The sequence below is a fragment of the Phyllobates terribilis genome, unplaced genomic scaffold (genome assembly GCF_046119375.1).
Source record: "Phyllobates terribilis strain yellow unplaced genomic scaffold, ASM4611937v1 Scaffold_2__4_contigs__length_985480577, whole genome shotgun sequence".
NCBI lineage: Eukaryota > Metazoa > Chordata > Amphibia > Anura > Dendrobatidae > Phyllobates > Phyllobates terribilis.
The window spans coordinates 44800234-44939534 of NW_027362762.1; the positions used below are offsets into that span (position 1 = coordinate 44800234).

Genomic DNA, 139301 nt, shown 5'->3' on the forward strand with positions numbered 1-139301 from the left:
CATGTATCTCTGTATACAGGGAGCTCCCCCTAGTGGTGGCTGCAGACAGGATCTTATCATGTATCTCTGTATACAGGGAGCTCTCCCTAGTGGTGGCTGCAGACAGGGTCTTATCATGTATCTCTGTATACTGTGAGCTGTCCCTAGTGGTGACTGCAGACAGGATCTTATAATGTATCTCTGTATACAGGGTGCTCTCCCTAGTGGGGGCTGCAGACAGGATCTTATGTATCTCTGTATACAGGGATTTCCCCCTAGTGGTGGCTGCAGACAGGATCTTATGTATCTCTGTATACAGGGAGCTCCCCCTAATGGTGGCTGCCGACAGAATCTTATCATGTATACAGGGAGCTCCCTCTAGTGGTGGCTGCAGACAGAATCTTAAGCTAAATTAATGTATACTTAAATCTTCATCAGGTTTCTTATATTTTGCCTTTCAATTTCACCCCGCTGTCAAGATCTTTGCTTGTTGTCAGTGAATGAGAACATTTTTATTTAGATCCATAGGTTGAAAACCCATCCACTCCTGGCCCAGTGTTTTACAATTTCGTCTTTGATAAACAGCTTGGATTGCGGATTGATATATATTACTTGCACTGATACATTGTAACGAATAATCTGGAGACCTATTCGTGACCAAGCTAAATTTTGTGGATCTGTTCTGGGCTTTAATGGGTTAATCCCGCTGGTTGCATAAGAAGCCGATAAGTTTGTGCCTCATACACAGATGGGTGCGGGGCGGTATGGATCAGTATAATCTCTGGCTGATAGCGGTAGGGCTGATATCGCCCCGATCAGTCCCATGTACAGCGGGCGGATCATTACATGGCACTTCATCCCACAGAGCAAGGCCGACGTTCACATTGCAACACGTCGTCTAGTCCCAGGCAGACTTTGGACCCCGATATCCAGCCTGCGGGAGACCATTCCCTGCACGGCGGGCTGACAGCATGGCCATCGAATTTGCCTCTCGGTCCGTTCCCTTAGTCCGGAGGCTGCAGACGGTGGCCGTGCTCCAGTGGGTCTACTCCTTCCTGGCGCTGGGTAAGAACGCACCGCTTTTCTGTTTTATCAGTGAGTTGTATCTAACATTGGGCTCCATTTATTATTGCATTTGCGTCTTTATTTGTCTAGTTTTTTGTGGTTTTTTTGCTTTTTTCTTTTTATATTGCTCTTTCTTTTAACTCTATTTTATTGCTTTTTATTTAACTGTTCATAATTGTTTTCTGTTAATTTATCAATTGCAACTTTCCCAAAAAAACATGTCGCCCTTTCCCATCCCCCCAGAGTGATGTTATATACGCATGAAACCTTTATACAAATTTTGCTTCATTTTAGCGAAAATTTGACTTTTTGTACGTAAAAAAAAAAGTTCAAAAACAAAATAAAAAGCATTTTTGATTTTGCGCAGAAATTCATGAATGACATGCACCATTCTGAAGAATTTGGTGCAAAAAAAAACTTCCAAGAAAACTGCAAGAAAAGTCACTTAAAGAGGTTGTTCACTACATTTACATTGATGCCCTATCCATAGGACAAATCATCAATGTCTGAGCGACTGGGGTCCGTCCCTCAGCAATCCTGTCAATCAGCTGTTGCCGTTGTCGGTGGTGGCGGCGGGGGCTTGGTACTGCAGATCTGCCTCCTATTCAAATCAATAGGAGGCGGCTGTGTAGTACCCTGCGGCGGCCACTACAAGCAGACGGAGCAGCTCCGCAAGGAAGTACTTCCGGCCAGCAGCCGCCACCACCGACATCGATAACGGCTGATTGACGGGGGTGTCGGGTGCTGGGTGTTGGACCCCGGTCGCTCAGACATTAATGACCTGTCCTATGGATAGGGCATCAATGTAAATGTAGCGGATAACCTCTTTAAAAAGCGCAAATGAAGAATTACACCCCTTGTTTGATGAGTTAGCTGAGCCGTGCATCTAATCCTATCCTGTGTGATACTGTCTGCTGAGCTGTATCTAATCCTATCCTGTGTGATACTGTCTGCTGAGCTGTATCTAATCCTCTCCTGTGTGATACTGTCTGCTGAGCCATGTATCTAATCCTCTCCTGTGTGATACTGTCTGCTGAGCCGTGTATCTAATCCTCTCCTGTGTGATACTGTCTGCTGAGCCTTGTATCTAATCCTATCCTGTGTGATACTGTCTGCTGAGCTGTGTATCTAATCCTATCCTGTGTGATACTGTCTGCTGAGCTGTATCTAATCCTATCCTGTGTGATACTGTCTGATGAGCTGTGTATCTAATCCACTCCTGTGTGATACTGTCTGCTGAGCCGTGTATCTAATCCTATCCTGTGTGATACTGTCTGATGAGCCGTGTATCTAATCCACTCCTGTGTGATACTGTCTGCTGAGCCGTGTATCTAATCCTCTCCTGTGTGATACCATCTGCTGAGCCGTGTATCTAATCCTCTCCTGTGTGATGCTGTCTGCTGAGCTGTGTATCTAATCCTATCCTGTGTGATCCTGTCTGCTGAGCTGTATCTAATCCTATCCTGTGTGATACCATCTGCTGAGCCGTGTATCTAATCCTCTCCTGTGTGATGCTGTCTGCTGAGCTGTGTATCTAATCCTATCCTGTGTGATACTGTCTGCTGAGCTGTGTATCTAATCCTATCCTGTGTGATACTGTCTGCTGAGCTGTGTATCTAATCCTATCCTGTGTGATACTGTCTGCTGAGCTGTGTATCTAATCCTATCTAGAGATGAGCGTTGTTCTACTCGAACTGTTCGCCAATCTCAAATTCGAGCTGTTTTGGGTGGTGTTCGAGCCGGTCGGCGAACACGAACAATTTGAGAAAAATTCGGCTGTTCGAGGTTATGTTCGATAACTGTTCGTGCACCAAAATCATAACTGGATTTTTTTCTCAGTAATGATGAAAATTAATGTTAATCCGCAGTTTGAGTGTACAGCGGGGCGGGGGGAGGGGCAGGGGATGGATCTCTGCAGGAACAATGAAGATCTCCATTTTTTTTTCTCTTTCCCGCATTTGCAGTGGGGAGGTGCAATCTGTCAGCCTATCAGCAGCGCACACACGGAGCGAAGTGCTTTTTTTCACACAAGCAAGGGCATGTGTGATTGGCAGTGTATGTGACGCGCCCCTGGGCCTGTGTCGCGCTGCGTTGCGCACGCGGGAGCTTACCCGGAGCCGGATCTGTTGAGGGTTGTAGTCTCGTGGCGGTGACCCGGTCCGTGCCCAGGGAGTCAAACTGGACGGCAGTAGATGTAGTACGACTACGCCACCCGTTGAATGCAGCTTATGGAGCTGCCGCTGCAGGACAGTCCGCTGAGGCCGGTGGATGGATGGTGCAGCGGGGATGGTATAACCCCCAACGGGAGGGGTATGGCCTCAGGGCAGCCGACGTGGATGATGGGGGTAGCAGGAACCACTCAGAGACGGTGCGGTGTAATTCAGGGTCTTTACTGGTAACAACGATAGACCCTCCCGGAGTACTTGCTAGCGAACGGGGCCTGGTCAGTCCTTGAGCAGATGGGATCTCCCCTGGCCAGGCGGAGTTGTAGGCCTCCCAAACAGACTGTACTCTTCTGGCTACCTTGCTAGAGGCGGGTATAAGTAGCCCACGTCCCTGAGTGTACCGTGTGGTGCTCACCCGTATGGCCGGTGACTCGGGGCCTTCTAATGGCTTCCGCTCCACGATGGCGGTGCTGGTCCCACGCGTGTGACCGTGCCTTCGGGCTTCTTGGCCAGAGGACCTGAAATCCCCTGCCTGACGGATTCTGCTGCTGGGTAGGAATTAGTCCCCACAGCCTCGGACTCCGGGTCCGGTAAGAAATCTTCTCAGTCAGGGCGAGCTCTGCAGCTGCCAGCCCCTGACTCGTAGTAGTATTGCTCCCACTGAGCTTCTGCTGTTTCTTCCTATGCTGCTTCTTGTCTCTACTCTCCTTGACTCCTAACCCTGCTTCAGCCCCGGGTTTATATAGGGGAAGTTCTTCCCCTCCCAAGACTGGGCAGGAGGTCTGGCATGCACAGGATCCCTGACCAAAGGACCTCCCACCTGCTCTCAGACATAACATCTCTATCACTGTGGCAACCAGACCCCTGGGGTGTCACATATGTCACATGTCCTTGCCCTATAAGACCAAGCCATTTTCCCCGTCGCCACCATTTTCTCACAGCTGCAGCTGCGTGTTAGACGGCACCGCTGTTGCTGTGTGCGCTATACCTTGTTAATTTCAAGCCAATTTTCGCACAAATATACAGATAGCTTGGGAGTAGGGAATAGTTGTGATTGCAGTCCTTTTAAGGACTAGGTTACAGCATTTCCTACGACTTTTATCAGGCAGGTCTGTGCTCTTAAATAGATAGATTGTGGGAGTAAAGACTAATTGTAATTGGAGTCCTTTTCAGGACTAGGTTACATCAGTTCCTATCAGTTTTTGCCAGGCAGGTCAGTGCCAGTGCTGTGCAAGTTTTTTTCACAGTATTTGGCTGAATCTAGCAAAGCTAATCCTTTTTGGCCTATTGCAGAGTGTGTTAGTCAGTGGAGTAGCCTATCTGTGTTGCAAGATATACCACCTGTGTATAGAATACCAATTTTTTTACTGCACCTAGTGAAGTAAAATCTTTTGGGCATAGCATCATTCTATTAGTCCATCTATACTGACCTCCATCAGGTTGCAAACTGAATATAATTTTTTTCTGCATCTAGCTCTGAAAAAATATTTGGGCTTCTAGCAGTGTGTGGGACTTGTTCTATTAGTCCATCTATACTGACCTCCATCAGGTTGCAAATTAAAAATAATTTTTTTCTTCATTTAGCTCTGAAAAAATATTTGGGCTTCTAGCAGTGTGTGGGACTTGTTCTATTAGTCCTTCTATACTGACCTCCATCAGGTTGCAAACTGAATATAATTTTTTTCTGCATCTAGCTCTGAAAAAATATTTGGGCTTCTAGCAGTGTGTGGGACTTGGTCTATTAGTCCATCTATACTGACCTCCATCAGGTTGCAAATTAAAAATAATTTTTTTCTTCATTTAGCTCTGAAAAAATATTTGGGCTTCTAGCAGTGTGTGGGACTTGTTCTATTAGTCCATCTATACTGACCTCCATCAGGTTGCAAATTAAAAATAATTTTTTTCTTCATTTAGCTCTGAAAAAATATTTGGGCTTCTAGCAGTGTGTGGGACTTGTTCTATTAGTCATTCTATACTGACCTCCAGCAGGTTGCAAATTGAATATAATTTTTTTCTGCATCTAGCTCTGAAAAAATATTTGGGCTTCTAGCGGTGTGTGGGACTTGGTCTATTAGTCCATCTATACTGACCTCCATCAGGTTGCAAATTAAAAATAATTTTTTTCTGCATCTAGCTCTGAAAAAATATTTGGGCTTCTAGCAGTGTGTGGGACTTGGTCTATTAGTCCATCTATACTGACCTCCATCAGGTTGCAAATTAAAAATTATTTTTTTCTTCATTTATCTCTGAAAAAATATTTGGGCTTCTAGCAGCGTGTGGGACTTGTTCTATTAGTCCATCTATACTGACCTCCATCAGGTTGCAAATTAAAAATAATTTTTTTCTGCATCTAGCTCTGAAAAAATATTTGGGCTTCTAGCAGTGTGTGGGACTTGGTCTATTAGTCCATCTATACTGACCTCCATCAGGTTGCAAATTAAAAATATTTTTTTTCTGCATCTAGCTCTGAAAAAATATTTGGGCTTCTAGCAGTGTGTGGGACTTGGTCTATTAGTCCATCTATACTGACCTCCATCAGGTTGCAAATTAAAAATAATTTTTTTCTGCATCTAGCTCTGAAAAAATATTTGGGCTTCTAGCAGTGTGTGGGACTTGGTCTATTAGTCCATCTATACTGACCTCCATCAGGTTGCAAATTAAAAATAATTTTTTTCTTCATTTAGCTCTGAAAAAATATTTGGGCTTCTAGCAGTGTGTGGGACTTGTTCTATTAGTCCTTCTATACTGACCTCCAGCAGGTTGCAAATTGAATATAATTTTTTTCTGCATCTAGCTCTGAAAAAATATTTGGGCTTCTAGCGGTGTGTGGGACTTGGTCTATTAGTCCATCTATACTGACCTCCATCAGGTTGCAAATTAAAAATAATTTTTTTCTGCATCTAGCTCTGAAAAAATATTTGGGCTTCTAGCGGTGTGTAGGACTTGGTCTATTAGTCCATCTATACTGACCTCCATCAGGTTGCAAATTAAAAATAATTTTTTTCTGCATCTAGCTCTGAAAAAATATTTGGGCTTCTAGCAGTGTGTGGGACTTGGTCTATTAGTCCATCTATACTGACCTCCATCAGGTTGCAAATTAAAAATATTTTTTTTCTGCATCTAGCTCTGAAAAAATATTTGGGCTTCTAGCAGTGTGTGGGACTTGGTCTATTAGTCCATCTATACTGACCTCCATCAGGTTGCAAATTAAAAATAATATTTTTCTGCATCTAGCTCTGAAAAAATATTTGGGCTTCTAGCAGTGTGTGGGACTTGGTCTATTAGTCCATCTATACTGACCTCCATCAGGTTGCAAATTAAAAATAATTTTTTTCTTCATTTAGCTCTGAAAAAATATTTGGGCTTCTAGCAGTGTGTGGGACTTGTTCTATTAGTCCTTCTATACTGACCTCCAGCAGGTTGCAAATTGAATATAATTTTTTTCTGCATCTAGCTCTGAAAAAATATTTGGGCTTCTAGCGGTGTGTGGGACTTGGTCTATTAGTCCATCTATACTGACCTCCATCAGGTTGCAAATTAAAAATAATTTTTTTCTGCATCTAGCTCTGAAAAAATATTTGGGCTTCTAGCGGTGTGTAGGACTTGGTCTATTAGTCCATCTATACTGACCTCCATCAGGTTGCAAATTGAATAAAAAAAATTTCTGCATCTAGCTCTGAAAAAATATTTGGGCTTCTAGCGGTGTGTGGGACTTGGTCTATTAGTCCATCTATACTGACCTCCATCAGGTTGCAAATTAAAAATAATTTTTTTCTGCATCTAACCCAGCCAATAGTTTTGGCCTAATACCACAGTTTGGCCACTCAGCTCTGCTCGGTTACCATCCATTGTTTTTTTGTGCAAACAACTCCAGAGTTGTGAATTAGTTAACCACCAAAATGAGTGGAAAAAGGCCTGCTGCTGGTGGAAAGGGGAATAGGCGTGTTGGGAAGGGGAAAAAAGGTTGTGTCCGTGGGGTAGGTGCAGAAGAAAGACCATCTTCCAGCCAAACTAAAATGTCTACTTCTTTTAGCGGACAATGTGATAAGATCCCTTTCTTACGGCCACGCCAATCGCTACAAATTCCAGATGAGGCACAAAAACAGCAGGTGCTTCAACGGATATCAAGTGCTCCTTTAAGTGGGCTCTCCTCCACATCAACTTCAACATCACAAATACTCCAGTCCTCAAAGGTGTCACCCAAATCGCACTTGCTTCCTTACAGCTCCCAAATCTCCAGCTGCCCGTCTGAGTATGAGGTAGAACAGATGGTTGAGTCTGCAGAGCTGTTTACTCATACTATAGCCTGGGAATCAGAGGTCGACTCCAGCGCTTCTGTGAATCCAGACGAGGAAATGATCTGCACTGATGCCCAGAATCTTTATGAGTCGGATCCAGGACCAGACGCAGAAGGTTCTGACCATAATGTAGACCCTCATTCCCAAACTGTAACTCCTGTTGGTGGAGACAATGAGGAAGACGATGATAAGACTCAAATACCTGATTGAAGCGACAACTTTAGTTTTTTGTCAGGGCAGGAACAGGTTGGCTCTGAGGACGACGGGTGTGATAACGCACAGGGTGATGATGATAAGGTCGGAGATCCCACTTACTGTCAACCCACAGTCAGCCAAGAGATGAGGTCAGCAGAGGAGGTGGAGGAAGATGCTAGTGACGACGAGGTCAGGTTGCGCCTTCCTGGACAGAGACGTAGTACTGGAAGCACGTCAACAACTGCATCCTCAAACACAACTCTGCCTCTCACCACAAGTCGTGGTGGCTCTTCAGGTCGCATGGGTGCTAAGCCTTGCATAGCCTGGGCATTTTTTCAGATCAATAAAGATGACCCAACTCGTGTTATCTGTAACATTTGTCAGCAAAAGCTAAGTAGAGGCCAAAAAATACATAGTTTGAGTACTTCATGCATGAACCGGCACATGGACATGAAGCATAAGTTGCAGTGGGAAGCTCAGTGTGCTACAATGCGGTCTAGCCGGCCGGGCCAACCACCGTCTGTCATATCTTGTGCATCCGCGGCCTCTTCATCCTCTGTGACTGGGGGGACAGCAGTCACACCTGTTTTGGGGCGCAGACCTGCCACCTCTTTACCCGCAACAGCCAGCGTGATTGGCAGGTCATCATTTTCTTTGGAGGTGGTAACACCAGCTGGTCTTGAGCGCTGTCCGACATCGATAGCACCACCTTTGGATCAAGGCAACCTAACATGTCCGCCTGCATCTTCCTCACAGACCGGCAGTTTGCCGGGGACACCCTTATCAACCCCGTCTAAGCACAATAGCCAGCCCTCGGTCCCTCAGATGTGGACAAGTAAAAGACCATTTCCTCCTAGCCATGAGAAAGCTAAGAGGTTGAATTTCACCATCTGCAAGCTCTTGGCTACAGAAATGCTGCCTTTCCGCCTGGTGGACACAGAGGATTTTCGAGACCTTATGTCCGTCGCAGTGCCCCAGTACCAGATGCCCAGTCGGCACTACTTCTCAAAGAAAGGTGTGCCTGCGCTCCACCAGCATGTCGCACACAACATCACCGCTTCTTTGAGAAACTCTGTGTGTGACAGGGTGCATTTCACCACAGACACTTGGACGAGTAGGCATGGACAGGGGCGTTACATGTCGCTGACTGGGCACTGGGTAACTATGGTGACAGCAGGACAAGGGGCTGCTGTCCAAGTCTTGCCGTCCCCACGAGTTGTGCGTCAATCCTCTTTATGTCATTTTTCCTCCACTGCTTCTGCCTCCTCAACCTCCTCTCGGTCTTCCACCTGCACCCAAAGCCTGTCTGGTCATGCCACAAGCTTTCTAACTGCGCAGAAGGGATCCTGCACACCTCCTTACTATGCTGGCAGTAGGGCTCAACGTCATCAGGCGGTTTTTACATTGAAATGTCTGGGAAATGTGAGTCACACAGCTGAGGAGTTGTGGTCAGCTCTGGAGAACCAATTTCATGAATGGTTGTCTCCACTGGACCTGAAACCAGGGAAGGCCGTGTGCGACAATGCTGCAAACCTGGGTGCGGCCCTTCGCCGGGGCAATGTCACACACGTGCCTTGTATGGCTCACGTGTTGAACCTGGTTGTCCAGCAATTTTTAGCCCACTATCCCAGACTAGATGGCCTTCTGCAGAGGGCACGGTCGCTGTGTGCTCACTTCCGCCGTTCGCATCCCGCAGCTCAGCGACTTACATCTCTACAGAAGTCGTTGGGCCTGCCACTTCACCGGCTAAAATGCAATGTGCCTACCCGGTGGAATTCAACTCTGCACATGTTGCAGCGACTGTGGCAGCACCGACAAGCCCTGGTGCAATACGTTCTGACGTATAGCCTGGGCCAACGAGATTCAGAGGTGGGGCAAATCACGCTGGAGGAGTGGTCTCAGATCAGGGACCTATGCACCCTTCTGCACAGTTTTGAAATGGCGACGAAGATGTTTAGTGCTGACGATGCCATTATCAGCATGACTATTCCGGTGATTTACATGCTGGAGCACATGTTAAACAGAATTCGGAGTCAGGTGGTGGCACAAGAGGAGATGGAGGAAGTAGAGGAGGAGGAGTTGTATGCGGAAGGGCTAACATCTGCAAGGTCCAGACGGTCGGCAGCACCAAGGCGGCAGGCATGTGAGGGTGGGGGAGATGGTTTTACCAGGGCGCATGGTAGCAGCCAAACTAGTGAGGAAGGTGCAGGAGCCCAGGAAGAAGTGGAGGACGAACTGATGGAAGACTCATCAGATGAGGGAGACCTTGATCACATTTCTGTTGTGCGAGGTTGGGGGGAGAGGACAGAGGAAGGAAGCATGATTGCTACCTCGCCACCAACACAACAGGGACTTGGTGCTCCTGGATGCGCAACACACATGAGTGCCTTCTTGCTGCACTACCTGCAACATGACCCTCGAATTGTGAGAATTAGAAATAATCCTGACTACTGGGTTGCCACACTGTTAGATCCCCGGTACAAAAGTAAATTTGCAGAAATTATTCCTGCCATAGAAAGGGATGCACGCATGCAGGAGTATCAGCAGAGACTGTTGCAGAATCTTACATGTGCTTTTCCACAAAATACCAGTGGTGCACGTAGTGAATCTCACAGTTCCAACTTGCCAACCGTGGGACCGTCAAGTGTTCAGCACTCAAACCGTAACAGAACCACAGTATCTGCTGGTAACATCAATTTTGCGGAATCATTTCACCACTTTTTTAGCCCATCCTTTGCAAGGCCACAGGAGACAAGAAGTCTGACACATAGTCAACGCCTAGAGACGATGGTACAGGAGTATCTCCAAGTAAACATTGAAGCCACGACTGTGTCACTGGACCCTTGCTCTTTTTGGGCTTCCAATCTGGATAAATGGCCGGAGCTAGCCACTTACGCCTTGGAGATCTTGTCATGCCCCGCAGCCAGCGTTCTGTCTGAACGTGTGTTCAGCGCTGCTGGTGGTGTGCTGACAGATAAGCGCACGCGGCTCTCCACTGATAATGTAGACAGACTCACGTTCATAAAGATGAACAAATCATGGATCCGAAACGACTTTTCTACCCCTGTGTCATCCTGGGGAGAGTAAAAGCTTGATGATTGGTTAAAATCACCCTACCAACCGTTTTAAGCTTTCAAATTACTAATCATGTTTATCTGTATCTTGACTGGAAAATAATTTGGGCTTTGTAGCAGTGTGCAGCACTGATCCTATTAGGCCATCTATAATAAGCTTCACCAGATTTAAAATTAAAAATAATTTTTAGCTGCATCTAGCCCGGAAAATAATTTTGGGGCTCCGAGATGCGCAAGACACATAAGTGCCTTCTTGCTGCACTACCTGCAGCATGACCCTCATATTGTCAGAATTCGAAGTAATCATGACTACTGGGTTGCCACACTCTTAGATCCCCCAAACTTTTCGATCAACCTTTTCATTTTAATAAAGACCAAAAAAATGGTCATTTTTGAAATTATAAGCATTAGCAGGTTGTTAGAAACTGAAATCAAACAGTTTTCAACTCAAAACTTTATTCTAGGTGATGTTACATTTTCACATAGGACCCCTTGTTCGAAAGGAGCTTCTGAACTCTCTCGTCCATTGAATTTGTCAGGTTTTGGATGGTTTCTGCTTCAATTGTTTTGCATGAGGACAGAATACCCTCCCAGAGCTGTTGCTTAGATGTGAACTGCCTCCCGCCATCATAGACACTCCTTTTAATGATGCTCCAAAGGTTCTGAATGGGGTAGAGGTCAGGGGAGCATGGGGGTCACACCATAAGTTTGTCCCCTTTTATGCCCATATCAGCCAGAGATGCAGATGTTTTATGTGCAGCATGAGATGGTGCATTATCATGCAGAAAAATGATCTTGCTGTGAAATACACGGTTCTTCTTCTTGAACCATGGCAGGAAGTGCTGTTTGAGAAAATCCACATACATTATGGAGTTCATCTTTAGCGCCTTCAGGGATCCTAAAGGGGCCGACAATCTCTCTCCCCATGATTCCAGCCCAAAACATTACTCCACCTCCTCCTTGTTGGCGCTGTAGCCGTGTTTGCGTGGGGTGTCCATCAACCAGCCATCCTCCACTCCATTCATCTGGACCATCGAGCGCTGCACGGCACTCATCCGTGAACAAAACAGTTTTGAAATCAGTCTTCATGTAATGTTTGGCCCACTGGAGCCGTTTCTGCTTGTGTGAAGTGGATAGAGGAGGTCGACAGGATGGCATATGCACAGCTGCAAACCTCTGAAGGACCCTGCATCTTGTTGTTCGGGGGACGTTGGAGGCACAAGCAGCTTCAAAAACTTGTCTGCTGCTATGACAAGGCTTTTTTGCCGCTGCTGTTTCAACCTGACGTAATTGCCTGTAGGAAAGAGTCCTCAATTTGCCCTTATCAGCACGCACACGTGTGTACTGTGAATCAGCTACATACTTCTTGATTGCCAAGACACTTCATCCTGATCATCGCACAATGTTGATTGTAGTCATGCCTTGACCTAAACACTCCACAATTTGTTGCTTCTCAGCAGCCGACACATCCTTTTTCTTTCCCATTTTGGCAGAAAATGTAGGCTGCTTAATAATGTGAGACAGCCTTCTTAAGTAGTCTTGCCTTTCATTGGACACACCTGCCAAACTAATTAGCACAGGTGTCTGCAATTGCTTACAGTGATATTAAGAGCCCTGACACACATCACCATCAATGAGTTTAACTGACAAACAAACAAATTCTTCCCTTATCACTCCTAAACACTTTTTGCATAATAATTTGGAACGCGGTGTACATGTGCTTTTCCACAAAACACCAGTGGTTCACGTAGTGAATCTTACAGTTCTAACTTGCCAACCGTGGTCTGTATGGAGTTGTTCAATAAAGGGCCCAAAATTAAGATAACATAGATGGGAGAGGTCTCTATGAATAGGAATTCCTAAGTATTTGATACCCTGTGGGGGCCAGGCAAAGGGAAAGTTGGACTGGATGGAATCCTATATGGATTTAGGGAGGGAGACATCGAGGGCCTCAGACTTCGCTGCATTGATTTTAAAATTTTACCATGTAACAAAGTGATCTATTTCAGCCATAACAGCATGGATGGATATATGTGATTGAGTGATATATACTAGGACATCATCAGCAAATAGAGAGCACTTGTACTCGGTGCCTCCCACCTCAATCCACCTAATATTGGGGTTATGGCGAATTGATGAGACCAGGTGCTCCGTCACTAGGATGTATAAGAGAGGGGACAGAGGACATCCCTGCCTTGTCCCATTGGTGATTGTGAAAGGTGATGAAAATGTTCTGACGCACCCCCTGGGCCTTGGGACACCCGGAGCCGGACCCTTTTTGGTGGATGCTGGTGGTTGTAGTCTTCGTGGCGGCGATCCGGTTCCGTGGCTCAGGGCGGTCAAACCAGTGGCGGAACTATTTATGTGGTTTTGATGTTTAAATGTCCGACTACGCCACCCGTGGATTGCGGTCAGAGTGAACCGCCGCTACAGGGCAGACCGCTAAGGCTGGTGTTGTGGGTGCAGCAGAGCGTAGCATAACTCCCCACGGGAGGAGTATAGCCTCAGGGCAGTGTATGCGGAGGATGGGGGTGATGGTGCAGGGCAGCAGCAGTAACGACACACGGAGTCAGTGATGCAGTTCAGGGCCTTTACTCACAGTTCTTATTATCCAGACCACGTCTGCAGGTAACGGCTGCCCACGTCGTACTGTGCTCACCAGGTGAGGGGCTCAGACAACTCCCAGATAACTTTGGAGCGCTTCACAGGACCCCCTTTGTGTGTCCTGTGTCTGGCCTTTCTTACCAACACTTCTGTCCGGCTGCCTCGGGCCTCCTCTTGGTAAACTTGGCGCCAGTTTCCCTGACCCTATGTGGTGCCTTCCTAGCGGGTGGAGCAAGGGGCTGTGCCACATAAAATGTCAGAGCCTCCGGTTCCTAGCTGAGGGTCGTTTCCTGCCTCCACTAGTTCGGGGACCGGTCTCCCCCTTTGGCCTGACCCCTCCACGCAGGTGGATTCGGGCGTGCGGTGGCGACTCGCCCGTCTGCACCCCTGGGATCCCTTCATTCCTCGTTCCTGGAGCCTTCTCCGCTCCTCTTCCTTCCTTCTCCCTCTTGCAGGCCTGGGCCTCTGTTACTAGGCCCGCCTCCGGAGCAGAGCTCATGCAGAGCCCCTGCTCCCTGCCACTTCTGCTCAGACTTCTCTGCACTGAACTAAGATGGTGCCCACCTTTTATACTCCCTTCTCAATGCACCCAGGAACTACTTCTTCCCTGCTCCTGCACTGCAGGGTTCCCCTTCCTCAGTGTTCCCTCCCCCCACTCCAGCCAGGGACAGGGACTGTCGTGCCCATCTCAGGGGCATATTGGTCGCCCTGCCCCACGGCAATGTGGTGTAATGCATGCAGGTGTCGGGTCCTGATCCACACTCCATCCTTATCTGAGAGTGAGATATCACACCTCTGGGTGAGGTGCAATACGTCTGTAGCAACCGAGCCCTCGGTGCTACAGTTCCATTTATCTTCAGCCTAGGTGACGTATTGTGATACAGGGCCGTGATTTTGGCTATAAAAGGGTCCCCTAGACCCCTACCCCAAGCTTTTTAAGAGAATCATATATGGCGTGCCAGGAGACTCTATGGAATGCTTTCTCAGCATCCAACGAGAGTATCTACTTACAAATTTTTAACTGCATCTAGCCCAGGAAATACTTTGTGCCTAGTAGCAGTGTCTGCTAGTCAGCGGATTATCCCGGCTGTTAAGCAAGCTACACCACCTGTAGTTTGGACACTTAATTTTTTCAAAGGAAATGCTTCGGGACCACGGGATACTTAGTGAAGAGCATCAGGAGGCACCCCAAGGCATAGGGGCTGGGACTGGCACTAGGATGCCTTGCGGTGGACAGCCGAGCTCGATCCTTATAAAAGCTTTTTAACTGCAGCAGCTTTAGTGGACGCTACTGGAGCTGGAATTACGCGGCTGCTGGCATGAGACTTGCCCTCCAATAGATCCTTGTAAATGGATTTAAAGTGTATTCATTCAAATTAGAGGGACAATTTAAATTAAAAAGCTTAGAGCTGCCTCCACCACAGGGGGGCTCTCTCGACCCACCAGCGGACAGGCACCAGTATTGGGAGAGGGGGGCTGGCCGTCAGGGTTCACCGCGGCTCTGGCACAAACCCGGCGACACGGAGGTGGCACGGGCAGGAGCGGACTGGCCGTCTCGGCTTCTCACTTTTTGGATTTTAGAAGGGCATGACATGCCTATATCTGTGTCTCCCCCTCCTTTTACTCCTCCACCTCTTTTCTTTTCGCATGACTATATGTACTTGTCACTTTTCCATGTGTTAGTTGTGTCTTCTGAGCAGTTTGTCTGCTTTTGGACACCTTTGAAGGTGTTTTCTATGTGTTTCTATGTGTTTTTGTTTGCCTGCCATTGTTATTAACGGTGTTCGAAGGTGTTCGACGAACCGAACCGAACTCGAACACTACGGGGGTGGCTCAACACTAATCCTATCCTGTGTGATACTGTCTGCTGAGCCGTGTATCTAATCCTATCCTGTGTGATACTATCTGCTGAGCTGTGTATCTAATCCTCTCCTGTGTGATACTATCTGCTGAGCTGTGTATCTAATCCTCTCCTGTGTGATACTGTCTGCTGAGCCGTGTATCTAATCCTATCCTGTGTGATACTGTCTGCTGAGCCGTGTATCTAATCCTATCCTGTGTGATACTGTCTGCTGAGCTGTGTATCTAATCCAGTCCTGTGTGATACTGTCTGCTGAGCCGTGTATCTAATCCTCTCCTGTGTGATACTGTCTGCTGAGCCATGTATCTAATCCTATCCTGTGTGATACTGTCTGCTGAGCTGTGTATCTAATCCTGTCCTGTGTGATACTGTCTGCTGAGCCGTGTATCTAATCCTATCCTGTGTGATACTGTCTGCTGAGCCGTGTATCTAATCCTATCCTGTGTGATACTGTCTGCTGAGCTGTGTATCTAATCCTCTCCTGTGTGATACTGTCTGCTGAGCCGTGTATCTAATCCTCTCCTGTGTGATACTGTCTGCTGAGCTGTGTATCTAATCCTATCCTGTGTGATACTGTCTGCTGAGCCGTGTATCTAATCCTCTCCTGTGTGATACTGTCTGCTGAGCCGTGTATCTAATCCTCTCCTGTGTGATACTGTCTGCTGAGTCGTGTATCTAATCCTATACTGTGTTATACTGTCTGCTGAGCCGTGTATCTAATCCTCTCCTGTGTGATACTGTCTGCTCAGCCGTGTATCTAATCCTCTCCTGTGTGATACTGTCTGCTGAGCCGTGTATCTAATCCTCTCCTGTGTGATACCATCTGCTGAGCCGTGTATCTAATCCTCTCCTGTGTGATACTGTCTGCTGAGCCGTGTATCTAATCCTATCCTGTGTGATACCATCTGCTGAGCCGTGTATCTAATCCTCTCCTGTGTGATGCTGTCTGCTGAGCCATGTATCTAATCCACTCCTGTGTGATACTGTCTGCTGAGCTGTGTATCTAATCCTATCCTGTGTGATACTGTCTGCTGAGCCGTGTATCTAATCCTATCCTGTGTGATACCATCTGCTGAGCCGTGTATCTAATCCTCTCCTGTGTGATACTGTCTGATGAGCCGTGTATCTAACCCTATCCTGTGTGATACTGTCTGCTGAGCTGTGTATCTAATCCTATCCTGTGTGATACCATCTGCTGAGCCGTGTATCTAATCCTCTCCTGTGTGATACTGTCTGCTGAGCCGTGTATCTAATCCTCTCCTGTGTGATACTGTCTGCTGAGCCGTGTATCTAATCCTCTCCTGTGTGATACTGTCTGCTGAGCCGTGTATCTAATCCCATCCTGTGTGATACTGTCTGCTGAGCCATGTATCTAATCCTCTCCTGTGTGATACTGTCTGCTGAGCCGTGTATCTAATCCTCTCCTGTGTGATACTGTCTGCTGAGCCATGTATCTAATCCACTCCTGTGTGATACTGTCTGCTGAGCCGTGTATCTAATCCTATCCTGTGTGATACCATCTGCTGAGCCGTGTATCTAATCCTCTCCTGTGTGATGCTGTCTGCTGAGCCATGTATCTAATCCTATCCTGTGTGATACTGTCTGCTGAGCCGTGTATCTAATCCTATCCTGTGTGATACTGTCTGATGAGCCGTGTATCTAATCCTCTCCTGTGTGATACTGTCTGCTGATCTGTGTATCTAATCCTATCCTGTGTGATACTGTCTGCTGAGCTGTGTATCTAATCCTATCCTGTGTGATACTGTCTGCTGAGCCGTGTATCTAATCCTATCCTGTGTGATACTATCTGCTGAGCTGTGTATCTAATCCTCTCCTGTGTGATACTATCTGCTGAGCTGTGTATCTAATCCTATCCTGTGTGATACTGTCTGCTGAGCCGTGTATCTAATCCTATCCTGTGTGATACTATCTGCTGAGCTGTGTATCTAATCCTCTCCTGTGTGATACTATCTGCTGAGCTGTGTATCTAATCCTCTCCTGTGTGATACTGTCTGCTGAGCCGTGTATCTAATCCTATCCTGTGTGATACTGTCTGCTGAGCCATGTATCTAATCCTATCCTGTGTGATACTGTCTGCTGAGCTGTGTATCTAATCCAGTCCTGTGTGATACTGTCTGCTGAGCCATGTATCTAATCCTATCCTGTGTGATACTGTCTGCTGAGCTGTGTATCTAATCCTGTCCTGTGTGATACTGTCTGCTGAGCCGTGTATCTAATCCTATCCTGTGTGATACTGTCTGCTGAGCCATGTATCTAATCCTATCCTGTGTGATACTGTCTGCTGAGCTGTGTATCTAATCCTCTCCTGTGTGATACTGTCTGCTGAGCCGTGTATCTAATCCTCTCCTGTGTGATACTGTCTGCTGAGCTGTGTATCTAATCCTATCCTGTGTGATACTGTCTGCTGAGCCGTGTATCTAATCCTCTCCTGTGTGATACTGTCTGCTGAGCCGTGTATCTAATCCTCTCCTGTGTGATACTGTCTGCTGAGTCGTGTATCTAATCCTATACTGTGTTATACTGTCTGCTGAGCCGTGTATCTAATCCTCTCCTGTGTGATACTGTCTGCTCAGCCGTGTATCTAATCCTCTCCTGTGTGATACTGTCTGCTGAGCCGTGTATCTAATCCTCTCCTGTGTGATACTGTCTGCTGAGCCGTGTATCTAATCCTATCCTGTGTGATACCATCTGCTGAGCCGTGTATCTAATCCTCTCCTGTGTGATACTGTCTGCTGAGCCGTGTATCTAATCCTATCCTGTGTGATACCATCTGCTGAGCCGTGTATCTAATCCACTCCTGTGTGATACTGTCTGCTGAGCTGTGTATCTAATCCTATCCTGTGTGATACTGTCTGCTGAGCCGTGTATCTAATCCTCTCCTGTGTGATACTGTCTGCTGAGCTGTGTATCTAATCCTCTCCTGTGTGATACTGTCTGCTGAGCTGTGTATCTAATCCTATCCTGTGTGATACCATCTGCTGAGCCGTGTATCTAATCCTCTCCTGTGTGATACTGTCTGCTGAGCCGTGTATCTAATCCTATCCTGTGTGATACCATCTGCTGAGCCGTGTATCTAATCCTCTCCTGTGTGATGCTGTCTGCTGAGCCATGTATCTAATCCACTCCTGTGTGATACTGTCTGCTGAGCTGTGTATCTAATCCTATCCTGTGTGATACTGTCTGCTGAGCCGTGTATCTAATCCTATCCTGTGTGATACCATCTGCTGAGCCGTGTATCTAATCCTCTCCTGTGTGATACTGTCTGATGAGCCGTGTATCTAACCCTATCCTGTGTGATACTGTCTGCTGAGCTGTGTATCTAATCCTATCCTGTGTGATACCATCTGCTGAGCCGTGTATCTAATCCTCTCCTGTGTGATACTGTCTGCTGAGCCGTGTATCTAATCCTCTCCTGTGTGATACTGTCTGCTGAGCCGTGTATCTAATCCTCTCCTGTGTGATACTGTCTGCTGAGCCGTGTATCTAATCCCATCCTGTGTGATACTGTCTGCTGAGCCATGTATCTAATCCTCTCCTGTGTGATACTGTCTGCTGAGCCGTGTATCTAATCCTCTCCTGTGTGATACTGTCTGCTGAGCCATGTATCTAATCCACTCCTGTGTGATACTGTCTGCTGAGCCGTGTATCTAATCCTATCCTGTGTGATACCATCTGCTGAGCCGTGTATCTAATCCTCTCCTGTGTGATGCTGTCTGCTGAGCCATGTATCTAATCCTCTCCTGTGTGATACTGTCTGCTGAGCTGTGTATCTAATCCTATCCTGTGTGATACTGTCTGCTGAGCCGTGTATCTAATCCTATCCTGTGTGATACCATCTGCTGAGCCGTGTATCTAATCCTCTCCTGTGTGATGCTGTCTGCTGAGCCATGTATCTAATCCTATCCTGTGTGATACTGTCTGCTGAGCTGTGTATCTAATCCTATCCTGTGTGATACTGTCTGCTGAGCCGTGTATCTAATCCTATCCTGTGTGATACTATCTGCTGAGCTGTGTATCTAATCCTCTCCTGTGTGATACTATCTTCTGAGCTGTGTATCTAATCCTCTCCTGTGTGATACTGTCTGCTGAGCCGTGTATCTAATCCTATCCTGTGTGATACTGTCTGCTGAGCCATGTATCTAATCCTATCCTGTGTGATACTGTCTGCTGAGCCGTGTATCTAATCCAGTCCTGTGTGATACTGTCTGCTGAGCCGTGTATCTAATCCTCTCCTGTGTGATACTGTCTGCTGAGCCATGTATCTAATCCTATCCTGTGTGATACTGTCTGCTGAGCTGTGTATCTAATCCTGTCCTGTGTGATACTGTCTGCTGAGCCGTGTATCTAATCCTCTCCTGTGTGATACTATCTGCTGAGCTGTGTATCTAATCCTCTCCTGTGTGATACTGTCTGCTGAGCCATGTATCTAATCCTATCCTGTGTGATACTGTCTGCTGAGCTGTGTATCTAATCCTGTCCTGTGTGATACTGTCTGCTGAGCCGTGTATCTAATCCTCTCCTGTGTGATACTGTCTGCTGAGCCGTGTATCTAATCCTATGCTGTGTGATACTGTCTGCTGAGCCGTGTATCTAATCCTCTCCTGTGTGATACTGTCTGCTCAGCCGTGTATCTAATCCTCTCCTGTGTGATACTGTCTGCTGAGCCGTGTATCTAATCCTATCCTGTGTGATACTGTCTGCTGAGCCGTGTATCTAATCCTATCCTGTGTGATACTGTCTGCTGAGCCGTGTATCTAATCCTATCCTGTGTGATACTGTCTGCTGAGCCGTGTATCTAATCCTATCCTGTGTGATGCTGTCTGCTGAGCCATGTATCTAATCCACTCCTGTGTGATACTGTCTGCTGAGCTGTGTATCTAATCCTATCCTGTGTGATACTGTCTGCTGAGCCGTGTATCTAATCCTATCCTGTGTGATACCATCTGCTGAGCCGTGTATCTAATCCTCTCCTGTGTGATACTGTCTGATGAGCCGTGTATCTAACCCTATCCTGTGTGATACTGTCTGCTGAGCTGTGTATCTAATCCTATCCTGTGTGATACTGTCTGCTGAGCCGTGTATCTAATCCTCTCCTGTGTGATACTGTCTGCTGAGCCGTGTATCTAATCCTCTCCTGTGTGATACTGTCTGCTGAGCCGTGTATCTAATCCTCTCCTGTGTGATACTGTCTGCTGAGTCGTGTATCTAATCCCATCCTGTGTGATACTGTCTGCTGAGCCTTGTATCTAATCCTCTCCTGTGTGATACTGACTGCTGAGCCGTGTATCTAATCCTCTCCTGTGTGATACTGACTGCTGAGCCGTGTATCTAATGCACTCCTGTGTGATACTGTCTGCTGAGCTGTGTATCTAATCCTCTCCTGTGTGATACTGTCTGCTGAGCCGTGTATCTAATCCACTCCTGTGTGATACTGACTGCTGAGCTGTATCTAATCCTATCCTGTGTGATACTGTCTGCTGAGCCATGTATCTAATCCTCTCCTGTGTGATACTGTCTGCTGAGCCGTGTATCTAATCCACTCCTGTGTGATACTGTCTGCTGAGCCGTGTATCTAATCCTCTCCTGTGTGATACTGTCTGCTGAGCCGTGTATCTAATCCACTCCTGTGTGATACTGACTGCTGAGCTGTATCTAATCCTATCCTGTGTGATACTGTCTGCTGAGCCATGTATCTAATCCTCTCCTGTGTGATACTGTCTGCTGAGCCGTGTATCTAATCCTCTCCTGTGTGATACTGACTGCTGAGCTGTATCTAATCCTATCCTGTGTGATACTGTCTGCTGAGCCGTGTATCTAATCCACTCCTGTGTGATACTGTCTGCTGAGCCGTGTATCTAATCCTCTCCTGTGTGATACTGTCTGCTGAGCCGTGTATCTAATCCTCTCCTGTGTGATACTGTCTGCTGAGCCGTGTATCTAATCCTATCCTGTGTGATACTGTCTGCTGAGCCGTGTATCTAATCCTCTCCTGTGTGACACTGTCTGCTGAGCCGTGTATCTAATCCTATCCTGTGTGATACTGTCTGCTGAGCCGTGTATCTAATCCTCTCCTGTGTGATACTGTCTGCTGAGCTGTGTATCTAATCCTCTCCTGTGTGATACTGTCTGCTGAGCTGTGTATCTAATCCTATCCTGTGTGATACTGTCTGCTGAGCCGTGTATCTAATCCTCTCCTGTGTGATACTGTCTGCTGAGCCGTGTATCTAATCCTCTCCTGTGTGATACTGTCTGCTGAGCCGTGTATCTAATCCTCTCCTGTGTGATACTGTCTGCTGAGCCGTGTATCTAATCCTCTCCTGTGTGATACTGTCTGCTGAGCCGTGTATCTAATCCTCTCCTGTGTGATACTGTCTGCTGAGCCGTGTATCTAATCCTCTCCTGTGTGATACTGTCTGCTGAGCCGTGTATCTAATCCTCTCCTGTGTGATACTGTCTGCTGAGCCGTGTATCTAATCCTCTCCTGTGTGATACTGTCTGCTGAGCCGTGTATCTAATCCTCTCCTGTGTGATACTGTCTGCTGAGCCGTGTATCTAATCCTATCCTGTGTGATACTGTCTGCTGAGCCGTGTATCTAATCCTCTCCTGTGTGATACTGACTGCTGAGCCGTGTATCTAATCCACTCCTGTGTGATACTGTCTGCTGAGCCGTGTATCTAATCCTCTCCTGTGTGATACTGTCTGCTGAGCCGTGTATCTAATCCTCTCCTGTGTGATACTGTCTGCTGAGCCGTGTATCTAATCCTCTCCTGTGTGATACTGACTGCTGAGCCGTGTATCTAATCCACTCCTGTGTGATACTGTCTGCTGAGCCGTGTATCTAATCCTCTCCTGTGTGATACTGTCTGCTGAGCCGTGTATCTAATCCTCTCCTGTGTGATACTATCTGCTGAGCCGTGTATCTAATCCTCTCCTGTGTGATACTATCTGCTGAGCCGTGTATCTAATCCTCTCCTGTGTGATACTGACTGCTGAGCCGTGTATCTAATCCACTCCTGTGTGATACTGTCTGCTGAGCCGTGTATCTAATCCTCTCCTGTGTGATACTGTCTGCTGAGCCGTGTATCTAATCCTCTCCTGTGTGATACTGACTGCTGAGCCGTGTATCTAATCCTCTCCTGTGTGATACTGTCTGCTGAGCCGTGTATCTAATCCTCTCCTGTGTGATACTGTCTGCTGTTCTGGCCTCTCCTTAGGGATATAGGAAAGCTGTGACAGCAGAATGTGAGACGTCTTCATTTGTAATGGAGCATCTTATGAAGGGTCCTGGTGGGGGAGGGGGTGGTTCTGGGGGACGCGGTGTCTTCCTTCACTGTCTCTGGAGTTTTCCCTTAATCCTCCATTTATTTTATTGGATGATTAAATACATTCACCATCGCCTGTCTGACCTGACACAGTCTCCTGTACAATGGCGACATCGGGGGCTCGGGGCACGTCATGAATAATAGATGTAATAATGCGTCTGAGACCCCGCACTTATGATGTGGCCGCACCTGCGCCCGGCACCAGGAGCTGAACCTGACGGAGATCCGGGTCTGAGGTCTCAAATAGTGAAAATCTGCAAAATAACAAAATGATAATAAAATATCCTGGTGTTAAAGTGACTCAGCTGGGGGGTTGTTACAATGTATCACTATCAGCGAGTTCAAAATAGGAATAAAAATGTGTGATGATAACCAAGTAACCACAGAGAATTACATAGGATACATTGTAAGCAACTTGTCAACAGTTCTAGCAGGACTATATCAGGATAGGTCTCCAAAATCCAGACAAGAATAAACAGAGATGTTAAAATTTTAAACATAAACTTCTGCCTGTCTGCAGTCACCACTAGAGGGAGCTCCCTGTATACAGAGATACATGATAAGATTCTGTCTGCAGCCTCCACTAGAGGGAGCTCCCTGTATTCAGAGATACATGATAAGATCCTGTCTGCAGCCTCCACTAGGGGGAGCTCCCTGTATACAGAGATACATGATAAGATCCTGTCTGCAGCCACCACTAGGGGGAGCTCCCTGTATACAGAGATACATGATAAGATTCTGTCTGCAGCCACCACTAGGGGGAGTCCCTGTATATAGAGATACATGATCAGATCCTGTCTGCAGCCACCACTAGGGGGAGCTCCCTGTATACAGAGATACATGATAAGATTCTATCTGCAGCCACCACTAGGGGGAGCTCCCTGCATACAGAGATACATGATAAGATTCTGTCTGCAGCCTCCAATAGAGGGAGCTCCCTGTATACAGAGGTACATGATAAGATTCTGTCTGCAGTCACCACTAGGGGGAGCTCCCTGTATACAGAGATACAGGATAAGATTCTGTCTGCAGTCACCACTAGGGGGAGCTCCCTGTATACAGAGATACATGATAAGATTCTGTCTGCAGCCACCACTAGGGGGAGCTCCCTGTATACAGAGATACATGATAAGATCCTGTCTGCAGCCACCAGTAGGGGGAGCTCCCTGTATACAGAAATACATGATAAGATCCTGTCTACAGCCACCAGTAGGGGGAGCTCCCTGTATACAGAGATACATGATAAGATCCTGTCTGGATCCACCACTAGGGGAAGCTCCCTGTATACAGAGATACATGATACGATTCTGTCTGCAGGCACCACTAGGGGGAGATCCCTGTTTACAGAGATACATGATAAGATCCTGTGTGCAGCCATCTCTAGGGGGAGCTCCCTGTATACAAAGATACATGATAAGATCCTGTGTGCAGCCATCTCTAGGGGAAGCTCCCTGTATACAGAGATACATGATAAGATTCTGTCTGCAGCCACCACTAGGGGGAGCTCCCTGTATACAGGGATACGTGATAAGATTCTGTCTGGATCCACCACTAGGGGAAGCTTCCTGTATGCAGAGATGCATGATAAGATCCTGTCTGCAGCCACCACTAGGGGGAGCTACCTGTATACAGAGATACATGATAAGATTCTGTCTGGATCCACCACTAGGGGAAGCTTCCTGTATGCAGAGATGCATGATAAGATCCTGTCTGCAGCCACCACTAGGGGGAGCTCCCTGTATACAGAGATACATAATAAGTGTTATGATCTGCTACAAGCACTAAGGAAAGACAGGAGATCTGTCCCTACAATAGAACTAAGCTAGATCCCTACGATGTAACGGGGAACCTGATCCTGCGATCAGACCCGCTAAAGTTCTCAGCTAGTCTGAACGAAGACCTATACATGTGAGGGAGGGATCCCTACAAGAACTAGGGACTGGGATAAAGTTGGACACCTCCTAGCAGAAATTGTAGCAGTAAAAAGACAAACACACAACATAGAACATAAAGGTCCGAAGACCTAGCAAAACTGACTGAGAAAGGTTACAAAGCACCTGGCTAGCTTAAGAGTAGAAATTACAATGAAGTCCAGCAAGGCCAGAAGGGCGGAGCAGGATTAAATAGGCAAACAAGGTCATGTGAAAAGCAAGATAGAAAAAACCTAACAGGAGAGTTCTAACAGTACCCCCTCTTCTATGAGGATCCTCCGGATCCCCTAGGCCCAGGCTTACCAGGAAACCTCCTGTGAAACGCTCTGACAAGTCTGGAAGCAGAAACATCATGCGCCCTTACCCATGAGTTATCCTCAGGTCCGAAACCCTTCCAAGCGATGAGATACTGCAAACTCCCTCTATACGGTCTAGAATTCAGGATGCGGGAAATTTCATATTCCCCGTCCTCCACCACCGGAGGAACAGTGGCAGAGGCGTCTCTATCTGATACATAAGCTTTTTTCAATAGAGAAACATGAAACACCGGGTTAATCTTCCAGGACGTAGGAACCTCCAACCTAACAGCAGATTGGTTAACTACCTGAAGCACCTTAAAGGGCCCTACAAACTTGGGACCCAATTTTTTGGAAGGAATCCTCAACCGCAGATTCTTAGAGGACAACCAAACCATGTCACCAACCGTAAACAAAACCTCTTGACGTTTCCTGTCAAAGTACCTCTTAGATTTTTTGTTAGCCTCCTGAAGATTACCACGCACATCCGTCCAAACTCTTTCCAAATCACCGGAAAAACTCTCCTCCTCAGGCACAGCCGAAACCAATTTGGAGAATGACCCAAAAGACGGATGTCTCCCAGAGCAACAAAAAAAAGGAGAACACCCCGCAGAGGAGGATGTATGGTTGTTAAGAGCAAATTCAGCAAGTGGCAGAAACTCAGACCACCCCTCTTGATTGTCTGCCACAAAACAACGCAAGAACTGCTCAACATCCTGGTTTTTCCTTTCTGTCTGGCCATTAGACTCAGGATGATAACCAGACGAAAACGACAAATGAACTCCCAACCTGTCACAAAAGGCACGCCAAAAACGAGCCACGAACTGAGGTCCCCTATCAGAAACAATGTCAGTAGGAACACCATGAAGTCTGACAATTTCCTTGACAAAGGCCTTAGCGAGAGTTTTAGCGCAGGGCAGTTTGATGAAGGGAACCAAGTGACACATCTTGCTAAAACGGTCCACGACCACCCAGATGACCGTGAAACCTTCAGAGGGGGGGAGGTCAGTAATAAAGTCCATAGCCAAATGTGTCCAAGGAGATGAACCTCTCCTTTAGAAACACAAAAGCTTCAATGGCCTCAGATGTCCACTGAACCGCATTAGCACCTTTCCTGGTGAGATCGGTCAGTGGTTTAACAATAATAGAAAATTTTTTAATGAATTTTCTGTAATAATTGGCGAAACCCAAAAACCTCTGTATCGATTTCAAACCAATAGGCCTAGGCCATTCCTGTACAGCTTGAACTTTAACCGGGTCCATCTCAAAGCCCTCGCTGGAGATAATGTAGCCCAAAAAAATAATTCTCTGTACAGCGAACTCACATTTCTCCAACTTAGCAAAAAGCGAATTGTCAATCAACAACTGCAAAACCTCACGTACGCTCCGCCAATGAGACTCCAGATCCGGTGAATAAATCAAAATGTCATCCAAATACACAACCACATTCTTACCGATCAAAGGTCTAAGGATGTCATTAATAAGATTCTGAAAAAATGCAGGTGCATTGGTAAGACCAAAAGGCATAACCAGATTCTCAAAATGACCCACAGGAGTGTTAAAAGCAGTCTTCCATTCATCACCCTCCTTCATTCGCAACAAATTGTATGCCCCCCGGAGATCAATTTTAGAGAACCACTTGGCCCCCACTAACTGGTTAAACAAATCAGGAATCAATGGCAGTGGGTAAGGATTGCGTACGGTAATTTTATTAATCTCACGAAAGTCCATACAAGGACGTAAACCGCCGTCCTTTTTTTTTTAACAAAAAAAAATCCAACAGCCACAGGTGACTTAGAGGGCCTAATGTGACCGGCGGCCAAACTTGTCTGTATGTATTCCTCCAAAGCCTTCCTCTCAGGAATAGTAAGATTAAATAAACGACTTTTAGGAAGAGTCGCTCCAGGGACAAATTCAATGGTACAATCATAGTCTCTATGGGGAGGCAAAATTTGCGACTCCTCCTAGGAAAAAACTTTCCAAAAATCTTGAATAGGTACAGGCAATTCCCCTTTATCCACAGCAGCAATGCGCCCGTTACAACACTTAGGGCTCCAGGACTTAATTTCATTGGTAGACCAATTCAGTACAGGATTGTGCAATTTTAACCAGGGCAATCCCAAAATTACTGGAGAAGGCAAATTATTTAATACCACCAAATCCAAATTTTCTTGGTGAATACCATTAATAGTGAGGGGAAATTCATAAACCTTGTGAGTAACACATTTCAAGGGAGAGCCATCGATAGAAACCACGGCAATAGGGGATGACAAAGGTTTGGGTTTTAAATTAAGTTTTTCCAAGAATCCCCCATCAATCACATTCAGAGTAGAACCACAATCCACAAATACCCGAAATTCAATTAATTCTTCCTGAGCTGCGGTAGTAGCAGAAAGAAATACACCCTTAGTGTTTAAACAGGCTATACGGGCGTAACTGACCTTTTTTTTTTCTTTGTTCATACGAAGCACACAGTTCTTAATAAAATGGTTAGATTTGCCGCAATAAAAGCACAAACCTTCAGAAAACCTGCGGTCTTTTTCCTGAGAGCGGGGTGACATCACCCCAATCTCCATCGGCTCTCCAGTGTCAGAACAGACCCTCTCAAGACTCAGAGCTGACATGGCAGAGGATTTACTCTCATTAACCCTTGCACGCAGTCTCCTGTCCACCCGTATAGCTAATTGCATTGCCTCCTGCAAGTTTCCAGGTGTAGGATAAGCAATCAGCAGATCCTTAACCCTTTCACCTAGCCCAGCAAGAAACAAACTTTTCAGAGCTGAATCGTTCCACCCCACCTGAGCAGATCACCGACAGAAGTGAGTACAATAATTTTCCACATTACCTGATCCCTGCCTCAAATGTCTCAATTCCGTCTCAGCTGATGAGACACGATCAGGATCATCATACAACAACCCCAAAGCAGAAAAAAAACTATCCAATGATCTAAAGCACGGATCACTCGGTTGGAGAGAAAAGACCCATCCCTGAGGATCTTTGCGCAAAAGTGACATTATGAACCCTATGCGCCTTGATTCATCACCAGAGGATCTGGGTCTCAAACGAAAATACAATAAACAAGCATTTTTAAAGGAAAAAAAATCTTGTTGTTCACCAAAAAATAAATCAGGCAATACCTTTGGCTCCACAAAATGCGCTCCAGAACAGCTACTCACGTGTTGTTGGAGCTTGACCACCTCCAGAGAGAGTCCCTGCAGGCATTGAGCCAAATCCTGAACTGACACCATGATGGAAACTGGAGGTCTTTCCTTAGAGAATTTTTTAGGGCTGGACTTACTGTTATGATCTGCTACAAGCACTAAGGAAAGACAGGAGATCTGTCCCTACAATAGAACTAAGCTAGATCCCTACGATGTAACAGGGAACCTGATCCTGTGATCAGACCCGCTAAAGGCCTCAGCTAGTCTGAACGAAGACCTATAGATGTGAGGGAGGGATCCCTACAAGAACTAGGGACTGGGAGAAAGATGGACACCTCCTAGCAGAAATTGTAGCAGTAAAAGGACAAACAAACAACATAGAACATAGAGGTCAAAAGACCTAGCTAAACTGACTGAGTAAGGTAACAAAGCACCTGGCTAGCTTAAGAGTAGAAATTACAATGAAGTCCAGCATAGCCAGAAGGGCGGAGCAGGATTAAATAGGCAAAAAAGGTCATGTGACCAGCAAAATAGAAAAAAACTAACAGGAGAGTTCTAACAAAAAGATCCTGTCTGCAGCCACCACTAGGGGGAGCTCCCTGTATACAGAGATACATGATAAGATCCTGTCTGGATCCACCACTAGGGGGAGCTCCCTGTATACAGAGATACATGATAAGATCCTGTGTGCAGCCATCTCTAGGGGGAGCTGCCTGTATGCAGAGATACATGATAAGATCCTGTCTGCAGCCACCACTAGGGGAGCTCCCTGTATACAGAGATACATGATAATATTCTGTCTGTAGTCACCACTAGGGGGAGCTCCCTGTATGCAGAGATACATGATAAGATTCTGTCTGCAGCCACAACTAGGGGAAACTCACTGTCTACTGATTATGTATTAAACCTCATTGACTGTATAAATCAGTATGTAATGAGCTCCCTCTAGCAGTGACTGTATAAATCAGTATGTAATGAGCTCCCTCTAGTGGTGATTGTATAAATCAGTATGTAGTGAGCTCCCTCTAGTAGTGACTGTATAAATCTGTATGTAGTGTGCTCCCTCTAGTAGTGACTGTATAAATCAGTATGTAATGAGCTCCCTCTAGTAGTGACTGTATAAATCAGTATGTAATGAGCTCCCTCTAGTGGTGACTGTATAGATCAGAATGAAATGAGCTCCCTCTTGTGGTGACTGTATAAATCAGTATGTAATGAGCTCCCTCTAGTGGTGACTGTATAAATCAGTATGTAATGAGCTCCCTCCAGTAGTCACTGTATAAATCAGTATGTAATGAGCTCCTTCTAGTGGTGACTGTATAAATCTGTATGTAGTGAGCTCCCTCTAGTAGTGACTGTATAAATCAGTATGTAATGAGCTCCCTCTAGTGGTGACTGTATAAATCTGTATGTAGTGAGCTCCTTCTAGTGGTGACTGTATAAATCTGTATGTAGTGAGCTCCTTCTAGTGGTGACTGTATAAATCAGTATGTAATGAGCTCCCTCTAGTGGTGACTGTATAAATCAGTATGTAATGAGCTCCTTCTAGTGGTGACTGTATAAATCAGTATGTAGTGAGCTCCCTCTAGTGGTGACTGTATAAATCAGTATGTAATGAGCTCCCTTTAGTGGTGATTGTATAAATCAGTATGTAATGAGCTCCCTCTAGTAGTGACTGTATAAATCAGTATGTAATGAGCTCCCTCTAGTGGTGACTGTATAAATCAGAATGTAATGAGCTCCCTCTTGTGGTGACTGTATAAATCAGTATGTAATGAGCTCCCTCTAGTAGTGACTGTATAAATCAGTATGTAATGAGCTCCCTCTAGTGGTGACTGTATAAATCTGTATGTAGTGAGCTCCCTCTAGTAGTGACTGTATAAATCAGTATGTAATGAGCTCCCTCTAGTGGTGACTGTATAAATCTGTATGTAGTGAGCTCCCTCTAGTAGTGACTATATAAATCTGTATGTAGTGAGCTCCCTCTAGTGGTGACTGTATAAATCAGTATGTAATGAGCTCCCTCTAGTGGTGACTGTATAAATCAGTATGTAATAAGCTCCCTTTAGTGGTGACTGTATAAATCTGTATGCAGTGAGCTCCCCCTAGTGGTGGCTGTATAAATCAGTATGTAATGAGCTCCCTCTAGTGGTGACTGTATAAATCAGTATGTAATAAGTTCCCTTTAGTGGTGACTGTATAAATCAGTATGTAATTAGCTCCCTCTAGTGGTGACTGTATAAATCAGTATGTAATGAGCTCCCTCTAGTGGTGGCTGTATTAATCAGTATGTAGTGAGCTCCCTCTAGTGGTGGCTGTATAAATCAGTATGTAATGAGCTCCCTCTAGTGGTGACTGTATTTATTAGTATGTAATGAGCTCCCTCTAGTGGTGACTGTATAAATCAGTATGTAATAAGCTCCCTTTAGTGGTGACTGTATAAATCAGTATGTAATGAGCTCCCTCTAGTGGTGACTGTATAAATCAGTATGTAATAAGCTCCCTTTAGTGGTGGCTGTATAAATCATTATGTAATGAGCTCCCTCTAGTGGTGACTGTATAAATCATTATGTAATGAGCTCCCTCTAGTGATGACTGTATAAATCAGTATGTAATGAGCTCCCTCTAGTGGTGACTGTATAAATCAGTATGTAATGAGCTCCCTCTAGTAGTGACTGTATAAATCTGTATGTAGTGAGCTCACTCTAGTGATGACTGTATAAATCAGTATGTAATGAGCTCCCCCTAGTAGTGACTGTATAAATCAGTTTGTAATGAGCTCCCTCTAGTAGTGACTGTATAAATCAGTATGTAATGTGCTCCCTCTAGCAGTGACTGTATAAATCAGTATGTAATGAGCTCCCTCTAGTGGTGACTGTATAAATCAGTATGTAGTGAGCTCCCTCTAGTAGTGACTGTATAAATCTGTATGTAGTGAGCTCCCTCTAGTGGTGGCTGTATAAATCTGTATGTAGTGAGCTCTCCCTAGTGGTGACTGTATAAATCAGTATGTAATGAGCTCCTTCTAGTGGTGGCTGTATAAATCAGTATGTAATGAGCTCCCTCTAGTGGTGACTGTATAAATCAGTATGTAATAAGCTCCCTTTAGTGGTGACTGTATAAATCAGTATGTAGTGAGCTCCCTCTAGTGGTGGCTGTATAAATCTGTATGTAATGAGCTCCCTCTAGTGGTGACTGTATAAATCAGTATGTAATGAGCTCCCTCTAGTAGTGACTGTATAAATCAGTATGTAATGAGCTCCCTCTAGTGGTGGCTGTATAAATCAGTATGTAGTGAGCTCCCTCTAGTGGTGGCTGTATAAATCTGTATGTAGTGAGCTCCCCCTAGTGGTGACTGTATAAATCAGTATGTAATGAGCTCCTTCTAGTGGTGACTGTATAAATCAGTATGTAGTGAGCTCCCTCTAGTGGTGGCTGTATAAATCTGTATGTAGTGAGCTCCCCCTAGTGGTGACTGTATAAATCAGTATGTAATGAGCTCCCTCTAGTGGTGGCTGTATAAATCAGTATGTAGTGAGCTCCCTCTAGTGGTGGCTGTATAAATCTGTATGTAGTGAGCTCCCCCTAGTGGTGACTGTATAAATCAGTATGTAATGAGCTCCCTCTAGTGATGACTGTATAAATCAGTATGTAATGAGCTCCTTCTAATGGTGACTGTATAAATCAGTATGTAATGAGCTCCCTCTAGTAGTGACTGTATAAATCAGTATGTAATGAGCTCCCTCTAGTGGTGACTGTATAAATCTGTATGTAGTGAGCTCCCTCTAGTAGTGACTATATAAATCTGTATGTAGTGAGCTCCCTCTAGTGGTGACTGTATAAATCAGTATGTAATGAGCTCCCTCTAGTGGTGACTGTATAAATCAGTATGTAATAAGCTCCCTTTAGTGGTGACTGTATAAATCTGTATGCAGTGAGCTCCCCCTAGTGGTGGCTGTATAAATCAGTATGTAATGAGCTCCCTCTAGTGGTGACTGTATAAATCAGTATGTAATAAGTTCCCTTTAGTGGTGACTGTATAAATCAGTATGTAATTAGCTCCCTCTAGTGGTGACTGTATAAATCAGTATGTAATGAGCTCCCTCTAGTGGTGGCTGTATTAATCAGTATGTAGTGAGCTCCCTCTAGTGGTGGCTGTATAAATCAGTATGTAATGAGCTCCCTCTAGTGGTGACTGTATTTATTAGTATGTAATGAGCTCCCTCTAGTGGTGACTGTATAAATCAGTATGTAATAAGCTCCCTTTAGTGGTGACTGTATAAATCAGTATGTAATGAGCTCCCTCTAGTGGTGACTGTATAAATCAGTATGTAATAAGCTCCCTTTAGTGGTGGCTGTATAAATCATTATGTAATGAGCTCCCTCTAGTGGTGACTGTATAAATCATTATGTAATGAGCTCCCTCTAGTGATGACTGTATAAATCAGTATGTAATGAGCTCCCTCTAGTGGTGACTGTATAAATCAGTATGTAATGAGCTCCCTCTAGTAGTGACTGTATAAATCTGTATGTAGTGAGCTCCCTCTAGTAGTGACTGTATAAATCAGTATGTAATGTGCTCCCTCTAGCAGTGACTGTATAAATCAGTATGTAGTGAGCTCCCTCTAGTAGTGACTGTATAAATCTGTATGTAGTGAGCTCCCTCTAGTGGTGGCTGTATAAATCTGTATGTAGTGAGCTCTCCCTAGTGGTGACTGTATAAATCAGTATGTAATGAGCTCCTTCTAGTGGTGGCTGTATAAATCAGTATGTAATGAGCTCCCTCTAGTGGTGACTGTATAAATCAGTATGTAATAAGCTCCCTTTAGTGGTGACTGTATAAATCAGTATGTAGTGAGCTCCCTCTAGTGGTGGCTGTATAAATCTGTATGTAATGAGCTCCCTCTAGTGGTGACTGTATAAATCAGTATGTAATGAGCTCCCTCTAGTAGTGACTGTATAAATCAGTTTGTAATGAGCTCCCTCTAGTAGTGACTGTATAAATCAGTATGTAATGTGCTCCCTCTAGCAGTGACTGTATAAATCAGTATGTAGTGAGCTCCCTCTAGTAGTGACTGTATAAATCTGTATGTAGTGAGCTCCCTCTAGTGGTGGCTGTATAAATCTGTATGTAGTGAGCTCTCCCTAGTGGTGACTGTATAAATCAGTATGTAATGAGCTCCTTCTAGTGGTGGCTGTATAAATCAGTATGTAATGAGCTCCCTCTAGTGGTGACTGTATAAATCAGTATGTAATAAGCTCCCTTTAGTGGTGACTGTATAAATCAGTATGTAGTGAGCTCCCTCTAGTGGTGGCTGTATAAATCTGTATGTAATGAGCTCCCTCTAGTGGTGACTGTATAAATCAGTATGTAATGAGCTCCCTCTAGTAGTGACTGTATAAATCAGTATGTAATGAGCTCCCTCTAGTGGTGGCTGTATAAATCAGTATGTAGTGAGCTCCCTCTAGTGGTGGCTGTATAAATCTGTATGTAGTGAGCTCCCCCTAGTGGTGACTGTATAAATCAGTATGTAATGAGCTCCTTCTAGTGGTGACTGTATAAATCAGTATGTAGTGAGCTCCCTCTAGTGGTGGCTGTATAAATCTGTATGTAGTGAGCTCCCCCTAGTGGTGACTGTATAAATCAGTATGTAATGAGCTCCCTCTAGTGGTGGCTGTATAAATCAGTATGTAGTGAGCTCCCTCTAGTGGTGGCTGTATAAATCTGTATGTAGTGAGCTCCCCCTAGTGGTGACTGTATAAATCAGTATGTAATGAGCTCCCTCTAGTGATGACTGTATAAATCAGTATGTAATGAGCTCCTTCTAATGGTGACTGTATAAATCAGTATGTAATGAGCTCCCTCTAGTAGTGACTGTATAAATCAGTATGTAATGAGCTCCCTCTAGTGGTGACTGTAAAAATCAGTATGTAATGAGCTCCCTCTAGTGATGACTGTATAAATCAGTATGTAATGAGCTCCCTCTAGTGGTGACTGTATAAATCAGTATGTAGTGAGCTCCCTCTAGTGGTGGCTGTATAAATCTGTATGTAGTGAGCTCCCCCTAGTGGTGACTGTATAAATCAGTATGTAATGAGCTCCTTCTAGTGGTGACTGTATAAATCAGTATGTAATGAGCTCCCTCTAGTGGTGACTGTATAAATCAGTATGTAATGAGCTCCCTCTAGTGGTGACTGTATAAATCAGTATGTAGTGAGCTCCCTCTAGTGGTGACTGTATAAATCAGTATGTAATGAGCTCCTTCTAGTGGTGACTGTATAAATCAGTATGTAATGAGCTCCTTCTAGTGGTGACTGTATAAATCATTATGTAATGAGCTCCCTCTAGTGGTGGCTGTATAAATCAGTATGTAATGAGCTCCCTCTAATGGTGACTATCTAAATCAGTATGTAATTAGCTCCCTCTAGTGGTGACTGTATAAATCAGTATGTAGTGAGCTCCCTCTAGTAGTGACTGTATAAATCAGTATGTAGTGAGCTCCCTCTAGTAGTGACTGTATAAATCAGTATGTAATTAGCTCCCTCTAGTGGTGACTGTATAAATCTGTATGTAATGCGCTCCCTCTAGCAGTGACTGTATAAATCAGTATGTAATGAGCTCCCTCTAGTAATGACTGTATAAATCAGTATGTAATGAGCTCCCTCTAGTGGTGACTGTATAAATCTGTATGTAATGCGCTCCCTCTAGCAGTGACTGTATAAATCAGTATGTAATGAGCTCCCTCTAGTGGTGACTGTATAAATCAGTATGTAATGCGCTCCCTCTAGCGGTGACTGTATAAATCAGTATGTAATGAGCTCCCTCTAGTGGTGACTGTATAAATCAGTATGTAGTGAGCTCCCTCTAGTAGTGACTGTATAAATCTATATGTAGTGAGCTCCCCCTAGTGGTGACTGTATAAATCAGTATGTAATGAGCTCCTTCTAGTGGTGACTGTATAAATCAGTATGTAATAAGCTCCCTTTAGTGGTGATTGTATAAATCAGTATGTAATGAGCTCCCTCTAGTGGTGACTGTATAGATCAGAATGTAATGAGCTCCCTCTTGTGGTGACTGTATAAATCAGTATGTAATGAGCTCCCTCTAGTGGTGACTGTATAAATCTGTATGTAATGAGCTCCCTCTAGTAGTGACTGTATAAATCAGTATGTAATGAGCTCCCTCTAGTGGTGACTGTATAAATCTGTATGTAGTGAGCTCCCTCTAGTAGTGACTGTATAAATCAGTATGTAATAAGCTCCCTTTAGTGGTGACTGTATAAATCTGTATGTAGTGAGCTCCCTCTAGTAGTGACTGTATAAATTTGTATGTAGTGAGCTCCCTCTAGTGGTGACTGTATAAATCAGTATGTAATGAGCTCCCTCTAGTGGTGACTGTATAAATCAGTATGTAATAAGCTCCCTTTAGTGGTGACTGTATAAATCTGTATGCAGTGAGCTCCCCCTAGTGGTGGCTGTATAAATCTGTATGTAATGAGCTCCCTCTAGTAGTGACTGTATAAATCAGTATGTAATAAGCTCCCTCTAGTGGTGACTGTATAAATCAGTATGTAATAAGCTCCCTTTAGTGGTGACTGTATAAATCAGTATGTAATAAGCTCCCTCTAGTGGTGACTGTATAAATCAGTATGTAATAAGCTCCCTTTAGTGGTGATTGTATAAATCAGTATGTAATGAGCTCCCTCTAGTAGTGACTGTATAGATCAGAATGTAATGAGCTCCCTCTAGTGGTGACTGTATAAATCAGTATGTAATGAGCTCCCTCTAGTAGTGACTGTATAAATCAGTATGTAATGAGCTCCCTCTAGTGGTGGCTGTATAAATCAGTATGTAATGAGCTCCCTTTAGTGGTGACTGTATAAATCAGTATGTAATGAGCTCCCTCTAGTGGTGACTGTATAAATCAGTATGTAATAAGCTCCCTTTAGTGGTGACTGTATAAATCAGTATGTAATGAGCTCCCTCTAGTGGTGGCTGTATTAATCAGTATGTAGTGAGCTCCCTCTAGTGGTGGCTGTATAAATCAGTATGTAATGAGCTCCCTCTAGTGGTGACTGTATTTATTAGTATGTAATGAGCTCCCTCTAGTGGTGACTGTATAAATCAGTATGTAATGAGCTCCCTCTAGTGGTGGCTGTATAAATCTGTATGTAGTGAGCTCCCTCTAGTAGTGACTGTATAAATCTGTATGTAGTGAGCTCCCCCTAGTGGTGACTGTATAAATCAGTATGTAATTAGCTCCTTCTAGTGGTGACTGTATAAATCAGTATGTAATGAGCTCCCTCTAGTGGTGGCTGTATAAATCAGTATGTAATGAGCTCCCTCTAGTGGTGACTGTATAAATCAGTATATAATAAGCTCTCTTTAGTGGTGACTGTATAAATCAGTATGTAATGAGCTCCCTCTAGTGGTGACTGTATAAATCAGTATGTAATAAGCTCCCTTTAGTGGTGACTGTATAAATCAGTATGTAATGAGCTCCCTCTAGTGGTGACTGTATTTATTAGTATGTAATGAGCTCCCTCTAGTGGTGACTGTATAAATCAGTATGTAATGAGCTCCCTCTAGTGGTGGCTGTATAAATCATTATGTAATGAGCTCCCTCTAGTGGTGGCTGTATAAATCATTATGTAATGAGCTCCCTCTAGTAGTGGCTGTATAAATCAGTATGTAATGAGCTCCCTCTAATGGTGACTATCTAAATCAGTATGTAATTAGCTCCCTCTAGTGGTGACTGTATAAATCAGTATGTTGTGAGCTCCCTCTAGTAGTGACTGTATAAATCAGTATGTAGTGAGTTCCCTCTAGTAGTGACTGTATAAATCTGTATGTAGTGAGCTCCCTCTAGTGGTGGCTGTATAAATCTGTATGTAGTGAGCTCCCTCTAGTGGTGACTGTATAAATCAGTATGTAATGAGCTCCCTCTAGTAATGACTGTATAAATCAGTATGTAATGAGCTCCCTCTAGTGGTGACTGTATAAATCTGTATGTAATGCGCTCCCTCTAGCAGTGACTGTATAAATCAGTATGTAATGAGCTCCCTCTAGTGGTGACTGTATAAATCAGTATGTAATGCGCTCCCTCTAGCAGTGACTGTATAAATCAGTATGTAATGAGCTCCCTCTAGTGGTGACTGTATAAATCAGTATGTAGTGAGCTCCCTCTAGTAGTGACTGTATAAATCAGTATGTAGTGAGCTCCCCCTAGTGGTGACTGTATAAATCAGTATGTAATGAGCTCCTTCTAGTGGTGACTGTATAAATCAGTATGTAATGAGCTCCCTCTAGTAGTGACTGTATAAATCTGTATGTAGTGAGCTCCCCCTAGTGGTGACTGTATAAATCAGTATGTAATGAGCTCCTTCTAGTGGTGACTGTATAAATCAGTATGTAATAAGCTCCCTTTAGTGGTGATTGTATAAATCAGTATGTAATGAGCTCCTTCTAGTGGTGACTGTATAGATCAGAATGTAATGAGCTCCCTCTTGTGGTGACTGTATAAATCAGTATGTAATGAGCTCCCTCTAGTGGTGACTGTATAAATCTGTATGTAATGAGCTCCCTCTAGTAGTGACTGTATAAATCAGTATGTAATGAGCTCCTTCTAGTGGTGACTGTATAAATCTGTATGTAGTGAGCTCCCTCTAGTAGTGACTGTATAAATCAGTATGTAATGAGCTCCCTCTAGTGGTGACTGTATAAATCTGTATGTAGTGAGCTCCCTCTAGTAGTGACTGTATAAATTTGTATGTAGTGAGCTCCCTCTAGTGGTGACTGTATAAATCAGTATGTAATGAGCTCCCTCTAGTGGTGACTGTATAAATCAGTATGTAATAAGCTCCCTTTAGTGGTGACTGTATAAATCTGTATGCAGTGAGCTCCCCCTAGTGGTGGCTGTATAAATCTGTATGTAATGAGCTCCCTCTAGTAGTGACTGTATAAATCAGTATGTAATAAGCTCCCTCTAGTGGTGACTGTATAAATCAGTATGTAATAAGCTCCCTTTAGTGGTGATTGTATAAATCAGTATGTAATGAGCTCCCTCTAGTAGTGACTGTATAGATCAGAATGTAATGAGCTACCTCTTGTGGTGACTGTATAAATCAGTATGTAATGAGCTCCCTCTAGTGGTGACTGTATAAATCAGTATGTAATGAGCTCCCTCTAGTGGTGGCTGTATAAATCAGTATGTAATGAGCTCCCTCTAGTGGTGACTGTATTTATTAGTATGTAATGAGCTCCCTCTAGTGGTGACTGTATAAATCAGTATGTAATGAGCTCCCTCTAGTGGTGGCTGTATAAATCATTATGTAATGAGCTCCCTGTAATGATGACTGTATAAATCAGTATGTAATGAGCTCCCTCCAGTGGTGACTGTATAAATCAGTATGTAATGAGCTCCCTCGAGTAGTGACTGTATAAATCAGTATGTAATGAGCTCCCTCTAGTGGTGACTGTATTTATTAGTATGTAATGAGCTCCCTCTAGTGGTGACTGTATAAATCAGTATGTAATAAGCTCCCTTTAGTGGTGACTGTATAAATCAGTATGTAATGAGCTCCCTCTAGTGGTGACTGTATAAATCAGTATGTAATAAGCTCCCTTTAGTGGTGGCTGTATAAATCACTATGTAATGAGCTCCCTCTAATGGTGACTATCTAAATCAGTATGTAATGAGCTCCCTCTAGTGATGACTGTATAAATCAGTATGTAATGAGCTCCCTCTAGTGGTGACTGTATAAATCAGTATGTAATGAGCTCCCTCTAGTAGTGACTGTATAAATCTGTATGTAGTGAGCTCCCTCTAGTGATGACTGTATAAATCAGTTTGTAATGAGCTCCCTCTAGTGGTGACTGTATAAATCAGTATGTAATGAGCTCCCTCTAGTGGTGACTGTATAAATCATTATGTAATGAGCTCCCTCTAGTGATGACTGTATAAATCAGTATGTAATGAGCTCCCTCTAGTAGTGACTGTATAAATCTGTATGTAGTGAGCTCCCCCTAGTGGTGACTGTATAAATCAGTATGTAATGAGCTCCTTCTAGTGGTGACTGTATAAATCAGTATGTAATAAGCTCCCTTTAGTGGTGATTGTATAAATCAGTATGTAATGAGCTCCTTCTAGTGGTGACTGTATAGATCAGAATGTAATGAGCTCCCTCTTGTGGTGACTGTATAAATCAGTATGTAATGAGCTCCCTCTAGTGGTGACTGTATAAATCTGTATGTAATGAGCTCCATCTAGTAGTGACTGTATAAATCAGTATGTAATGAGCTCCTTCTAGTGGTGACTGTATAAATATGTATGTAGTGAGCTCCCTCTAGTAGTGACTGTATAAATCAGTATGTAATGAGCTCCCTCTAGTGGTGACTGTATAAATCTGTATGTAGTGAGCTCCCTCTAGTAGTGACTGTATAAATTTGTATGTAGTGAGCTCCCTCTAGTGGTGACTGTATAAATCAGTATGTAATGAGCTCCCTCTAGTGGTGACTGTATAAATCAGTATGTAATAAGCTCCCTTTAGTGGTGACTGTATAAATCTGTATGCAGTGAGCTCCCCCTAGTGGTGGCTGTATAAATCTGTATGTAATGAGCTCCCTCTAGTAGTGACTGTATAAATCAGTATGTAATAAGCTCCCTCTAGTGGTGACTGTATAAATCAGTATGTAATAAGCTCCCTTTAGTGGTGATTGTATAAATCAGTATGTATTGAGCTCCCTCTAGTAGTGACTGTATAGATCAGAATGTAATGAGCTACCTCTTGTGGTGACTGTATAAATCAGTATGTAATGAGCTCCCTCTAGTGGTGACTGTATAAATCAGTATGTAATGAGCTCCTTCTAGTGGTGACTGTATAAATCTGTATGAAGTGAGCTCCCTCTAGTAGTGACTGTATAAATCAGTATGTAATGAGCTCCCTCTAGTGGTGACTGTATAAATCTGTATGTAGTGAGCTCCCTCTAGTAGTGACTGTATAAATCTGTATGTAGTGAGCTCCCTCTAGTGGTGACTGTATAAATCAGTATGTAATTAGCTCCTTCTAGTGGTGACTGTATAAATCAGTATGTAATGAGCTCCCTCTAGTGGTGGCTGTATAAATCAGTATGTAATGAGCTCCCTTTAGTGGTGACTGTATAAATCAGTATGTAATGAGCTCCCTCTAGTGGTGACTGTATAAATCAGTATGTAATAAGCTCCCTTTAGTGGAGACTGTATAAATCAGTATCTAATTAGCTCCCTCTAGTGGTGGCTGTATTAATCAGTATGTAGTGAGCTCCCTCTAGTGGTGGCTGTATAAATCAGTATGTAATGAGCTCCCTCTAGTGGTGACTGTATTTATTAGTATGTAATGAGCTCCCTCTAGTGGTGACTGTATAAATCATTATGTAATGAGCTCCCTGTAATGATGACTGTATAAATCAGTATGTAATGAGCTCCCTCCAGTGGTGACTGCATAAATCAGTATGTAATGAGCTGCCTCGAGTAGTGACTGTATAAATCAGTATGTAATGAGCTCCCTCTAGTGGTGACTGTATTTATTAGTATGTAATGAGCTCCCTCTAGTGGTGACTGTATAAATCAGTATGTAATAAGCTCCCTTTAGTGGTGACTGTATAAATCAGTATGTAATGAGCTCCCTCTAGTGGTGACTGTATAAATCAGTATGTAATAAGCTCCCTTTAGTGGTGGCTGTATAAATCACTATGTAATGAGCTCCCTCTAATGGTGACTATCTAAATCAGTATGTTAAGAGCTCCCTCTAGTGATGACTGTATAAATCAGTATGTAATGAGCTCCCTCTAGTGGTGACTGTATAAATCAGTATGTAATGAGCTCCCTCTAGTAGTGACTGTATAAATCTGTATGTAGTGAGCTCCCTCTAGTGATGACTGTATAAATCAGTTTGTAATGAGCTCCCTCTAGTAGTGACTGTATAAATCAGTATGTAATGAGCTCCCTCTAGTGGTGACTGTATAAATCATTATGTAATGAGCTCCCTCTAGTGATGACTGTATAAATCAGTATGTAATGAGCTCCCTCTAGTGGTGACTGTATAAATCAGTATGTAATGAGCTCCCTCTAGTAGTGACTGTATAAATCTGTATGTAGTGAGCTCACTCTAGTGATGACTGTATAAATCAGTATGTAATGAGCTCCCCCTAGTGGTGACTGTATAAATCAGTTTGTAATGAGCTCCCTCTAGTAGTGACTGTATAAATCAGTATGTAATGCGCTCCCTCTAGCAGTGACTGTATAAATCAGTATGTAATGAGCTCCCTCTAGTGGTGACTGTATAAATCAGTATGTAGTGAGCTCCCTCTAGTAGTGACTGTATAAATCTGTATGTAGTGAGCTCCCTCTAGTGGTGGCTGTATAAATCTGTATGTAGTGAGCTCTCCCTAGTGGTGACTGTATAAATCAGTATGTAATGAGCTCCTTCTAGTGGTGGCTGTATAAATCAGTATGTAATGCGCTCCCTCTAGTGGTGACTGTATAAATCAGTATGTAATAAGCTCCCTTTAGTGGTGACTGTATAAATCAGTATGTAATGAGCTCCCTCTAGTGGTGGCTGTATAAATCAGTATGTAGTGAGCTCCCTCTAGTGGTGGCTGTATAAATCTGTATGTAATGAGCTCCTTCTAGTGGTGACTGTATAAATCAGTATGTAGTGAGCTCCCTCTAGTGGTGGCTGTATAAATCTGTATGTAGTGAGCTCCCCCTAGTGGTGACTGTATAAATCAGTATGTAATGAGCTCCCTCTAGTGGTGGCTGTATAAATCAGTATGTAGTGAGCTCCCTCTAGTGGTTGCTGTATAAATCTGTATGTAGTGAGCTCCCCCTAGTGGTGACTGTATAAATCAGTATGTAATGAGCTCCCTCTAGTGATGACTGTATAAATCAGTATGTAATGAGCTCCTTCTAGTGGTGACTGTATAAATCAGTATGTAATGAGCTCCCTCTAGTAGTGACTGTATAAATCAGTATGTAATGAGCTCCCTCTAGTGGTGACTGTAAAAATCAGTATGGAATGAGCTCCCTCTAGTGATGACTGTATAAATCAGTATGTAATGAGCTCCCTCTAGTGGTGACTGTATAAATCAGTATGTAGTGAGCTCCCTCTAGTGGTGGCTGTATAAATCTGTATGTAGTGAGCTCCCCCTAGTGGTGACTGTATAAATCAGTATGTAATGAGCTCCTTCTAGTGGTGACTGTATAAATCAGTATGTAATGAGCTCCCTCTAGTGGTGACTGTATAAATCAGTATGTAATGAGCTCCCTCTAGTGGTGACTGTATAAATCAGTATGTAGTGAGCTCCCTCTAGTGGTGACTGTATAAATCAGTATGTAATGAGCTCCTTCTAGTGGTGACTGTATAAATCAGTATGTAATGAGCTCCTTCTAGTGGTGACTGTATAAATCAGTATGTAATGAGCTCCCTCTAGTGGTGACTGTATAAATCAGTATGTATTGAGCTCCCTCTAGTGGTGACTGTATAAATCAGTATGTAATGAGCTCCTTCTAGTGGTGACTGTATAAATCAGTATGTAATGAGCTCCCTCTAGTAGTGACTGTATTAATCAGTATGTAATGAGTGCCCTCTAGTGGTGACTGTATAAATCTGTATGTAGTGAGCTCCCTCTAGTAGTGACTGTATAAATCTGTATGTAGTGAGCTCCCCCTAGTGGTGACTGTATAAATCAGTATGTAATTAGCTCCTTCTAGTGGTGACTGTATAAATCAGTATGTAATGAGCTCCCTCTAGTGGTGGCTGTATAAATCAGTATGTAATGAGCTCCCTCTAGTGGTGACTGTATAAATCAGTATATAATAAGCTCTCTTTAGTGGTGACTGTATAAATCAGTATGTAATGAGCTCCCTCTAGTGGTGACTGTATAAATCAGTATGTAATAAGCTCCCTTTAGTGGTGACTGTATAAATCAGTATGTAATGAGCTCCCTCTAGTGGTGACTGTATTTATTAGTATGTAATGAGCTCCCTCTAGTGGTGACTGTATAAATCAGTATGTAATGAGCTCCCTCTAGTGGTGACTGTATAAATCAGTATGTAATAAGCTCCCTTTAGTGGTGACTGTATAAATCAGTATGTAATGAGCTCCCTCTAGTGGTGACTGTATTTATTAGTATGTAATGAGCTCCCTCTAGTGGTGACTGTATAAATCAGTATGTAATGAGCTCCCTCTAGTGGTGGCTGTATAAATCATTATGTAATGAACTCCCTCTAGTGGTGGCTGTATAAATCATTATGTAATGAGCTCCCTCTAGTGGTGGCTGTATAAATCAGTATGTAATGAGCTCCCTCTAATGGTGACTATCTAAATCAGTATGTAATTAGCTCCCTCTAGTGGTGACTGTATAAATCAGTATGTAGTGAGCTCCCTCTAGTAGTGACTGTATAAATCAGTATGTAGTGAGCTCCCTCTAGTAGTGACTGTATAAATCTGTATGTAGTGAGCTCCCTCTAGTAGTGACTGTATAAATCAGTATGTAATGAGCTCCCTCTAGTAATGACTGTATAAATCAGTATGTAATGAGCTCCCTCTAGTGGTGACTGTATAAATCTGTATGTAATGTGCTCCCTCTAGCAGTGACTGTATAAATCAGTATGTAATGAGCTCCCTCTAGTGGTGACTGTATAAATCAGTATGTAATGAGCTCCCTCTAGCAGTGACTGTATAAATCAGTATGTAATGAGCTCCCTCTAGTGGTGACTGTATAAATCTGTATGTAGTGAGCTCCCTCTAGTAGTGACTGTATAAATTTGTATGTAGTGAGCTCCCTCTAGTGGTGACTGTATAAATCAGTATGTAATGAGCTCCCTCTAGTGGTGACTGTATAAATCAGTATGTAATGAGCTCCCTTTAGTGGTGACTGTATAAATCTGTATGCAGTGAGCTCCCCCTAGTGGTGGCTGTATAAATCAGTATGTAATGAGCTCCCTCTAGTGGTGACTGTATAAATCAGTATATAATAAGCTCTCTTTAGTGGTGACTGTATAAATCAGTATGTAATGAGCTCCCTCTAGTGGTGACTGTATAAATCAGTATGTAATAAGCTCCCTTTAGTGGTGACTGTATAAATCAGTATGTAATGAGCTCCCTCTAGTGGTGACTGTATTTATTAGTATGTAATGAGCTCCCTCTAGTGGTGACTGTATAAATCAGTATGTAATGAGCTCCCTCTAGTGGTGACTGTATAAATCAGTATGTAATAAGCTCCCTTTAGTGGTGACTGTATAAATCAGTATGTAATGAGCTCCCTCTAGTGGTGACTGTATTTATTAGTATGTAATGAGCTCCCTCTAGTGGTGACTGTATAAATCAGTATGTAATGAGCTCCCTCTAGTGGTGGCTGTATAAATCATTATGTAATGAGCTCCCTCTAGTGGTGGCTGTATAAATCATTATGTAATGAGCTCCCTCTAGTGGTGGCTGTATAAATCAGTATGTAATGAGCTCCCTCTAATGGTGACTATCTAAATCAGTATGTAATTAGCTCCCTCTAGTGGTGACTGTATAAATCAGTATGTAGTGAGCTCCCTCTAGTAGTGACTGTATAAATCAGTATGTAGTGAGCTCCCTCTAGTAGTGACTGTATAAATCTGTATGTAGTGAGCTCCCTCTAGTAGTGACTGTATAAATCAGTATGTAATGAGCTCCCTCTAGTAATGACTGTATAAATCAGTATGTAATGAGCTCCCTCTAGTGGTGACTGTATAAATCTGTATGTAATGTGCTCCCTCTAGCAGTGACTGTATAAATCAGTATGTAATGAGCTCCCTCTAGTGGTGACTGTATAAATCAGTATGTAATGAGCTCCCTCTAGCAGTGACTGTATAAATCAGTATGTAATGAGCTCCCTCTAGTGGTGACTGTATAAATCTGTATGTAGTGAGCTCCCTCTAGTAGTGACTGTATAAATTTGTATGTAGTGAGCTCCCTCTAGTGGTGACTGTATAAATCAGTATGTAATGAGCTCCCTCTAGTGGTGACTGTATAAATCAGTATGTAATGAGCTCCCTTTAGTGGTGACTGTATAAATCTGTATGCAGTGAGCTCCCCCTAGTGGTGGCTGTATAAATCTGTATGTAATGAGCTCCCTCTAGTAGTGACTGTATAAATCAGTATGTAATAAGCTCCCTCTAGTGGTGACTGTATAAATCAGTATGTAATAAGCTCCCTTTAGTGGTGATTGTATAAATCAGTATGTAATGAGCTCCCTCTAGTGGTGACTGTATAAATCAGTATGTAATGAGCTCCCTCTAGTGGTGACTGTATAAATCAGTATGTAATGAGCTCCCTCTAGTGGTGACTGTATAAATCAGTATGTAATGAGCTCCTTCTAGTGGTGACTGTATAAATCTGTATGTAGTGAGCTCCCTCTAGTAGTGACAGTATAAATCAGTATGTAATGAGCTCCCTCTAGTGGTGACTGTATAAATCTGTATGTAGTGAGCTCCCTCTAGTAGTGACTGTATAAATCTGTATGTAGTGAGCTCCCTCTAGTGGTGACTGTATAAATCAGTATGTAATTAGCTCCTTCTAGTGGTGACTGTATAAATCAGTATGTAATGAGCTCCCTCTAGTGGTGGCTGTATAAATCAGTATGTAATGAGCTCCCTTTAGTGGTGACTGTATAAATCAGTATGTAATGAGCTCCCTCTAGTGGTGACTGTATAAATCAGTATGTAATAAGCTCCCTTTAGTGGAGACTGTATAAATCAGTATGTAATTAGCTCCCTCTAGTGGTGGCTGTATTAATCAGTATGTAGTGAGCTCCCTCTAGTGGTGGCTGTATAAATCAGTATGTAATGAGCTCCCTCTAGTGGTGACTGTATTTATTAGTATCTAATGAGCTCCCTCTAGTGGTGACTGTATAAATCATTATGTAATGAGCTCCCTGTAATGATGACTGTATAAATCAGTATGTAATGAGCTCCCTCCAGTGGTGACTGCATAAATCAGTATGTAATGAGCTGCCTCGAGTAGTGACTGTATAAATCAGTATGTAATAAGCTCCCTTTAGTGGTGACTGTATAAATCAGTATGTAATGAGCTCCCTCTAGTGGTGACTGTATAAATCAGTATGTAATAAGCTCCCTTTAGTGGTGGCTGTATAAATCACTATGTAATGAGCTCCCTCTAATGGTGACTATCTAAATCAGGATGTAATGAGCTCCCTCTAGTGATGACTGTATAAATCAGTATGTAATGAGCTCCCTCTAGTGGTGACTGTATAAATCAGTATGTAATGAGCTCCCTCTAGTAGTGACTGTATAAATCTGTATGTAGTGAGCTCCCTCTAGTGATGACTGTATAAATCAGTTTGTAATGAGCTCCCTCTAGTAGTGACTGTATAAATCAGTATGTAATGAGCTCCCTCTAGTGGTGACTGTATAAATCATTATGTAATGAGCTCCCTCTAGTGATGACTGTATAAATCAGTATGTAATGAGCTCCCTCTAGTGGTGACTGTATAAATCAGTATGTAATGAGCTCCCTCTAGTAGTGACTGTATAAATCTGTATGTAGTGAGCTCACTCTAGTGATGACTGTATAAATCAGTATGTAATGAGCTCCCCCTAGTGGTGACTGTATAAATCAGTTTGTAATGAGCTCCCTCTAGTAGTGACTGTATAAATCAGTATGTAATGCGCTCCCTCTAGCAGTGACTGTATAAATCAGTATGTAATGAGCTCCCTCTAGTGGTGACTGTATAAATCAGTATGTAGTGAGCTCCCTCTAGTAGTGACTGTATAAATCTGTATGTAGTGAGCTCCCTCTAGTGGTGGCTGTATAAATCTGTATGTAGTGAGCTCTCCCTAGTGGTGACTGTATAAATCAGTATGTAATGAGCTCCTTCTAGTGGTGGCTGTATAAATCAGTATGTAATGAGCTCCCTCTAGTGGTGACTGTATAAATCAGTATGTAATAAGCTCCCTTTAGTGGTGACTGTATAAATCAGTACGTAATGAGCTCCCTCTAGTGGTGGCTGTATAAATCAGTATGTAGTGAGCTCCCTCTAGTGGTGGCTGTATAAATCTGTATGTAATGAGCTCCTTCTAGTGGTGACTGTATAAATCAGTATGTAGTGAGCTCCCTCTAGTGGTGGCTGTATAAATCTGTATGTAGTGAGCTCCCCCTAGTGGTGACTGTATAAATCAGTATGTAATGAGCTCCCTCTAGTGGTGGCTGTATAAATCAGTATGTAGTGAGCTCCCTCTAGTGGTGGCTGTATAAATCTGTATGTAGTGAGCTCCCCCTAGTGGTGACTGTATAAATCAGTATGTAATGAGCTCCCTCTAGTGATGACTGTATAAATCAGTATGTAATGAGCTCCTTCTAGTGGTGACTGTATAAATCAGTATGTAATGAGCTCCCTCTAGTAGTGACTGTGTAAATCAGTATGTAATGAGCTCCCTCTAGTGGTGACTGTAAAAATCAGTATGGAATGAGCTCCCTCTAGTGATGACTGTATAAATCAGTATGTAATGAGCTCCCTCTAGTGGTGACTGTATAAATCAGTATGTAGTGAGCTCCCTCTAGTGGTGGCTGTATAAATCTGTATGTAGTGAGCTCCCCCTAGTGGTGACTGTATAAATCAGTATGTAATGAGCTCCTTCTAGTGGTGACTGTATAAATCAGTATGTAATGAGCTCCCTCTAGTGGTGACTGTATAAATCAGTATGTAATGAGCTCCCTCTAGTGGTGACTGTATAAATCAGTATGTAGTGAGCTCCCTCTAGTAGTGACTGTATAAATCTGTATGTAGTGAGCTCCCTCTAGTGGTGGCTGTATAAATCTGTATGTAGTGAGCTCTCCCTAGTGGTGACTGTATAAATCAGTATGTAATGAGCTCCTTCTAGTGGTGACTGTATACATCAGTATGTAATAAGCTCCCTTTAGTGGTGACTGTATAAATCAGTATGTAATGAGCTCCCTCTAATGGTGGCTGTATAAATCAGTATGTAGTGAGCTCCCTCTAGTGGTGGCTGTATAAATCTGTATGTAATGAGCTCCTTCTAGTGGTGACTGTATAAATCAGTATGTAGTGAGCTCCCTCTAGTGGTGGCTGTATAAATCTGTATGTAGTGAGCTCCCCCTAGTGGTGACTGTATAAATCAATATGTAATGAGCTCCCTCTAGTGGTGGCTGTATAAATCAGTATGTAGTGAGCTTCCTCTAGTGGTGGCTGTATAAATCTGTATGTAGTGAGCTCCCCCTAGTGGTGACTGTATAAATCAGTATGTAATGAGCTCCCTCTAGTGATGACTGTATAAATCAGTATGTAATGAGCTCCTTCTAGTGGTGACTGTATAAATCAGTATGTAATGAGCTCCCTCTAGTAGTGACTGTATAAATCAGTATGTAATGAGCTCCCTCTAGTGGTGACTGTAAAAATCAGTATGGAATGAGCTCCCTCTAGTGATGACTGTATAAATCAGTATGTAATGAGCTCCCTCTAGTGGTGACTGTATAAATCAGTATGTAGTGAGCTCCCTCTAGTGGTGGCTGTATAAATCTGTATGTAGTGAGCTCCCCCTAGTGGTGACTGTATAAATCAGTATGTAATGAGCTCCTTCTAGTGGTGACTGTATAAATCAGTATGTAATGAGCTCCCTCTAGTGGTGACTGTATAAATCAGTATGTAATGAGCTCCCTCTAGTGGTGACTGTATAAATCAGTATGTAGTGAGCTCCCTCTAGTGGTGACTGTATAAATCAGTACGTAATGAGCTCCTTCTAGTGGTGACTGTATAAATCAGTATGTAATGAGCTCCTTCTAGTGGTGACTGTATAAATCAGTATGTAATGAGCTCCCTCTAGTGGTGACTGTATAAATCAGTATGTAATGAGCTCCCTCTAGTGGTGACTGTATAAATCAGTATGTAATGAGCTCCTTCTAGTGGTGACTGTATAAATCAGTATGTAATGAGCTCCCTCTAGTAGTGACTGTATAAATCAGTATGTAATGAGCTCCCTCTAGTGGTGACTGTATAAATCAGTATGTAATGAGCTCCCTCTAGTGGTGACTGTATAAATCAGTATGTAATGAGCTCCTTCTAGTGGTGACTGTATAAATCTGTATGTAGTGAGCTCCCTCTAGTAGTGACTGTATAAATCAGTATGTAATGAGCTCCCTCTAGTGGTGACTGTATAAATCTGTATGTAGTGAGCTCCCTCTAGTAGTGACTGTATAAATCTGTATGTAGTGAGCTCCCTCTAGTGGTGACTGTATAAATCAGTATGTAATTAGCTCCTTCTAGTGGTGACTGTATAAATCAGTATGTAATGAGCTCCCTCTAGTGGTGGCTGTATAAATCAGTATGTAATGAGCTCCCTTTAGTGGTGACTGTATAAATCAGTATGTAATGAGCTCCCTCTAGTGGTGACTGTATAAATCAGTATGTAATAAGCTCCCTTTAGTGGAGACTGTATAAATCAGTATGTAATTAGCTCCCTCTAGTGGTGGCTGTATTAATCAGTATGTAGTGAGCTCCCTCTAGTGGTGGCTGTATAAATCAGTATGTAATGAGCTCCCTCTAGTGGTGACTGTATTTATTAGTATGTAATGAGCTCCCTCTAGTGGTGACTGTATAAATCATTATGTAATGAGCTCCCTGTAATGATGACTGTATAAATCAGTATGTAATGAGCTCCCTCCAGTGGTGACTGCATAAATCAGTATGTAATGAGCTGCCTCGAGTAGTGACTGTATAAATCAGTATGTAATGAGCTCCCTCTAGTGGTGACTGTATAAATCAGTATGTAATAAGCTCCCTTTAGTGGTGACTGTATAAATCAGTATGTAATGAGCTCCCTCTAGTGGTGACTGTATAAATCAGTATGTAATAAGCTCCCTTTAGTGGTGGCTGTATAAATCACTATGTAATGAGCTCCCTCTAATGGTGACTATCTAAATCAGGATGTAATGAGCTCCCTCTAGTGATGACTGTATAAATCAGTATGTAATGAGCTCCCTCTAGTGGTGACTGTATAAATCAGTATGTAATGAGCTCCCTCTAGTAGTGACTGTATAAATCTGTATGTAGTGAGCTCCCTCTAGTGATGACTGTATAAATCAGTTTGTAATGAGCTCCCTCTAGTAGTGACTGTATAAATCATTATGTAATGAGCTCCCTCTAGTGATGACTGTATAAATCAGTATGTAATGAGCTCCCTCTAGTGGTGACTGTATAAATCAGTATGTAATGAGCTCCCTCTAGTAGGGACTGTATAAATCTGTATGTAGTGAGCTCACTCTAGTGATGACTGTATAAATCAGTATGTAATGAGCTCCCCCTAGTGGTGACTGTATAAATCAGTTTGTAATGAGCTCCCTCTAGTAGTGACTGTATAAATCAGTATGTAATGCGCTCCCTCTAGCAGTGACTGTATAAATCAGTATGTAATGAGCTCCCTCTAGTGGTGACTGTATAAATCAGTATGTAGTGAGCTCCCTCTAGTAGTGACTGTATAAATCTGTATGTAGTGAGCTCCCTCTAGTGGTGGCTGTATAAATCTGTATGTAGTGAGCTCTCCCTAGTGGTGACTGTATAAATCAGTATGTAATGAGCTCCTTCTAGTGGTGGCTGTATAAATCGGTATGTAATGAGCTCCCTCTAGTGGTGACTGTATAAATCAGTATGTAATAAGCTCCCTTTAGTGGTGACTGTATAAATCAGTACGTAATGAGCTCCCTCTAGTGGTGGCTGTATAAATCAGTATGTAGTGAGCTCCCTCTAGTGGTGGCTGTATAAATCTGTATGTAATGAGCTCCTTCTAGTGGTGACTGTATAAATCAGTATGTAGTGAGCTCCCTCTAGTGGTGGCTGTATAAATCTGTATGTAGTGAGCTCCCCCTAGTGGTGACTGTATAAATCAGTATGTAATGAGCTCCCTCTAGTGGTGGCTGTATAAATCAGTATGTAGTGAGCTCCCTCTAGTGGTGGCTGTATAAATCTGTATGTAGTGAGCTCCCCCTAGTGGTGACTGTATAAATCAGTATGTAATGAGCTCCCTCTAGTGATGACTGTATAAATCAGTATGTAATGAGCTCCTTCTAGTGGTGACTGTATAAATCAGTATGTAATGAGCTCCCTCTAGTAGTGACTGTGTAAATCAGTATGTAATGAGCTCCCTCTAGTGGTGACTGTAAAAATCAGTATGGAATGAGCTCCCTCTAGTGATGACTGTATAAATCAGTATGTAATGAGCTCCCTCTAGTGGTGACTGTATAAATCAGTATGTAGTGAGCTCCCTCTAGTGGTGGCTGTATAAATCTGTATGTAGTGAGCTCCCCCTAGTGGTGACTGTATAAATCAGTATGTAATGAGCTCCTTCTAGTGGTGACTGTATAAATCAGTATGTAATGAGCTCCCTCTAGTGGTGACTGTATAAATCAGTATGTAATGAGCTCCCTCTAGTGGTGACTGTATAAATCAGTATGTAGTGAGCTCCCTCTAGTAGTGACTGTATAAATCTGTATGTAGTGAGCTCCCTCTAGTGGTGGCTGTATAAATCTGTATGTAGTGAGCTCTCCCTAGTGGTGACTGTATAAATCAGTATGTAATGAGCTCCTTCTAGTGGTGGCTGTATAAATCAGTATGTAATGAGCTCCCTCTAGTGGTGACTGTATACATCAGTATGTAATAAGCTCCCTTTAGTGGTGACTGTATAAATCAGTATGTAATGAGCTCCCTCTAATGGTGGCTGTATAAATCAGTATGTAGTGAGCTCCCTCTAGTGGTGGCTGTATAAATCTGTATGTAATGAGCTCCTTCTAGTGGTGACTGTATAAATCAGTATGTAGTGAGCTCCCTCTAGTGTTGGCTGTATAAATCTGTATGTAGTGAGCTCCCCCTAGTGGTGACTGTATAAATCAATATGTAATGAGCTCCCTCTAGTGGTGGCTGTATAAATCAGTATGTAGTGAGCTCCCTCTAGTAGTGGCTGTATAAATCTGTATGTAGTGAGCTCCCCCTAGTGGTGACTGTATAAATCAGTATGTAATGAGCTCCCTCTAGTGATGACTGTATAAATCAGTATGTAATGAGCTCCTTCTAGTGGTGACTGTATAAATCAGTATGTAATGAGCTCCCTCTAGTAGTGACTGTATAAATCAGTATGTAATGAGCTCCCTCTAGTGGTGACTGTAAAAATCAGTATGGAATGAGCTCCCTCTAGTGATGACTGTATAAATCAGTATGTAATGAGCTCCCTCTAGTGGTGACTGTATAAATCAGTATGTAGTGAGCTCCCTCTAGTGGTGGCTGTATAAATCTGTATGTAGTGAGCTCCCCCTAGTGGTGACTGTATAAATCAGTATGTAATGAGCTCCTTCTAGTGGTGACTGTATAAATCAGTATGTAATGAGCTCCCTCTAGTGGTGACTGTATAAATCAGTATGTAATGAGCTCCCTCTAGTGGTGACTGTATAAATCAGTATGTAGTGAGCTCCCTCTAGTGGTGACTGTATAAATCAGTACGTAATGAGCTCCTTCTAGTGGTGACTGTATAAATCAGTATGTAATGAGCTCCTTCTAGTGGTGACTGTATAAATCAGTATGTAATGAGCTCCCTCTAGTGGTGACTGTATAAATCAGTATGTAATGAGCTCCCTCTAGTGGTGACTGTATAAATCAGTATGTAATGAGCTCCTTCTAGTGGTGACTGTATAAATCAGTATGTAATGAGCTCCCTCTAGTAGTGACTGTATAAATCAGTATGTAATGAGCGCACTCTAGTGGTGACTGTATAAATCTGTATGTAGTGAGCTCCCTCTAGTAGTGACTGTATAAATCTGTATGTAGTGAGCTCCCCCTAGTGGTGACTGTATAAATCAGTATGTAATTAGCTCCTTCTAGTGGTGACTGTATAAATCAGTATGTAATGAGCTCCCTCTAGTGGTGGCTGTATAAATCAGTATGTAATGAGCTCCCTCTAGTGGTGACTGTATAAATCAGTATATAATAAGCTCTCTTTAGTGGTGACTGTATAAATCAGTATGTAATGAGCTCCCTCTAGTGGTGACTGTATAAATCAGTATGTAATAAGCTCCCTTTAGTGGTGACTGTATAAATCAGTATGTAATGAGCTCCCTCTAGTGGTGACTGTATTTATTAGTATGTAATGAGCTCCCTCTAGTGGTGACTGTATAAATCAGTATGTAATGAGCTCCCTCTAGTGGTGACTGTATAAATCAGTATGTAATAAGCTCCCTTTAGTGGTGACTGTATAAATCAGTATGTAATGAGCTCCCTCTAGTGGTGACTGTATTTATTAGTATGTAATGAGCTCCCTCTAGTGGTGACTGTATAAATCAGTATGTAATGAGCTCCCTCTAGTGGTGGCTGTATAAATCATTATGTAATGAGCTCCCTCTAGTGGTGGCTGTATAAATCATTATGTAATGAGCTCCCTCTAGTGGTGGCTGTATAAATCAGTATGTAATGAGCTCCCTCTAATGGTGACTATCTAAATCAGTATGTAATTAGCTCCCTCTAGTGGTGACTGTATAAATCAGTATGTAGTGAGCTCCCTCTAGTAGTGACTGTATAAATCAGTATGTAGTGAGCTCCCTCTAGTAGTGACTGTATAAATCTGTATGTAGTGAGCTCCCTCTAGTAGTGACTGTATAAATCAGTATGTAATGAGCTCCCTCTAGTAATGACTGTATAAATCAGTATGTAATGAGCTCCCTCTAGTGGTGACTGTATAAATCTGTATGTAATGTGCTCCCTCTAGCAGTGACTGTATAAATCAGTATGTAATGAGCTCCCTCTAGTGGTGACTGTATAAATCAGTATGTAATGCGCTCCCTCTAGCAGTGACTGTATAAATCAGTATGTAATGAGCTCCCTCTAGTGGTGACTGTATAAATCTGTATGTAGTGAGCTCCCTCTAGTAGTGACTGTATAAATTTGTATGTAGTGAGCTCCCTCTAGTGGTGACTGTATAAATCAGTATGTAATGAGCTCCCTCTAGTGGTGACTGTATAAATCAGTATGTAATAAGCTCCCTTTAGTGGTGACTGTATAAATCTGTATGCAGTGAGCTCCCCCTAGTGGTGGCTGTATAAATCTGTATGTAATGAGCTCCCTCTAGTAGTGACTGTATAAATCAGTATGTAATAAGCTCCCTCTAGTGGTGACTGTATAAATCAGTATGTAATAAGCTCCCTTTAGTGGTGATTGTATAAATCAGTATGTAATGAGCTCCCTCTAGTGGTGACTGTATAAATCAGTATGTAATGAGCTCCCTCTAGTGGTGACTGTATAAATCAGTATGTAATGAGCTCCCTCTAGTGGTGACTGTATAAATCAGTATGTAATGAGCTCCTTCTAGTGGTGACTGTATAAATCTGTATGTAGTGAGCTCCCTCTAGTAGTGACTGTATAAATCAGTATGTAATGAGCTCCCTCTAGTGGTGACTGTATAAATCTGTATGTAGTGAGCTCCCTCTAGTAGTGACTGTATAAATCTGTATGTAGTGAGCTCCCTCTAGTGGTGACTGTATAAATCAGTATGTAATTAGCTCCTTCTAGTGGTGACTGTATAAATCAGTATGTAATGAGCTCCCTCTAGTGGTGGCTGTATAAATCAGTATGTAATGAGATCCCTTTAGTGGTGACTGTATAAATCAGTATGTAATGAGCTCCCTCTAGTGGTGACTGTATAAATCAGTATGTAATAAGCTCCCTTTAGTGGAGACTGTATAAATCAGTATGTAATTAGCTCCCTCTAGTGGTGGCTGTATTAATCAGTATGTAGTGAGCTCCCTCTAGTGGTGGCTGTATAAATCAGTATGTAATGAGCTCCCTCTAGTGGTGACTGTATTTATTAGTATGTAATGAGCTCCCTCTAGTGGTGACTGTATAAATCATTATGTAATGAGCTCCCTGTAATGATGACTGTATAAATCAGTATGTAATGAGCTCCCTCCAGTGGTGACTGCATAAATCAGTATGTAATGAGCTGCCTCGAGTCGTGACTGTATAAATCAGTATGTAATGAGCTCCCTCTAGTGGTGACTGTATAAATCAGTATGTAACAAGCTCCCTTTAGTGGTGACTGTATAAATCAGTATGTAATGAGCTCCCTCTAGTGGTGACTGTATAAATCAGTATGTAATAAGCTCCCTTTAGTGGTGGCTGTATAAATCACTATGTAATGAGCTCCCTCTAATGGTGACTATCTAAATCAGTATGTAATGAGCTCCCTCTAGTGATGACTGTATAAATCAGTATGTAATGAGCTCCCTCTAGTGGTGACTGTATAAATCAGTATGTAATGAGCTCCCTCTAGTAGTGACTGTATAAATCTGTATGTAGTGAGCTCCCTCTAGTGATGACTGTATAAATCAGTTTGTAATGAGCTCCCTCTAGTAGTGACTGTATAAATCAGTATGTAATGAGCTCCCTCTAGTGGTGACTGTATAAATCATTATGTAATGAGCTCCCTCTAGTGATGACTGTATAAATCAGTATGTAATGAGCTCCCTCTAGTGGTGACTGTATAAATCAGTATGTAATGAGCTCCCTCTAGTAGTGACTGTATAAATCTGTATGTAGTGAGCTCACTCTAGTGATGACTGTATAAATCAGTATGTAATGAGCTCCCCCTAGTGGTGACTGTATAAATCAGTTTGCAATGAGCTCCCTCTAGTAGTGACTGTATAAATCAGTATGTAATGCGCTCCCTCTAGCATTGACTGTATAAATCAGTATGTAATGAGCTCCCTCTAGTGGTGACTGTATAAATCAGTATGTAGTGAGCTCCCTCTAGTAGTGACTGTATAAATCTGTATGTAGTGAGCTCCCTCTAGTGGTGGCTGTATAAATCTGTATGTAGTGAGCTCTCCCTAGTGGTGACTGTATAAATCAGTATGTAATGAGCTCCTTCTAGTGGTGGCTGTATAAATCAGTATGTAATGAGCTCCCTCTAGTGGTGACTGTATAAATCAGTATGTAATAAGCTCCCTTTAGTGGTGACTGTATAAATCAGTATGTAATGAGCTCCCTCTAGTGGTGGCTGTATAAATCAGTATGTAGTGAGCTCCCTCTAGTGGTGGCTGTATAAATCTGTATGTAATGAGCTCCTTCTAGTGGTGACTGTATAAATCAGTATGTAGTGAGCTCCCTCTAGTGGTGGCTGTATAAATCTGTATGTAGTGAGCTCCCCCTAGTGGTGACTGTATAAATCAGTATGTAATGAGCTCCCTCTAGTGGTGGCTGTATAAATCAGTATGTAGTGAGCTCCCTCTAGTGGTGGCTGTATAAATCTGTATGTAGTGAGCTCCCCCTAGTGGAGACTGTATAAATCAGTATGTAATGAGCTCCCTCTAGTGATGACTGTATAAATCAGTATGTAATGAGCTCCTTCTAGTAATGACTGTATAAATCAGTATGTAATGAGCTCCCTCTAGTAGTGACTGTATAAATCAGTATGTAATGAGCTCCCTCTAGTGGTGACTGTAAAAATCAGTATGGAATGAGCTCCCTCTAGTGATGACTGTATTTATTAGTATGTAATGAGCTCCCTCTAGTGGTGACTGTATAAATCAGTATGCAGTGAGCTCCCTCTAGTGGTGACTGTATAAATCAGTATGTAATGAGCTCCCTCTAGTGGTGACTGTATAAATCAGTATGTAATAAGCTCCCTTTAGTGGTGACTGTATAAATCAGTATGTAATGAGCTCCCTCTAGTGGTGACTGTATTTATTAGTATGTAATGAGCTCCCTCTAGTGGTGACTGTATAAATCAGTATGTAATGAGCTCCCTCTAGTGGTGGCTGTATAAATCATTATGTAATGAGCTCCCTCTAGTGGTGGCTGTATAAATCATTATGTAATGAGCTCCCTCTAGTGGTGGCTGTATAAATCAGTATGTAATGAGCTCCCTCTAATGGTGACTATCTAAATCAGTATGTAATTAGCTCCCTCTAGTGGTGACTGTATAAATCAGTATGTAGTGAGCTCCCTCTAGTAGTGACTGTATAAATCAGTATGTAGTGAGCTCCCTCTAGTAGTGACTGTATAAATCTGTATGTAGTGAGCTCCCTCTAGTAGTGACTGTATAAATCTGTATGTAGTGAGCTCCCTCTAGTAGTGACTGTATAAATCAGTATGTAATGAGCTCCCTCTAGTAATGACTGTATAAATCAGTATGTAATGAGCTCCCTCTAGTGGTGACTGTATAAATCTGTATGTAATGTGCTCCCTCTAGCGGTGACTGTATAAATCAGTATGTAATGAGCTCCCTCTAGTGGTGACTGTATAAATCAGTATGTAATGCGCTCCCTCTAGCAGTGACTGTATAAATCAGTATGTAATGAGCTCCCTCTAGCGGTGACTGTATAAATCAGTATGTAATGAGCTCCCTCTAGTGGTGACTGTATAAATCAGTATGTAATGAGCTCCCTCTAGTGGTGACTGTATAAATCAGTATGTAATGCGCTCCCTCTAGCAGTGACTGTATAAATCAGTATGTAATGAGCACCCTCTAGCGGTGACTGTATAAATCAGTATGTAGTGAGCTCCCTCTAGTAGTGACTGTATAAATCTGTATGTAGTGAGCTCCCCCTAGTGGTGACTGTATAAATCAGTATGTAATGAGCTCCTTCTAGTGGTGACTATATAAATCAGTATGTAATAAGCTCCCTTTAGTGGTGATTGTATAAATCAGTATGTAATGAGCTCCTTCTAGTGGTGACTGTATAGATCAGAATGTAATGAGCTCCCTCTTGTGGTGACTGTATAAATCAGTATGTAATGAGCTCCCTCTAGTGGTGACTGTATAAATCTGTATGTAATGAGCTCCCTCTAGTGGTGGCTGTATAAATCAGTATGTAATGAGCTCCTTCTATTGGTGACTGTATAAATCTGTATGTAGTGAGCTCCCTCTAGTAGTGACTGTATAAATCAGTATGTAATGAGCTCCCTCTAGTGGTGACTGTATAAATCTGTATGTAGTGAGCTCCCTCTAGTAGTGACTGTATAAATTTGTATGTAGTGAGCTCCCTCTAGTGGTGACTGTATAAATCTGTATGCAGTGAGCTCCCCCTAGTGGTGACTGTATAAATCAGTATGTAATAAGCTCCCTCTAGTGGTGACTGTATAAATCAGTATGTAATAAGCTCCCTTTAGTGGTGATTGTATAAATCAGTATGTAATGAGCTCCCTCTAGTAGTGACTGTATAGATCAGAATGTAATGAGCTACCTCTTGTGGTGACTGTATAAATCAGTATGTAATGAGCTCCCTCTAGTGGTGACTGTATAAATCAGTATGTAATGAGCTCCCTCTAGTGGTGACTGTATAAATCAGTATGTAATGAGCTCCTTCTAGTGGTGACTGTATAAATCTGTATGTAGTGAGCTCCCTCTAGTAGTGACTGTATAAATCAGTATGTAATGAGCTCTCTCTAGTGGTGACTGTATAAATCTGTATGTAGTGAGCTCCCTCTAGTAGTGACTGTATAAATCTGTATGTAGTGAGCTCCCTCTAGTGGTGACTGTATAAATCAGTATGTAATTAGCTCCTTCTAGTGGTGACTGTATAAATCAGTATGTAATGAGCTCCCTCTAGTGGTGGCTGTATAAATCAGTATGTAATGAGCTCCCTTTAGTGGTGACTGTATAAATCAGTATGTAATGAGCTCCCTCTAGTGGTGACTGTATAAATCAGTATGTAATAAGCTCCCTTTAGTGGTGACTGTATAAATCAGTATGTAATTAGCTCCCTCTAGTGGTGGCTGTATTAATCAGTATGTAGTGAGCTCCCTCTAGTGGTGGCTGTATAAATCAGTATGTAATGAGCTCCCTCTAGTGGTGACTGTATTTATTAGTATGTAATGAGCTCCCTCTAGTGGTGACTGTATAAATCAGTATGTAATGAGCTCCCTCTAGTGGTGGCTGTATAAATCATTATGTAATGAGCTCCCTGTAGTGATGACTGTATTTATTAGTATGTAATGAGCTCCCTCTAGTGGTGACTGTATTTATTAGTATGTAATGAGCTCCCTCTAGTGGTGACTGTATAAATCAGTATGTAATGAGATCCCTCCAGTGGTGACTGTATAAATCAGTATGTAATGAGCTCCCTCGAGTAGTGACTGTATAAATCAGTATGTAATGAGCTCCCTCTAGTGGTGACTGTATTTATTAGTATGTAATGAGCTCCCTCTAGTGGTGACTGTATAAATCAGTATGTAATGAGCTCCCTTTAGTGGTGACTGTATAAATCAGTATGTAAGGAGCTCCCTCTAGTGGTGACTGTATAAATCAGTATGTAATAAGCTCCCTTTAGTGGTGGCTGTATAAATCATTATGTAATGAGCTCCCTCTAATGGTGACTATCTAAATCAGTATGTAATGAGCTCCCTCTAGTGATGACTGTATAAATCAGTATGTAATGTTCTCCCTCTAGTGGTGACTGTATAAATCAGTATGTAATGAGCTCCCTCTAGTAGTGACTGTATAAATCTGTATGTAGTGAGCTCCCTCTAGTGATGACTGTATAAATCAGTTTGTAATGAGCTCCCTCTAGTAGTGACTGTATAAATCAGTATGTAATGAGCTCCCTCTAGTGGTGACTGTATAAATCAGTATGTAATGAGCTCCTTCTAGTGGTGAGCTCCCTCTAGTGGTGACTGTATAAATCAGTATGTAGTGAGCTCCCTCTAGTGGTGGCTGTATAAATCTGTATGTAGTGAGCTCCCCCTAGTGGTGACTGTATAAATCAGTATGTAATGAGCTCCTTCTAGTGGTGACTGTATAAATCAGTATGTAATGAGCTCCCTCTAGTGGTGACTGTATAAATCAGTATGTAGTGAGCTCCCTCTAGTGATGACTGTATAAATCAGTATGTAATGAGCTCCTTCTAGTGGTGACTGTATAAATCAGTATGTAATGAGCTCCTTCTAGTGGTGACTGTATAAATCAGTATGTAATGAGCTCCCTCTAGTAGTGACTGTATAAATCAGTATGTAGTGAGCTCCCTCTAGTGGTGACTGTATAAATCAGTATGTAATGAGCTCCCTCTAGTGATGACTGTATAAATCAGTATGTAATGAGCTCCCTCTAGTGGTGGCTGTATAAATCAGTATGTAATGAGCTCCTTCTAGTGGTGACTGTATAAATCAGTATGTAATGAGCTCCTTCTAGTGGTGACTGTATAAATCTGTATGTATTGAGCTCCCTCTAGTAGTGACTGTATAAATCAGTATGTAATGAGCTCCCTCTAGTGGTGACTGTATAAATCTGTATGTAGTGAGCTCCCTCTAGTAGTGACTGTATAAATCTGTATGTAGTGAGCTCCCCCTAGTGGTGACTGTATAAATCAGTATGTAATTAGCTCCTTCTAGTGGTGACTGTTTAAATCAGTATGTAATGAGCTCCTTCTAGTGGTGACTGTATAAATCTGTATGTATTGAGCTCCCTCTAGTAGTGACTGTATAAATCAGTATGTAATGAGCTCCCTCTAGTGGTGACTGTATAAATCTGTATGTAGTGAGCTCCCTCTAGTAGTGACTGTATAAATCTGTATGTAGTGAGCTCCCCCTAGTGGTGACTGTATAAATCAGTATGTAATTAGCTCCTTCTAGTAGTGACTGTTTAAATCAGTATGTAATGAGCTCCCTCTAGTGGTGGCTGTATAAATCAGTATGTAATGAGCTCCCTCTAGTGGTGACTGTATAAATCAGTATGTAATAAGCTCCCTTTAGTGGTGACTGTATAAATCAGTATGTAATGAGCTCCCTCTAGTGGTGGCTGTATTAATCAGTATGTAGTGAGCTCCCTCTAGTGGTGGCTGTATAAATCATTATGTAATGAGCTCCCTCTAGTGGTGACTGTATTTATTAGCATGTAATGAGCTCCCTCTAGTGGTGACTGTATAAATCAGTATGTAATGAGCTCCCTCTAGTGGTGGCTGTATAAATCATTATGTAATGAGCTCCCTCTAGTGGTGGCTGTATAAATCATTATGTAATGAGCTCCCTCTAATGGTGACTATCTAAATCATTATGTAATGAGCTCCCTCTAGTGATGACTGCATAAATCAGTATGTAATGAGCTCCCTCTAGTAGTGACTGTATAAATCAGTATGTAGTGAGCTCCCTCTAGTGGTGACTGTATAAATCAGTATGTAGTGAGCTCCCTCTAGTGGTGACTGTATAAATCAGTATGTAATGAGCTCCTTCTAGTGGTGACTGTATAAATCAGTATGTAGTGAGCTCCCTCTAGTAGTGACTGTATAAATCTGTATGTAGTGAGCTCCCTCTAGTGGTGGCTGTATAAATCTGTATGTAGTGAGCTCTCCCTAGTGGTGACTGTATAAATCAGTATGTAATGAGCTCCTTCTAGTGGTGGCTGTATAAATCAGTATGTAATGAGCTCCCTCTAGTGGTGACTGTATAAATCAGTATGTAATAAGCTCCCTTTAGTGGTGACTGTATAAATCAGTATGTAATGAGCTCCCTCTAGTGGTGGCTGTATAAATCAGTATGTAGTGAGCTCCCTCTAGTGGTGGCTGTATAAATCTGTATGTAGTGAGCTCCCTCTAGTGGTGACTGTATAAATCAGTATGTAATGAGCTCCCTCTAGTGGTGACTGTATAAATCAGTATGTAATGAGCTCCTTCTAGTGGTGACTGTATAAATCAGTACGTAATGAGCTCCCTCTAGTGGTGACTGTATAAATCAGTATGTAATGAGCTCCTTCTCGTGGTGACTGTATAAATCAGTATGTAATGAGCTCCCTCTAGTAGTGACTGTATAAATCTGTATGTAGTGAGCTCCCTCTAGTGGTGGCTGTATAAATCAGTATGTAATGAGCTCCCTCTAGTGGTGACTGTATAAATCAGTATCTAATGAGCTCCCTCTAGTGGTGACTGTATAAATCAGTATGTAATGAGCTCCCTCTAGTAGTGACTGTATAAATCAGTATGTAATGAGCTCCTTCTAGTGGTGACTGTATAAATCAGTATGTAATGAGCTCCCTCTAGTAGTGACTGTATAAATCAGTATGTAATGAGCTCCCTCTAGTGGTGACTGTAAAAATCAGTATGTAATGAGCTCCCTCTAGTGATGACTGTATAAATCAGTATGTAATGAGCTCCCTCTAGTGGTGACTGTATAAATCAGTATGTAAGGAGCTCCCTCTAGTGGTGACTGTATAAATCAGTATGTAATGAGCTCCCTCTAGTGGTGACTGTATAAATCAGTATGTAATGAGCTCCTTCTAGTGGTGACTGTATAAATCAGTATGTAATGAGCTCCCTCTAGTAGTGACTGTATAAATCAGTATGTAATGAGCTCCCTCTAGTGGTGACTGTATAAATCAGTGTGTAATGAGCTCCCTCTAGTAGTGACTGTATAAATCATTATGTAATGAGCTCCTTCTAGTGGTGACTGTATAAATCAGTATGTAATGAGCTCCCTCTAGTAGTGACTGTATAAATCAGTATGTAATGAGCTCCCTCTAGTGGTGACTGTAAAAATCATTATGTAATGAGCTCCCTCTAGTGATGACTGTATAAATCAGTATGTAATGAGCTCCCTCTAGTGGTGACTGTATAAATCAGTATGTAGTGAGCTCCCTCTAGTGGTGGCTGTATAAATCTGTATGTAGTGAGCTCCCCTAGTGGTGACTGTATAAATCAGTATGTAATGAGCTCCTTCTAGTGGTGACTGTATAAATCAGTATGTAATGAGCTCCCTCTAGTAGTGACTGTATAAATCTGTATGTAGTGAGCTCCCCCTAGTGGTGACTGTATAAATCAGTATGTAATGAGCTCCTTCTAGTGGTGACTGTATAAATCAGTATGTAATGAGCTCCCTCTAGTGATGACTGTATAAATCAGTATGTAATGAGCTCCTTCTAGTGGTGACTGTATAAATCAGTATGTAATGAGCTCCCTCTAGTAGTGACTGTATAAATCAGTATGTAATGAGCTCCCTCTAGTGGTGAATGTAAAAATCAGTATGTAATGAGCTCCTTCTAGTGGTGACTGTATAAATCAGTATGTAATGAGCTCCCTCTAGTAGTGACTGTATAAATCAGTATGTAATGAGCTCCCTCTAGTGGTGACTGTATAAATCAGTATGTAGTGAGCTCCCTCTAGTGGTGGCTGTATAAATCTGTATGTAGTGAGCTCCCCCTAGTGGTGACTGTATAAATCAGTATGTAATGAGCTCCTTATAGTGGTGACTGTATAAATCAGTATGTAATGAGCTCCCTCTAGTAGTGACTGTATAAATCAGTATGTAGTGAGCTCCCTCTAGTGGTGACTGTATAAATCAGTATGTAATAAGCTCCCTTTAGTGGTGACTGTATAAATCAGTATGTAATGAGCTCCCTCTAGTGGTGGCTGTATTAATCAGTATGTAGTGAGCTCCCTCTAGTGGTGGCTGTATAAATCATTATGTAATGAGCTCCCTCTAGTGGTGACTGTATTTATTAGCATGTAATGAGCTCCCTCTAGTGGTGACTGTATAAATCAGTATGTAATGAGCTCCCTTTAGTGGTGGCTGTATAAATCATTATGTAATGAGCTCCCTCTAGTGGTGGCTGTATAAATCATTATGTAATGAGCTCCCTCTAATGGTGACTATCTAAATCATTATGTAATGAGCTCCCTCTAGTGATGACTGTATAAATCAGTATGTAATGAGCTCCCTCTAGTAGTGACTGTATAAATCAGTATGTAGTGAGCTCCCTCTAGTGGTGACTGTATAAATCAGTATGTAGTGAGCTCCCTCTAGTGGTGACTGTATAAATCAGTATGTAATGAGCTCCTTCTAGTGGTGACTGTATAAATCAGTATGTAATGAGCTCCTTCTAGTGGTGACTGTAAAAATCAGTATGTAATGAGCTCCTTCTAGTGGTGACTGTATAAATCAGTATGTAATGAGCTCCCTCTAGTGGTGACTGTATAAATCAGTATGTAATGAGCTCCCTCTAGTGGTGACTGTATAAATCAGTATGTAATGAGCTCCCTCTAGTAGTGACTGTATAAATCTGTATGTAGTGAGCTCCCTCTAGTGGTGGCTGTATAAATCAGTATGTAATGAGCTCCCTCTAGTGGTGACTGTATAAATCAGTGTGTAATGAGCTCCCTCTAGTAGTGACTGTATAAATCATTATGTAATGAGCTCCTTCTAGTGGTGACTGTATAAATCAGTATGTAATGAGCTCCCTCTAGTAGTGACTGTATAAATCAGTATGTAATGAGCTCCCTCTAGTGGTGACTGTATAAATCAGTATGTAGTGAGCTCCCTCTAGTGGTGACTGTATAAATCAGTATGTAATGAGCTCCCTCTAGTGATGACTGTATAAATCAGTATGTAATGAGCTCCCTCTAGTGGTGACTGTATAAATCAGTATGTAGTGAGCTCCCTCTAGTGGTGGCTGTATAAATCTGTATGTAGTGAGCTCCCCCTAGTGGTGACTGTATAAATCAGTATGTAATGAGCTCCTTCTAGTGGTGACTGTATAAATCAGTATGTAATGAGCTCCCTCTAGTAGTGACTGTATAAATCTGTATGTAGTGAGCTCCCCCTAGTGGTGACTGTATAAATCAGTATGTAATGAGCTCCTTCTAGTGGTGACTGTATAAATCAGTATGTAATGAGCTCCCTCTAGTGATGACCCTATAAATCAGTATGTAATGAGCTCCTTCTAGTGGTGACTGTATAAATCAGTATTTAATGAGCTCCCTCTAGTAGTGACTGTATAAATCAGTATGTAATGAGCTCCCTCTAGTGGTGACTGTAAAAATCAGTATGTAATGAGCTCCTTCTAGTGGTGACTGTATAAATCAGTATGTAATGAGCTCCCTCTAGTAGTGACTGTATAAATCAGTATGTAATGAGCTCCCTCTAGTGGTGACTGTATAAATCAGTATGTAGTGAGCTCCCTCTAGTGGTGGCTGTATAAATCTGTATGTAGTGAGCTCCCCCTAGTGGTGACTGTATAAATCAGTATGTAATGAGCTCCTTCTAGTGGTGACTGTATAAATCAGTATGTAATGAGCTCCCTCTAGTAGTGACTGTATAAATCAGTATGTAGTGAGCTCCCTCTAGTGGTGACTGTATAAATCAGTATGTAATGAGCTCCCTCTAGTGATGACTGTATAAATCAGTATGTAATGAGCTCCCTCTAGTGGTGGCTGTATAAATCAGTATGTAATGAGCTCCTTCTAGTGGTGACTGTATAAATCAGTATGTAATGAGCTCCTTCTAGTGGTGACTGTATAAATCAGTATGTAATAAGCTCCCTTTAGTGGTGACTGTATAAATCAGTATGTAATGAGCTCCCTCTAGTGGTGGCTGTATTAATCAGTATGTAGTGAGCTCCCTCTAGTGGTGGCTGTATAAATCAGTATGTAATGAGCTCCTTCTAGTGGTGACTGTATAAATCAGTATGTAATGAGCTCCTTCTAGTGGTGACTGTATAAATCAGTATGTAATGAGCTCCCTCTAGTGGTGACTGTATAAGTCAGAATGTAATGAGCTCCTTCTAGTTGTGACTGTATAAATCAGTATGTAATGAGCTCCCTCTAGTAGTGACTGTATAAATCTGTATGTAGTGAGCTCCCTCTAGTGGTGGCTGTATAAATCAGTATGTAATGAGCTCCCTCTAGTGGTGACTGTATAAATCAGTATGTAATGAGCTCCCTCTAGTAGTGACTGTATAAATCAGTATGTAATGAGCTCCTTCTAGTGGTGACTGTATAAATCAGTATGTAATGAGCTCCCTCTAGTAGTGACTGTATAAATCAGTATGTAATGAGCTCCCTCTAGTGGTGACTGTAAAAATCAGTATGTAATGAGCTCCCTCTAGTGATGACTGTATAAATCAGTATGTAATGAGCTCCCTCTAGTGGTGACTGTATAAATCAGTATGTAGTGAGCTCCTTCTAGTGGTGACTGTATAAATCAGTATGTAATGAGCTCCTTCTAGTGGTGGCTGTATAAATCTGTATGTAGTGAGCTCCCCCTAGTGGTGACTGTATAAATCAGTATGTAATGAGCTCCTTCTAGTGGTGACAGTATAAATCAGTATGTAATGAGCTCCCTCTAGTAGTGACTGTATAAATCAGTATGTAGTGAGCTCCCTCTAGTGATGACTGTATAAATCAGTATGTAATGAGCTCCTTCTAGTGGTGACTGTATAAATCAGTATGTAATGAGCTCCTTCTAGTGGTGACTGTATAAATCAGTATGTAGTGAGCTCCCTCTAGTGGTGACTGTATAAATCAGTATGTAATGAGCTCCTTCTAGTGGTGACTGTATAAATCAGTATGTAATGAGCTCCCTCTAGCGGTGGCTGTATAAATCAGTATGTAATGAGCTCCTTCTAGTGGTGACTGTATAAATCAGTATGTAATGAGCTCCCTCTAGTAGTGACTGTATAAATCAGTATGTAGTGAGCTCCTTCTAGTGGTGACTGTATAAATCAGTATGTAGTGAGCTCCTTCTAGTGGTGACTGTATAAATCTGTATGTAATGAGCTCCCTCTAGTAGTGACTGTATAAATCAGTATGTAGTGAGCTCCTTCTAGTGGTGACTGTATAAATCTGTATGTAGTGAGCTCCCTCTAGTAGTGACTGTATAAATCAGTATGTAATGAGCTCCTTCTAGTGGTGACTGTATAAATCAGTATGTAATGAGCTCCCTCTAGTAGTGACTGTATAAATCAGTATGTAGTGAGCTCCTTCTAGTGGTGACTGTATAAATCTGTATGTAGTGAGCTCCCTCTTGTGGTGGCTGTATAAATCAGTATGTAATGAGCTCCTTCTAGTGGTGACTGTATAAATCAGTATGTAATGAGCTCCCTCTAGTAGTGACTGTATAAATCAGTATGTAGTGAGCTCCCTCTAGTGGTGACTGTATAAATCAGTATGTAATGAGCTCCCTCTAGTGGTGACTGTATAAATCAGTATGTAATTAGCTCCCTCTAGTGATGACTGTATAAATCAGTATGTAATGAGCTCCCTCTAGTGGTGACTGTATAAATCAGTATGTAATGAGCTCCCTCTAGTGTTGGCTGTATAAATCAGTATGTAATGTGCTCCCTCTAGTGGTGGTTGGAGGCAGTTAGCTCTTTATCATTTACTGTGAGATATAGCAAATTTGGAAATCACTAGAGAAGGTTTATCAGTTTGTTTATAGCCTTTGGACATAACAGCAGATTTATGAACCTTTGTGCTATGTTTTCTTTTGTTAAGAGTGGTTTGGGCTGAAATGTAAAATCTGCAATCATCTCTGTGACTGCAGAATGCTGAATCATGACAGTGTGCCGCGTGCCGATCACTTTTCCCATTAGAAATGGCTGAAAACAGAGAACCACAGATGTTATTTTATATGCACACCCACGGAGAAGACAGACTACACGCAAGCGGTCAGACTATTATACTGCACAGTTATAAGCTGCTGTGATGTTATATAATAATGAGACGATACCTAACATAGATGAGACCGCCGTCCCTTATACAGAGCAGTATTGATCCGTGACTTTGCTTCTTCGTCCTGCAGCGCAGACCTGCATCATCCTGTTCTTCGTTCTTCTCTTCACTCGGTTCTGGATAATCAGTGTCCTATATGGAGTATGGTGGTTCATAGACTGGGACACCCCCACGCTGGGGGGCAGGAGAAGCCCCTGGCTGCAGAGGAGCGTGGTATGGAGATACCTCAGAGACTATTTCCCTATAAAGGTAAGTGATCTGAAATGTTACTATGATGATTAGAATACTACATGTATAATATGCAGCATGCCCTCTAGTGGTCCGATTCTTACATTGCACCTCGCCCTCTAGTGGTCTGATTCTTACATTGCACCTCGCCCTCTAGTGGTCTGATTCTTACATTGCAGCATGCCCTCTAGTGGTCTGATTCTTACATTGCACCTCGCACTCTAGTGGTCTGATTTATACTATGCACCTCGCCCTCTAGTGGTCTGATTTATACTATGCAGCATGCCGTCTAGTGGTCTGATTTATTAGCAGCATGCCCTCTAGTGGTCTGATTTATACTATGCACCTCACCCTCTAGTGGTCTGATTTATACTATGCACCTCGCCCTCTAGTGGTCTGATTTATTAGCAGCATGCCCTCTAGTGGTCTAATTCTAACTATGCAGAATACCATGGGCAGCACGTGGCTCAGTGGTTAGCACTGTACAGTGGCTCAGTGGTTAGCTCTGCAGCCTTGCAGCGCTGTGGTCTTGGGTTCAAATCCCACCAAGGACAACATCTGCAAGGAGTTTGTATGTTCTCCCCATGTTTGCCTGGGTTTCCTCCAGGTTCTCCGGTTTCCTCCCACACTCCAAAGACTGATAGGGAATGAAGATTGTGAGCCCCAATGGGGTCAGTGCCGATAATGTGTGTAAAGCGCTGCGGAATTAATGGCACTATATAAGTGAGTAAAATAAATAAAAAAAAATAATAAATGCTCTCTTGTGGTCTGATTCATAATAAGCAGCATGCCCTCTAGTGGTCTGATTCTTACATTGCAGCATGCCCTCTAGTGGTCTGATTCTTACATTGCAGCATGCCCTCTAGTGGTCTGATTTATACTATGCAGCATGCCCTCTAGTGGTCTGATTTATACTATGCAGCATGCCCTCTAGTGGTCTGATTTATACTATGCAGCATGCCCTCTAGTGGTATGATTTATACTATGCAGCATGCCCTCTAGTGGTCTGATTTATACTATGCAGCATACTCATGCGAGGAAAACGGACAAGTATAGTCTGATAAAAAATCGGATTGCACTCTGCCCAATGTTAATCTATGAGTGACATCTCATCTGTGACTTTTTTTTCTTAGCTGAAATCGGACTGAGAAACAAATGGCAGCCTGCTGTGTATGCCAGGTATCTAGGATGAGACTCGCCAAAGCAAGTCAATGGGGGCGTGAAAAAAAAAAAAAATTGCACGGCACTGCCATGTGAACGGCGTCTGATTTTCACGCACCCGTCTCCTTGAAACCCGACAGTTCATCATCCGCATACTGAAAAATCACAGCGGTACCCGACATTATAGAATAGAGAGAATAGCTATACATACATAGAAGATAGAACGATGTCAGGGACATATAGAATTAATACAGTGACTGTTGTTGTTTACTGTACTTTACTTGTCATTTATTGTTAAATTAAACTATTTAAAAGAAAAATGGCGCGGGGTCCTCCGTAAATTTATTTACCAGCAGAGGGAAAGTGGACAGCCGGGACTGATTTTTATAGTCTGGGAAGGAGTTAATACCCCCGGAGCTTCCCAGGCTACTAATATCAGCCCCCAGATGAATACCTAGCCTTTACTAGCTATTAAAATGCGGGACCCCAAAAAAGATTGACGTGGGGTCCCCCCTATTTTAATAGCTAGCAAAAGCTAGGCAGACAGCTGGGGGCTGATATTAATAGCCCAGGAAGGGAGCCATGAATATTGGCCCCCACCCAGGCTAGAAACACCAGCCGTCAGCCGCCCCAGAAAATTCTTTAATTTAACAATAAATGACATGTACAGTAACAACACCAGAAAAACACTGAATAGACAGTATATCACTCACATATTTATATCTATGTATAAATATTTCTGAATTTGCGTATGTATCTGTATATATAGATAATAGATATAGATACATATTTATATGTATTGAAGAACACACACGACAATCGCATTGTAATCGGATCGCACACACACGACAATCGCATTGTAATCGGATCGCACACACACGACAATCGCATTGTAATCGGATCGTACACACAGGACAATCGCATTGTAATCGGATCGCACACACACGACAATCGCATTGTAATCGGATCGTACACACACGACAATCGCATTGTAATCGGATCGTACACACACGACAATCGCATTGTAATCGGATCGTACACACACGACAATCGCATTGTAATCGGATCGTACACACAGGACAATCGCATTGTAATCGGATCGTACACACAGGACAATCGCATTGTAATCGGATCGCACACACAGGACAATCGCATTGTAATCGGATCGCACACACACGACAATCGCATTGTAATCGGATCGCACACACACGACAATCGCATTGTAATCGGATCGTACACACACGACAATCGCATTGTAATCGGATCGTACACACAGGACAATCGCATTGTAATCGGATCGCACACACACGACAATCGCATTGTAATCGGATCGTACACACAGGACAATCGCATTGTAATCGGATCGTACACACAGGACAATCGCATTGTAATCGGATCGTACACACAGGACAATCGCATTGTAATCGGATCGCACACACACGACAATCGCATTGTAATCGGATCGTACACACAGGACAATCGCATTGTAATCGGATCGCACACACACGACAATCGCATTGTAATCGGATCGCACACACAGGACAATCGCATTGTAATCGGATCGCACACACAGGACAATCGCATTGTAATCGGATCGTACACACACGACAATCACATTGTAATCGGATCGTACACACACGACAATCGCATTGTAATCGGATCGTACACACACGACAATCGCATTGTAATCGGATCGTACACACAGGACAATCGCATTGTAATCGGATCGCACACACACGACAATCGCATTGTAATCGGATCGTACACACAGGACAATCGCATTGTAATCTGATCGCACACACACGACAATCGCATTGTAATCGGATCGCACACACAGGACAATCGCATTGTAATCGGATCGCACACACAGGACAATCGCATTGTAATCGGATCGTACACACAGGACAATCGCATTGTAATCGGATCGCACACACACGACAATCACATTGTAATCGGATCGTACACACACGACAATCGCATTGTAATCGGATCGCACACACAGGACAATCGCATTGTAATCGGATCGCACACACACGACAATCGCATTGTAATCGGATCGTACACACAGGACAATCGCATTGTAATCGGATCGCACACACAGGACAATCGCATTGTAATCGGATCGCACACACACGACAATCGCATTGTAATCGGATCGCACACACACGACAATCGCATTGTAATCGGATCGTACACACACGACAATCGCATTGTAATCGGATCGTACACACACGACAATCGCATTGTAATCGGATCGTACACACAGGACAATCGCATTGTAATCGGATCGTACACACACGACAATCACATTGTAATCGGATCGTACACACAGGACAATCGCATTGTAATCGGATCGCACACATATGACAATCGGATGTAAATCGCGTGGCACTCGTCCGTTTTTTTGGTCCCGATATCGAAACGTTTTTGTTCACACATATGGGTATGAGCCCTAAGTCTGATTGTGTTATAATACTAACCAGCATCTCAGATGACACAATTCGGATGTTTCGGTTTCGGCCACAGGCTTTATTTTCAAGACCTCTCCTTACTGTCAGTGAATGGAAACTTTCTTGTTTACTTTCGTAGCCTGAACCTAGCCCGGATAGAGGAGCCATTGGGACCTGGTTTCTTGCTGTGTACCCCTAAAACTCTGCCCCGTATGAGGGTGATATAATATGGAGAATTCTTACTTTTTTTTATTGACATGAATAAGGTTTTTCAGTACTGTGCTCCTCCACTAGAGGTGCTGTAGACAAACATAAACGTTTAATAGCATTTCACAGTAAAGTGTTAATCCCCTGATTGTGGTCACATAGGACGGGACTGGAACTAGTGATTTACAGATTCTGTTTCCATGTGAATGATAAACACAAACAACAGAGCTGAAATCCGCAGTCTGCCAGCAGAATTTACAGCAAGTCAGTAATCAGGGAGACCTGGGGAGATCAGAATTAGGAGGCGATGATCAGGTGAAGGGCCGATCAAGGGGGACACCCACATCATAGTAATTGTACACAGTGACTGCACCAGCAGAATAGTGAGTGCAGCTCTGGAGTATAATACAGGATGTAACTCAGGATCAGTAATGTAATGTATGTACACAGTGACTGCACCAGCAGAATAGTGAATGCAGCTCTGGAGTATAATACAGGATGTAACTCAGGATCAGTAATGTAATGTATGTACACAGTGACTGCACCAGCAGAATAGTGAGTGCAGCTCTGGAGTATAATACAGTATGTAACTCAGGATCAGTAATGTAATGTATGTACACAGTGACTGCACCAGCAGAATAGTGAGTGCAGGTCTGGGGTATAATACAGGAGGTAACTCAGGATCAGTAATGTAATGTATGTACACAGTGACTGCACCAGCAGAATAGTGAGTGCAGCTCTGGAGTATAATACAGGATGTAACTCAGGATCAGTAATGTAATGTATGTACACAGTGACTGCACCAGCAGAATAGTGAGAGCAGCTCTGGAGTATAATACAGGATGTAACTCAGGATCAGTAATGTAATGTATGTACACAGTGACTGCACCAGCAGAATAGTGAGTGCAGCTCTGGAGTATAATACAGTATGTAACTCAGGATCAGTAATGTAATGTATGTACACAGTGACTGCACCAGCAGAATAGTGAGTGCAGCTCTGGGGTATAATACAGGAGGTAACTCAGGATCAGTAATGTAATGTATGTACACAGTGACTGCACCAGCAGAATAGTGAGTGCAGCTCTGGAGTATAATACAGGATGTAACTCAGGATCAGTAATGTAATGTATGTACACAGTGACTGCACCAGCAGAATAGTGAGTGCAGCTCTGGCATATAATACAGGATTTAACTCAGGATCAGTAATGTATGTACACAGTGACTGCACCAGCAGAATAGTGAGTGCAGCTCTGGAGTATAATACAGGAGGTAACTCAGGATCAGTAATGTAATGGATGTACACAGTGACTGCACCAGCAGAATAGTGAGTGCAGCTCTGGGGTATAATACAGGATGTAACTCAGGATCAGTAATGTAATGTATGTACACAGTGACTGCACCAGCAGAATAGTGAGTGCAGCTCTGGGGTATAATACAGGAGGTAACTCAGGATCAGTAATGTAATGTATGTACACAGTGACTGCACCAGCAGAATAGTGAGTGCAGCTCTGGGGTATAATACAGGAGGTAACTCAGGATCAGTAATGTAATGTATGTACACAGTGACTGCACAAGCAGAATAGTGAGTGCAGCTCTGGAGTATAATACAGGATGTAACTCAGGATCAGTAATGTATGTACACAGTGACTGCACCAGCAGAATAGTGAGTGCAGCTCCGGAGTATAATACAGGATGTAACTCAGGATCAGTAATGTATGTACACAGTGACTGCACCAGCAGAATAGTGAGTGCAGCTCTGGAGTATAATACAGGAGGTAACTCAGGATCAGTAATGTAATGGATGTACACAGTGACTACACCAGCAGAATAGTGAGTGTAGCTCTGGGGTATAATAGAGGATGTAACTCAGGATCAGTAATGCAATGTATGTACACAGTGACTGCACCAGCAGAATAGTGAGTGCAGCTCTGGAGTATAATACAGGATGTAACTCAGGATCAGTAATGTAATGTATGTACACAGTGATTGCACCAGCAGAATAGTGAGTGCAGCTCTGGAGTATAAAACAGGATGTAACTCAGAATCAGTACAGGATCAGTAATGTAATGTATGTACACAGTGACTGCACCAGCAGAATAGTGAGTGCAGCTCTGGAGCATAATACAGGATGTAACTCAGGATCAGTAATGTAATGTATGTACACAGTGACTGCACCAGCAGAATAGTGAGTGCAGCTCTGGAGTATAATAAAGGATGTAACTTAGGATCAGTAATGTAATGTATGTACACAGTGACTGCACCAGCAGAATAGTGAGTGCAGCTCTGGAGTATAATGCAGGATGTAATGTATGTACACAGTGACTGCACCAGCCGAATAGTGAGTGCAGCTCTGGGGTATAATACAGGATGTAACTCAGGATCAGTAATGTAATGTATGTACACAGTGACTGCACCAGCAGAATAGTGAGTGCAGCTCTGGAGTATAATACAGGAGGTAACTCAGGATCAGTAATGTAATGTATGTACACAGTGACTGCACCAGCAGAATAGTGAGTGCAGCTCTGGAGTATAATACATGATGTAACTCAGGATCAGTAATGTAATGTATGTACACAGTAACTGCACCAGCAGAATAGTGAGTGCAGCTCTGGAGTATAATGCAGGATGTAATGTATGTACACAGTGACTGCACCAGCCGAATAGTGAGTGCAGCTCTGGGGTATAATACAGGATGTAACTCAGGATCAGTAATGTAATGTATGTACACAGTGACTGCACCAGCCGAATAGTGAGTGCAGCTCTGGAGTATAATACAGGATGTAACTCAGGATCAGTAATGTAATGTATGTACACAGTGACTGCACCAGCAGAATAGTGAGTGCAGCTCTGGAGCATAATACAGGATGTTACTCCGGATCAGTAATGTAATGTATGTACACAGTGACTGCACCAGCAGAATAGTGAGTGCAGCTCTGGAGTATAATACAGGATGTAACTCAGGATCAGCAATGTAATGTATGTACACAGTGACTGCACCAGCAGAATAGTGAGTGCAGCTCTGGAGTATAATACAGGATGTAACTCAGGATCAGTAATGTAATGTATGTACACAGTGACTGCACCAGCAGAATAGTGAGTGCAGCTCTGGAGTATAATACAGGATGTAACTCAGGATCAGTAATGTAATGTATGTACACAGTGACTGCACCAGCAGAATAGTGAGTGCAACTCTGGAGTATAATACAGGATGTAACTCAGGATCAGTAATGTAATGTATGTACACAGTGACTGCACCAGCAGAATAGTGAGTGCAGCTCTGGAGTATAATACAGGATGTAACTCAAGATCAGTACAGGATCAGTGTAACGGGTCTGGGAGGTGGAACCTCTGAGCAGCTATACAAGGGGGCAGTCCTTGTAAGGAAGCGGGTGGCTCCCAGGGAAGACGGGCAGGTACTCACGGCAAGTAACAGGGACAGTCTCTGGGTAGAAGGGCAGCAGACAGGTGGCTGGTGAGCGCTCCCAGGTGAGCGGGCGAGAGTCTCTGGACAGGCAGGTGGTCACGGCAAGTGACGGCAGAGCCTCCAGGTAGGCTAGCAGGCAGGTAGCAGGTGAGCGCTCCCAGGTGAGCGGGCAGGCTGGTCCATAGACAGACTGACAGGTGTCGGAAGGCAGACCGTCGGACCGCAGGCTTGCAAGCAGGTAAGCGGATATCAGGCAGGTATCTAGCAGGAAACTGGCAGGTAACTGGTAACGGGACCTGAGGGCTGAAGCAGAGTGAAGGCTTTGCAACAACATTGCTCGGGCACCTCCATTTTGGAGGAGGTGCCTTATATATGGTGAGGTCCTCCGGCCATTAGGACGGCGCGCGCGGCCCCTTTAAGAGAGGGGGAGCGCGCGCCCTAAGCACAGAGGCCGGGAAGCAGCGCGCACTGCCAGCAGAGTGGGAGGAAGCCGCCGGGCACGGAGCGGAGAGGTGAGGGGAACGGCGTCCCTGCCTAGCAGGGGGCAGGGACGCCGACGCTACAATCAGTAATGTAATGTATGTACACAGTGACTGCACCAGCAGAATAGTGAGTGCAGCTCTGGAGTATAATACAGGAGGTAACTCAGGATCAGTAATGTAATGTATGTACACAGTGACTGCACCAGCAGAACAGTGAGTGCAGCTCTGGAGTATAATACAGGATGTAACTCAGGATCAGTAATGTAATGTATGTACACAGTGACTGCACCAGCAGAATAGTGAGTGCAGCTCTGGAGTATAATACAGGATGTAACTCAGGATCAGTAATGTAATGTATGTACACAGTGACTGCACCAGCAGAATAGTGAGTGCAGCTCTGGAGTATAATACAGGATATAACTCAGGATCAGTAATGTAATGTATGTACACAGTGACTGCACCAGCAGAATAGTGAGTGCAGCTCTGGAGTATAAAGCAGGATGTAACTCGGGATCAGTAATGTAATGTATGTACACAGTGACTGCACCAGCAGAATAGTGAGTGCAGCTCTGGAGTATAATGCAGGATGTAACTCAGGATCAGTAATGTAATGTATGTACACAGTGACTGCACCAGCAGAATAGTGAGTGCTGCTCTTTGCTATTATATAAGGTGTGATTCACAGTGGACCATGTTCACACTTTCAGTATTTGGTCAGTATTTTACATCAGTTTCTGTAACACCACGTTCAGTATTTGTAAACCAAAACCAGGAGTGGGTGATAAATGTAGAAGTGGTGACGGGTCTCTATTATACTTCTCCTCTGATTGTTCCTCTCCTGGTTTTGTTTTACCAATATTGATATAAAATGCTGAGCATATACTGATTGTGTGAACGTGGCCTTAGGTAGAGTTTTTCCAATGGTTTTTATTGGGCTGTACATTGACCTTCAGGACTTTCTCCTCTAGGTGGCAGTACAGGAGCAGAGCTGTTGGATTTCATCCCTTTCTGGAGTCTCTTCCGTCTGGTACGTTTCCCCTGTAACTGACCCTAAACAGACGTTCTCCAAGCCCCTTGTAGATGAGCGCGTCTTACCACCCATCGCTCTCGTATTGCATCTGAAATCCACGGAATCGTCTTAGACACCCTAGTAAATAGCCCCTATTTTTAGTGATAGAGCCGACACTGTCATGGAAACGCGTCGGGTCGGTAATCCATAATGACAGAATTTAGATCAATCTATATAATCCATGAGTCTAATCCATAGCTGTTATCCCGCACCCTCAGTATAACATATGTCTTGTTAGTAAGCCGCCAAATAGCCCCTGTCCTCAGCGGAAAGGTGAAGGTCACAAGTTAAGAGGTGAGGAGCAGATCATCAAGCTACAAAAGCCCCCAGACCAGGCGGAAGCCGCATTCACTTACCATGCAAGATATGGGCTGAGCCAGCATTGCTCTGTCAGGAGGTCTCTATCATGATTATTAGAGGGGTCCGCACCTAATGGAATAAAGTTGTGAAAAGTTTTAAAACTTTTGCTTTTTCAAGATCTCTGCTTGATGTCAGTGAATGAAAACATCCTACCTGGTTAGAGAAATTTGTGCTGCTGATGTGCTTAGCTCACGGATCGGGGGTCAGCAAACTGTGGTCCCTGCTGTTGTAAAACCACAACTCCCAGCAAGCCCTAACAGCAACACGCTCTGAGTTCTAACTGGGAGTTGTAGTTCCACAACAGAAAGAGTGCTGTAGACCCAATGGATCTGAACTTGTACATGTACATGAGATGCCTCTAGGGGGCGCTGTGCATGCCATGTATGATCATACTCAGGGGGGTAAATAGTTTCAGTCTTAACCTAGGAGACTTGAGAAACACTGGTAAAAAAAAGAAGTAACAATTGTCCTGAGTCTCCTCTCTACAAGCGGGACGAGGTCAAGAAGGGTTATTATTAACTTATTCTCATCAATTTATGAGCAAGAATGTTTCCATTCAATGACAGGAAGCAGTGATCACAGGCTGCGCTTCATAGGAAACCATGATTTTCAATATATACTGCAAATACTGAATAGTCCAGTACATAGAACAAGCGATCAAACGATCACAAGTTCAAGTTCCCCCCGGAAATAGTAAAAGAAAATACAGTGAAAACTAAAATAATAATCCTAAAATAAATTTTACAAAACAAACATTTGAAATAATAACAATAAATATATAAAATAAAAAAAATAGCAAAAAATAATAATAATAAAATATGAATAAGAATAATAAGAATTAAAAATAAGAGAAATAATAAGTGTAATAATAAAATAATAGCAAAAATAATAAAAGTGGTAGCAATAATAATAAAATATTAATAAACAATAAATAATAGTAATGATGGAAATATTCACACAAATAATACCAATAAGAATAAAAACAAAATAATACCAAAAATAATACAAATATTAATAATAATAATAATAAAATAGCAATAATAATGAAAATATGAATGATAAAATACAAACAATAATAATACAAATAATAAAAAATATTAATAATAATGAAAATAATAAAGATAATAAGAATACAAATAACTGCAATAATACTCATAATAAAATAATAATGAAAATAGCAAAAATAATAAAAATATTACTACAAATAACAACAATAGAAATGATCGCAAAAGTAATAATAATAACAATAATATAACAAAAATAATAATAAAAAAATAATATATTTTTTTATAAACACATGTACTTTTATTGTACATCTGTAAAAGTCAGATCAATGACAATATTTTACCAGTGGAGCAAATACTGTCAAGAAAAAAAACCTCAAAATACAATTGCCATTTTCTGGCTGCTGCAACTATAAAAATGACAGCTCCGCACACACAGAGCTCCATTGATGAAAAAATAAAAAGTTACAGAAAATGGAAAAACAAGCCCACATTTTTTTTTACATATTTTTTTTTACCATTAAAATAGAACAAAACTGTACAAGTTTGTAACATCATAATTGTACCGACCCGGAGAATTAGGTTTTTGGGTCATTTTTACCATACGGAGAACTCTGCAAAAACAAAATCCAAAATGCAATAGAGGAATTGCTATTTTACAATTTCACCCTACCTGCAATGATTATTTTTTTTGTTCTTCGGTATCATTCAAAAGCGCAACTGGTCCCACAAAGAAACAAGCCCTGATACGGTGATAACGATTGTAGAGAAAATATATAGTTCTGACTCTTGGTAGGAAAGGAGGAAAAAATGTCGGCATTGCTTCTGCAAGACACCACCCGCTCGATTTTATTACAGATCCTCAGGATGTGAATGAGAATGTTTCCATTCACTGACAGCAAGCCGAAGTCTGAAAATAAATTGCAAATTAAGTATCGGTTTGACCATTAAAGCTCCAGTGTTGCATAAAGTTCTGGTTATTAGATCCGCAGGGGCGGACTCGGGGGGTTGTGGTTGGGCAGACGCTATAATGCTGCCATATTGTGCAGTGTATTAGACTAGTGTTGATGTGGAACTACACATAATATAATAATATGATATAGACTATGGGGCACAGGATGTTATTACACAGCAATAATAACAATATGTGAAGGTAAAACATTAATCGGCTGCGGGACCCAGCGCAGAAAAAACATGTTTATCCCGACATCTTCCTGGAGTTCAAGGTTGTGTAAGCCGTAACTGGAGGCAATGATTAACGAATTAGAGAGGCCTTAATGCAATAAATCATTGACCAGGACGATCGCCGGACGCGCCCCTGATCATCAATAGCTGCAGGCTTCCCTATGTTATCAGCAGGACATCATGTGCCGACCCCGAGCTCACCTGGGGTGGACCACGGCCCCTGACCTGGGGTGGATCACCGCCCCTCACCTGGGGTAGATCACCGGCCGCCCCTCACCTGGGGTGGATCACCGCCCCTCACATGGAGTGGATCACCGCCCCTCACATGGGGTGGACCACCGCCCTTCACCTGGAACTAATGCAGAAGGAAAAGATCTGCAACTTTCTAATATACTTTGTGCTTTGATTTCGGACCATTATTCGGATCTCTGCTTGTAGTCAGTGAATGGGAACATCCAGAAGATGAAAAAACCTGCACACAACAAATTCTTCAGGAAAGGAGAAGTTGTTACTATTGTATCCGGTAACAGAACATTCCTTTCCTGGATAGTTTGATACAATGTATCAGCACAGGTTGAATGTATCAATCTGGAGTTCCGGGTCAGTTAGATTGGATACAATTGTAATCATGGCACAACTGAGAAGTGTAAGGTCTGTACAAGTCATACAAAATAGTTTCCATTCACTTCCCATTACAACTAACCTGTAGGTAAAATTGAACCCACTATAGAAATGGCTGATAACAGAAAACAACAGATCTGATTCATCTGTTTTATTACCAGCTTTTCCCTTTGTCTGATAACCGGAAATAATAAATTGAAATCTCTTGCACTGCAAATGGAGGGAAACTAGACAGCAAGTCCCTTTTAAGATATAAACTCCAATAATCACACTTTATATTCAGCATGATTATTATATTCCTCTTGACACGTAATCTTCACATGTTTCATCGGCAAGACAATTGATTTGTCAGAGATTACATAAAAATCCAAAATAGATCATTGTTACGTAAGAGACGCACAAAGAAATCGTTATATTATAGGAGTATAATCCTGATCATTTATGGGCCATTGCACCGTCTAGGGGAGCGGCGCACAAATCCTGCATGACTGTCTCCTATTCCCACATTTTTAGAGAAGTTTTTCTTTTTAATGGATACATGTGGGCTGCCATGCGGCCATCAATCTTCAGTGGAGGTACAGGGGTGCGGACAGAGAAAAGAGCAGGTCGGTGACCGAGTGACCCGTAGAGTCTGCCCCATTAATCCACAATTTCCAACAATGGCTGGAATTTCCCCAAAGTGCAACTGTAATAACCAAAATTGGGGCCACGATTACAGGGGGAAGTGCGGGCAGTAATTAGTCATAGCCAAAGACCCATGGTTCAAGTGGCCGGCCCATCAGATCATATTAATGGTCCGACTAACAGTGGCCACATACATTCAACTGAAAGCGGATTGCGAGCAGTTGGATAGTGCATAAAATCGTAGTTTTCCCTTTATGCAGTTTTTTTTCTATGCTATTTTCTTTATTTTTTGGATTCTGTTTGTTTTATTTTTGCAATTTTTGTTTGTTTTCGCTCCATCTTCTTTGTCACATGATGGCTTTATGTCTATGGAATGGGTTTTTTTTGGACAGTGCCTGATTTGGAGCAAATTCCATCAGGATCACGCACTTTCTTTTTTTTTTCAAAACCTGAAGGAAAAAAAAAACTTAAAAAAAAAACCCTCCTCATGTGAACAGCAAAGAGGATTAACATTGAAATGAATAGGACAACTCTTTCAAGCCTTTTTAGGCATTTTTTGTCGCATCTGACCGCAGCCTTTCTGGGTCTGCATGGACCGGACCCCCAGCTATTGATCAGTGTATTTTCACAGGGAGATTTTTTGATTTTTATTTTTCTGGCTGTAAAATCCAATGTCTAAAAACACATGGTTTTTGGAGCTGTTTTGTAATAAGAACATTGGTGTTTTTAGAGCTTTTTTTTCAGATCGGTTTTGTTATGTATTTTTAATAATAACGGTACAAAGGACCCTTTATGGATATTTCTGTGTGAGAAATCCATTCCGAATAAATACTTCCAAAAACATTTCGGCCATATCCAGGACAAAACTGGTGTAATAAAAACACCAAAAAATGTGCCAAAAAGCGCTGTTCTTTGAAGAGTTTTAATTTTTAATATGTGAGTTTTTAAGCTAGAAAAATACAAAATGGATCTGTGACAGTCACCATATTGCTGTATTATCTGGGCACTGTATGGCACTGATTATTGATGATCTATGAAACTATTCAGTAATTATATGGTAGTGTTATATGAGCACTGTATGTACTGTTATTAAGCACTATATGGCACTATTAAGTAGTAACTACCATAAATTGTGTTATATGGGCACCGTATAGCATTAATCTTTGATGTATAGGACGGTATTAGGGTATGTAGTGACTATGATTCAGTATGACTTGGGCGGTATTAAGACACTATCAGTGCTATTAGTGACTGTTATGCGCAGTAAGGTTGTAAGGGGTCTTTGTAAGGGTTAAGGCGGTGATGTCACTATTATACAGATGATGTCACTATTACGAAGGTACTGTCAGTATTATGGAGGCACTGCAGTTGTTTTGGGGGCACCTGGTACTGTGATGTGGTCCCTGGCTTCGATTAGAGACATTAGGAGCATTATGGCTGTGATGGGTCAGTGAAGATGTCAGTGTACCTCTTATGGGGGCACTCCAGCTGTTAGGGGACCAGACACTGTTATGGGGATACAGAAGCCCTCCGATCTGTGTTTGTGAGGACAGCGGCCTTCACTTTGTTTTGTATATGTAACTTATTGGGTGACTGAGGCGTAACGTCAGCGGAGGATGATAGTCAGGGTTTTACTGTAACTAGTTGTGGACACTAAAAGAAAAACATCTGACCCCAAAAGAAAACCAGCGAGGACGAGAGTAACCCCATCAGCTCTGGAGAGAAACGCAAAGTGAGATGGACCACAACAGAAACAAGTACACAGTGAATGCACCAGCAGAATAGTGAGTGCAGCTCTGGGGTATAATACAGGATGTAACTCAGGATCAGTACAGGATCAGTAATGTAATGTATGTACACAGTGACTGCACCAGCAGAATAGTGAGTGCAGCTCTGGAGTATAATACAGGATGTAACTCAGGATCAGTAATGTAATGTATGTACACAGTGACTGCACCAGCAGAATAGTGAGTGCAGCTCTGGAGTATAATACAGGATGTAACTCAGGATCAGTAATGTAATGTATGTACACAGTGATTGCACCAGCAGAATAGTGAGAGCAGCTCTGGAGTATAATACAGGAGGTAACTCAGGATCAGTAATGTAATGTATGTACACAGTGACTCCACCAGCAGAATAGTGAGAGCAGCTCTGGGGTATAATACAGGATGTAACTCAGGATCAGTACAGGATCAGTAATGTAATGTATGTACATAGTGACTGCACCAGCAGAATAGTGAGTGCAGCTCTGGAGTATAATACAGGATGTAACTCAGGATCAGTAATGTAATGTATGTACACAGTGACTGCACCAGCAGAATAGTGAGTGCAGCTCTGGAGTATAATACAGGATGTAACTCAGGATCAGTAATGTAATGTATGTAAACAGTGACTGCACCAGCAGAATAGTGAGTGCAGCTCTGGAGTATAATACAGGATGTAACTCAGGATCAGTAATGTAATGTATGTACACAGTGACTCCACCAGCAGAATAGTGAGAGCAGCTCTGGAGTATAATACAGGAGGTAACTCAGGATCAGTAATGTAATGTATGTACACAGTGACTGCACCAGCAGAATAGTGAGTGCAGCTCTGGAGTATAATACAGGATGTAACTCAGGATCAGTAATGTAATGTATGTACACAGTGACTGCACCAGCAGAATAGTGAGTGCAGCTTTGGAGGATAATACAGAATGTAACTCAGGATCAGTAATGTAATGTATGTACACAGTGACTGCACCAGCAGAATAGTGAGTGCAGCTCTGGGGTATAATACAGGATGGAACTCAGGATCAGTAATGTATGTACACAGTGACTGCACCAGCAGAATAGTGAGTGTAGCTCTGGAGTATAATACAGGAGGTAACTCAGGATCAGTAATGTAATGTATGTACACAGTGACTGCACCAGCAGAATAGTGAGTGCAGCTCTGGGGTATAATACAGGATGTAACTCAGAATCAGTAATGTAATGTATGGACATAGTGACTGCACCAGCAGAATAGTGAGTGCAGCTCTGGAGGATAATACAGAATGTAACTCAGGATCAGTAATGTAATGTATGTACACAGTTGACTAGCCCAGGGGATGGGGATGACTCGGTACCCGGGCCTTTGCCTGGCCTTGGGGATGTCGCGGTGGTCGGCTCCCGAGCCCGTACCTTGGGGTCACTCTTTAAAAAGGGGCTAATAGATTTCTTAGTTGTATGAAAGTTTGTGACGCCACCTGTGGCTTCTGGTGAGGATCACCAGCGCTGCGCAGTCCACTGGGGCCGATGATATGGCAGCTCGATGGTATAGCTCCCCACAGGTGGAGCTAGGCCTCAGGGCAGCGTACGGAGAGGGGGATGGAGGACAGGCTAGACCCAGCCGGGTCCGAGCAAGAACTGGGACAGACACGATAGTCACTTCAGTACCTTTTACTGATGGAAATTCAGGCACATCCTGGAGCACTGTAGGGTGAAGGGTGCATGTCTGGATCCTCCCCAATGAGCGGGTGTAGGGCCTCCTGTTTCTTGCCTCTGGTTAGTAAGTTTCTGACCTGCCTGGAGCTAGGCCTAACTTTGTCTCTGTCCTGCGCTGGCTGACCTTGTGGTAGGGCCTTTTCTTGGAATACACGCACCTCAGTTTGTGGGGCCTATGCGTTTCCCGGCTCTGTTACGTATCAGCACTTTAGCGATCCTGGGACTTGTAGTTCTCCAGGGATTCCGGTTATGCCTTACTGAGTCATAGAGATCCCGTTAAGTTTGGACCCGGGGTCCAGTAACTGCTTCGGGGTGAGCTGGTCAAGCTCCTCTGCCCCCTATGTACTAACTTTCCACTCGCCTTCGGCCAACTCGGGCCCTCACTACGCTACTCACACTAATGGCAGCTTGCCATGCTTCACCGATCTTATGGCGCCGGCAAACCTAAAGCTCACTTCTCTGAGCTACATTGAGTCTTGATCTGTATAAGCTCCACTGCAGGATAGCAATTGCAGGAGCTGGAACAGTCTTTTGTCCTCTGAGTCTGGACTGTGCTCCACTGCAGGCTGACCTCTCTCAGGCTTCTCTACTGCAGGAACTCTCTCAACAGACTTGGCTCTCTGTCGACTCCAGACTGAACTGCCTGGCTCCACCTTCCCTATTTATATCCCTAACGGGCTCCCTCTGCTGGTCTGAGGTGGAAGGTGGAAATGTGTGAATGTTTATGGGCGCCTCTTGTGGAGGAATCCATTAATGCACCCTTCCAGGATCTGTGATACCAAGCGCAGCTGGGCGTCACACAGTGACTGCACCAGCAGAATAGAGAGTGCAGCTCTGGAGGATAATACAGAACGTAACTATGGATCAGTAATGTAATGTATGTACACAGTGACTGCACCAGCACAATAGTGAGAGCAGCTCTGGAGTATAATACAGGAGGTAACTCAGGATCAGTAATGTAATGTATGTACACAGTGACTGCACCAGCAGAATAGTGAGTGCAGCTCTGGAGTATAATACAGGATGTAACTCAGGATCAGTACAGGATCAGTAATGTAATGTATGTACACAGTGACTGCACCAGCAGAATAGTGAGTGCAGCTCTGGGGTATAATACAGGAGGTAACTCAGGATTAGTAATGTAATGTATGTACACAGTGACTGCGCCAGCAGAATAGTGAGTGCAGCTCTGGAGTATAATACAGGATGTAACTCAGGATCAGTAATGTAATGTATGTACACAGTGACTGCACCATCAGAATAGTGAGTGCAGCTCTGGAGTATAATACAGGAGGTAACTCAGGATCAGTAATATAATGTATGTACACAGTGACTGCACCGGCAGAATAGTGATCGCAGCTTTGGGGTATAATGCAGGATGTAACTCAGGATCAGTAATGTAATGTATGTACACAGTGACTGCACCAGCAGAATAGTGAGCGCAGCTCTGAAGTATAATACAGGATGTAACTCAGGATCAGTAATGTAATGTATGTACACAGTGACTGCACCAGCAGAATAGTGAGTGCAGCTCTGGAGTATAATACAGGATGTAACTCAGGATCAGTAATGTAATGTATGTACACAGTGACTGCACCATCAGAATAGTGAATGCAGCTCTGGAGTATAATACAGGATGTAACTCAGGATCAGTAATGTAATGTATGTACACAGTGACTGCACCAGCAGAATAGTAAGTGCAGCTCTGGAGTATAATATAGGATATAACTCAGGATCAGTACAGGATCAGTAATGTAATGTATGTACACAGTGACTGCACCAGCAGAATAGTGAGTGCAGCTCTGGAGTATAATACAGGATGTAACTCAGGATCAGTACAGGATCAGTAATGTAATGTATGTGCATAGTGACTGCACAAGCAGAATAGTGAGTGCAGCTCTGGAGTATAATACAGGATGTAACTCAGGATCAGTACAGGATCAGTAATGTATGTACATAGTGACTGCACCATCAGAATAGTGAGTGCAGCTCTGGAGTATAATACAGGAGGTAACTCAGGATCAGTAAAGGATCAGTAATGTAATGTATGTTCACAGTGACTGCACCAGCAGAATAGTGATCGCAGCTCTGGGGTATAATACAGGATGTAACTCAGGATCAGTACAGGATCAGTAATGTATGTACATAGTGACTGCACCATCAGAATAGTGAGTGCAGCTCTGGAGTATAATACAGGAGGTAACTCAGGATCAGTAAAGGATCAGTAATGTAATGTATGTTCACAGTGACTGCACCAGCAGAATAGTGATCGCAGCTCTGGAGTATAATACAGGATGTAACTCAGGATCAGTAATGTAATGTATATACACAGTGACTGCACCAGCAGAATAGAGAGTGCCGCTCTGGAGTATAATACAGGAGGTAACTCAGGATCAGTAATGTAATGTATGTACACAGTGACTGCACCAGCAGAATAGTGAGTGCAGCTCTGGAGTATAATACAGGAGGTAACTCAGGATCAGTAATGTAATGTATGTACACAGTGACTGCACCAGCAGAATAGTGAGCGCAGCTCTGGAGTATAATACAGGATGTAACTCAGGATCAGTAATGTAATGTATGTACACAGTGACTGCACCAGCAGAATAGAGAGTGCAGCTCTGGAGTATAATACAGGAGGTAACTCGGGATCAGTAATGTAATGTATGTACACAGTGACTGCACCAGCAGAATAGTGAGTGCAGCTCTGGAGTATAATGCAGGATGTAACTCAGGATCAGTAATGTAATGTATGTACACAGTGACTGCACCAGCAGAATAGAGAGTGCAGCTCTGGAGTATAATACAGGATGTAACTCAGGATCATTAATGTAATGTATGTACACAGTAACTGCACCAGCAGAATAGTGAGTGCATCTCTGGGGTGTAATACAGGAGGTAACTCAGGATCAGTAATGTAATGTATGTACACAGTGACTGCACCAGCAGAATAGTGAGTGCAGCTCTGGAGTATAATACAGGAGGTAACTCAGGATCAGTAATGTAATGTATGTACACAGTGACTGCACCAGCAGAATAGTGAGTGCAGCTCTGGAGTATAATACAGGATGTAACTCAGGATCAGTAATGTAATGTACATACACAGTGACTGCACCAGCAGAATAGTGAGTGCAGCTCTGGAGTATAATACAGGAGGTAACTCAGGATCAGTAATGTAATGTATGTGCAGTGACTCTTCCAGACTATTTCTTACCAAAGGTGAATTTGTGTTTTTTACAGTTGATTAAAACTGCAGATTTGGATCCGAATAAGAACTACATTTTTGGCTTCCATCCACACGGGGTCCTCATAGCCGGAGGGTTCACAAATTTCTGCACAGAGGCCACTGGATTTCCTGACCTGTACCCGGGAATTACACCGTACCTCCTGATGTTACCACTGTGGTTCCGGGCGCCATTTTTCAGGGATTACATTATGAGTGGCGGTAGGTACCACACAGGGATTTCGGATATTAGCACATTTTCAATGTCAACCTCTTGGGTTTAATTAATCTTTTACATTTTTATATTTGTTGAATTTTAAAAAGTAACAATAATGATGATAATCACAGGTGAAGGGACAGAGACAAACAGAACGTTTTCCTTGGGTATTAGCTGTCAGGAGGGGGAGAGACATCCAGAGCTAAAAACAGTGATCTCTTCCAGGATTGATCCCATCTGACAAGGACAGTGCTACCTACCTGCTAAAGAAAAAGAAAAGTGGAACCGCTATAGTCATCGCTGTGGGCGGAGCAGCGGAGTCTCTGGACGCTCGGCCCGGTGCTTTCACCCTAATGCTGAAAAACCGGAAAGGATTTATCAGACTTGCCATCGAAAATGGGTAATTTCATGTGACAACTTATTATTGCAGTGTTTAGAATCGCATTCAAAATTTTGCAGCTTCAGAGCTGAAATCTCTCAACACTCTGAGCTTATACAGTGTCATCACAACAGCCTTTTTTTTTTAGCAATTGAATCACAGAAAGTGCAGTCTTTACAATAGACCCTTGGGGTGGACGTACGACATGTGCTGCCGGTTCAGATCCCTATTACACAGAGTCGCTGTGCAGATCTTACCCAGGATTCAAACTCAGAACCTTTAGCATGAAAGGCGGCAACATTATTAATGAACCACAGGCTACACTCCTAAATATAGGAGGTTTTTTTTGTCTGCCTGAAGATCAAAAATGGTATTCTTCTTCTTTACAGGCATATTGTACTGGTACATGGATATACATCTCCATATATCTGTTTTTTATTCTTTTAACTCACATTTATATTAACGTTTGTAACACTTACACACTGTATGTCTATGGTAAAATTACACTTTAAATTTCACTATATAAGATCCATAGTTTTTAATACAAAAAAAAAGTTATGGCTCTCAATGTGGAAAAATTATTTTGGTCATCTGAGCAAAAAATGTTATTTTGATTAGTAAAGAGATTAAATTACAAATTGTGGGTTATATGGTTGCCTTTCCCCTTTTTATGGTATGATGGGTGTTTTGTCGTTCTTAATGCTATGTGTGTAATGTCTAAATTTGCACACAATATGTACATACAGTATGTGTTTACTATGTACAGAATGCTTGTGTGTGTTATATGTTCATGGATATGTAATGTATACATGAATACGATCGAGTCCTAAATAGGCCTGTGCATGTGTGTACTATATATATGTCTTTGTGCGTGTAATTTGTAAAAATGTCTGTAATGTGTTGCCATCCATATTTTCTGTGTGTGTAATATATATATATATATATATATATATATATATATATATATATTTATTTATTTATATTACACCCTGCACATATATTGTATTTTTGCTTAATGGGTGTCACGCAAGGTGTGTGAAAGACTAAGTGCAACACAAAAACACAAAGGGAAGGGGGAAAGGAAGCCCAGACTCTAGGGAAAGGGGGGAGTGGGGGAGTGGAGACCTCCTAGGCTGGTCTAATATCACTCTGTCTCCACTAACGGCCCTGTATTGGTTCCTCGCCAATCACTGCCCGCAAACCTAAACCCTGTATTTCCCTATCGCTTGGCCCTGGATAGGGAAGGGGGATGAGAACTAGTCAATCCCCACTAATGACTAAAGATAACAAGGGAGACAGACATGGGGAAAAGTAACTTAGCTTTAGCCGACTTCAGAGAGATAACTCCAAGCGTCCTCCTAGCACCACAGAGGAAGATGGTAGTCTGAGAGCTCCAAGCCTTGACAAGGAAACATGTGAGTATCACTGGCACCTTCCTGCTGCAAAGTGAAACTATTTAAACACCCAGGCCAGGGTGTCAATTAGCAGGAAGGAGGTAGCCGCTGGGTCCTAGAGGGAAACGGCTAAGAAGGTGTCTGTAATGCCAAGTGAAGAGATCTTCTGCAAACAACTGTAGGGCGACTGTCTGTCACATCTGACACACCCGTGACAGATGGTTTATAATAATGCAGCTGGGGCATTATGGAGAATCCCCAGAAACATATCCTATACCAGTGGCCCTTTGCTGTCAGTGTCCACCCCGAAAGACACTTTTATAGTGTTCTAAAAATGGTCCCATTATATTATAATTCCTCAGGTAGGTTGTGAGGAGTTTGGTGTACTAACTGCTTCCACTTAGAATCTGAAAAATTGTAAAGTCATGGCCAAAAGTGTTGGAACCTTTGAAATTGTTCCAGAAAATGAAGTATTTTTTCCAGAAAATTATCGTAATTACAGATTTTGTTATACACGTTTATTTCTTTTGTGTGTATTGGAACAACACAAAAAAACTGAGGAAAAAAGGCAAATTGGACATAATTTCACACAAAACCCCAAAAATAGGCTGGACAAAATTGTTGGCACCTTTTCAAAATTGTAAGTCAATAACTTTGTTTCAAGCATGTGATACTCACCAGTGTCAAGTAACAGGTGGGGCAATATGAAAATCTGAAACCAGATAAAAAAGGGAGAAGTTGACTCAATCTTTGCATTGTGTGTCCATGTGTGCCACACTAAGCATGGAGAACAGAAAGAGGAGGAGAGAACTGTCTGAGGACTTGAGAACCAAAATTATTGCAAAATATCAACAATCTCAAGCTTACAAGGCAATCTCCAGAGATCTTGATGTTCCTTTGTCCACAGTGCAGAACATCAAGAAATTTACCGTGGACGTGGAAGGCAGAGAAAAATCGATGAAAGGTTGCAACGCAGGATAGTCCGGATGGTGGATTAGCAGCCCCAATCAATCAAAGAACTCCAAGCTGTACTGCAGGCTCAGGGTGCATCAGTGTCAGTGCGAAGTATCTGTCCAAATGTGAATGAAATGGAACTCGGGAGGATCCCACTGCTGACACAGACATAAAAAAGCTAGACTGCAGTTTGCCAAAATGTACGCGGGTAAACCAAAATCCTGAAAATACTGAAAATGGAATGAGGCCTACAAAGAAAAGAACACAGTACCTACAGTCAAATATGGTGGAGGTTCAAAGATGTTTTGGGGTTGTTCTGCTGCCTCTGGCACTGGGTGCCTTGACTGTGTGCAAAAAAATTAATTCATCGCACACTCTTAGAAATTTTGCTATTTGGTGCAAGTTTATTCACACAGAGAAAATGCAAAAAAAAATACAATGGTGAAGGCGACAGTAGGTAGACGTTTCGGCCACACTGGCCTTATTCATTAAGTCGCTATTGTATCTGGTTTAGCTAATGGGAAGACACCATAGTATATAGATGAATGTTCCAGTTAGAAGCTTCACAGTGGTACCAGGGTTCATCAGCCTGTGGAGAGCTGCAGTTCCTGCGTCATGGACGTCTCTAGGTAGGGGGTCCCACGTGTGGTGGCTGCGGAGGGTGCATGTGCAGCGTTCTCACGTGCCAACAATTTAGTTTGGGCCATTTTTGGAGTTTTGTGTGAAATTTTGTCCAATTTTTTTCTCTGTTGTTTTTGTGTTGTTCCAATACACACAAAAGGAAATAAACGTGTATAACAAAACGTGTGGAATTGCAATTATTTTTTGGAAGAAATACTTAATTTTCTGGAACAATTTCAAGGGTGCCAACACTTTTGGCCATGACTGTATATAGTACAATACTACTATAACACTTGGTCGGTATGAAGAATTGTACATCCTTTTTATTTTAAGAAAGCATCATTTCCCTCATGCATTATAAACGTTTAGCTAAGCAGCCAGGGGCTTGTCTTTATACAAACTTGCTGACTGTTTCCATGAACAAACAGCAGATTTTTTCATGCAGCTCTGCAATGTAAGTCAAGATCAGTAATATAATGTATTTACAGGTATCATAAAATATACGGTGATTGTAAATCATAAGCGATTGAAAGCACTTAGCATTTTAAATGAACTCTCAGTCTGATCCTCGCACTCTTCTGTGTCCAGCGCTTCCTTGGTCCCCGTCTTCTCCTTTGGGGAGAATGAACTCTTCGACCAAGTGGAGAATCCAAAAGGATCAATGCTGAGAAGGATCCAGGAGAATCTGCAGAAGCTGATGGGTGTGGCCCTACCCCTGTTCCACGCACGGGGCGTCTTCCAGTACAGCTTTGGACTAATCCCATATCGGAGGCCGATCAACACGATTAGTAAGTGAATAGTTTTATTTTAATTGTTACATTAAAGGGATTGTCTATTCCTGATGTACATCTATTTTTATATCCCATGAGATGCCCAGGTTATACCAGCTGATCATATATAATTATATACAAGAGATGCCCAGGTTATACCGGCTGATCATATATAATTATATACAGGAGATGCCCAGGTTATACCAGCTGTACATATATAATTATATACAGGAGATGCCCAGGTTATACCAGCTGATCATATATAATTATATACAGGAGATGCCCAGGTTATACCAACTGTACATATATAATTATATACAGGAGATGCCCAGGTTATACCAGCTGTACATATATAATTATATACAGGAGATGCCCAGGTTATACCAGCTGTACATATATAATTATATACAGGAGATGCCCAGGTTATACCAGCTGTACATATATAATTATATACAGGAGATGCCCAGGTTATACCAGCTGTACATATATAATTATATACAGGAGATGCCCAGGTTATACCAGCTGATCATATATAATTATATACAGGAGATGCCCAGGTTATACCAACTGTACATATATAATTATATACAGGAGATGCCCAGGTTATACCAACTGTACATATATAATTATATACAGGAGATGCCCAGGTTATACCAGCTGATCATATATAATTATATACAGGAGATGCCCAGGTTATACCGGCTGATCATATATAATTATATACAGGAGATGCCCAGGTTATACCAGCTGATCATATATAATTATATACAGGAGATGCCCAGGTTATACCAACTGTACATATATAATTATATGCAGGAGATGCCCAGGTTATACCAGCTGTACATATATAATTATATGCAGGAGATGCCCAGGTTATACCAGCAGTACATATATACATATATAATTATATACAGGAGATACCAGGTTATACCAGCTGTACATATATAATTATATACAGGAGATGCCCAGGTTATACCAGCTGTACATATATAATTATATACATGAGATGCCCAGGTTAAACCTGCTGTACATATATAATTATATACAGGAGATGCCCAGGTTATACCAGTTGTAAATATATAATTATACACAGGAGATGCTCAGGTTATACCAGCTGTACTTATATAATAATATACAGAAGATACCCAGGTTACACCGGCTGTGCATATATAATTATATACAGGAGATGCCCAGGTTATACCAGCTGATCATATATAATTATATACAGGTGATGCCCAGGTTATACCAGCTGTACATATATAATTACATACAGTAGATGCCCAGGTTATACCAGCTGTACATATATAATTATATACAGGAGATGCCCAGGTTATACCAACTGTACATATATAATTATATACAGGAGATGCCCAGGTTATACCAGCTGTACATATATAATTATATACAGGAGATGCCCAGGTTATACCAACTGTACATATATAATTATATACAGGAGATGCCCAGGTTATACCAGCTGATCATATATAATTATATACAGGAGATGCCCAGGTTATACCAGCTGATCATATATAACTATATACAGGAGATGCCCAGGTTATACCAACTGTACATATATAATCATATACAGGAGATGCCCAGGTTATACCAGCTGTACATATATAATTATATACAGGAGATGCCCAGGTTATACCAGCTGTACATATATAATTATATACAGGAGATGCCCGGGTTATACCAGCTGTACATATATAATTATATACAGGAGATGCCCAGGTTATACCAGCTGTACATATATAATTATATACAGGAGATGCCCAGGTTATACCAGCTGTACATATATAATTATATACAGGAGATGCCCAGGTGATACCAACTGTACATATATAATTATATACAGGAGATGCCCAGGTTATACCAGCTGTACATATATAATTATATACAGGAGATGCCCAGGTTATACCAACTGTACATATATAATTATATACAGGAGATGCCCAGGTTATACAAACTGTACATATATAATTATATACAGGAGATGCCCAGGTTATACCAGCTGTACATATATAATTATATACAGGAGATGCCCAGGTTATACCAGCTGTACATATATAATTATATACAGGAGATGCCCAGGTTATACCAGCTGATCATATATAATTATATACAGGAGATGCCCAGGTTATACCGGCTGATCATATATAATTATATACAGGAGATGCCCAGGTTATACCAACTGTACATATATAATTATATACAGGAGATGCCCAGGTTATACCAGCTGATCATATATAATTATATACAGAAGATGCCCAGGTTATACCAACTGTACATATATAATTATATACAGGAGATGCCCAGGTTATACCAACTGTACATATATAATTATATACAGGAGATGCCCAGGTTATACCAGCTGATCATATATAATTATATACAGGAGATGCCCAGGTTATACCGGCTGATCATATATAATTATATACAGGAGATGCCCACGTTATACTAGCTGATCATATATAATTATATACAGGAGATGCCCAGGTTATACCAGCTGATCATATATAATTATATACAGGAGATGCCCAGGTTATACCAACTGTACATATATAATTATATGCAGGAGATGCCCAGGTTATACCAGCTGTACATATATAATTATATGCAGGAGATGCCCAGGTTATACCAGCAGTACATATATAATTATATACAGGAGATGCCCAGGTTATACCAGTTGTAAATATATAATTATATACAGGAGATGCTCAGGTTATACCAGCTGTACTTATATAATAATATACAGAAGATACCCAGGTTACACCGGCTGTGCATATATAATTATATACAGGAGATGCCCAGGTTATACCAGCTGATCATATATAATTATATACAGGTGATGCCCAGGTTATACCAGCTGATCATATATAATTATATACAGGAGATGCCCAGGTTATACCAGCTGATCATATATAATTATATACAGGAGATGCCCAGGTTACACCAGCTGTACATATATAATTATATACAGGAGATACCCAGGTTATACCAGCTGTACATCTATTTTTATATCCCATGAGATGCCCAGGTTATACCAGCAGATCATATATAATTATATACAGGAGATGCCCAGGTTATACCAGCTGTACATATATAATTACATACAGTAGATGCCCAGGTTATACCAGCTGTACATATATAATTATATACAGGAGATACCCAGGTTATACCAACTGTACATATATAATTATATACAGGAGATACCCAGGTTATACCAACTGTACATATATAATTATATACAGGAGACGCCCAGGTTATACCAGCTGTACATATATAATTATATACAGGAGACGCCCAGGTTATACCAGCTGTACATATATAATTATATACAGGAGATGCCCAGGTTATACCAGCTGATCATATATAATTATATACAGGAGATGCCCAGGTTATACCAACTGTACATATATAATTATATACAGGAGATGCCCAGGTTATACCAACTGTACATATATAATTATATACAGGAGATGCCCAGGTTATACCAACTGTACATATATAATTATATACAGGAGATGCCCAGGTTATACCAGCTGTACATATATAATTATATGCAGGAGATGCCCAGGTTATACCAGCAGTACATATATACATATATAATTATATACAGGAGATGCCCAGGTTATAGCAGTTGTACATATATAATTATATACAGGAGATGCCCAGGTTATACCAGCAGTACATATATACATATATAATTATATACAGGAGATGCCCTGGTTATACCAGCTGTACATATATAATTTATGTACAGGAGATGCCCTGGTTATACCAGCTGTGCATATATAATTATATACAGGAGATGCCCAGGTTATACCAGCTGATCATATATAATTTATATACAGGAGATGCCCAGGTTATACCAACTGTACATATATAATTATATACAGGAGATGCCCAGGTTATACCAACTGTACATATATAATTATATACAGGAGATGCCCAGGTTATACCAGCTGTACATATATAATTATATGCAGGAGATGCCCAGGTTATACCAGCAGTACATATATACATATATAATTATATACAGGAGATGCCCTGGTTATACCAGCTGTACATATATAATTATATGCAGGAGATGCCCAGGTTATACCAGCTGTACATATATAATTATATGCAGGAGATGCCCAGGTTATACCAGCAGTACATATATACATATATAATTATATACAGGAGATGCCCAGGTTATACCAGCTGTATACAGTGGTGGCCAAAAGTATTGGCACCCCTGCAATTCTGTTAGATAATACTCAGTTTCTTCCTGAAAATGATTGCAATCACAAATTCTTTGGTCTTATTATCTTCATTTAATTTGCTTGCAAGGAAAAAACACAAAAGAGAATGAAGCAAAAATCAAATCATTGATCATTTCACACAAAACTCCAAAAATGGGCCGGACAAAAGTATTGGCACCCTCAGCCTAATACTTGGTTGCACAACCTTTAGCCAAAATAACTGCGACCAACCGCTTCCGGTAACCATCAATGAGTTTCTTACAATGCTCTGCTGGAATTGTAGACCATTCTTCTTTGGCAAACTGCTCCAGGTCCCTGATATTTGAAGGGTGCCTTCTCCAAACTGCCATTTTTAGATCTCTCCACAGGTGTTCTATGGGATTCAGGTCTGGACTCATTGCTGGCCACCTTAGAAGTCTCCAGTGCTTGCTCTAAAACCATTTTATAGTGCTTTTGGAAGTGTGTTTTGGGTCACTGTCCTGCTGGAAGACCCATGACCTCTGAGGGAGACCCAGCTTTCTCACACTGGGCCCTACATTATGCTGCAAAATTTGTTGGTAGTCTTCAGACTTCATAATGCCATGCACACGGTCAAGCAGTCCAGTGCCAGAGGCAGCAAAGCAATCCCAAAACATCAGGGAACCTCCGCCATGTTTGACTGTAGGGACCGTGTTCTTTTCTTTGAATGCCTCTTTTTTTTCCTGTACACTCTATGTTGATGCTTTTTCCCAAAAAGCTCTACTTTTGTCTCATCTGACCAGAGAACATTCTTCCAAAACGTTTTAGGCTTTCTCAGGTAAGTTTTGGCAAACTCCAGCCTGGCTTTTTTATGTCTCGGGGTAAGAAGTGGGGTCTTCCTGGGTATCCTACCATACAGTCCCTTTTCATTCAGACGCCAACGGATAGTACGGGTTGACACTGTTGTACCCTCGGACTGCAGGGCAGCTTGAACTTGTTTGGATGTTAGTCGAGGTTCTTTATCCACCATCTGCACAATCTTGCGTTGAAATCTCTCGTCAATTTTTCTTTTCCGTCCACATCTAGGGAGGTTAGCCACAGTGCCATGGGCTTTACACTTCTTGATGACACTGCGCACGGAAGACACAGGAACATTCAGGTCTTTGGAGATGGACTTGTAGCCTTGAGATTGCTCATGCTTCCTCACAATTTGGTTTCTCAAGTCCTCAGACAGTTCTTTGGTCTTCTTTCTTTTCTCCATGCTCAATGTGGTACACACAAGGACACAGGACAGAGGTTGAGTCAACTTTAATCCATGTTAACTGGCTGCAAGTGTGATTTAGTTATTGCCAACACCTGTTAGGTGCCACAGGTAAGTTACAGGTGCTGTTAATTACACGAATTAGAGAAGCATCACAGGATTTTTCAAAGGGTGCCAGTACTTTTGTGCATCCCCTTTTTTAGGTTTGGTGTGGAATTATATCCAATTTGGCTTTAGGACAATTCTTTTTGTGTTTTTTCATTGAAGACAAATTAAATGAAGATAATAATACCAAAGAATTTGTGATTGCAATCATTTTCAGGAAGAAACGGAGTATTATCTGACAGAATTACAGGGGTGCCAATACTTTTGGCCACCACTGTATATATTATTGTATACAGGAGATACCCAGGTTATACCAGCTGTACATATATAATTATATACAGGAGATGCCCGGGTTATACCGGCTGTACATATATGATTATATACAGGTGAAGTTCAGGTTATACCAGCTGTACATATATAATTGTGCAAAGATGATACTCCAGTTATACCAGCTGTATATATATTATTATATACAGGAGATACCCAGGTTATACCAGCAGTACATATATACATATATAATTATATACAGGAGATGCCCTGGTTATACCAGCTGTACATATATAATTATATACAGAAGATTCCCAGGTTATACCAGCTGTAAATATATAATTATATACAGGAGATGCCCAGGTTATACCAGCTGTAAATATATAATTCTATAAAGATGATACCCAGGTTATACCAGCTGTACATATATAATTGTATACAGGAGATGCCCAGGTTATACCGGCTGTACATATATAATTATATACAGGAGATGCCCAGGTTATACCAGCTGTAAATATATAATTATATAAAGATGATACCCAGGTTATACCAGCTGTACATATATAATTGTATACAGGAGATGCCCAGGTTATACCGGCTGTACATATATAATTATATACAGGAGATGCCCAGGTTATACCAGCTGTACATATATAATTATATACAGGAGATACCCAAGTTATACCAGCTGTATATTTATTATTATATACAGGAGATACCCAGGTCATACCAGCTGTACATATATAATTATATACAGGAGATGCCCAGGTTATACCAGCTGTATATATATAATTATATACAGGAGATACCCAGGTTCTACCAGCTGTACATATATAATTATATAAAGATGATATTCCGGTTATACCAGCTGTACATATATAATTATATACAGGAGATGCCCAGGTTATACTGGCTGTAGATATATAATTATATACAGGAGATGCCCAGGTTATACCGGCTGTACATATATAATTATATACAGGAGATGTCCAGGTTATACCAGCTGTACATATATAATTATATACAGGAGATGCCTGGGTTATACTAGCTGTACCTATATAATAATATACAGGAGATGCCCAGGTTATACCAGCTGTACATATATAATTATATACTGGAGATACCCAGGTTATATCAACTGTACATATATAATTATATACAGGAGATGCCCAGGTTATACCGGCTGTGCATATATAATTATATACAGGAGATGCTCAGGTTATACCAGCTGCACATATATAATTATATACAGGAGATGCCCAGGTTATACCGGCTGTGCATATATAATTATATACAGGAGATGCCCAGGTTATGCCAGCTGTACATATATAATTATATACAGGAGATGTCCAGGTTATACCAGCTGTACATATATAATTATATACAGGAGATGCCCAGGTTATGCCAGCTGTACATATATAACTATATACAGGAGATGCCCAGGTTATAACAGCAACAGCTGTACATATATAATTATATACAGAAGATACCCAGGTTATTCCAGCTGTACATATATAATTATATACAGGAGATGCCCAGGTTATACCAGCTGTACATATATAATTATATACAGGAGATGCCCAGGTTATACCAGCTGTACATATATGATTATATACAGGAGATACCCAGGTTATACCAGCTGTACATATATAATTATATACAGGAGATGCCCAGGTTATACAAACTGTACATATATAATTATATACAGGAGATACCCAGGTTATACCAGCTGTACATATATAATTATATACAGGAGATGCCCAGGTTATACCGGCTGTACATATATAATTATATACAGGAGATGCCCAGGTTATACCGGCTGTACATATATAATTATATACAGGAGATGCCCAGGTTATACCGGCTGGATATAATAATATATAGTGCTGGTTCTGTTTTCCTACAGACGTGTCGCGGTGTTTTGTGCTGAGTTCTAGGAGCCTTTGTGGTAATTGATTGCCTGCTTCGCTCTGATGTTTCGTGCATGGACTGGAGGATGAGATGTGTCCTCCCAGTGAGGCGGAAGGAATGAGCGAGCGCCCATATGGCAGCAATGAGACAATGGTCACATGATGGAGGATGCGGCTGATGAATCCTGCTGACCAGTCGCGGCAGCCATGACAGTACGGAGGATTGATGGATGTATAATTCCTCCTGTGACCAGGACTAATGTGACAAACAAACGTCCTGTGCACACAGTGTCCTATCAGATACTATTACACAGGGATTAATAGCAGCACATCATTGTCCTAATGTGCACAGAAGACAGGGGGCAAGTGATGACCACACGAGCGAACAGTCTGCTGAGAAACCGGTATTCTAAAATGATATGCTGCTATAACCTGGGTATTGTCTGAATATAATCATATATGTACAGCTGCTATAACCTGGGTATCTTCTGCATATACTTATACATGTACAGCTGGTATAACCTGGGTATTGTCAGCATAATCATATATATACAGCTGCTATAACCTGGGCATCTCCTATATATAATTATATATGTACTGTTAATATGACCTGAACATCGCCTGTATATAATTCTATACAGTACAGACCAAAAGTTTGGACACACCTCATTTAAAGATTTTTCTGTATTTTCATGACTATGAAAATTGTACATTCACACTGAAGGCATCAAAACTATGAATTAACACATGTGGAATTATATACTTAACAAAAAAGTGTGAAACAACTGAAAATATGTCTTATATTCTAGGTTCTTCACAGTAGCCACCTTTTGCTTTGATGACTGCTTTGCACACTCTTGGCATTCTCTGGATGAGCTTCAAGAGGTAGTCACCGGAAATGGTCTTCCAACAATCTTGAAGGAGTTCCCAGAGATGCTTAGCACTTGTTGGCCCTTTTGCCTTCACTCTGCGGTCCAGCTCACCCCAAACCATCTCGATTGGGTTCAGGTCTGGTGACTGTGGAGGCCAGGTCATCTGGCGTAGCCCCCATCACTCTCCTTCTTGGTCAAATAGCCCTTACGCAGCCTGGAGGTGTGTTTGGGGTCATTGTCCTGTTGAAAAATAAATGATGCTCCAACTAAACGCAAACCGGATGGAATAGCATGCCGCTGCAAGATGCTGTGGTAGCCATGCTGGTTCAGTATGCCTTCAATTTTGAATAAATCCCCAACAGTGTCACCAGCAAAGCCCCCCACACCATCACACCTCCTCCTCCATGCTTCACGGTGGGAACCAGGCATGTAGAGTCCATCCGTTCACCTTTTCTGCATCGCACAAAGACACGGTGGTTGGAACCAAAGATCTCAAATTTGGACTCATCAGACCAAAGCACAGATTTCCACTGGTCTAATGTCCATTCCTTGTGTTGTTTAGCCCAAACAAGTCTCTTCTGCTTGTTGCCTGTCCTTAGCAGTGGTTTCCTAGCAGCTATTTTACCATGAAGGTCTGCTGCACAAAGTCTCCTCTTAACAGTTGTTGTAGAGATGTGTCTGCTGCTAGAACTCTGTGTGGCATTGACCTGGTCTCTAATCTGAGCTGCTGTTAACCTGCGATTTCTGAGGCTGGTGACTCGGATAAACTTATCCTCAGAAGCAGAGGTGACTCTTGGTCTTCCTTTCCTGGAGCGGTCCTCATGTGAGCCAGTTTCTTTGTAGTGATTGATGGTTTTTGCAACTGCACTTGGGGACACGTTCAAAGTTTTCCCAATTTTTCAGACTGACTGACCTTCATTTCTTAAAGTAATGATGGCCACTCGTTTTTCTTTACTTAGCTGCTTTTTTCTTGCCATAATACAAATTCTAACAATCTATTCAGTAGAACTATCAGCTGTGTATCCACCTGACTTCTGCACAACACAACTGATGGTCCCAACCCCATCTATAAGGCAAGAAATCCCACTTATTAAACCTGACAGGGCTCACCTGTGAAGTGAAGAGCATTTCTGGTGACTACCTCTTGAAGCTCATCAAGAGAATGCCAACAGTGTGTAAAGCAGTCATCAAAGCAGAAGGTGGCTACTGTGAAGAACCTAGAATATAAGATATATTTTCAGTGGTTTCACACTTTTTTGTTAAGTATATAATTCCACGTGTGTTAATTCATAGTTTTGATGCCTTCAGTGTGAATGTACAATTTTCATAGTCATGAAAATACAGAAAAATCTTTAAATGAGAAGGTGTGTCCAAACTTTTGGTCTGTACTGTATGTGTGTGTGTGTGTATATATATATATATATATATATATATATATATATATACAGTGCAGAACAAAAGTTTGGACACACCTTCTCATTTAAATATATATTCTGGTATAACCTGGGCATCTCCTGTATATAGTTATATATGTACAGCTGGTATCACCTGGGCATTTCCTGCATATAAGAATAAATAAAATAAAATTAAAAAAAAAAAAAAAAAAAAATTATATATATATATATATATATATATATATATATATATATATATATATATATATATATATATATATATATATATATATATATATATATATATATATATATATATATATATATATATATATATATATATTATATACATATATACACATATATAATATGTAGCATGCTGCTATACCCTGGGAATCTTGCGTTATGTTACATAATATCATTTGTATGTTTCTTTGCTTTTGCAGTAGGGAAGCCGATTCCAGTCTTAGAAAATCCCAACCCCACAAATGAGGATGTGGAGCGCCTGCACAAGCTTTACATGGAGAAACTCTCCGAACTCTTCGAGGAGCACAAAACAAACTACAACGTCCCGGCCGACAAGCACCTGACCTTCGTATAACGACTTCTGATCATCACTGCGATTCCTTCTGCTGCCACTCGCTGATCTAATCACTGCATTAATAATAATTAATCATAATTACATTACATTAATGTAATCACTCCAATAATAACATCATGGGATCGTCCATTAATTAACGCTAAATTTCCAAAAATTCTGAACAATGTCATTTTTTTTCTCTAAATTCATTTTTTTTTTAAATAAAAAATATTTTTAAATATATTATTTTTCAGTCCAGCATTTTTTTTTCTTACATAGCCACATCAATGAAATTATTTAGTAAGGGGGCGCTGTTCTCCACTTCTTTAAACTTAGAGGTCACTTTCTGGCTATACTTAGGAATCCTCACATTAAATATTTACATATTTACTCATTTTTTTCTCTCCTTTTCCTAAGACCCATATCTGTATTTTTCCTTCACCGTCGCTGTTTGATGTCCCGTACGTGGGACGAGTTGCAGTTTTGAAGCACAGCCCGCACTTCTAACTTATAATGCTCTGAAAAATGGGAAAAAAAGTCTGGTGAAATAGTGAAAAAGACGTAATTCCGCCATTTTTGTTTACTTTTTACTTTATTCTTTGTTCAGTAAAAGTGACCTGGTGACACGATTCTCCAGCTCAGCGATACCAAACTTGCATTTTTTTTTTTATTTAAATAATGGAAAAAAAAATTCAGAGTTTTTCAAAAAGAAAAAAAGTTAGTTTGTGTCGATAATTTCCGAGACACTTACCGTAAGTACCGTATTTTATTTTTCCATTGACAGAGCTGCTGTCTTCATGTTTTTATTGATATTTCCTTGGGGTTTGTCTCCTTTACATCTTTTTTTTATATTCATTTTTTTTCCCCCTAAACTTGCAATTCTGGAGTTTCAATTTTTTATTAATATTTGTGGTGCTTACTCAGTGGGGAAATATGTTTATATTTTGTTAGATCTGTGGCAATACCAAATTTTTTTTTTATTATTTTTTTCATTTTTGTATCAGGAATTCAAACTTTGTTTTTTGGGTTTTTTTTACATTTTTTTTTTTTTTATCTTTTTGAAAACTTTTTGAAAACTTTTTTTCCGATCATTTGATCGCTTGTACCATAAGGTGCAGTACTTTAATATTGCAGTATTTAGTGAAATTAATAACCTCCTATGAAGGCCGGTTCTCATCTGCTGTTATAAACATGCGCCGACTGTATAATACAGCTGTCACCTGTCGTGAATGGTGCAGGCTCAGCTACTGAGCCTGCTCCGACACGTCCTGGAATGTATCAATACGTCTTATGTAGGGAAGGATTTAAAATGAATGAAGCAGAGCTGCAATACCAACCACAACCTCTAATGTAGTGTGGCGCTATTTTGGGGAGTCAGCAGCCATGCTTTCCTAATCCTGGACATCCCCTTTAAGACATAACTTGGGGAAATTTTTAGCAACCCAACAGAGGCTGCCTCGTGACTTGCATATTTTTTTCAAGAATTGTGACGGCTCCTTGCATGTCCTCAGTTGACTTCAGTGATGGTTTCCTTACTTATAGCTTTTTACATATTTCATGCGGTATAATCCTGCAACAAAAACCTCGTTCTGTTCTTTCCTGGACTTTCTAATGTAAGTGACAGTCCCATGGCGATTAAGCCGATTTAATGCAGCTACAGTCCGTATCCCACAGTGCACCGGCATATAGGGTCTGTCACCCACCACAAGCTTATCCTATAGATTTATGGGGGGGGGGGGATATTGAGCTGGGACCCTTCAAACTTAACTAAATATTAGTTGAAGATGATATTGGCTAAGGGTTATTTGGTAATTTCCACCCTTCTTTGATATTTTGCACACTTTACACTATGGAGAGGCAGGAGACGCAGCATGGTCTCCCCCGACCTCCTAACACAACTGACCGTTCTTAGCTTCTATTTAAGATTACAGATGTGGAACACAGAGTTTCTGGGTCCCAATACAAATTTTAATAGGGTCGCATCTACCTTCTGCCATATGTCACACTGGCGTTCTCTCATGGTGCGGAGGGACCTCCTGGGTCCCTGCAGACACCTCTGCCCCCTATAACTTTGCCGGTAGAGTTTATATACTATTAGTGCAGCTTTGATACATCATTCTCATCATACTCCACTCCCTCTGAATGTCCTTCGGCTCCCTGATCCGCCATCCAGCCGGATGAGTGCCGGTGAGTCTGAGACAGCTGTGTGATGACATCACTACACGGCACCGGCGGTGCGGAGCATCAGTACTCACACTGCACAGATCGGAGCAGCGCGCCGGGGGAACAGGGAGAGGGGAGCAGTGTTTATTTTATTTTTTATATCAGTAGCTGTGGGGATCCTCATATTGAGTCGGGGTTGTGGGAACCCTCATATTGAGTGGGGGTTGTGGGGACCCTCATATTGAGTGGGGGCTGTGGGGACCCTCATATTGTGTGGGGGCTGTGGGAACCCTCATAATGAGTGGGGGCTGTGGGGACATCATATTGAATGGAAGCTGTGGGAAACTTTATACTGAGTGTGGGGTGTGCTGTGGGGATCATCATATTGACTGGAAGCTGTGGGGGACATCATACTGAATGTGGGGTGGGCTGTGGGGATCATCATATTGAATGGACGCTGTGGGGAACATTATACTGAGTGGGGGCTGTGGGAACATCTTAGTGAGTGGGGGGGCTTGCATTGAGGGCTATTATACTGAGTGGGAGCTGGCATTGATGAATCATACTGAGTGGGAGCTGGCGTTGGGGGCTTGCATTAAGGTCAGTCATAGTGAGCGGGGGGCTGGTATTTGAGGGCCATCATACTGAATAAGGGGCTGTGGGAGCATCATACTGAGGGGCAATCATACTGTGTAGGTTTCTGTGGGGACCAGGATACTGTGTGGGTGGGGGGGCTGTGGGGTATCCTACTGAGGGGAGGCGATTATACTAAGTGGGGGCCGTGGGAACATCATACTGAGTGGGATTTTGTGATAGCTATGATACTTTATGGGGGCATCATATTGAGTGAAGGCTGTGGGAGCCTCTATACTGTTTAGGGGAGCTGTGGGGGCAATGATATTATGTGGGGGTATCATACTGATATGTATGGGTGTATAATACTCTGTGTGGGAAGGAGGGGGGGCATTTTTGGAGCATCATACTCTATTATGGCCATGATAGGTGTATTGTAGATGAGAACTCTAAGGGGCTTCAGTAGGGGCATAAATACTGTGTACATACCACAATACATGTCCTTACCTGTTTATAAAAGCCTGGAGATAGGACCCCGGTTACACTACCGAATACTTTTTTTTTTTTTGAGAAGCGGGGCCCAATTAAAACTTTTGCTATGGGGCCACGTGAAGTTAAAGCACAGAGGGGGCAGATGAAGTGCAGACAGTTCATTGAACAGTGGCATCGCCTGAAAACGAGAGGGGCTGTGGAGCAAAAATGTTCAATGACAAGTAGAAAGGAGCAAGTCGGACAAAACTCCCTTTGGGCAGATTCGCTCGGATCAGCTGCAGATTTGATGGCGTCTGAATGTAATTTCGGGCCGTTCTTCAGAAGGTGTAAAGCAAGCGCCCTCCAGTGTCTGAGACTCTCCAGTGTTTCCTGTGGATGCGTAGCCCATCCATCTGGCATTATAGCGATCGGAACGTCTGCCCCCATTGGATGTCCGGAACAGTCTCTTCTTCCAAATGGAAAATGCTTCAGGGAACGCTCCTTTTCTGGGGAGTTTAGGAAGAGTTTTCCATTTTTGTTTTTTTTTTTGCAGGTTGGACAGTGCCTCACTTCCAAGTGAAGATGCGCACTTGCCCCCCCCCCCAACCTCATCCGCCCTGACATCACACATTCAACTGCATCTACATCCTGGATGCAAACAAAGTTGAAAGCAATGATGGAACAGAGATCAGTCAGCTTCCTCCTCCATCATTCTCCCTGTGAGTCTGACGTCTCAGCTCAGCGTGCAAGATGACGCCACTACATCGGGTCCGCTGTGCAGAGCTCCAGACCACACGCTGCAGAGACCGGAGCAGCAGGGGATCGGGGAGAGGTGAGGATTTCTTTTAAAATCAATGAGTACATTATGGGGACCATTATACTATTTGTTGGGCTATGAGGGGGCCATTATACTATGTGGGGGCCATTGTACTATTTGAAGGGCTATGTTTGGCCCATTATACTATTTGGAGGGCTATGTGGGGGCAAATATACTTTTTGGGGGGGCTACATGGGGGGCATTATACTATTTGGAGAGCTATGTGGGGCCACTATACTGTGAGGGGTCCCATTATACTATTTGGAAGGCTTTGTGGGGGCCGTTATACTGTATGGAGGGCTATGTGGGGGCCATTACATTATGTCGAGAGCTATGTGGGGGCCATTATACTATGTAGAAGGCTATATGGGGGGCATTATACTATTTGGAGGGCTATGTGGGGCCACTATACTGTGAGGGGTCCAATTATACTATTTGGAGGGCTATGTAGGGGGTATTATACTATTTGGAGGACTATGTGGGGCCATTATACTGTATGGAGGGCTATGTGGGGGCCATTATACTATGAGGGGTCCAATTATACTGTTTGGAGGGCTACATGGGGCCCATTATACTATTTGGAGGGCTACATGGGGCCCATTATACTATTTGGAGGGCTACGTGGGGGCCATTATACTATGTGAAGGGCTACGTGGGGGCCATTATACTATGTGAAGAGCTATGTGGGGACCATTATACTATGTGGAAGGCTACATGGGGGGGGGCATTATACTATTTGGAGAGTTATGTGGGGCTACTATACTGTGAGGTGTCCAATTATACTGTTTGGAGGGCTATTTGGGGCCCATTATACTATTTGCAGGGCTACGTGGGGGCCATTATACTATTTGGAGGACTATGTGGGGCCATTAAACTGTATACTGTGTAGAGGGTTCTGTAGGCCATGATACTGTATTGAATGGCAGGCAGTATGGGGCCATCATAGTGTGTTGGGGTCACTGTTGGGCATCATACTTTGCGCGGGGAGTAGTGTAGGGTCAGCATACAGTGGGTGTGGAGGGTACTGTGGGGGTATCTTATTGTGTTTGGGGGGCACTTTTATTGGCATCATACTTTATGGGGACCATGAAATAGATATCTTAGTAGGTGGGGACACTACAGGGTTCAATAGGAGCATAATTACTTTATAAGGGCTGCAAAGTTGTGAGATCTGCTCTTCTGTGACCCCGCCAAATATTATTTCATTTTTGGGAGAAAGAGCCCAATTAGGACTTCTCTATGGAGACCCATATTTTCTAAGTACACCCCTGAACATAGCCTCTATCATTCTGACCCAATCAACTTACAAAGAGAACCACCCCCTCTGTAAAACCATTTGGGTGCTGATGATTGAGTGGGTGCAGCTCCTGCCCCCTCACCGTCACTATGCAGTAACACCCGGCCACGTACTGGGGTCAAGAAGGCGTCAAAGGGGTTGTTGAAGATTGGAAAAAAAAACTGCTTTCTTTTAGAAACAGCGCCACACCGGTTAATAGGTTGAGTCTGGTATTGCAGCTTAGTTCCATTAAAGTGAATGGTGTTGAGTTGCAATACCTCACAAAACCTGGGGACAGGTGTGGCGCTGTCTTTGGAAGATGGCAGTCATTATTTTTCTCTAGCCATCCCCTTTGTATATTACCCGCTTGCCACCAATTCCATGTCCCAATCCTCAGACCTAGTGGGGGTCACCTAGACGAGATGTAACCTAATTAACCCCCATCATGAACAATGTATCTCCTCCTATTCCACTAACTACAAGCCGCCATATGTAGAAATCCCCGAATATCCTCCCGCCCCCCTGTGCACTATGAGGTCAGGTAAATAGCAGTTATCACAGGTTGGACCAAGATAAGATTTACATTTCACAGCAAATTCTTCAGCCTCCACGGTATATGTCATCACATGACACCGAGAGCTAACAACAGCGTGTCCCCGTATGGCGGAAGTAGATTATAAACTATATCGTTATCACATAGCGCCGCCATATAACCTCTGAGAACCTCATGGCTCTGCATCTCCTGTGAAATCAGTATAGAATAACATCCAGTGATTTGGGAACAGTGTTCAATGTGTGCATGGTATGGCGGTATTATTATTATTAATACATAAACAGGATATAACAGTATTAATTTGTTGTGTAATTATTTCGGCCATGGCACGTCATGTTGTTATGTGATCAATGCGTGGCAGTAATATTTGTTTCCATCATATGGTGGTTTTATTAAAACAACATAGTGCCGTCTAATGCAACCATGTTACGGTTATATTATATAAGAACACTGACAAACCACCGTGATCTCAGCACTGTATGATGATATGATCTCCTCCATGTTATTGGAGCGCTGGAACTTTATGATAGTATTATAGGATGTGATTGTGATAGCGGGAAGGGAAGGTTCTCCATAGCAAAGAATATAATTGCCCCCCGCGCCAAAATAAAAGCTATATATCCCTGTTGAAGCCCCTCAGTGTTCACACGAGCAGGATCTCTTTTATGAGTATTTTAGAGTATGATGAATGAATTCCCCCCCACATATGCAGTGAATTACCTGTCAGTATGAAGCCCACACTCAGTATGAGGGCCCCCACAGCCCTCCACATAGAATGAGGGCCCCCCACAGACTGAGGGCCACCACTCAGTATGGGAAGCCCCACAGCCTCCCACTGAGTATTGGAGCCCCCTATTTAGTGTGGGACCCCCACTCAGTGTAATGGCCCCCCACAGTCCCTCACACAGAATGAGTACCCCCACAGCACACCACTCAGTATGAAGCCCCATACTCCCAACTCAATATGGTGGTCCTCTCAATCTCTCATAGCCCCTCACACAGTACTATGGCTCCCCCTGGCCACCATTCAGAATCATGGCCCCCACCAGCCCCCACTCAGTATGACTGGCCCCCACCAGCCCGCCACTCAGTATGACTGGCCCCCACCAGCCCCCCACTCAGTATGATTGGATCCAACAGACCCCATTCAGTATTATGGCACCTCCCAGCCCCCCATTCAGTATTATGGCCCCTACCAGCCCCCACTCAGTATTATGGCACCTCCCAGCCCCCCATTCAGTATTATGGCACCTCCCACCCAGCCCCCCATTCAGTATTATGGCCCCTACCAGCCCCCACTCAGTATTATGGCCACTACCAGCCCTCCATTCAATATTATGGCCCCTCCCAGCCCCCCATTAAGTATTATGGCCACTGCCAACCCCCCACTCAAGATGATTGGACCCACCAACCACCCACTCAGTATGATGGTCCCCACAATTACTGATATTAAAAAAAGCACTACTCACTTTGCCCCGTTCCCCGGTGTGCTGCTCCGGTCTGTGCAGGGTGAGTACTGATGCTCCGCACTGTAGGCGCACAGCAAGAGCGATGTAGCGACGATTCAACGGTATCCGAGTCCTGGGGGTGTGGAGACCACTGAAATGTGATGATGGGGAGAGGAGATTATCTATAACCAACACTGCCATTTGTGGTAAGAAAAGCCTCCAGACCCTCTATAAATGCTGGTATTGTGTCCGCCATTACTACCTCCTGCTGTCAGGCATTTCACAGTCTGACTGCTCTAACTGTAAAGAACCCTTTCCTATGTAGCAGCCGGAATCGCCTTTCTCACTTAATGAAGGTCAACATCTGCAAGGAGTTTGTATGTTCTCCCCGTGTTTGCGTGGGTTTCCTCCGGGTTCTCCGGTTTCCTCCCACACTCCAAAAACATATTGTAGATTGTGAGCCCCGATGGGGACAGTGATGATGTCTGTACAGCGCAGCGGCACATGATGGCGCTATATAAGATAATAAAATAAATAAAGCATCTTTTTTCTAAGTTACATAAGCCCACCTTCTCTGCCGTCTCATAGGGGAGACCTTCCATCCTGTGGCATAATAAACTGACCTCATTTATTAGAACTCAGTGTTTGTTATTTCTTCTATTTATTGTTTTTCTATGTGACACTTTTGGATACATTTTATCCCGCAGGACACATTTAGATAACGGCACAATATTCCTCATGGCGATAAGATACGGGCGGGCGCTGTGTATAAACACTGGCGACCTTTGTAGTGTGGAGCAGGAGGGCAGCGCAGCAGCACCGGACGTTTATTACTGTTTAGTCAGGGATTAGCGCAGCACTGGTAGAGATCGCACTACTGTGTGTATGGAGGGGATTTAAAGGGGATGCGCCCACATGTCTGCAGGGCGGCTGAAATCAATCATTTTAGAACCATGGAAAAAGTGAATAATGTTAAAACCGACAGAGCAGTTGGGATCCGAGCTCAGGAGCGGAGTTATACAGCCGACTCCTGCCCAAAACAGCAGGGATTGTAGCTAGCTCTGATCACGGCTGTTTAACCATTTGGGTGTCGCTGTTAATCACTGACCGTGGCATTTGAATGACTTCATTGCTTGTGTGTGTGCTGATGGGATGTCGTAATAGCCAGAAACCTGCTGAAAGCCCCATGGCAGCTATCTTAATCTTCCTGTGAATGCCATTTTTTTCAATATACTGCAATACATCAGTTTTGCAACATACAGTGCCTTGAAAAAGTCCTCACACCTCATGAACTTTTCCACATTTTTTCACGTTACACCCACAAACATAAATGTATTTTATTGGTATTTTATGTGATACCGACACAAAGTAACAAGTATTAGTGAAGTAGTGTAAAGGAAATGATACATTGGTTTTCTAATTATATTAAAATTATAAATCTGACCATTGTGCCGTGCATTTATATTCAGCCCCTGAGTCAGTACATGGTAGGACCACCTTTCTCTGCAGTTACTGCTGCAGTCTTTTGGGGTCTGTCTTTCCAGCTTTCTCTGCTGCAGTCTTTTGGGGTCTGTCTCTCCAGCTTTCTCTGCTGCAGTCTTTCGGGGTCTGTCTCTCCCACCTTTCACTGCAGTCTTTTGGGGTCTGTCTCTCCAGCTTTGCACATCTAGAGGTGACATTTTGCCCCTTCTTCTTTGCCCCCTCGCTCTCGCTCACTGACATCGGATGGAGATGTCTGTGATCAGTGATTTTCACGTCTTGTTACAGATTCTCTGGGATTTGGGTCTGGACTGTGACTGCGCCGTTCACACACATGAATATGCTCTGATCTAAACCCTACATTGTAGCTCTGGCAGGATGTTTAGGGTCGTTGTCCTGCTGGATGGTGAACCTACACCCCAGTCTCAAGTCTCCTGCAGCCTCTAACAAGTTTTCCTCCAGGATTGCCCTGTATTTAGCTCCATCATTCTTCCCAGGGGTGGGATTCAGCCGGTTCTCCTCGGTTCGATTGAACCGCTTGTTAGAAGAGCAGCCGGCTCCCCGAACCAGGGGAGATCCAGAGCTGCGATCCGGTTCAGTGATTCAGTGGCGTACTGCTAATGGCAGCAGGCCACACCACTGCTATGGGGCCCGTGAGCTAAGGGGCTCCACTAGGGGGAGCTCCCTGTATAGAGAGATACATGATCAGATCCTGTCTGCTGCCACTACTAGGGGGAGCTCCCTGTATACAGAGATACATGATCAGATCCTGTCTGCAGCCACCACTAGGGTGAGCTCCCTGTATACAGAGATACATGACAAGATCCTGTCTGCAGCCACCACTAGGGGGAGCTCCCTGTATACAGAGATACATGATAAGATTCTGTCTGCAGCCACCACTAGGGGGAGCTCCCTGTATACAGAGATACATGATAAGATTCTGTCTGCAGCCACCACTAGGGGGAGCTCCCTGTATACAGAGATACATGATCAGATCCTGTCTGCTGCCACTACTAGGGGGAGCTCCCTGTATACAGAGATACATGATCAGATCCTGTCTGCAGCCACAACTAGGGGGAGCTCCCTGTATACAGAGATACATGATAAGGTCCTGTCTGCAGCCACCACTAGGGTGAGCTCCCTGTATACAGAGATACATGACAAGATCCTGTCTGCAGCCACCACTAGGGGGAGCTCCCTGTATACAGAGATACATGATAAGATTCTGTCTGCAGCCACCACTAGGGGGAGCTCCCTGTATACAGAGATACATGATCAGATCCTGTCTGCTGCCACTACTAGGGGGAGCTCCCTGTATACAGAGATACATGATAAGATTCTGTCTGCAGCCACCACTAGGGGGAGCTCCCTGTATACAGAGATACATGACAAGATCCTGTCTGCAGCCACCACTAGGGGGAGCTCCCTGTATACAGAGATACATGATAAGATTCTGTCTGCAGCCACCACTAGGGGGAGCTCCCTGTATACAGAGATACATGATCAGATCCTGTCTGCTGCCACCACTAGGGGGAGCTCCCTGTATACAGAGATACATGATAAGATTCTGTCTGCAGCCACCACTAGGGGGAGCTCCCTGTATACAGAGATACATGATCAGATCCTGTCTGCTGCCACTACTAGGGGGAGCTCCCTGTATACAGAGATACATGATAAGATTCTGTCTGCAGCCACCACTAGGGGGAGCTCCCTGTATACAGAGATACATGATAAGATTCTGTCTGCAGCCACCACTAGGGGGAGCTCCCTGTATACAGAGATACATGATCAGATCCTGTCTGCTGCCACTACTAGGGGGAGCTCCCTGTATACAGAGATACATGATAAGATCCTGTCTGCAGCCACCACTTGGGGGAGCTCCCTGTATACAGAGATACATGATAAGATCCTGTCTGCAGCCACCACTTGGGGGAGCTCCCTGTATACAGAGATACATGATAAGATTTTGTCTGCAGCTACCACTTGGGGGAGCTCCCTGTATACAGAGATACAAGATAAGATCCTGGCTGCAGTCACCACTAGGGGGAGCTCCCTGTATACAGAGATACAAGATAAGATTCTGTCTGCAGCCACCACTAGGGGGAGCTTGGATTGAATACTAGCTCTATAAGAATGTAAAGAGCTCCCCCTACTGATGGCTGTCGACATACAGATTTCTTCATGTAAAGCTGTATGGTTTCGGAGATTCAGAACCTTGTCCCCATAGATATTTTCTGATAGTGTTCCTGTGACTCCTTAGACGGAGCCCTGCCTCCAATGGTCTTTCTGACACTTTTAAAATCTGCTTTGAATAGCGGATTAAGTTTAAAAAAAAAAAAAAAGGGCTTTATTTTGAACACTGGTGATTCTGCAATATTTGGGTTTGTCAACTCCTCTTCTTCTAATAAGTAAACAATTAATCCGGTGCCCCCATATACCCGCTGCCAACTTGGTCTCCAGTCCATTTACACTTATTTGTCCTCAGATAACCAGATTTGCACGCGGTTTCTCACGGCCGTTATTCTTTCTATGGATTACTACAATATTTTGTGGTGCAGCTTCTCTAGCACTTCAGAAAATGGCTGCAAAAAAATACGCAAAACTTAGGTTTGATGGGCATTTGACCTAAGCTCACATCACCCAGCACCCGCTGCTTGTTCAGTGTCATCTGTATACCGGGTTGGACTGGGTCCCACAGGGGGAATTGATCCTTGGGGCCCACCCTACAGCTGTATGAAAATACCTGTTACCGTTATCCCTGTTATAGTGGAGCATTGACTGGCGGCTCCTGCACATCTGCTGTGCGTCACCATAACTGGGATGTACAATTACGGTAGTTTACATTAAAGGGGTTCTTTGGTTAAAACAAGTGATCACCGATCCATGGGATCCACAAAATAGGTGATAAACGAACAATAAGTTAGGTCCGAACATTGGAAAATGCACCTATCGGAAGAATGGGGACGTTTTATCCCTGACAGGACACTTATCCCCATTTTATAATGCAGCGGCAGGTGGGACGTCTGACCGCGGCCGCATTCATTCTCTTTGGGGCTTCCAAAAAAAAAAACAAGAACAACCACTGAGGGAATGAATGGATCAGTGATCAAGTCATACATGAGCTCCGGGCTAATGGGGAGAAAAGCTCCACATTCTGCCGATTGCGTCCCAGCAGTCAGACCCCCAATAATCAATAACTTATCACTTATCATGTGGGGAGGTAATTACTTTTTTTTTTTTCACCAGAGAACTCCTGTAAGTGCATCTCTGCTGCTCTGGTCCAAGTATTTAATCTCTAATGGAAATAAAGAATCTTTTAATTAATATCAGAGAGAACAAATGACCGCCATACACAACACAATCCACTATACCAACACCAACATCAATAGTACCACATACAAGGGAGAAATACCTCCACACCATGACCAGGCCACATATTACCACCACATTGTGGCTGAATAATACCACATACTGGGAGAAATGCCACCACAACATGACCAGACCACATATTACCACCACATAGTAACCGAATAATACACATACAAGGAACAAATACCGCCACACCGTGACCAGACCACATATTACCAACACATAGTAACCGAATACTACAATACTGATCATGAATACAGAACACAATACTAACAACACTGTTATTATCAGTGACATTATACACAAGAACTCTGTACATAGTATACAGTGTGTAGTGTAAGTGTAAAGTTAATACAGTGATCACCAGTGACATTATACACAGGAGCTCTGTATATAGTGTACAGGTAATACAGGGATCACCAGTGACATTATACACAGGAGCTCTGTATATAGTGTACAGGTAATACAGGGATCACCAGTGACATTATACAAGAAGCTCTGTATATAGTGTCAGTGTACAGTTAATACAGAGATCACCAGTGACATACACAGGAGCTCTGTATATAGTGTACAGGTAATACAGTGATCACCAGTGACATTATACACAGGAGCTCTGTATATAGTGTACAGGTAATACACTGATCACCAGTGACATTATACACAGGAGCTCTGTATATAGTGTACAGGTAATACAGTGGTCATCAGTGACATTATACACAGGAGCTCTGTATATAGTGTACAGGTAATACAGAGATCACCAGTGACATTATACACAGGAGCTCTATATATAGTGTATAGTGTCAGTGTACAGTTAACACTCTGACTCACCAGTGACGTTTCTAGGTGAAGTCCTTCATCTTCGCTTTTCATCCAGCACAGACCGCCATCACTTCTTCCAGCCAGGACTCATCTCTGCATAAAATAACACACAGTCATCAATAGCTGATCACTTCTAGAGCACATTCCCCACTACACCAGATGAAGAAAAAAAACTACGTACTGCCGCCCTGCACAGTAACAGGACCCCTCTTTTGTCCCCCCCATAGAAAACAGTTTCCTAAAAAGTAAATTATATTACAGTAGTAATAACGTCCCCTACTTGCCACCCTAAACTAATAATTACTGTTTGGGGGCCAGAATGAGGAACCTACTTTAAGTCCCTCATCCTAGCCCCCTTTATTTATTAATGTGCCCCATCCTGGGCCCCCCATGTCCCATGTCCAGCAGCCTGGTTTGCCCCCCCCCCCCATGTCCAGTAGCCTGGCTTGCTACCCCCCACACACCCCATGTCCAGCAGCCTTGCTTGCCCCCCCCCCCAATGCCCATCAGCCTGGCTTGCCCCCCCTTCCATGTCCAGGCTTCCTCCATATGTCTGCTGTTCTGGCCCCCCGCAACATGCTGCATCCACAGAAGACGAAAAAAAAATTCCACTTACCTGCCTACACTCCTGGCATCCTCCTATTATACATTCGGCGCACTCATGTTAAAATGGCGGGAGATGGTGCTCAGATAGGACAAGAGATAGATGGAAGAGATAAATATGCTTCACTGTAGGCATCAACGAGCCCCCACCATGTTTCACCGTAGGCATCACTGAGCCACTGCCATGCTTCACTCTAGGCATCACAGAGCCACCGCCATGCTTCACTGTAGGAAACATGAAGGCATCACCATGCTTCACTGTTGTCATCACCAAGCCACCATCATGCTTCACTGTAGGCAGGGTTGTTCTTTTCAGCAGATGCTTCATTCTTCCTCCTTCAGCCACACCGATGATTCAGATGGCCAAAGCGTTCCAGTTTTGTTACATTGCTTCACAAAAATAGAATCCCAGAAGTCTGACATATTTATATTGTTTTTATTATATTCAAGCCATTTTTTGTTGTGCTTATGGGTCAGTAGAGGTGACATTTCAGAGTTTGGGGATGAAACCTTCAGGATTTAGTTACTGCGCAGACTGAAACCTGAGTGGCTGTTGCCACCAGATCTTGCTTCAGATATTTTGCAGTCACTCGATGGGTTTTGACCACCTGCCTCCTCAGGAATCTGGTGGCAGACGATAACAGCATCATCTTTCTGAAACATCCAGGCTGTGGAGCCTTTGTATCTTTTTCCTCTTCTGTACAAGACAAATGTGTAACATCCCTGGCGGCATGCTGGCAAGGCTTACCATCTCCCACCATGCAAGACCGCCAACTTACCTACTAGTCCAGGCTGCACACTATGCTCCTCTGCCTGCTGTGTGCATGTATCTTGTCTGCTGGCTTAGGGCGGCAGCACTGGCACTTCCTGATTCTTAAAGTTACAGTGTGCTCAGTCCTAATGAGTCTCCAGCCTATTGCTGTGAGTCACTGGATACTTAAACCTCCTCCACCCAGTGGGAGGTGCCTGAGCAGCACTTTCTTTTAGTGTGTTCTGTGCAATTGAGTTGCCAGGTCCTGTCCTGTATCTTGTCTGTTTCCGCCACCCTGGGGGCTCAGTACCCAGGCCTGTTACCTGTATCTGTGACTTCTAGTCTTTTCTGCCAACCTGGGGGCTGTATGCCTAGGCTCGTTCCTGTATCAGTTCATGTCTGAACTGTGTCCTAGCCCGTTACCTGTTTGTCTCTATGTCCGATCCTTCCCTTTTCCTGCAGTGTCTGAACCAGTACCAAACTCCAACTCGTTGTCTGTGTACTTCCGTTTGTGAGTTTTGCGTCCACTCGCTACTTCATTGCCAGAACCTTGTGTGTATCTGGTTCTGCTTGTCCAGTTTCCCTGCCTCCGTATCTACTTCCTGTGTTCTAGCTATCTTCCTGTGTTTCCCAGTCTGTCCCATGTGAACAGAGCCCTGTCCTGTCAGCCTGCACCTGCAGCTCTGCTCCACTTGTCCTCCTTACCTGCGGCTCTGCTCCGCTTGTCCTCCTTACCTGCGGCTCTGCTCCGCTTGTCCTCCTTACCTGCAGCTCTGCTCTGCTCAGTTTGTCCTCCGCACCTGCAGCTCTGCTCTGCTTGTCCTCCGCACCTGTGGTTCTGCTCTGCTCGTCCTCCGCACCTGCGGCTCTGCTTGTCCTCCGCACCTGCGGCTCTGCTCCGCTTGTCCTCCGCATCTGCGGCTCTGCTCCGCTTGTCCTCCGCACCTGCGGCTCTGCTCTGCTCCCTTGTCCTCCGCACCTGCGGCTCTGCTCTGCCTGTCCTCTGCACCTGCAACCCTGCTCTGCTCCGCCTGTCCTCCGCACCTGCGGCCTTGCTCTTCTCCACCTCCCCTCCGCACCAGCGGCTCTGCTCTGCCCTGTCTCCCCTCCGCACCTGTGACTCTGTTCCTGTATCCCAGTTTATACTGGCCCCTAACCAGCCTGTTTACCTACCTGCCAGTACCCGCCTGTTTGTATACCAGCCGTGCCTGCCAGTACCCGCCTGTCTGCATACCAGCCAAACCTGCCCGTTCCTGCATTACCCGGTGTGGGTCAACAGCTGTGTGACCGGGGTCTGACCTGGAGTAGCACCTGGGCCACCTCCCTCGTCCCTCCTCAGACCACGGAGTCGATTAAGCCGCCGTGCGTCCGTGGTTGGATCTGGCGAGGCCCCTAGTCACACCCCTCCAGGCACTCCTTGGTTCGTGGCCCAGTGGGACCACTAACCACCTCACGCCAAACAGTCCGGGCGTGAGCGTAACAAAATGATCTTTTCGCTTCTTTCTGGACCTCTGTTGCCAGTGACCATTGCCCATAAGGAATAGTCTGAGATTCCTCAGGAACACTGCAAGAAGCGGACATCTAGCTATGCATCACATTAGCAGCAGGTCATAACAGCCAGATGGGCTCTACCAAGTACTAAGGATGCTAGTCATAAAGGGGTGAATAATTCTGAGACTGAAGTAGTCAGTAAAACTGCCATTTTTTGCTGAGTTTGCAGGAACCACTTCTTATATTAGTTGTGTTCAAAAGTTTACATTATTTTGTTTTTAAATGTTTCTAATAAATGTAATTTACCATTGGGGGAGGGGGGAGTTTTGATTGCAACTGTAAATAGATGGAAAGACAGACTAAGATAGATGTGTAGATAGATAAGAGTTTTCTGAGGATAGCCTGTGCCTCCTCTCTTAGTTAGAAATTATAGACTGTACAATGCACAGAGCTTCTCTAAGTCTGAGGCGTGAGGTTCTCATGGCCTCGACCTCTGAAATTACAGTCGCTCATTTCTTTCCCTGCAGTTCTGCGCAGACATTGTGTCCAATGGAAAGATCATTGCCAGGCGCTACCCCTACCCCATACCCAGCGCTGGCCGGCACAGGGGGCATTCATCATGAGTAAAGCTCAAATATTGTTACGTGGTACTGGAACAAATCATAGAGGGATCTGCTACACAGAGGATTAGAGATCACTTCCATAAATTATATTTGTAGTAAAAATAGGGGCTGTATATCGGAGTAGAAAGATGCTTACTGTCATCGAATGGGAACATTGTTGCTTACATACAATGGATGAAATCCTGACCAGACCTAGCTGAAAGTTTGTTGCAATTATATCCACTCTGAATTAAATCGCCAGGAATCTGATACTATTAAAGTAATAAAGTGTAACAAAAGTTTGTAAAGTTCTTTTAAAGAGTTCTTTAAATCAGCCGCGGTCTGACACCCGGCAGCCCCACCGATCAACTGTTATAGGTTTTCGGTGGTTGCGGCCGCTAGCTGGAAGTACTCACTTGCCGAGCGGCTTGGTCTTCTGATAGTAACCTCAGGCAGCCACTACACATCCACCTCCTATTGATTTAAAGAGGAAGAGGATGTGCAGTACCCTGCGGCGGCCACTATCAGAAGACGGCCAGCTCTGCAAGTGAGTACCTCCGGTCAGCAGCCGCCACCACCACGATAACAGCCGATCGGCGGGGGTGTCGGACTGCAGCCGATCAGCCATTAATGACCTGTCCTAAGGATAGGTCATCAATGTAAAAGTAATGGACAACATCTTTAACCCCTTTACCACCGAAGGCTGTTTGCACGTTAATGACCAGGTCAATTTTTACAATTCTGACCACTGTCACTTTATGAGGTAATAACTCTGGAACTCTTCAACCGATCCCACTGATTCTGAGACTGTTTTTTCGTGACATATTGTACTTCATGATAGTGGTAAAATTTATTGGATATGACTTGCGTTTATTTGTGAAAAAATGAGGAAATTTGGCAAAAAATGTTGAAAATGATGGTCTGCAGGTGTCATATGGCGTCTGGAGAGCCCCTGATGTGCCTAAACAGTGGAAACCCCCACAAGTGACCCCATTTTCGGAACTAGACCCCTCAATGAATTAATCTAAGGGTGCAGTGAGCATATTTACACCACAGTTGGATCACAGTTTTATACCATTGGGCGTTGAAGAAAAAAATAATTACATTTTTACCACCAAAATTTTATTTTAGCCCCAGATTTTACATTTTCACACTGGGAAATGGGTAAAAATGTCACCAAAATGTCTCCCACAATTTCTGCTGAATGTAGAAATACCCCATATGTGGCTGTATAGTACTGCTTAGCCATACGGCGAGACTCGGGAGGGACAGAGAGTTATTTGCCACCTGGAGCACAGATTTTCCTAGAATAGTATGCAGACTCCATATAGTGAGCCCTTAAATGCTAGAATAGCAGAATCCTCCTTCAAGTGATCCCATTTTGGAAATTATACCCCTTTGGGAATTTATCTACAGGTGTAGTGATGATTTGGACTCCATGACTCTTTTCCAGAAACAAGCAGAAGCGGATGTTGCTGAGTGAAAGTTGCAAACTGCTGTGGTAGTGACCAGTACGTTGTAGTGACCAGCACGTTATGCCCAGCTCATGCTTCTGGAAACACGCACCTGTAAATTAGGCAGGCTCTCATCGCTACAGAATTGCCAAGCATGTGGATGCTAACTGCGGTTTAGACACACTGGGGCATTTGGATTTTGGAGCGCAGAATTTGCTGAATTTCTTTTGGGGGGAGGGGGGGCGATGAGCCATGGCTCTTTTTCAGAGCCTTTGTGCTACCAGTAATGTAGAAGCCCCTTATATTTCTGATAACAGATGAGCACTTATAATCGGAGTTTTCATCTAAATCTGAGTGATGTGATTCAGATGAATCCCAGAGGGATCCATTCACTATAATGAGGCAGCAGAGTTACTCTGGACTCCGTCTGGCCTCTGTTCAGAAGTGCACAAAACTGTGTCTGACGGCACTTTTATGTCCGCCTAATAAAAAGACGGACACTGCAGGATCACAGGCCAGACGGCGTCCACGGTGCCTCCATCTGCCTCATTATAGGAAATCTTCTGCCGGGGGTTCCTTCTGAATCACGTATTTCAGAGATTTACACGGAAACTCCGGGGTAAGCGCTCAGCGCAGAGCGCAGGATAAATGTGAGCCGAGCTTTACTCTGATCTTTGGGAGGCAGAATGAACAAATCAGCAGCAGGTGAAGAATTGGTTTTATTTATTTTTTACGCTGTTTCTTGTGCGGTATAAGTGATTAGGTGACTTTATTCTTCGGGTCGGTGCGATTACAGAGATACCATATTAATATCGGGTTTTTATGTTTGGCAGTGGTCACACACTAAAAGACGCTTTTCTTTTTGCATCGCCATTTTTTGAGAGCTATAATTTTTCTATATTTCGGTCGACTAGTTGACATTTTTATTGGTACTATTTTCGGACATGTGACATTTTTTGATCGCTTTCTATTTCAATTTTTGGGAGGCAGAATAAACAAAAACCAGCAATTCAGGAATTATTATTATTTTTTTTTTTTTATGATGTTCCATGTATGGTAAAATTGATAAGGCAGTGTTCTTCTTCTGGTCAGTATGTGTACAGCGTATTTTTAGGTTTTGCCGCTTTTGCACAATAAAAACTATTTTATAGAAAAAAATAATTATTTTTGTATCGCTTTGTTTTGAGAGCTATAACTTTTTTTATTTTTCGGCTGATGGAGCTGTATGGCGGCTTGTTTATTGCGGATCAAGATGACGTTTTCAGCAGTACCATTTACATTCGTCTTTTTGATCGCGTTTTATTCCACTTTTTGTTCAGTGGTATCATGATAAAGCATCGTTTTTTTTTACGGTGCTCACTGAAAAGGTTAACTAGTGGGACAGTTTTATAGGTTGGGTTTTTCCGGATGTGGCGATACCAAATGTGTACTTTTTTTCTTCATAAAAATATTTATTTATGGGTACAATATATATATATATATTTTTTTATATTATTATTTTGTAATTTTTAAAAAAATATTTTTGCAATTTTTTTTTTTTTTTTTCATCTTTTACACTTTCTTCTACTATGGGACTTTCACTTTTTGTAGTTTTTGTAGACTGAACACTTCTGTAGTATAGGGATGCAGCAACAATCCTACATTACACAAACTGTCAGTGCTGCACTGACACACAAAGTTGCCAGATCGTGCACTGTGCATGATCTGGTAACTTTCCTAGCTCTGGTGACCTGGATGTCGTCATGACAAGATTGGGTCAGCATGGCAACGATCGGGACCCCGCGATGACGTCGTGGGGTCTCTGATCCAAAGGCAGAGAGGTTTTCTTCCCACTGCCTGCAATCGCGGCATTTAGCAGGTTAAAGTGCCGGGAGCGGAGCAGGCATTGAGTGCTGGGTGTCAGCTGTCAGAATCAGCTGACACCGGGTGGCGATCGCACGCACAGCCTGTGTGTGCGCAAAATCGCTGAGACGTAGCCATACGTCCCATGTCGGTAAGTACCAGGCCACAGGGAAGTATGGATACGTCTCATGTGAGAAAGGGGTTAAGCATGGTGGTGGAGTTCGGGTTCACTGGAAAGTCTGTGAGTGTACACACTATGAGCTGTGCTGTTCTATCTGTTGGTTTGGTGGTCTCTACTTGGACTCCATCTGATCATCAGTGTATCAGATTGGCTACAACATAACAAAAAAAACTTACAAAGTTCAGCTACACTTTAGCATTTTTTTTTTCTTTGTTAAAAGAACCTGGAAGGAACTGCAGTAACTCAGCCATGGAGTGGAGACCCCGTAACCTTACAGAGCGAGGGGCCGAGTGCTGAGAAGCAGAGGGCTGAAAAGTCCCCCCCCCACCCGCTCTGCTGACCCCATAACTACAGAGTCCAGACCTCCTCTGGTTTCAGCACAAACACTGCTCCCCCGCCGGGAGCTTCATGGCCGAGCAGCTGCATGCAGCCGTACATCACCAAGCACAATGCCGAGCGTCGGATGGAGTGGTGTAAAGCCGCCACCTCTGGACTCTGGAGGAGACGTGTTCTGTGCAGTGATGATCGCACGTCTCTACCTGCGTCTGATGGAGGAGTCTGGGTTTGGTGATTTCAGGACGACGTTACCCCCTAACTGCATTGTGCCGCTGTACAGATGGTGGAGGGGGATAATGCTATGGGCTGTTATCAGGGGGCAGCCGCGGACCCTCAGCTCCAGTGATGGGAAATCTTCATCTTCAGCACAAGACATTGTGGACAATTGTAGCTTCAGCTTTGTGGGAACAGTTCGGGGGTTCGCCCTTGTCTGTCCCCCATGACTGTGCCCAGAGCGCAAGCTCCATACAGACATGGAGGGGGGAACGTGAGCGGCCGCACAGAGCCCGGACCTCAGCCCCATCCTATAATGGAGGTTGTGAGCCCGGACCCCCCAACATCAGGGTCTGACCCCACAAATGCTCAGAAGTTCCCACAGACGCCTCCAAAATCTTATAGAAATCCTTCCCAGAAGAGCGGAGCCGTTATATCTGCAGAGGGGCGACTCCATATTAATGACTATGGATGTAGGACAGAGGTCAGAGAAGCTCCAGGAGGAGGATGTGGGGGGCACATACATATATTGGGGCCCTTCCTGTGATCCCTCCATCATCTCTCATATACAGGTATGTCAGTTTTTCGGGCTTCCTGCTCAATATTGTACACATTATACTTAAATAGATGTGTTACTTACAACAGCATAGTCACACTGATATGTGAATTGGTGATTCTCTCCAGTATATATATAAAAATGTGTCCTTCATGCTGTGATATATACATATACTCTTTTGATTCTGACATACGTATTGATTACTTTACTTCTGTGGGTTTGTAACATATCTTGCCCATTGCAATTGTTCTATGTATTTTGCTTTTATTAGTACGTTGCATTTCATGGTTTGTGATATGGTGGGATTGCTTGTGTTTGCAGCACCACTTTGACCATTTCTAATAAAGGTCTTTTTATATTCACATTGATTCATGTCTCTTGTATCCTGGACTGGACATTCGGTGGTTCTCCTATCTCCTGTGTTTTCAACCGAATGGTCTGCCATTTACTATTGTCCACATAATATATACAATCTTTTTACTGTTGTTGGGCCGCTCATATTGACAGACGTGTCTCTATGACATATCCCCATTGTTTTGATGTGGATTTTTCTAAGTGTATTTGCATATATACTGTACAGACCAAAAGTTTGGACACACCTTCTCATTTAAAGATTTTTCTGTATTTTCAGGACTTTGAAAATTGTACATTCACACTGAAGGCATCAAAACTATGAATTACCACATGTGGAATTATATACTTAACAAAAAAGTGTGAAACAACTGAAAATATGTCTTATACTCTAGGTTCTTCAAAGTAGCCACCTTTTGCTTTGATGACTGCTTTGCACACTCTTGGCATTCTCTTGATGAGCTTCAAGAGGTAGTCACCGGAAATGGTCTTCCAACAATCTTGAAGGAGTTCCCAGAGATGCTTAGCACTTGTTGGCCCTTTTGCCTTCACTCTGCGGTCCAGCTCACCCCAAACCATCTCGATTGGGTTCAGGTCTGGTGACTGTGGAGGCCAGGTCATCTGGCGTAGCACCCCATCACTCTCCTTCTTGGTCAAATAGCCCTTACACAGCCTGGAGGTGTGTTTGGGGTCATTGTCCTGTTGAAAAATAAATGATGGTCCAACTAAACGCAAACCGGATGGAATAGGATGCCGCTGCAAGATGCTGTGGTAGCCATGCTGGTTCAGTATGCCTTCAATTTTGAATAAATCCCCAACAGTGTCACCAGCAAAGCCCCCCCCACACCATCACACCTCCTCCTCCATGCTTCACGGTGGGAACCAGGCATGTAGAGTCCATCCGTTCACCTTTTCTGCGTCGCACAAAGACATGGTGGTTGGAACCAAAGATCTCAAATTTGGACTCATCAGACCAAAGCACAGATTTCCACTGGTCTAATGTCCATTCCTTGTGTTCTTTAGCTCAAACAAGTCTCTTCTGCTTGTTGCCTGTCCTTAGCAGTGGTTTCCTAGCAGCTATTTTACCATGAAGGCCTGCTGCACAAAGTCTCCTCTTAACAGTTGTTGAAGAGATGTGTCTGCTGCTAGAACTCTGTGTGGCATTGACCTGGTCTCTAATCTGAGCTGCTGTTAACCTGCGATTTCTGAAGCTGGTGACTCGGATAAACTTATCCTCAGAAGCAGAGGTGACTCTTGGTCTTCCTTTCCTGGGGCGGTCCTCATGTGAGCCAGTTTCTTTGTAGCGCTTGATGGGTTTTGCAACTGCACTTGGGGACACTTTCAAAGTTTTCCCAATTTTTCGCACTCACTGACCTTCATTTCTTAAAGTAATGATGGCCACTCGTTTTTCTTTACTTAGAATTTGTATTATGGCAAGAAAAAAAAGCAGCTAACAGTCTATTCAGTAGGACTATCAGCTGTGTATCCACCAGACTTCTGCACAACACAACTGATGGTCCCAACCCCATTTATAAGGCAAGAAATCCCACTTATTAAACCTGACAGGGCACACCTGTGAAGTGAAAACCATTTCCGGTGACTACCTCTTGAAGCTCATCAAGAGAATGCCAAGAGTGTGCAAAGCAGTCATCAAAGCAAAAGGCGGCTACTTTGAAGAACCTAGAATATAAGACATATTTTCAGTTGTTTCACACTTTTTTGTTAAGTATATAATTCCACATGTGTTAATTCATAGTTTTGATGCCTTCAGTGTGAATGTACAATTTTCAAAGTCCTGAAAATACAGAAAAATCTTTAAATGAGAAGGTGTGTCCAAACTTTTGGTCTGTACTGAGATATATATATATATATATACTGCTCAAAAAAATAAAGGGAACACTGAAATAACACATCCTAGATCTGAATGAATGAAATCTTCTCATTGAATACTTTGTTCTGTATAAAGTTGAATGTACTGACAGCAAAATCACTCAAAAATCATAAATGGAAATCAAATTTATTAACCAATGGAGGCCTGGATTTGGAGTCACCCCCAAATTAAAGTGGAAAAACACATTACAGGCTGATCCAACTTTGATGTAATGTCCTTAAAAAAAATCAAAATGAGGCTCAGTATTGTGTGTGGCCTCCACGTGCCTGTATGACCTCCCTACAACGCCTGGGCATGCTCCTGATGAGGCTGAGTATTGTGTGTGGCCTCCACGTGCCTGTATGACCTCCCTACAACGCCTGGACATGCTCCTGATGAGACTGAGTATTGTGTGTGGCCTCCACGTGCCTGTATGACCTCCCTACATCGCCTGGGCATGCTCCTGATGAGGCTGAGTATTGTGTGTGGCCTCCACGTGCCTGTATGACCTCTCTACAATGCCTGGGCATGCTCCTGATGAGGCTGAGTATTGTGTGTGGCCTCCACGTGCCTGTATGACCTCCCTACAACGCCCGGGCATGCTCCTGATGAGGCTGAGTATTGTGTGTGGCCTCCACGTGCCTGTATGACCTCCCTACAACGCCTGGGCATGCTCCTGATGAGGCTGAGTATTGTGTGTGGCCTCCACGTGCCTGTATGACCTCCCTACAACGCCTGTGCATGCTCCTGATGAGGCTCAGTATTGTGTGTGGCCTCCACGTGCCTGTATGACCTCCCTACAATGCCTGGGCATGCTCCTGATGAGGTTGCGGATGGTCTCCTGTGGGATCTCCTCCCAGACCTGGACTAAAGCATCCGCCAACTCCTGGACAGTCTGTAGTGCAACGTGACGTTGGTGGATGGAGCGAGACATGATGTCCCAGATGTGCTCAATCGGATTCAGGTCTGGGGAACGGGCGGCCAGTCCATAGCTTCAATGCCTTCATCTTGCAGGAACTGCTGACACACTCCAGCCACATGAGGTCTGGCATTGTCCTGGATTAGGAGGAACCCAGGGCCAACCGCACCAGCATATGGTCTCACAAGGGGTCTGAGGATCTCATCTCGGTACCTAATGGCAGTCAGGCTACCTCTGGCGAGCACATGAAGGGCTGTGCTTCCCTCCAAAGAAATGCCACCCCACACCATTATTGACCCACTGCCAAACCGGTCATGGTGAAGGATGTTGCAGGCAGCAGATCGCTCTCCACGGCGTCTCCAGACTCTGTCACGTCTGTCACATGTGCTCAGTGTGAACCTGCTTTCATCTGTGAAGAGCACAGGGCGCCAGTGGCGACTTTGACAATCCTGGTGTTCTATGGCAAATGCCAAGCGTCCTGCACGGTGTTGGGCTGTGAGCACAACCCCCATCTGTGGACGTCGGGCCCTCATACCACCCTCATAGAGTCGGTGTCTAACCGTTTGTGCAGACACATGCACATTTGTGGCCTGCTGGAGGTCATTTTGCAGGGCTCTGGCAGTGCTCCTCCTGTTCCTCCTTGCACAAAGGCGGAGGTAGCGGTCCTGCTGCTGGGTTGTTGCCCTCCTACGGCCCCCTCCACGTCTCCTGGTGTACTGGCCTGTCTCCTGGTAGCGCCTCCAGCCTCTGGACACTACGCTGACAGACACAGCAAACCTTCTTGCCACAGCTCGCATTGATGTGCCATCCTGGATGAGCTGCACTACCTGAGCAACTTCTGTGGGTTGTAGAGTCCGTCTCATGCTGCCACGAGTGTGAAAGCACAACCAACATTCAAAAGTGACCAAAACATCAGCCAGAAAGCATTGGTACTGAGATGTGGTCTGTGGTCCCCACCTGCAGAAACACTCCTTTATTGAGGGTGTCTTGATAATTGCCAATAATTTCCATCTATTGATTGTCAATCAGTGTTGCTTCCTAAGTGGACAGTTTGATTTCACAGAAGTTTGATTTACTTGGAATTATATTCTGTTGTTTAAGTGTTCCCTTTATTTTTTTGAGCTGTGTACGTGTGTGTGTGTGTGTGTGTGTGTGTGTGTGTGTACACACGTGTACATATATACACACACACACACACACACACAGACAGACCTTAGTCTTTGCCCTCACAGCTGGGCTCGTACAGTTGCTGTCCCTGCAGACCGCGGTGTCTGCCAGATGATTACTGTAATGTCGCTGCCGTTGCATAATTAGATATTTGTCGGTCTTTTACTTGTATTCAGTAAGAAGCCAGATGATAAAAAATTGCTGATCAACCAAATAAATTCAGATTTCAAGAGAGTTCAACACAAGGACAGAAGTGCTGCAACGATAAGTGTGTCAGCAGTGCAGGGGTTAATGGTCAGATCATGGAGACCCGTGGGCATACCTCACAGTATATGTGCCCATATGGAAATGTTGCTAATTGTATGATGCCCCCACATTGGGAGGTGTGCATGGCGCTCAGATATAGGAGGCGAAGAGGCGCAGGCTCCATCTGGCCCTGTGGCCTTTAATCACCAACATGGTGTATTGTGATCGAGGAGGAGGAGGAGGAGGATGCACAGACAGGATCATTCACAGAAACACTCCACTGTGCTGATGGGCGATGTTCACACCTTCCCATTTCAGCAATAAGCAGATTTAATGAGGACGTCACCAGTGGTAAAACTACAGTCTGATGGGCCCCAGTGCAAAATTTGGACCTGGGCTCCACCTGCATGTTGGACAGATGTATGGACCCTTGTAGCGTTCTACATCCTATAAAGACATATATGTTCGACCCCCATGTACTAATCCTGGCTGTTTCCTGTAATAATCTCCTGCATCGTGGCTCCTAATATGTAATAAGGTCTCTCATCCTAGGCCCCTCCCTGGTATATTGTCCCCCTTCCTGTAATAATGACCCCATCCTGGGCCCCTTCCTTGTATAATTCCCCCCATCCTGCAGCACGGTGTCTCAGTGGTTAGCACTGCAGCCTTGCAGCACTGGGATCCTGGGTTCAAATCCCACCAAGGACAACATCTGCAAGGAGTTTGTATGTTCTCCCCATGTTTGCGTGGGTTTCCTCCGGGTTCTCCGGTTTCCTCCCACACTCCAAAGACTGATAGGGAATGTAGATTGTGAGCCCCAGTGGGTACAGTGTCCATAATGTCTTTAAAAAGCTGTAGAATTAATGGCGCTATACAAGTCAGTAAAATAAATAAATCCTGGGCCCCTTCCTTGCATAATGCCCCCTTGCTAGGTCCCTTCCTTGCACAATGTCCTACATCCTGGCCCCCTTCCTTGTATAATGCCCCCCATCCTGGTCTCCTTCCTTGCATAATGCCCCCATCATGGTCCCCTTCCTTGTATAATGCTTTGCCACTCTTTTGGAACACATTTAAGGGTAAAAAAAAAAATGAATGGCACGCCAATGTCCGCTGCTGACCTCTGATTGGCCGGCGGCGTGTATTGCAGTGCAGGGAGCCGGTGGGTCTCTGCACTGCAATAGGCTTCAGCTGAATGTACGTCCTTGGATGCACATCCAACTGTAGTAGGCACTGGCATAAGAGGGCTCCTTCCCTCACGGGCCCGTTTGTGGTCACATCCTCTACGACCGAAATAGTTACACCCCTGGAAGTGACAAACACAGGATCCAAAGACTGATACCAAAAAAAAAATCACTCATCCTTCATTGCTAAAGACGTCAAGGAGAGGATATGTCAGAGAAAATCGATTCCAGCAGATGCAGGTCAGGTTTACAACATGTCGCTGTGTACTGAAATCACATCACCGGAAGCCACCAAGTGTCAGCAGAGCAAGGGTTAAAGGAGGAGGATAAACAGAAGCATTCGTTGGATTTTCATTGGCAACGAGATGTAATATTAGACGGCCAATCAGATCCATTATAACATAACAGTGACCTCCCAGGAGGAACTGGGTCACACCCCTGAGGAATCACTATCACAAGCCATATTAATAATGAACTAAAAAAACTGATGATTTTCTTTTCTTTATATCAATATATTTACAAAAGAATTCATGAATATTTGTCATTTTTTTTATTACATTTTTTTTAAGGGGTACTTGCTTTTTAAATTTTTCTTTTTGTCCTGTTTTATGCAAATGTAGAGAAAATTATATTTATATATTGAGAAAAAAAAAATACAGAAAATGGCCAAATCTGGGGCTGTGTCACGAGCGCACCTGGCAGAGATGATGCAAAATAAAATGTACAATTCAGCTTCTATTTTCGGATTTTCCACTCTGTCTGATTTTAGGAGCGCAGACGAGACGCAGAGCGGCACAGGATGAAGATATAGTATAAAACCCGAAGGGTAATGTCAGTAAGATCTCTGGGCAATGTACGGCGATCTATGAGCACCATACTGCAGAATGGTGGCAGTGTTTGGCACTATAGAGCTCACTACCAGGAGAGGACGGCATAATCTAAGCACAGCTTGGAAGAATGAAACTGCAAAATGCCCAGATGTGCGATACACAAGGTCTTATATAGGAATAGTATGGCCCTCGCTGGTCACTGTGTACCCAGACGTGGTAAGAGCCTGGCATTATGTGGCCACTAATAGCCTTTACCTCCTCACTGCAAAACACTACAAGGCCAAGCACAGCACTATTGGCACCAATTATAAGTATTATGCACACCAGACATCAAGGTAGACAGGGGAAAATAACCAAATCTCATGCAACTGCTACCGGTCATCAGCGCGACCATTGCATCAGCAGATCTCTGTCTGGAGAAGAGGGGACTGAGTTCATCTGCAATCAGCAAACAAAGGATCTAATGATGACACATCTGAGCAATAGTGACCATCCACACATTACTTATCCTGCATTATACTCCAGAGCTGCACTCACTATTCTGCTGGTGCAATCCCTGTGTACGTACATTACTGATCCTGTACTGATCCTGAGTTACATCTTGTATTATACTCCAGAGCTGCACTCACTATTCTGCTGGTGCAGTCACTGTGTACATACATTACATTACTGATCCTGTACTGATCCTGAGTTACATCCTGTATTATACTCCAGAGCTGCACTCACTATTCTGCTGGTGCCGTCACTGTGTACATACATTACATTACTGACCCTGTACTGATCCTGAGTTACATCCTGTATTATACTCCAGAGCTGCACTCACTATTCTGCTGGTGCAATCCCTGTGTACGTACATTACTGATCCTGTACTGATCCTGAGTTACATCCTGTATTATACTCCAGAGCTGCACTCACTATTCTGCTGGTGCAGTCACTGTGTACATACATTACATTACTGATCCTGAGTTACCTCCTGTATTATGCTCCAGAGCTGCACTCACTATTTGGTTGGTGCAGTCACTGTGTACATACATTACATTACTGATCCTGAGTTACCTCCTGTATTATACTCCAGAGCTGCACTCACTATTCTGCTAGTGCAGTCATTGTGTACATACATTACATTACTGATCCTGAGTTACATCCTGTATTATACTCCAGAGCTGCACTCACTATTCTGCTGGTGCAGTCACTGTGTACATACATTACATTACTGACCCTGTACTGATCCTGAGTTACATCCTGTATTATACTACAGAGCTGCAATCACTATTCTGCTGGTGCAGTCACTGTGTACATACATTACTGATCCCGAGTTACCTCCTGTGTTATACTCCAGAGCTGCAATCACTATTCTTACACGTTGGACTGACTTCTCCCAGCATTCCAAGGCTGTGCAGAGCTTTGTCTTGTAACTTGTTTCCTTGGATGTGTTACCTTTATACTGGACATTGTATATTTTTTAATATAAATAACAAACTGCCCCAACATAAAAGGAGCTGAATTAAACTGTTAAGGTTTAATATTTGCTGACTGTTTCTAAAAAGAGAAATATGAATGCAGCTCTGGAGTTCCTGGAAATGGCACAAATTGTCTAAGTTGCTTCAGTGGTATAAGGTTTGCTGCTCTTGATTGACACTTGATGGCTGATGCAGATAATATTACAATGTTCTGATGGAAAAAGTCAGATGCATTTTGTAAGTTTACAGCTGTTTTCTTTTCTGTATCCAAGTGTAAAAAAAACGTGCAAAATAAGGTAATAAATTAGGTGCACACCTTATGCTCCAAATGTTTTTCACGAAAAGGCAAAGATGCCCCAAATTCATCAACAGAAGCGCAGCTTAGGGCATTTGGCTGGTAGTTTGGACATTTGGCTGGTAGTTTGGAACAGTGTATCAGACCAAGAAATACACTTCTAGATGCTACATAAATCTCAAGACTGCTCAGTGCTCACACATCTGAAGGTTTATTACATTGTATCTGTCCAGGAGATCTGCAATATAATTACCCCTAGACCCAAGGCTAAGTTTTCACTTGTCCTGGTGTAACAATGTAACAAACTCCAGCTCTGTGAGCAACATTACAGAAACTGATGTTTGAATAAACTCCAAAAACTTTGCACAAGAAAGGGAAACTTTCCAGTGACTGCAATTAAAAGAGGCGAAAGGGCAGCAAAGGGCAGACAGATGGTTTCCTAACCTCATTGTGAAAGGTAGAACTATCCCCAATGTAAAGGGAGGTTACAACATAGAAACGCGGTGTCACCCCCTGACTCAGCACCCATCTGCCCTAAATACAGTATTACCGGACGGGGGCAGAGGGCACCAGGGTGAAGGGCAAAGATGCTTTAGGAAACCTAGTCTCCAAGTTGAATTCTCAGTTATTAGCGGGGGTCTATTGAGTAAGCCCCTCATCTATAAGTCACCTGTTCTGGGGGAACTGGCATGTCCATACAAGACAATTGAACATTTGCATCCAAGTATCCTCGCAGGTGACATGTGATTGTTGAGGGATCCTAAAGCACAGCACCATATCATCAGTTCATTATAGGGAACCCTTCACACTTAATGGGATGGTTCTCAGCAGAACACTGATTTGAAGAATAATCTTTCCAAAAGACTTTAGTAAATAAATATACAAAGAAGGGAGCGAGCAAAGTGTCATTTTACAAGTCCACTGATCGTCCTGAAATGTATAACCGCAGCTTTCTGTTCTGTACTAACCCCCTCCATATGATATCAGCGCCGCCCCACCTTCTGTTTTGTCTTGCTGTAAATATAGAGGTGATATAATATTACCACCGAGCAGCTCATTACTTCCTCCACCTAGAGGTTAAAGGGGTATTCTAATCTGAAAAAATAATCATCCACCATAATTGTTAGACTGGTGGGAGAAAGATGAATACAATGTCATGACACTACATATGAAGACCGGAACACCTTATTAAGCATCTCATACATAGGATCAGTATTATAGTAGTTATATTCTTGTACATAGGGAGCAGTATTATAGTAGTTATATTCTTGTACATAGGGAGCAGTATTATAGTAGTTATATTCTTGTACATAGGGAGCAGTATTATAGTAGTTATATTCTTGTACATAGGAGCAGTATTATAGTAGCTATAGTCTTGTACATAGGGGGCAGTATTATAGTAGTTATATTCTTGTACATAGGAGCAGTATTATAGTAGTTATATTCTTGTACATAGGGGCAGTATTATAGTAGTTATATTCTTGTACATAGGGAGCAGTATTATAGCAGTTATATTCTTGTACATAGGGGCAGTATTATAGTAGTTATATTCTTGTACATAGGAGCAGTATTATAGTAGTTATAGTCTTGTACATAGGGAGCAGTATTATAGTAGTTATAGTCTTGTACATAGGGAGCAGTATTATAGTAGTTATAGTCTTGTACATAGGGAGCAGTATTATAGCAGCTATATTCTTGTACATAGGGAGCAGTATTATAGTAGTTATATTCTTGTACATAGGAGCAGTATTATAGTAGCTATAGTCTTGTACATAGGGGGCAGTATTATAGTAGTTATATTCTTGTACATAGGAGCAGTATTATAGTAGTTATATTCTTGTACATAGGGGCAGTATTATAGTAGTTATATTCTTGTACATAGGGAGCAGTATTATAGCAGTTATATTCTTGTACATAGGGGCAGTATTATAGTAGTTATAGTCTTGTACATAGGGAGCAGTATTATAGTAGTTATAGTCTTGTACATAGGGAGCAGTATTATAGCAGCTATATTCTTGTACATAGGGGGCAGTATTATAGTAGTTATATTCTTGTACATAGGGGCAGTATTATAGCAGTTATATTCTTGTACATAGGGGCAGTATTATAGTAGTTATATTCTTGTACATAGGGGGCAGTATTATAGTAGTTATATTCTTGTACATAGGGGCAGTATTATAGCAGTTATATTCTTGTACATAGGGGCAGTATTATAGTAGTTATATTCTTGTACATAGGAGCAGTATTATAGTAGTTATATTCTTGTACATAGGGGCAGTATTATAGTAGTTATATTCTTGTACATAGGGGCAGTATTATAGCAGTTATATTCTTGTACATAGGGGCAGTATTATAGTAGTTATATTCTTGTACATAGGGGCAGTATTATAGTAGTTATAGTCTTGTACATAGGGAGCAGTATTATAGCAGCTATATTCTTGTACATAGGGAGCAGTATTATAGCAGCTATATTCTTGTACATAGGGGGCAGTATTATAGTAGTTATATTCTTGTACATAGGGGCAGTATTATAGTAGTTATATTCTTGTACATAGGAGCAGTATTATAGTAGTTATATTCTTGTACACAGGAGCAGTATTATAGTAGTTATATTCTTGTACACAGGAGCAGTATTATAGTAGTTATATTCTTGTACATAGGAGCAGTATTATAGTAGTTATATTCTTGTACATAGGAGCAGTATTATAGTAGTTATATTCTTGTACATAGGGACAGTATTATAGTAGTTATATTCTTGTACATAGGGGCAGTATTATAGTAGTTATATTCTTGTACATAGGGGCAGTATTATAGCAGTTATATTCTTGTACATAGGGGCAGTATTATAGCAGTTATATTCTTGTACATAGGGGGCAGTATTATAGTAGTTATATTCTTGTATATAGGGGCAGTATTATAGTAGTTATATTCTTGTACATAGGGGCAGTATTATAGCAGTTATATTCTTGTACATAGGGGCAGTATTATAGTAGTTATATTCTTGTACATAGGGGCAGTATTATAGCAGTTATATTCTTGTACATAGGGGCAGTATTATAGTAGTTATATTCTTGTACATAGGGGGCAGTATTATAGTAGTTATATTCTTGTACATAGGGGCAGTATTATAGCAGTTATATTCTTGTACATAGGGGCAGTATTATAGTAGTTATATTCTTGTACATAGGAGCAGTATTATAGTAGTTATATTCTTGTACATAGGAGCAGTATTATAGTAGTTATATTCTTGTACATAGGGACAGTATTATAGTAGTTATATTCTTGTACATAGGGGCAGTATTATATGCATCCTTTGCTTTTCTTAGTCACATTTATTACCTTATTTTTCCTCATTTCTCCTTTGACTTTGACCCCACCGTTTATCTTTGTTGGTTGCTGACCAGATTGATCTTTCCATTGTGGGTTACCCTAATGATTATTATTACATTGAGCTTCCTGGACTGATCCGTCTTATTATTCTAGATATTTTCTTGCTTACTCTCAATATATTAAGGTTTTCTATCTAGTTTATAGGGATGTTTTTGTAGTGCAGAGATGTCAGGGGGGGAGACCTCTAATCTACAGGCCACAGACTTATAGTGCACTAGACCATTAGTTGATTCTTGGGTGTATGGATAAAAGGATGGTTCATGAATGGTGCAGGAGATTAGTTATAGTCTGATGGATGACAGATGAATGATTGATGTTAGATGGGTGGCCAGATGGATATCTGATCAATGGGTGATTATCATAAATGGAGTTAAGAGTTAAACAGATAAAATTACTAATAACCAAGATATAACAGAACTATATGAAAATGAGGAGTGTAACGATCGCAATCGCAGAGGGTGCGACCATGACCGGGCTCGTGCGGGAAGGTTGCCCATCCTCAGACACACATTTAGGTGAAAATGATTTAAAAATGTGCTGGAGAAGAACGGAAGGGGTCAAGATAGGGGGGGGGGGGGGGGATTATACCAGGATTGAAATATTATACCAAAATGGGGACACTATACCAAGATGGTGGACATTACACTCACTGACCGCCCCGGCCCTCAGACTGCACTTCCTGTTTCTTTTGCTGCCTTCCTCAGTCTGTGCACGCCTAGCGCCTTAGGTTGCGCGCGCTTCTGGTCTCTTAAAGAGACAGCACGTGCCATCCTAAAATGTCCACAGCCAATGGCTCCCCAACCTACTGTCTCCTTCGCCGTTCCTGTAGAATGTAAGCCGGCAAGGGCAGGGTCCTCCTCCCTCCCTACCAGTCTATCATTGTTAGTTTGTTTACTGTAAGTGATATCTGTATTTGGTATGTAACCCCTTCTCATGTACAGCACCATGGAATCAAATGGCGCTATATAAATGAATAATAATAATGGCTGGCAGACACTTATTATTTAAGGCACCTCCACCTGTTGGGAGGTGCCTGAGCAACGTATTCACTATGCTTGTTTGCATGTTTGCTAGTTTTCAGGTTTCCTGCTCTACTATATCTTGCAGTACCTGCCTATATACCTGTTGTGCCTGCCTGTATACCAGCCATACCTGCCTGAATACCAGCCATACCTGCCTGTATATCAGTTGTCCCAGCCTACACCTGCTGCGCCTGCATACCAGCCATGCCTGCATACCAGCTATCCCGGTATTCCTGCCATGCCTGTACCAGCCGAGCCTTCCCATCCCAGGCCATTCCAGCTCCCAGCCCCTTTGGGGGTCAGCTGCCGTGTGTCTGAGGTCCGTCCTGGTGTAGCACCTGGTGACCATCAGGGGCCAAGTTTAACCTCACCATCAGGGACTCTAGCGAAGAGTCAGCTGTTCGCCCAGTCATGCCCCTCCAGGCTCTTCGGGGTCTGTGGCACAGTGGTTCCAAAACTATTCCCATTACACCAGGATGGGGATTTTATACCAGGAAGGGGCCCGGGAAGAGGAAAAATTTTACAGCATGGGGCACACAATGGGCAAGGTTATTGCAAGAAGGAGCCAAGACGGGAGACATTATCACATGAGGGTCGAACCCGTATGTCTTCATAGGATCTAGAATACTACAAGGACTCATACATCTGACCAAAATGCAGGTGGGTCTCTGGTCCAAATTTTGCACAAGGGGCCATCGGACTCTAGTTAAGCCAGTGATGAAAATGTTCACAACTTGACAAAGAGGATGAAGGGCTGATATTCTTAGGAATTCTTGGTTATAGGGGGGAATCGCTCTGTTATCCAGCTGATTAGATAGCACAAGGCCAAGGACTCCGCAGCTGTAAACTTCATGTGTGAACTTTTTTTTTTTCAAAAATCTAAAAAAAAAAATGTATTTATTTATTTTTTTTTAGTTTATGCTGAAGAGTAAAATAAATCCCATAGCTCAGCAGGCGGGTATCACTGGACGGGAGCGACGGGCAGTGCCACCCTGCAGGCTTTGCACATTGAGGATTGCTATGTGACGAATCCCTGATTATTGCGTTCGTTAGCAGATAGGGATCATGTTTTTTTTTCTGCAGATGATCAGAGTCCAGGCACTAATGAGATGGACACTGGGAAAGGAGGCGTCCTGGGGATCGATGCTGCTCACTGTGGAGCACGGAGTTACACAATTCCCTCATATCTTAGTGAAGGGTTAATCAAAGGTCAAGTTCCAAAATTCTAAAAATAAAATTCCAATTCTTCGTGTGAATTGCATCCAATTTTCATAAGTAAAAATCTTAACAGGGTTGTCCTGGGCTTTGCTATTGATGGGTAACCAATACCAGATGGCTGGGGGTCCGACACCCGACAACCTCTAATCAGCTATTAGCAGGAAGCTGCTGTTTTCTCCTCTCCTGCATTCACACTGCTTTGGAGGGGGGGGTTGCACACTTTAAAAAAAAAAAAAAACATCATTAAAAATGCAGAGTGTGTTTTTATTTAGTATTTAAACCTTGCCACCTCTGTCCTTTAAATTGCACTTTTCGGTACCGATGGTCATGTGATTGATGGGCGCGATCCCAGATCGTTAATGTCACCTCTGGGGAGGGGGATTACGCCTGGTGACCAGGGCTCTTTGCAATGCACCAGTTAAAGGGATATTCCCACCTTGTCATTTTAATGCATAGGATGGAGAGTTTCTGGTGATCGTGGAGAGGGAGTGGAGTCACTGGTGCCAAAATCCAGGGCTGCGGAACCAGACTTCTGGCCAGAGCCTCGGATCTCCAGCAAGTTACACTGTGAAATGTATCAGTGTCAAAATGACTACGATACAGTTCAATCCGGTGGTAGAGAAGGAATTCACAGGCTCCCTGCCCCACCGCCGCTTACTGTCTTATTGGCTGCAGACGGCTGTGGTCCTACAGTCTTCAAGACAACATCGTCTCAGCACCGGCAGCGTAAGGAGGTCACTGCAAAGGGCAGAAGACGACTTGGTGATGGAACATTGGAGAAGATTAGTGGCACTCTGGGGCCATCATTACCGAAGAGGGGGGACACTCCAGAGCCATCATTACCGAAGAGGGGGGGACACTCCAGAGCCATCTTTACCGGAGGGGTGGGGGGACACACACACTCCAGAGCCATCATTACCGAAGAGGGGGGACACTCAGGAGCCATCATTACCAGGCACTATTATTAGACAGGGTACGTTGGGGGCATTCTTACCTGAAGGCATTGGTCAATTGGTATTACAATAAGAGGGGGCATTATTACTGAAGGACACTGGTTTGTGTAGGTCGGGAATAAGTGTGGACGGTGATGTAAATGTGAGAAGTAAAGTGTCCATGTGTTACAGACAAAAGTCAGCAAGAAATCGCTATATCGGTCTGGGCCAGATGGAAATTACGTGAAAAGTGACCGACTCCATCAGAAAGAACGTTATCTGTAAATCACTATGTATAACTCCACTGCAATGTCTTCTATGTTCTGCAGGACTGGTATCTGCATCTATATGGCGGTAATAGCAATATTTTTATAATGATTTATTTTTATTTATTAAAAGTTTGTGCAATTCAGTCACTGTAGTGGTATGTTCTGTAGATGTATTCACTCACTATATGGTGGTAATGGTAGTGGTCATGGTGTAGCGGTATTATTTCAACCTGGTATATTGACATTTTTGGTAATATAATGGCTTTTGTGTAGTGTGCTTGCACAGAACAGTGTGTAGGTATCATCTAGTCCTGGTATGGCAGCATTGGCCAAAAGTTTTATTTTTCTCCATTCTGGAGGTAAAGGTGAGACTCGCTCTTTTAGTATTCATGGCATAATCAATGGAAAAGTTCCATAGAGAAGAAAAAAAAAAAAACAACAAAAAAAAACCACCCAAACTAAACCCAGAGCTTGATCACCAAAAGACTACATCTTACGTATCAAAATGACTAACATTTTCACAACGAAAACTTAAAGTAATATGTTACCAAAAAATGTTCTGCACAATTTACCCCAAAGCAAAGTAAAATAATGTAACAAAATTATATATACACACACAAAAGTTTACATACTCCGGCAGAATTTTTGTTTTCTTGGCCTTGTTTCAGAGAATATGAATGATAACAAAAAAAACTTTTTCTCCGCTCATGGTTATTGGTTGGGTGAAGCCATTTATTGTCAAACTACTGTGTTTTCTCTTTTTAAATTTTAATGACAACAAAAAATATCCAAATGACCCTGATCAAAAGTTCACATACCCCAGTGATTTTAGCCTGATAACATGCACAGAATTTGACACAAATGGGTTTGAATGGCTACTAAAGGTAACATCCTCACCTGTGACCTGTTTGCTTGTAATCAGTATGTGTGCATAAAAGCTGAGTGAGTTTCTGGGATCCAGACAGACTCTTGCATCTTTCATCCAGCCACTGATGTTTCTGGATTGTGAGTCATGGGGAAAGCAAAAGAATTGTCAACGGATCTACGGGATAAGGTAGTTGAACTGTATAACACAGGAAAGGGATACAAAACAATATCCAAGGGATCCATAATGCCAGTCAGCAGTGTTCAAACTGATCAACAAATGGAAAATCAGGGGCTCTGTAAAAACCAAACCACAGTCAGGTAGACCAACAAAAATTTTGGCCACAACTGCCAGGAAAATTGTTCGGGATTCA

The 139301-nt window shown here is 42.8% G+C and overlaps 1 protein-coding gene across 1 annotated transcript; it reads left to right on the plus strand.

Moving 5' to 3' along the window:
• The first annotated feature begins 783 nt into the window (after window positions 1–783).
• MOGAT2 (monoacylglycerol O-acyltransferase 2) lies at window positions 784–102159 on the plus strand. Its single transcript, XM_073661437.1, has 6 exons — window positions 784–1044; window positions 67553–67731; window positions 87002–87206; window positions 87427–87601; window positions 91138–91337; window positions 101783–102159. The coding sequence occupies exons 1-6, from the start codon at window positions 951–953 to the stop codon at window positions 101935–101937; spliced, it is 1008 nt and encodes a 335-aa protein (XP_073517538.1). The 5' UTR covers window positions 784–950; the 3' UTR covers window positions 101938–102159.
• The last annotated feature ends 37142 nt before the right edge of the window (window positions 102160–139301 follow it).

Bases quoted from the DNA above. Each gene is read 5' to 3' on its own strand.
- MOGAT2 (XM_073661437.1), top strand. From the start codon at position 951: ATGGCCATCGAATTTGCCTCTCGGTCCGTTCCCTTAGTCCGGAGGCTG. The intron at 67,732-87,001 runs GTAAGTGATCTG...TGTTTTTTACAG, and splicing joins GAGACTATTTCCCTATAAAG to TTGATTAAAACTGCAGATTT. The intron at 91,338-101,782 runs GTAAGTGAATAG...TTGCTTTTGCAG, and splicing joins GAGGCCGATCAACACGATTA to TAGGGAAGCCGATTCCAGTC.